Source organism: Microtus oregoni, unplaced genomic scaffold, assembly GCF_018167655.1.
Source record: "Microtus oregoni isolate MIOR12 unplaced genomic scaffold, Mior012 000111F_ref0000342, whole genome shotgun sequence".
Taxonomy (NCBI): domain Eukaryota; kingdom Metazoa; phylum Chordata; class Mammalia; order Rodentia; family Cricetidae; genus Microtus; species Microtus oregoni.
Genome location: NW_024544729.1, coordinates 1254241 through 1398419, shown reverse-complemented (window position 1 = coordinate 1398419; position 144179 = coordinate 1254241). Strand labels below are relative to the sequence as shown.

The 144179-nt window shown below is 34.7% G+C and overlaps 1 pseudogene; it reads left to right on the top strand.

Annotated features, from left to right (window-relative positions):
• Nucleotides 1-65933: 65933 nt before the first annotated feature.
• Nucleotides 65934-68277, top strand: LOC121443668 (annotated as a pseudogene).
• Nucleotides 68278-144179: the final 75902 nt, after the last annotated feature.

Sequence of the window (144179 nt, the reverse complement as noted above, 5' to 3'; positions counted from 1 at the left end):
TTGTATTTTCTAACAGTCTATAATAAGTTAGAAGCTTTTAAAAGACTAGAACTCCACACTCTGTAATGATTTTGAATTAATGCTAATAAAGATACTGCATTAGTCATTCCGAGGGTAAACACAGAACAAGTGTATATCTAGCTGTTAATGCTGTCTCCTGCAAAGGCAAGGAACAGGTCCCAGGGTGAAATGGGAACAGGAGAGTGTCTAAGAGCTAGCATTGCCTTAGGGCAAAGTGAGACATGGGTCCATCTCTCTGTTGATCTATAGAACCCAACTTGGTAGGTGTGTACCAAGTTATCCTGGGAAAACTACCCTAAGCCCTACATTTTTTCCCCTTCACAAGTACCAATGACAGTACTCTATCATGGGTCCTGTCTGTCCAGGGGCTCAAGGGGGTGATACTGGAACTTCAATATCATCAGTCGAACAGTATTGACTATTGACCCATTCGTGAACAAAAAGCCATCAGTCTGTTGATAAGAAGAAGCAAGCTCATTAGGGACCTGTTAGAACTGGAAGTAAGGTACTTAACCAAAGAAACCAGTTGAAAAAGTTTTTATCTAGCTTTTCTATGAGTGTTCTGTTTTCTATCATTAACATGGACATTGAATCTTTAATGACCCCAGAGTGATTGACATAGAAACATTTTTTTTTTTTCCAGAAGAGGAGGTGCAAACCTCTTAGTATCAATACAAAAATGTATGGCTCAGTTTATCCAAAAAGCTTAAACCCAACAAAGTTAACAAAGACAAGGAGGTTACAACTGCAGTTTTGCCTATGTTGTGAGTTTCAATTTAAACATCTTACATGCAGGTGGTCCTAGACTGCCCCTGTATAACAACCTCAAAAAGATTGAGATTTATAGGCTGGTATGCTGTTCCAACTCTTCTATCAAACTGCTTAGGTCTTTGTCTTTTGCATCAGAAGAAAAGAAGAATTTTGTCTTTGGTTAGCTTTTGGTGCTTATGGCTCTGACCCAAATTTTTAGCCTTTTAACAATATAAAACATTTTAGAGCACAGATGTCTCACAGCTTTATAAATTTATTTAAAAACTTAAAATCTCTGAAATGTCTTTTTGTAATATTATACATATTAAAAATATTTTTTTGGTCCCATCCTCAACAACATATACATAGCCTGTCTTTTAGATCTCAGCCTGCTCCATTTTACTGTAGCTGGGACTTTTGGTGACTATCACCTACACTACCATTTATAAAGATAACTTAATCCACACTATCTTGGAGATTTGTTAGGCCTACTCCACATGGTCACCTTTCATCACAATGGTGGTGAAATCATGTAGCATCCATTTTTTTTAACTCTAGTAAAATGGAAATCCAAAATTTAAAATGGAATTATGCCTTATGTTTTTTTTAATTACCCATGTATTGATTTTAAATAAATAAAACATGGGTCTAACAAAGGACGAACCATAATTTAATTTTAGAGCCAGTTTTTTTTTTTTTATTATTGAGAAAAGGAAAAAAAAAGTTGCCCCCTCCTCCCAGCCTCCCATTTCCCTCCCCTTCCTCCCACCCTTCTCCCCCTCCCCCCACTCCTCTCCCCCTGCCTCTCCAGTCCAAAGAGCAGTCAGGGTTCCCTGCCCTGTGGAGTGGAAAGTCCAAGGTCGTCCCCCCTCCGTCCATGTCTAGGAAGGTGAACATCCAAACTGGCTAGGCTCCCACAAAGCCAGAACATGAAGTAGGATCAAAACCCCATGCCATTGTCCTTGGCTTCTCATCAGCCCTCATTGTTCGCCATGTTCAGAGAGTCCGGTTTTATCCCATGCTTTTTCAGTCATAGAACAGCAAATAACAGTTTTAACATTTTCTTTAAAAAAGTCATTTGAATTTTTGCTAACCCAAATTTAGTAATCAGAGCTCAGTGATAAATTTTTGAAGTCCGGCCTGTAACAGCAAAAAATAGACCATTTTTGTCTCAGCTCTATGCTTGTAAGAAAACTTACACAGACAAACTTTTTAACAAAATAACCACATTTAGTATTTGCATGTATGAGAAGCCACAGCACACAAAGTTTACATCCCCTTTTGACCTTCTATAACTTTTTATATTTTATGCATACAATATTTTAAACAGGAACAGAAGCGTGTATAAACTACAACAAAAAATCTTTAAATTTACATCACATAAAATCCTGTACCAGTGTGAAACATTTGAGGCCAGCAGTAGTTTTTTTTTTTTTTTTTTTTTTTTTTTTTTTTTTTTTTTTACATTAGCCAACAGTAACTTGTAACCAGCCCCTATATAAATGATGACAGATATTTATAACCCATTTGATTTGAAAGAGACCTTGACTGGTGGAGCCAAACCTTAGTCAAGTTTGACCAGAAGTTGAGGCATGCAGCCCCCAGGGCAGGTGGAGAAAACTCCTCCTCCAGCATGGGAGGGGGCAGTGTGGCATGCAGCATGGGGGCGGGGGAGTTGGGGGAGTTTGTTAACCTTTCTTAGCCATAGCAATTAACCCCAGATTCTCTGTTTAGGGTTTGAAATCCTTATCCTACAACTGTGGCTGGAAGCCTTGCTACATTGTAACAACAAGCATCCACCCACACAAGCATGCTGCCCAGCAGCTGGCAGCATTATGCTTAGGGACAAGGCTGACTCCTTTTCATGAAATGTTTTAGGCAGGGAGGAAAATGTACCCCTATTCTCATGTCCCTCTCTAATGTCCTGTAAGTGATCACAATATCAAAGTCAAAGAAGTCGTCATTTGAGTCTGTCCCATTTCATCAGCGTCAGTCTAAGTCAGGACAAAAACACAACACACAACACATAGACAAACAGGACAATGGCACCAAACCAAACCAAAGACACAATTTCAAGCTGTTTGTGGGTGTGACCCGCCCCTCTATCGAAATGAGACCACTACCTGTGTGTCTCTACATAGAACTGACAATGCTGCCCGTGTGTCTCATCATAGAATTGACAATACTACCTTTGTGTCTTACCAGAGAACTGACAACACTACCCGTGTATCTTACCACAGAACAGAGAGGCCACTACCTGCATATCTCCCCAGAGGGAACCACCCTCTGCAGGAGAGCCTTGGGAGCATCTTCTCTGGGTGCCCCGCTTGTGATATTTTCCACAGATCATCTACAAGCACTTACAGTTCCTGGGCCCACTCACAGAAAGACATGAGACACAAGCACAGACATGAGACATGAAACAAAACACAGAAAACTTACCGACCGGTTTAATGCTCTACAGGGGGGATCTGGAATGAGCTTCAAATATTATGCCCAAATCTGTGAAGTCCCTGCAAAAGCCAACAAGGAGACCGAGTCCTGTATTTAAAAGCAAAGAGCCTTTATTTTAAGCATGACTCTAAAACCCAGGAACATATGAATATCACTGAGATGTTTGGCTGCCTGCTTCAGATGAATCCTTGTGTTCTTGAAGAACATTTGGAACAATTTTTGTTAATTCCTTAGGTCTTTTCCTTTTACAAATTGGACTCTTAGCTGAGTGGGGTATTGCCCTAAAAGCATCCTTCCCATTTTCCTAATGCAAATTTGGCTCCTTTTTAATAGTGCTAATCTACTTAGCAATTACAGGCTCCCTCCAAGCACCAATTTTGCCTCTAGCATTTAGCTTACCCGTGTTCTTTTTCACACCAAAAATTTTTAATTTTTTTCTGTCCCATTTGTTCTTTGTCATTATTGACCTGTATAAATATGATTACTAATAACCACATTACAGAGTCAGTATTAGGCTGTATTGAAATTTCCTCTGGCCAAAAAAAAAAAAAAATATTAGTTCATTACCTTTAAATTTAAATTCATACACATTTTGGGGGGCATAGTAAGAAATCAGCCACATTCTTTGCCAATATATCATAAAAACAGGCTCTGGTACAATTGGTAATATTGTTTTCCTCTAAAACTCTTGAGCTGGACCTCCATATTCCTCATAACGCTCAGTCAGTACTACTGTCTTACAGGATCTTACTAGGATGATCTAGTAAATGACACTAAATGCTACTAAGAGTGTAAAACTAGTTTTCTATTCAAAAGTTCCAAAGTCTTCTAACATTCCTCCAAAAACAACAACAACAACACACACACACACACACGTGCACACACAAGCACGTACACACACACATAAAACAAGGGTCAAGCAGGTTACTTTTTCAAATGCTGTTAAAACACCATGACCAAGGCCTTATAAAAGAAAGTATTTAATTGAGTTTACAAAGGATTGAGAGTACCTAAAGGCAGAGCAAACAAGCAAGAGGCAGCTGAACTTAAAGAGAGTTCATAGCCTGAAATCTAAGCAGGAGGCTGAGAGTGAACCCTGGGAATGACAGGAGACTTTGAATGCCCTAAACTATCCTAAACAGCCACCAAGAGCAAATAAGTATTTAAATGCCTGAGGATAACAGGAAACGTTTCACTGAAATCAACGGAGACCCTGAATAAATAGAAATTTTCCCAGGCAGAGGGCTACTTGTCTCCTGGAAAGAGATTGCACAGGATTCTGAGGACTTGTCAGACCATCTTAGAAAATTACAATGGGCAGCAGCACACTTTGACCTGAACTACTACTTAGATTTGCATATCCTTGACTGATTTGGCAGGTTAATTGGATCTCTGTCCCTTTTCCCAATATAGTCACATTGAATACATCTTTTTTGTTCCTTTTTTTTGCTTTCCAGGATGAGTGAATAAACACATAAAATCTCAAGAACTAAAGTATCAACAAATTTTCCCATACACTGAATAGACTTATACACTGATGGTTAAATAAAATTATCAGATTTTCTACCATTAAAGGCATGTGATATGTTTTTTTTTATGTTGAAAGGGCAATAAATCTCAATATTTAAAACCAAAACCAAATAAACAAAAGATAAAAATATGGTATAATGACAAGAATCACTTGTTTCCTGTTCTTAATTTAAAACATGGTATAGATCATTCAGTGTAATCTACTACTGGTGACTAAATAATCATTGTCTAAGAAGTAATAAATGATAGGTTAGGTGTTGTTCATAAGCTATGCTCACGTTTATTACTGTTTATGTGTTTATGACTTCCCAGTGAGATTTTTTTTTTTTTAAGTTTTTCTGAGACAGGGTTTCTCTGTAGCTTTGGAGCCTGTCCTGGCACTAGCTCTTGTAGACCAGGCTGGCCTCGAACTCACAGAGATCCACCTGCCTCTGCCTCCTGAGTGCTGGGATTAAAGGCGTGCGCCACCACCACCCAGCCCCCAGTGAGATTTTAACTTTACCAGCCAATGTCTCTATGAAAACTGCACTGTAGCTTCAGAACTGCTTTGCCTGACTAAAAAGATATGAAAGTGCTTGCTGGTTTGGATCCCTAAGGCATAGTCTTCAACCACTGATGACTTTTTGTCTGGTTTCAGGAATATAAAGACTAGCTCCTTTGCTGTGTGGTTGAGACAACTTCGGATATTACCTACATTGTATCTATCAACACCCAAAAGAAGGAACATTCCAACTGGTGAGGTATCACATAGCATTCATGTTTTATTGGTAAAATTAAAAGGTAAGATTCTTTCAATTCACTTTATAATTTTATGAAGTCATGCATGGCATAAAATTTTTATTTTTCATAGTACAAACCTCCCAACAATACTTGCAGTGAAAGTTCCTGAACTAATAAACGTGGTACTTTTCTTCTGTTACTCCAGGCAATGTTCTCACATCTGAAGACAATAAGAGCATTACTTTTGTTTATCTGAATCTGGGTTACCTCACTCAGTATGATATTATCCAGCTCTATCTTTTTACCTGCAAAGTTCATGATTTAGTTTACCTTTACAGCTGAATAGTATTCCATAGTGTATGCATATCTCATATATTCATTATCCATTCATTAGTTGAAAGACATTTAGGTTGTTTCCATTTCCTAGGTAGTATGACTAGAGCAGCAAGGAGTGTGGCTGAGCAAGTATCTATGGAGTAGGATGTCCAGTCCTCTGGGCATATGCCAAGGAGTAATATTCATGGGGCATAGGGTACATTTATTTTTAACTTTGGCAGAAATCTCCACACTGATTTCCATAGGGACTGAACCAGTTTTCCATTCCAACAACAGTGAATGAGGGTTGCAGTTTCCATGAATCCCCAGTAGTACTTGTTGTCAGTTGTTTTCTTGGTTTTTGCCATTCTGATTTGGGTAAAATGGAATATCAAAGGTGTAAGCATGATAAGTACTTTTTGAGATATCGTTTAGCTTTTTTTCCTGCTTTTAAGAGCTCTGTGTTCAGGGCCTAGGCCTGTTTTTTAAATGGTTCATTTGCCTTTTTTTTTTTTTTTTGACTCTCGGCTATTTGAGTTCTTTATACACTTTGCATATTAATCCACTGTCAGATTATAAGTGGAAATTATTCTTGCCATTTTTGCGGGATGTCCACTTGATTATTTCTTTAGCTGTGCATATGCTTTTTAGTTCTATCAAGAATCACTTGTCAATTGTTGGCCTTAATTCTTGGGCAAATGAGTCCTATTTAAGAAGTCCTTTTCTTCATCTGCATCATATAGGGTATGGCATGTATTTTCTTCTATCAGTTTCAGTATTTTTGGTTTTACATTTAGTTAGATCTTTGATCCATTTGAACTTATTTTTTTTATGAAAGGTGATAGGAAGTGATTCCAAAAAACATTTCTATTATAAATTGTACAAGGTTTTACTTAATATTCTTAAAACATAGACCAATGATTTCCTAAGTTAGAAATAATTACTGTACTTCAAATGCTTAGATATACCATTTCACAAATTAATATAGAAAATAATTGCTGCATTTATAATATTGAAAATTTTATAATTTGAAAAACAGTTGTTGGGTAAGTTTGTCTGAGTAAGAATAATCTAAATTATTCAGACTGTTTTGACATATTTACACTGTAAGATGGTTTTCATGCAAGCAAAAATGTGAAATTTATTACCTGGATAGATATGACCTAAAATAAGTATTTTTACTAAAATCATGTATTTATTTGTAATATTAAGTACCTTCATCTTACACTGCCTTTTAATGTTACTAGTGTCTACCTAGCAACCAGAGTGCATTCTAATATAATGTCAGTCTTTTTAGAAAAAGTTGGTATGTGATTAATTTAAAAAAAGGAGAGGCCATAAAGTTTGGAGGAGGACTTGTTGGGGAGGGTGTTCAAGGAGAGCTAGTAAGTTGTATTATGAAATTCTCAAAGAATAAATTTATTCAGAGATTTTCAATTTGTCCAGAGATATCCTGTAAAATAAAATATAAACATGCATTATTTTCAAAATGTTAGAGGAACTATAGGCATTGTATATACCCTAGGAAAATATGCAGTCCTTTTTTTTTTAACTGAAAAATTAAATGTTATATTGTGAACATTCACATTTCATATATTTTAAGAGTAATTATTTATGTCATAATACAATAATATAATAAAACTAATTATCATTATTATCATTTATTTGAAATATATCACATGGAATTTTTTATACATGTGTATGTGTCTATGTGTAAATGCTTGTATATGTATAGGTAGACAAGTATGTGTGTGAGGAGAGGGCATTGTAGGCCAAAATGTAAACTTAGGAATGCCATCCATTTCCACTGAAACAGAGTCACTCATGTGCTTTGCAATCACCAATTAGTCTGGACTAACTAGAAAGAGAGTACCAGACAACCACCTGTTTTTGTCTCCCTAGCCCTGTTATTGCAATGGTACAGTAAATATCTCTGTGTCGGTCAAATACATGTAGGTGCTGAGGATTTAAATGAGGTCCTTGCGTTAGCACAACAATGAAATTCTGAGCTACTCCCCCCTACCCATGGTGTACTTTTTCTCAGTAGACCACATATATAAGGGAAGTTACACATCAGTACTATTTTGATATTGTTGTAGCTCCTTTTATTCTATAATGTGTTGTTTTGAGCTGTTGGTATGCTGTTACTCATTGCTATGTGTGATACTTGAGGTGACAAGAATTATTTTCATATGCTACTTTTAGTTTTCTTCAAGTAACTAATTGAATACCTACAATATGAATATCTATCTTATAATAGAAGCATATAGTAAATAGAATATGGTCCCCCCTCTACAACAATACATAATTAAAGATGAAGGTCAAGTGACATGTAATTATTATTGGAAACCAATTATAAAAAAATATGAAAGGCACGGGATCTTTTGTTTTAATTTCCTTGTTTTCTGCAACACAATATTTCATACATTTGTGAGTATCTAGATTATAATTTGTGCATCTATTTTGTGAACCACTAGATTCAGTTACCTATTTTTAGCACAGTTTAAATAATTTATTTTGAAGCAATATTTCAATATCTAAGAATTTCAATAGATAGCTATTAAACATATGAATATATGTATAAGAATATTCACTCCAGAGGCTGCAAAGATTTTCTGGTGGTTAAGAGCACTCACTGTTCTTTCAGACAACTTGGGTTTGGTTCCTTACACCAACATGGTGCTCACAATGGCAGGAAACTCCTGCCCTCTTTGGCCCTCGGTATATACCACTCTACCAGACACATATGAGGTGTTAGATGAGAAAATACTCACAATACACATTGCCTGTAGTTCCATATTCAGCCTGTAGGGTCCGCTACTGAATAAAATCACTGAAACCTTACTCCTAACCCTGATGACAGCCTTTATATTATAACCCCTGGCAATATGAAAGCTACTCAAATGTGAGGATGTTTCCTGTTCAGTTTGAGATGGATTTCTCCATGTCCTGAAGCCAAAGAGTACAGTGTCTTTAACAAATAAAGTATTACTATATAGTGATAGTGGATAACCAAGGACAATGACAATAGCCTGAGTTCTTTTCGAAATATTTGGGACATCTCTGTCCAAAAACTCATAAGAAGTTATCCCATGGCTTGTACTGTAATTGTCATTTAGTAACTCATATCTTCTGTAGGCTACATTGTCTACCAATACAGGGTAATTCTGTTCAAACACAGATTTTAAATGTATTTTGAAATCAGATTTCAAACTAGTGAGCTTCAATGAGGCCTAAATATTCCATGTAAAATTATTCAATGTTTACAAAATTTAAAAACATTCCCTGATCCTACATCTAGTATAATCAAAATATTCACATTACTGGGCTTTATTTTACTTTATTTTCCCTCATCGTATTAACTAGAAAACAGCTGTGCTAGCTTTTATTACATTGTAATGAAAAGTGAATTACATGAGATTCTCAGGCATCTGCAGAAATGATTGTTTACCAGAAACCTTAACAGTGATTTTGTTTACCAGAAACGTTGTGGTTTTGTGACCCTGCCATCGCACCACCAGGGAAATGATTTTTTAGCTGTCTTTTCCTCCATTATGAGATAAAGGGTTATTACTATTTCTGTACCTATAAGATATAGATCCTTTTCAATATCAAGTTGGCTAGTTTATGAAATGTTGTCATTTTACTTTCTAAGAAGTTAAGTACTTATAAAACCACTGTTTTATTATTCTTAACTTACTATAATTATTTACCCTAATTCCATTATTGGCAAACATTTTCTGATAACATAAGGCACAAAATAGCATGATATCAGTTATATTAGAAAAACAAAAAAATACATGTACTCAAAATGTCTTCCACAAGCAATATAGATACACACACATAGACACACACAGAAACACACACTCTCTCTCTCACACGCACACACACACACACACACACACACACGCACACACACACACACACACAGAACTGGAATACAGGATTGGATGATGCCTGTTACTGTCTATTTTGTGAAAACAACTTCACTATTCTTTCTAAACTTATTTGACATAGATCAATAATCTTAAAGCTGAGTTCATATATACCCAATATTCAATAAAACTACAGATATAAGCCAATGAACATTTTTATCTGATATTAAAATATGAAGAAATACTGCATATTATTTTATTATCAATTAAAGGGGATACTTTTATTACAAATAACTGTTTTCATTTCCTCCTTCATTAATCTTGAGTTTGTAGTAGAAATAAATTTTAATAGTGTCATGAAACTAATATGAGCCCAACCTATCAGAATCTAATGGTATAGATAGTAATTTTCCTGGACAAGCAGGTCATTCCATCACAGGCTCCTAATAGGGATGACAAGGAGATGAGAAGATAGAGAAAAAAGATGGGGGTAAGGAAGTCTTGTTTAAGCTGACTGCTTATGCCAAACAAGTTTATTAAGAATCACTGCATCTTACATACAATTACTCAGGAGGTAGAGGTTGCACAAAGTCAGTAGAAAGCCATCATATAATGTGAAGAATTCAACAAAAAGCCAATCAAGCCATGTTACACACAGGCAACACAGGATATCTCAAAAACATTGCAGACCAAGCACAAAATGGCCTTAGGAACGATAAGCATAGGCACTTAAGGTCTGAAAAGTTGAGTGCTTAGGATAAAGTCAAAGATACACTAAGGTCCTGGCCCCAGGCAATTACTGGGTCTGACAAGCATGTCTCTGATTTTAGACAAGACACTATGTTACTTCTCTATAAATCAGGGCTTCTGGAAAAGAGATGCTTGGCTCTCAAAAGTAGTTGTAGTTAATTATAGACAATTTATTCTAATATTTATTATTAGAAATAATAGTTGAATACTCATTGCATATCATATTCCTTCCTGCATAGAAAATCTACACTTAGACATGTTCTCAGCTTCTTTTATTATGTTGTACATATTTAATGAACTTAAAGAATGTTGTAGTAATGTAAGGAGACCAAATATGAGTACAGAAATCTGTCTAGAAAAACATTACTGTCTAAGTCAAATCATATGTATCAGTTTACAAATCTTTATTAAGCATCCATTTCAATATTTCTCTGACTCTAAAAATCAGTGTATATTGAACTCTAAGGATGAAGATTGTGGCTCAATGATTTCATTTGTCAATACCCATCATTGTTACTTTTTCACCTAATGTTTCTATCTTTTTTAAATGCTTTTTAAACAATCTGTACCATTAACCAAACCATACTTTATGAAGTGAAATAGTGTGGAACTAAAATGAGTTCTGTGGTACAAACACAAACTTTTTGCCTTGATTTAAATGAATAATTTAAATCTGAATAAGATTTAAAAAATATTTACTGTCAGTCAAAACATGACAATGCTAAGTGTCATGTATTCAAAAAGAATATAGAAGCAGTTGAGGGATGGGCTGAAGTTGATTAGTGAGAAGACAATTGTTACACACATTAATTATCTTTTTATACATCTACTGCCACTGGAACAACTCAGATGGTTCACTGATCTCATCTGTTATTATAAGCATTTGTGGCTTTTGGTCAATGGTATTTTGATCTGAAAAACAACATCTCTGTGGCATGAATTTATAAGAAAATAGAATCACTCGTATGTTTCTATGTGGTATTTGTTGTCAAGGAAAAAGTTATTTCTTATTATAAAGAATAATCATCATAGAAGACATATAAATAGAAATTTAGATCATTGATTGGTCTGTGGTTCTTTTCCGCTAAGGACATTATCCACATTCTGTCTCATCTATAAGTGGATTTTATAAATAAAGTGACTTAGAAAATAATAGTTATTATCACAGCTGATCTTTTGTTATATTTTATCATTATTTTAATTATTATTGAATGTTACCTGCTGTTGTTCTAATATGATCACTAAACAGACAGGTATTTTTTGTAACTAGGTAGGCCAATATGTGATCAGTAAAGATTAGATGTTATGGTGTTTAAGATTTATTATGGTTGATATAGAGACCATATATGCATCTACCTCCATCCTACATGTTTTTTTTTTCAAAAATAATCTTCTGCGTCATCTAGAAGAAACTGTAAGAATTCTGTCACGAAGCTTCAGTTTTCCGTTCTGACCACCAGTTAAGCCAGAAATGGATATAAAAACTTTAACAATGGGTAGGGTCAGAAAAATGCTTTTGTTTGTTTGTTTTGTTTTGTGTTATGTTCTTAAAAATTAAAGGTCAAACCAAAAAAGAATAATCCAAGGCAGAGGTTTTAAAACTATCTGACCTTTTAATAGCTCACGAATTTGAAATTTTTAAAGGCATGTAAAAAGATGCCTTAAAGCTTAATGCAGTGTACAACTTGGATTCCTTTTTCTACCATGCATATTGCATAAATTTTTAGCATAGATGCTGAAGCGATTTGTAGTGGTATATAGAGTATGTTTGCTCTATAATATCTGGCTAAAATTTAAGTAAAAATTACACTATAACCCTTCTGTATTCTGACTTGATAATCTTAAGCAATTTTGGGCGGTCTTGTCATTGAAAAGGAAATAATAATAAAAATGGTTTAAAAAGCTGCCCACCTTTAAGTTAAATTGCGACTTCTGCAGGAAAATTACACTTTTTGCTATATATTGCTTTGCCCTTCAGCTCAGCTGTTGGCCCTGCATTAATATTCAGGCAACATCAGAGCCAGTCCTGGTGATTCACCGAGGTATTATGAATATGCAAATGAACAAGAGCTTTTTATATCTATGGTTTGTCTTTCTTAAATATTTGAAAGAATAATTGGAACCAATCAACTACTGATAACTTGCATATATATGACTGTTGCTCTGGAAGTTACAGTCATTTAATAATTCTTATTATATTGACCTCAATATTTGATTTTAATCACTTTCTTGAAAAATAGTGCTTTACAGTATCTATTAAATTGGCTAAATTATAAGTTAGAGTATAACATTATTTAAACTTTCTGATTACAGTGTCCGAGTTTTGTAGTAAGCAGTATACAAAATGTTAAAATGTTTTAATGAATTATTTTGTATTTATGGGACTCGATCCATTTTCCATGAGAATTTGAAAATGATGAATTATGACAAGGATATATAGTACAGTGTTACAGAGTGTGCTTAGAATGTATGAGGCCTTGGATATTTATCCTTAGCATGCTTCCAGATCACAAATGTAGGAAACAATGGAGTGATCTAGGTGTACAAACTCTAGATAAAGTATGGGAGAAAAAGTATGTAGTATGTAGAATGGAACCTCAGTTATAAATAACACTTTGTTTTGAATTCATGTCAGTGTTATTCTGAATTCATATATTTGAGGCAGGGAGGAAAGAGAGGACGAGAGAGAGAGAAGGAGGTAGGGAGGTGTAGTAAGGAGAAGCGGACTGAGTCCCGCCACCTGGCTACCTTAACCCCTGAAATAACCACACAGAAATTGTGTTCATTTAAACACTGCCTGGCCCATTATCTCCACCTCTTATTGGCTAACTCTCACATATTAGTTTAATCCATCTCTATTAATGTGTATTGCCACTTAACTGTGGCTTATTGGCATGAGTCTAACCAGCATCCTTCTCGGGCAGGAAAACCATGGCATCTGCCTGTCTCTGCTTTCTTCCTCCCAGAATTCTGTTCTGTCCTCCCCAACTACCTGAGTTCTGCCCAATCAACTAGGCCAAGGCTGTTTCTTTAATAACCAATGAAAGCAACACAAATACAGAAGGGCCTCCTACACCATTTCCCCATTTCTGTTTAAACAAAAAGGAAGGCTTTAACATAGTAAAATTACATAAAACAGGTATGGAGCAAGAATTACAGTTACAATATTTAGACACATTTTATCTTTTATCACAACAAAGGAAAACTATAACTATAACTAACCATTCTTTAATTCCATCAAAGATTCCATAAGGATATATTACCTAATTAATCAGGAAGTAAGCAACTTACAAAACTCTAGAATTGACAGAGACATCTCACTGCGTGACCAGTCACCCAAAGTTCTTTTGTACCATTGGGGCATCCATCTTCCGCCTACAGGCCCATAGCATCCAACAGACATTTCCATGAAGCAGGAAATTTCAAAAACAGTTCAGTCACGTTCTTTTGTATCCTGCAGAATGTCTCCCATACTCTTTCATGAAGTAGGAACCCCAAAGGATCATCTCACCTTTAGGCAAATTCAGCAGTCCTCTCTCTGGGTGTTCTTTGTGTCCAGTTAAGCACTCCAGGCAAGAGCAGTTTTTTTGCCCAAATGGCTAGCAAACTCCATAAGGAGCCTCTTCGATGCCCATCTTCCTCAGGAAATAGCTTGGTGTTGCCAGGAGCAGATGTGTCTCAATGTCATGAAAAGCCCCATGTTATTAAAATATTTTAAGTTCCATATTCTGTAGTCTTTGAAAGATATGAAGAATACCTATCTGAAATATATCTATGCACATCTAGAAAATCTAACATGATTACAAACTTGACTATTATTGATGTTTATCTATTAACCTATATATCTTAATTATACATTACATTTTAAAATGAGCTACACTATCACAATACCTTAATCAAGAGCAGAAATATACATATAACAAGATTGACCTCATGTTTATATCAATAAAGAAAAATTTATACCAATGCAAATTATTCATCTCTATATCAGAGAGTGAGTGAGTGAGTGAGTGAGTGAGTGAGTGAGTGAGTGAGTGAGTGAGGAAGAGAGGGAGAGTGCTATGAGTAGCTGAGAAACCTGAAACTTCTGATTCTCCTTCCTCTATCATCTCCAGAGTACTAGAATTCCAGGTTGTGCCACCATGTCTGGTTTATGTAGTGCAAAAAATACTGGGGTTCATGAATATTAGAACAGTGCACTACACACTGCGGTATATCCTCACAGCAGGAAGAACCTATATTAATGAGAGAAAATATAAATTTTCTTTAACTTAAATAAACAGGAAAAGCTTTCATTAAGAAAATAAGCCAGGCAGTGGTAGCACATGTCTTTAATTCCAGCAATTGGGAGACAGAGATGGACAGATCTCTGTGAGTTCAAGGCCAGCCTGGGCTACAAGAGCTAGTTCCAGGAGAGGTTCCAAAGCTACACAGAGAAATCCCTTCTCAAAAAACCAAAGAAAAAAAAAGGATATAAAAGCATAATTCGTAAGGTAACTACCAAGTAACTCATGTTCCTCTTTGATCAGTGATATTTTTTCTGTAATAAAGTGTTAACAGTTGAGATTGAGTCTCAGTTTTTTGTGGCACAGTGAAAAGATCTCTAACACACCACAGAGTGTTTCTGTTGTGTCCTCCAACTGACTAAACATTTATCTTTCTTTTATTTTTATGTTCAACTACTGTCTGGTTTCTTCAGCAATAACCTTCAAATTGTTACAACTTGCTCTCGATATAAAACTATTTTATGACTATGTGAAACAATCAGTATGTCTTTAGTATTGAGTTATTTTAATTTAATTAATAAATATTTCAACTACAGAAATTAATTTTTAACATAAAATTTGTTATGAGTATTTACAAAACTTACTTACACTATTTATGGTAATGGTAAATTCCAGGTAGTTCAGGTAAGTCTGTGTTCTGGTTTTATTGCTGCTGAATTGATATTAAAGGTTAATATTTTATCACCTCATTTTGAAATAAGAGATTTAATTCTTGCACAGTCTACATGTGTTTAGAATGGTAAGTGAGTTTCATCCATTGTAGGTTTTCACAAACCTTGGCTGATAGGTAATTCAGATTGACAAGTGTTCATTTACTTGTCATGACAGTGGACAAACTGTCCTGGAGGGTCATGTACTAGCAATTAAATGCCCAAGTCCTACAGTGAAACATGTCACTTCAGCCAACAACTTATTGAGTAAAACTTGCACATGTCCACACCTAAATTCAAGGGCTGGAGAAAGAAACCAAACATTCTGTTATGTGCATAGAAAGAAATAGTGCATGGTTCACATTAATAATTTCATTCAGATGGCATTGTATTAGTTTATTTTCAGTAAAAAGAGCTATACTATCTACCAATGTCAAATTTCAAGTTATAGAATAGAAAACCATAAACTCCTAGAAATATTTACAAATCTTCAAATATTCAATAAATGGTAAAAGCTGAAACATAGTAAATCATATTATAGATAAACTATTATTATTTACATGTGGGTATATATATATATATATTTGCATATTTTTGTGTGGCCTCTGACTAAAATTTTGTGGCACCAAATATACATGCATGTAAATATTAAAGAAATATTAAAGTTGGATTTACTTGGTACTAGTTGCACAGTAACAAAATGCATACACAACATTTTATTGAATAGTGTTGTTTGTTAAAAATAAACAAATTCTAAGAGTTAAGCATGTTGAAATTCACTTCAGTTCATCACCAGAATACAGATTAACTAATATAAACATCAAAAATGAATTGATATTATATGTACTTTTAGCTGTACACAGAATTTGTAAATCTATTTTTTAAGGTGATTTTTTTCAAATCTGTAATGTTTTAGTACAATTTACATTGAATAAATACCTCTGACTGCTAGCCAGTTTTCATTTTAGAACTTGAGCTTCCATAGATTCAAAAAAGAAAAGTTAGGGGAAAAACCCAGAAAGCTGCACTGCACGTTTAGCGCTTTAAATAAGTGAAACACAAATATTAACCAAAAATAAAAATCTTATAAATTATAGTGAAATTTGACAGCACTAAGCTATAAAAAATTTTAATGAATTACATTTATCAGGGTTCCAAATTTGAAAAGCAAGAGAGAGAAATAAACTTGCCCTATATTAAACCAATTACAGCTCAATAAGTTACTACTTGAATAAGTTACTGTTTATTCCAGAAATCCATGCATCTTCTTTGTGTCAGATATAGGGTTTTTTACACAGTGTGATTTAAAGGAAAGGAAGAATACTAGGTCCAGCTCATAAAAGAAACTCAAAACAATTCTATCACCTACAATTCACTCTTATTATGCAATATGATTAGAACTATATAGGAGTCAGTGCTGTCTAGCATAGTTCAGTGTTGAAATTTATTAATCAGGAATTATTGCATATAATTTAATGTGTATGTTTAAGTAATTGCATGTATTTGTGTTGTATCAAATGCATTTCTGGTGCCCAGAGAGACTAGAAGAGGGCATTAGATGCCCTGTAACAGGAGTAGTAAATCGTGGTGAATCACCATGTGTGTGAATTCACATGCAGGTCCACTGTTTCTCCACCACTCCAGCCCCTTAAAAGTGTGTGTGTGTGTGTGTTGATATGTACCTCAGAAAATTTCAAATAGCACTTGGTTTCTTCACTCAGTTATAAAAAGAGAGGGAATAAAAAATGGGGACGATACTGTGTCACAAAATTATCATTTTTATCATTAAACATTGTATTAGTAAATGCTTTCATAAATTCCTGTGTGTGTGTGTGTGTGTGTGTGTGTGTGTGTGTGTGTGTGTGAGTGTGTGTGACTGTGTGAGTAGGGGTGGGATGAGGACTGAGCCCATGACCTTATGATTACTTGTTAAGGGGACTACCACTGATCTACCACCCCAGTCTTTCCTTATAACTTAACCCCACTGAGACATAGTATAGAATGCTATCCTCTAACCATAACAGCCATCATCATCTTCAACAGATCAGTCTATTTACTGTTAAGCTTCCCTCAAAGGAGGAAGTGGGTAGGGTCATTGAGCCCTCACCTACGATTTTAACCACTTCATTCTTCATTACCATACCAACTGTATGTAATAATACTGGGATTGCTCTGGCCAGGTTTCCTTAGATACTGGAGTATGCAGTGAGTGTAACGTTTACTTAATAGAGACTCCATCTATGCTGGGTGAGAGTTTATAGTGGTATGACCCATGTTGCTTTAAGTAACCCCTTGCCCACATTCTGTAAATAAGTCTAGTAAACTCCTTAGTTGAAATACTATTTCGATATGAGCCTGTGGATAGTAAACTCTGGTTGATATGTACCTCAGAAAATTTCAAATAGCACTTGGTTTCTTCAGTCAGTTATAAAAAGAGAGGGAATAAAGAATGGGGACGATACTGTGTCACAAAATTATCATTTTATCATTAAACATTGTATTAGTAAATGCTTTCATAAATTTCTGCTAGATTTTTCTTCAGAGAATTTAACCATTTTTTTTATTAAATCACTTTGTTAATTGTTGCCCTCAAAAACACCAAATATATTGATAGTTCCTCTCAAAACCCTAAAAGTGCATGGTTATGTAACTATGCTCTACTGCACATTTAAACATCTATCAGTATCAGCTGAGCTGATTTCTTATCACAACTATACATTTTTCCCCAAATCTGATCTATGATGTCCAAGTTAAATTCTTCTGTTGACATTCAATGGCTCTAAGTTGCTAAAATGCAGTGATGACATACAACTGTTTCAAACACAAAAATACATAGAAATCTTTTATACAAGCTTTCCTTTTTGCATTTTCATTTGCTTAATAAAAGTAAAACTGGAATGTGTAGATTGTCATATTACTATGGAACTAGACAAACTCAATTCAAGGAAAGAATCTCAGTGTTACATTTAAAACGGTAGCTGAAAGTATATAGATTTTTCAGTCTATCTATCTATCATCTATCTGTCTGTCTGTCTATCTATCTATCAATCATCTATCTATCTATCTATCTATCTATCTATCTATCTATCTATCTTTATATATGCATGTTGCTTACTTATTGCTTTTATGATTTACTGACCAGTAATCCATTCATTTTATTTTTAATTTATTCTTCTCTCATATATTCCATCCTGATCACAGTTTTCCTTCCCTCTTCTCCTTCCAGTCCTCTCCCACCTACATCCCCTCTCCCACAGATCCACTCCTACTTCTAACTTTTCAGAAAAAAATAGATCTTTCAGGGATATTCAAGCAAATATGTCATATCAGGTAATAATAAAAACTAGGCACATCCCTTCATATCAAGGCTTGACTGGGCAATCCACTATGAAGAAAAGGCTTCCCAGAACAGGAAGAAGATTCAGAGACAGCCCCCACTCCCACTGTTTGGAATCCCAAAGTAGCACTAAGGTACACAGGGCATAGGTCAAATAGATCAGACCCATACAGGTTTCCTGACTGTCAGGTGAGTTTTTGTGAGCCCCTATGAGACCTGGTTAGTTGATTATGTAAGCCATTTCCTTGTGGCGTCTTAACCCCTCTGGCTCCTACAATCCTTCCTCTCCCTCTTCTGCAGGATACCCCAAGCTATGCCTAATAATGGCTTAAGTGCTTCTAGTATAAGTGAGAAAATCAATTGTAAAAATAAGTATATGAAAAAAAACATATTCAGGATTATGGTTAGAGAGTTGCTACTATTTTGGAGGAGTCAAAAAATAAGTATGGTATTCTGTACATATTATGAGCATCATTTACAATATTATTTTAATTAACTAAGCCAGAATACTAATTTAACGTGACATCCAAAAATAGGAATTGAAGAATTTCCTGGGCAATTTAATTTCACAAACCTGAATAAAGTCTGGAATTGTAGCTCATGGGAGAATGTTTGCCTAGCATCCACAAGGATCTAAGGCTCATTAGTACTTTAAAAGAAGTATTTATTTATTTATTTATTTATTTATTTATTTATTTATTTATTTATTTGTGGTTTTACTGAGAATGTCATGAATGAGCATTGCACCTAAAACACTCTTGCTCTTCCATACATCGCTCAACTCCTCCCATATCCCCTTACTTCATCACAAATTTATGAAATACACTTTAATTATTATAATGTATAACATATGTGACATGGGAGTAGAGCTCATATTAGGGAGCTCATCTCTGCAGCCCATGACCAAACATCTAGGAGTAGGACCATGTCAAATTTTCCCTATCCATGTTTGCTTGGTAACTGGTGCCATCATGATTCTTGTTTTGTTTGGGAAATCACATTTTTAACAGCTCACAGTTAAATTTTCCGGATAATGCCTAGGGGATATTATATAACAGCAGAATTCCTGGTCCTTTGAGTATTGCAATCACTCTTCCATGATTTTCCCTGTGGTTTAGATGTAGGAATTGACCTGTATATGTATCTGTTTGGCTTGGACAAACCAGAGATTAGACATCCGTCAGCCAATAACTCCCAGTATTCTGACCAGTTGTAATAGTCTCTATCTGTTCCAAAAATGTTTCTTTGATGAAAGGTGAGAGATACAAATATTTGTGTATGTAAGGAAAGAACCTTAAACTGAATATTTTTAGAAAGTAAGGTGAGGGATACATAGCTTGAATTTTTTCAAAAATTCTTTTTGTGCAAGCTTGAATATCTGAATTCAATTCACAGAATTCATGCCAAAAATAAATAAATATACATAAATGAATAAGCAAATAAATAAATTAAATATGTATACATCTAAACTATTATTTGCCAATTCAGAGTAGTTTTGATCAATTTAAATAAACAAAATCAAATTAAATTCTTAGATATTTTATTTGTTTATTTTCTTTTTTACATTTAACCAGATAAGACATTGGTCCTTGATTCTCCGCTTTCTTTCTTTTATCTAAAATTTCAATAGCTGTTTTTTGTCTTTGAATTCTATGTTCTGAAATAATAGAAATGTGTTGTGTCCTCATCTTGCATACAATGGCATATTCTGTTATTGTCCATGCTGAAGTGTGACTGATTGAATAATGCAACACTCTCATGTTCTTGAAATTTACCAAATGATCTAATCTCTCGTTTTGATTTTGATTCTAATCAAACTCCTTTGCCTTGAAACTGTGGTTCCTAAAGGTCCATGAATGCAAGAACTTAAACTATCTAGACCACAACTGTACACACAGGATTCTACCAGTGGGTCCTACTGCATAGATACTCAAAATACTGAAAGAAAGAAAAATTATTATTTAAATACTGTAACTATTAAATATTTGATGCTTACATTTTGTCACTGTATTGCAAGCTATCTTAAAAGAGTGACATTGTCAAAATGGAGTTAAGAAAACCAAGCTATACAACTTGTGTAAGTGATTGAGCCATGTTAATTCTAATTTTTCTCACTTTAAATGAATATGATGTCTCAGAATATTAAATGGAAAATATATATTCCATTTAAACATACATATATATGCCTAAATATATATTTTTATCTATGTGTATTTATGTTTATATGTTGATTATATTTTAATACTGGAATTATGCTCTCTATAGTATATATAATTTTATTATCGAAAATTAATTAATTTGTAAATTTATTGTCAGAAGCTAATAATAAAAAATTATTTTTATAAATGTTATAGCAATTCAATCAGTTAAAATATTAGAAATTAAACATCAAAGCACTTAGGAAGGTTTGAGAAATCTCATGGAACTTGAAGAAAAGAAAATAATATAGATTCCATTTTAAAATTTTAAAAGCATTCAACATGGACCTGGAGAGATGGCTCAACAGTTAAAAGCAATCTTTACTTTTGCAGAGGGCTTGAATTCAGGTGATGGCATCCTCATGGTAGCTAACAATTGTCCACAACTCTAATTCCAGGGGACCAATTGCTCTGGTTAGGTATATGATGCAATAGTTATATGTAGGCAAACATTTATACACATAAAATAAAAATAAAATTTAAAAACAGTGTTGAACATTGTTGTAAGTTCAGTTCTTGCTTCAATGTACATATAAAGTATCTGAAATAAAATGTTAGGACCAAATTCTCTATAACTAATCCTGATATATTAATTTATTAAGGAAATATTGTTCATTTTTCCATATATGTCACTGAAGAAGCAAACAAAAACAGTTGTCTTAAATAGTTAAAGCAACACAACTTACTTAGATTTAAAATACAATTTAAAACTATCATCTGAAGGGTATGAATTATTTATTATTGTTCAGCATAACTTTCTATGATGATGGAAATTATATCCAGTGCCAGAGTCATTAACCACACATGGCTTTTGATCACTAGAAATACTCCATGATGAAATTATTTTAATGCACTCTTTGCTGAAGTATAATTTTGAATTCTGAGCTTTATATCAGGAAGCCCCTTTGAAAATGCATAATTCCTTGAGTAATTTGTATTTTTATCATATTTATCCAGTTTCCCACTCTCTCTCAAATCCAAAATTACTTCCTTGCCCACCCAACGTGATGTCCTTTTTTTCTTGTATATGCTTAACTTCATCAAAATGTGGATATTTTACCTCTGAAAGTTGGTCCAAATAGCAAAACTACTCAAAATACCTTTCAGTCTGTGGGATGATTGTGTAGGCTGTAAAAATAGGAAATCAAAGGGTTAGAGAGATGTTTTAAGAATATTTATTATCTCTTAGAGGACCCAGGTTTTTTCTAGCACCCACATGTTGGCTTACAACTGTCTATAATTTCAGTTTAACTACCTGTAACTCCAGTTCCAGAGAATCCCATAACTTCTTCTGTCCCCTGAAAGCACTGCACGCATATAGTGCACAGTCATGCATGCAGGTAAACACTTATACAAACAAAGTAGAAATAAAATAAGTTTTAAAAATGGGAACTCAGTATTAGTGAGGGAAGAGATAAAATATTTACTCAGTTTGTCATGCTGGTTGGTTTAAGCACTTTTCCCCAGGAGTTACATTGCCTTATCACTAGAAACAGATATAACCTATAATACTGAGAATTTTGATGAAGAACCATCAAGTAATGAAATGTATTGTCTACATCTTACTACCAAATATTCATTCATTAAAATAGTAATAAAATACTTCTTCTGTGTTACACTTTGGTATTTCTGGGAATAAAGTGGTTATCACAAAGTTTTTGCTACAATGAGATTCAACCAAATGGGAACTCATGCTCTCTAGTGGGCATGACAAACAACATTTTAAACATATGATGATGTGAGATTCCTTTCTGTATGCTGTGAATATGTTTTATTATGGTTAGTAAAGAAGCTGCTTTGGGCCTATCACAGGACAGAATAGAGTAAGAGGGGAATTCCAAGCAGATATAGAGGAGAAAGTAAGTTGAGCTCAGAAGCATTAAGTAGAGTGATGGTTGCCAGATGTTGGGTATAGGGACAAAAGAGAGATGTTGTACAGTATGTATGAAGATTTACACAAGATAATTTGGAGTTCTGATATTTAGGTTGGTGGCTATAGGTAATAATGTATTGTATACATGATATCTGCTAAGAGACTATATCTTAAATTTTAGTTTTTCTCATTATATTCCTTGTTGTTGTCTTGTTTTTACACTCTTAGTGATGACTAGTTCCAGTGAAATGGCTAAGCAGTTGTAAAAGCACTTAGAGTGTAAACCTGATGATGAGTTTAACTTCAAAATTTTATGTAAAGGTGGGAGGAAACCAACTGCTGAATATTTTCTTCTGGCATTCATAAAAGTGCCGTGGCATGTACACAGTAGTACACAAGCAATAAAAATAAAAAAAATAATGTAAAATACTATATAAGTGAGGGATTTGTTAATTAATTTGGTTATGTAACCAGTTTTTAAGTACACCAAATTATTTCTTGTGTGTCCATCTTATCTTAGTAAACATGCAAAAACAGATAATAGTGCTTAAGATAGAAAGCATCAAATGCCTTCAAGGTAATTATATAGTGCTTGGCAAGATGTCTCAATTATTAAAAGTGCTTGCTGTAAAAACCTGATAACATAAATTCAATCCCTGGAACATACATGGAGGATGTAGATGTGACTCCACCAAGTTCTCTAACCTTCACATTTCCAAATGGGTGCAGTGACATGCACACATCCACATTAATATAGCAAACACACACACACATTAACAAAACCTTTATAATTAAAGTAGTGGTTTCTATAAAATTATTAATGAAAGTGGCAGTTGCTAATATTGGATTAATAATGCTTTGTATCCTTATAATCATGTATTCTATAAACTAAAACTGATATATTCTACTTAATATCCGCAGTACATCCATGAAATGAGATAATGAAAGAAATGAAATGAGAGATTCCATGTGGAGATGCTAACTAAGAGTTTATGTCATTTGAAAGGGGAAATATAATGAATCTCCAATTATTACAAGCTTAAACCAATTTAAGTATAATGGAAGAAAAACGCAAATATTTCAGAGAAAATGTGAAAAATCAAAATGAATTGTTCTTTTGTTTTTGGATTTTTTAAAATAAGTAATGTTTTTTTTGATTTTTTAATTTATTAGATTTTTAAAAAATTATCAATCCAAGTTCCAACTCCCTTCCCTCCTCCCAATCTCTGCACACACCCTCCCACTCCACCCCCATCCAATCCTCAGACAGAGTAAGGTACCTTGCCTTGTGGAAGGTCCAAGGCCCTTTGACCATATTATTTATTTAAAATAATTGATTTTCCAAGCTTTTATATTTCTCATGGTAGTATGTTATTTATGCTTTTTTAAAGTTATAATACACATGTAATATATTTTAAATACATTACATTATTTTATTATTATTATATTATTATCAGGTTATATATATATATAGTAGTGTTTTCTATTATAAATTAAAGAAAACAATATTATTTAAGAACATATCTTTATGGTATTCATAGTAGAACTGTGAGAGCACAATTTCCAAAAGAAAATGTATTGAAGGAGACATATGAATGTACATACTTGTCAACAATATCATCAGTCATTAAATTCAAAGTTAGTTAACAATGAAATATGACTATATACTCACATGAATGGCTGCTCCAAAAACAAACTGGTTTGTAAACCGCTTTGGGTGAAGTTTGTGACTGGGTAAGTGTTTGCTGGTGTGCCTACCTTGATTTAGATGGGTGATATTTTATTTTTGACTTCCTTCTAATACACTCTTTTCAAAAAATGATGATATTAAGTGGAGAAAAATGTGAACCACTTTGAAGTATTTTTCTCTCATTTTGTGTTATTTGAGACAGTTTTCCACTAGCTTAGGCTGGTCTGGAACTCACTGTGTATCCCAGTCTGGTAACTTTATGGAATCATCCTATCTCATCTTTCTAAGTCCTGAAACTACAGAGTGTAGGACCATACTGGAGTAGTTAGGCTCTTATTCAACACTAAAGAAATGAAAAATATTAGACTTACTTTGGAAAATAGCTTAGCAGCTTCGCATAAATTTAAACATGTACTTGCTATATCACTCTAAAATTCTGAGATCTGTTATTTACAACAACAAAAACAATAATAATAATAATAATAATGTGATATTATTCCCACTTGTCAATAGTTGAAATTGATAAAAATGATTTTTACCTATGAGTACATAAAATAATATGGAATATATATATATGCAGATACTTTTTAAAAACGTAAATTTTGGAATGCTGATAAACAAGAATGTGGATATATGTCAAATGCATGTGGATAAGCCCAAGAAGCCAGATCACCAAATCTATTAACCGCAAGGAATGCATTTAGTTAACCTGCTAGGACAGATTAAAAGAAGGTACACAGTGAGAGACTGATGAATATCAGGGGCTGTGATTAGGAGAAGTGCTAAATCCAGAAATTGAATTACAGTAACCACAACAAAATGAGGCTAAGAGTCTCAGACTGTATCCAGAACGCCTTGATCCTAAAGCACCTCTTCTCTCAAAAGTGAATTTTTGCTAATGTGTTTAAAGGTAATTTAAAAGGGGTATGGGGACAATGCCTTTATCAATTCATATTCTTTTTTCTTTTCTTTTTTTTTTAAATTTTGTTTTTCGAGACAGGGCTTCACTGTGTAGGTGTGGTGCTTGCCCTAGAACTTTTTTTGTAGACCAAGCTGACCTCGAACACATAGAGATCTGCTTGCTTCTGCCTCCCAAGTGCTGAGACTAAAGGCATGCACCACCCTCGCCCAACATCAATTTACATTCTCAAACAACAACTCCTCTTACTGTACTTGCTTGTTTCCTCAGTACTGCTACTCAGAACAGGAATTCCCATAGTACCTCAAAACTTGATACATCTAGGTTCCATCCCAAACCCCTACTGATTCAGAAACTCTTAAGTTGGTTATGAACTTAGTAATAATATTTTAACAAGCCCTGGTGCTGATTCTAATAGCACAAATTTGAAACCTATTATTTGTATACATTTTCAAATAATAAATGCAAATGAATTGGCTATTCTCAACTAGCTGTTCATATGCAAAGCCCCTTGTGGAATAACAACACTGAAATCTTGCTATCTTTTTTGCTCCTCCACAACACATTGCTTGTACCCTTATTAAACACACATTTCCTTTCACCTTCCATTATATTTCATTGCTGACATGTCTATAACCTTCACTAGAATGCCAGTTCCATGGGGCATAGATTCTCATATTTCAAGATTTATAAAGCTCATTGCCAGCATAATCAGAGAAAGGGCAAATCCACCCGGGCATGAAGGTTAAAATAATTGGGAAATATCAGCCTCCAAGATACATAAAGTTCTGGGCTTGATTCATGTTTATCATTTACCTTTAGTAGTCATCATCTCCATCATCTCCTCAAAATCATCAAAATGAGGGTGGAGTATAGTAGCTATGAAAATGTTGTTCTTAGATCTTCTGTGGAAAGCATAATTGAGAAATGAGCCTAGCTACTAACTTTGGCATTTATTAGCTGTGGTTTGTTACAGCCTGGTTACTCTGTGCCATGAGCTATATGGCCATTGTGAGTGTGCTTTCTCTAAAGTTGTATGTGTTGCTTTTGGTTGGCAAGGGCTCAGAGATAATATAATTCTGATGAACAACAACAACAATAAAAAACCTTTAGGATTGAGACTTCCTCCTGATAAATTGTTCCTGTTACTGAGTTCAGGGCCAACCTGGACTACGCAGTGAATTGTTTTTCAAATTAAAAAAAATGTGAGAGATAATAAGAGAATATGAGGCAGATAGATGTGTGGAGGGAGGTTAATGTACTAAAGCTGTGCTGAGAGCTGAGCTTTAGATGAAACACTTGATACTTGGGACATTTTGGAAAATGTATTTGTCATTTTTTTCACAGATCAGAAGACAGAGCCTTTCTAGTTTTATAGAATCTACAAAGAATCTCAGTCTTATAATAGGTGATGCAGACTTTAATAAAGATACTGAAGAAAAAGTCTTGTTCTTTTTACTCCTAGTGGTCAGATCATGAGAATAAATATTTTATTTGGTATTTTGTATACTTCTTACAACTTAATATTCATCTTTTTCTTTAGATAATGGAAATTTTCTTCTACAATTTTTGTTAAAAATATTTTCTATGCCTTTGACTTTTGCATTGTACCTATTATTCATAGGTCTGGTATTGCCTTAATATCAAATACTCCCAGATGTTTTGTGACTAGAGTTGTGTTTTTGTTGGTTTGGATGTTTTGTTGTTGTTGTTGTTTTGCTTTGATTTAACGTTTTCTTTGATTATACTATTTACTTTTTTCTTTTCCAACACCTAAGATTTTTCTCTTCTATGTCTTTTTTTCTAAATTCCAAAAGTCTCTTCCGTCTTTTAATCTGTTGTTGAAGTTGAACTTCCAGAATTTTTCATTTTCAGTTTTATTTGTCTGACTTCTCTTCTGTTAATCTAATTTTCTGTTAAATTCTGCTTTCATGTCTTGATTTTTTTTTCTTATTTCATTCAGCCCCATGACTTTTTATGATCTTCACTGGTGCATTTATTCATTGCGTCTATAAAACCTTCACATTTTCATAATTGTTATTTTGGAGTCCTTGTCTTGTCCTTCAGCTAAAATGCTTTCCTTGGGAGAATCTTACGATAGTGATGTTGTCTTCTGAAAGAGGTAAGTTGTTTTGGTTGTTCGTATTTGTGATTTTGTGCTGAGATTTATGCATTGAGAATCATGAAGTTTGTGGTGCTTCTTGATCTAGCTATCTATCCAGTTCTATCTTTGTTCTGTAGGTGTTGCATTCTTTGATTACTGTTCCCCAATTTGAAAGGTTGTACACGAGAAAAATGATACTTCAGTCTTGAAGTCACTCTGGGTTTTAGGGTCTATACTCTCACCAATCTCAGATCTGAAGCTCTGTTTATAGCTCTAGTTTCAGATTCTAAGCAGTCCCAGATTAATGCAGTTGACAGGGAGTTGACATGTTAGTAGACTAGGGAAGGGGACTGACTATTTCTGGAGTTTTCTTAAGCAGGACTTGGGGTATGGTTCCCAAAAGCTGTAGATTCAATCAAAGGCATAGAAAACTTGAAAGAGAAAATATGTAGAAATTCAATCTGTATGAATAGACAGGACTGACAGGCAAATTTGGTGAAGGGAACTTCAGGAAAAAGGCATGGTATAAGTATTAGTATATAGAATTGGCTATATATCAGACTATGCACCAGTAATCTACTCTGTCTTTGATCCAGGACAGTTATAAAAATACCAGATTTGGGTTGACTGGATAGAGGTTATATCCTTAATCCAATAAGCAATAATGAGGAACAAGTATAGGTTTGTATTATCTAGGAATGGAGCAAGCATTTCTGAATTCTGTAGGAAATAGAAAAATTAATTAATCATAACTATGTCACCAAGGGTTTATATTAATACAGGTATACAGAAATGGAATAATATAGACTTAATAATTGAAAAAGCCAACTGTATCAAGGTCATCGAAAAGCTTCTCCATAAGATGAAAGTAAACTGACCTTCATAACGAGCAAAGAAAAGTGCTAATTTTGAGATTGATAAGTATAGAATAATTTTAAAGCTAAAACATAATTTCCATGACTACACAATCAGAAATAACTAGCTTGAAAGCAATTGCCAGAAAAGAAAATTCCGAAGTTTATTATTGGCTCAAAGTTAAAATTTGTCAGCAAAATAATTATTTAAAGGAAGGAGGGATGAAGTGTAAATGTGTACTCCAGCAGAGGCTCTAAAAACAGCAGGATCTCTTCCCACAGCTGTCAGTTGTGGTCAAGTGTTCAGAGAATACCATGTCTGCCTTGGTACACCAGGCAAAGATTCTGAGCCACATTGACCCCACCAATACTCGAAGAATGGAGATTCAATTACTTTAACTGGAAATTGTTTTGAATATACATACTTTTATGCTTGAGATCTTCTTAGAAAATTTTAATGAAATTAATGGAAATTTTTTTTAAAAAATCAATAAAATGTAAGTCTTAAAATTTGATAGAGAAGGGCTTGTACATAAAGAAAATTACAATTTTCTCTAATATCATTATCATAGCCCAATTGAAAACATCTAAGATTTTATATCAGTATTAACATGCTTGGAAGCAAATTAATACATGCTAAAGGAAATTTCTATTATTTCACTTTAAAAAATTGTAACTTGGCAATTTCTGGTTACATTAATCATCAAATAAATTTACTCATAAAATCAATGCATTAAAAGAATCATACTACACACACATGCATTAAAATCACTATGCAGTCACTACGTGATATGGTTTTGATTAATTTTTAAAATGTATATATCATCCTGATGGAACTACATGAATGATTTTTGTGTGTCAATCCTATCTCAATAAAGCATTTGAAAAGAAAAGAGAATTAGGCCACTATGACAGAAAATTCAATCGGTACCCCTAACTAGAGACTTTTGAGGAACCTAATATTTTCAAATTTTGCCAGACATCTCTGAATCATTATTTCTAGATTATATAATCTTCTGAAAATTACATAAATTTTCTATTACTTATGTAGTCTAATGATATATTAGTCCTGTATTTTTCCTATATCCGTTGAATTTGTCTTTCTGCATTCTCATTTTGATCTTGAGTTTGTTGGTGCTATTTTTTCAATATCTAGAATTAGATATCAATTCTTTTGTTTAAATTGTGTGTTACTCTAATTATAAGTTGTTGCTACTTTAGATAACAAAAGAATTGATTTCTGAAAGCTCTATTCAGACATTAGAAAAACCAACAATTGGATTGCTCATTCAAATCTGTGTCCCTTATGAGCATTAGCAGACAATGCTAAGCTGTAGCTTTATTTTTAGACTTATCTCTACATTCTTCTACCTTCTGCCCATCTTATATCATAGCAGGCATCTTTCAGTGCCTCTTAAATTTTGGCTTGTTTTCTACTCACTTTAGGGCATTGTACTTATTTAGACTCTTGAGGTGGGCTTTTATGTTTCCTTTGTATCTTTCCTGTGAGTTCCACTTTTCCATACTTGCTGTGTTACAGCTAGCAAGTAATGACTCCTGCAAACTGCAATTACTAAATTCCTACTCATTTTCCTTCCTTTGAATCCAGTTATCAGGGAGGTAATGCCTAAAACTTACAGTTGAAGAGCTATAGTGTATATTCTCATGCCATTATATCAGAAGTAAGCTTCATCCCTCTTTATGGAAACTGGCTTCAGAGCCCTCCTAGTGCCCTGGGAGAATGAGCATACCTTGGTGTTTCCAGATCCCTTCCACCCCTCCCAGGATAGGTAGGTACTCTCTCAAACAGCTTCTCTTCGAAGATTTTAGAAGATTTTAGTTCTTAGGAAGGAGATTAAAATGGTGGGTTCTACATCAGCTGCTTCTGTTTTTTTTTTTTGTTTGTTTGTTTTTGTTTTTGTTTTCTCAGGCCGCAGTAATGAGAGTACTCTCTTGAATTTGATAAAATCACAGTTATCGTTTTACCTTGTTACTTTGTGAGCTCTTCTGAAAGGGTCTCGCTAGCTTGCTATATAAAACCCTCTCCTTATTGAGTTGACATGTGTAATGTTTTCCTGACTTTACTGTGACTCTGACATCCCCTGATAGCACAGTATTTAAAGACAACACACAGGCACAGAAGCAAATGGCTTTAGAGTCACAAGGCCTGTGTCTAAATTGTGAACATTTTTTTTTCTTTGTGTGCATTTAAAAAAGGTACTTATATTCTTGAGGTGTGATAGCCTCATCTCTGAGGCTCAGAAAAGTATTCCGTTTCTACCTCTTTATTATAAATATTGAATGAAGTAACTAAGTGACTGTGCATAGAAAACATCTGCGGGAGATTCTCAATGAATATGCAAAAGAGTGCTAAAGGTTTTGTACCTTCATTTTAGGAAACAACTTTCTTGTTGGAATTTTAGATATTAAATAATCATCTAATTGCTGGCCCTCATACAAGACTGGTAGAAAAGGAAACAGTCATTTCAGGTCAATATGTATTTTAATCTACATTGCTATTTTCTCGGAGCTTGTGTCACATGGCTATTAAATATGTGGCTATTAAAATGGTTTAATTCATAAAAAAATCGCTAAAATATTTATTCTGTGATTCCTATGTCTTTCTTTCTGTAGAGGGCAATGGGAAAGAGTCTAGCCACTTCTGTATTTCTCTTGTCTTTATAGATGACCAAAATGATGTGACATGAAATCTAGAATATATTATGAGAGAAAGGATTCTAGTTCACAGCTCATATTTTAGCACTTGTCAGTAAGGTCTATCATTTGTCATTAGCAAGTACATCTATAATCTTCTTGTTCCAAGGAAATATATCCCATAATACTAGAGCATTTCCAGATATTATAGAATTATGCTTGACCAGCAACTTTTTATTTCACTTAACATTTATGGTAAGTTGAGGTGAATGTACAAAGCAGCACAATCCTTTCTCATACTTCTTAGAAACTGTGGTTGACTTTCTTGCTATCCTTAGCATTTAAAATAACTTTAGTTAGAGTACCATTATCTTTCCTGAAAAGGGAATAAAACAAAGCCACACCCTATATACCTCCTCAGACTCTGTCATTGTTACTCCACTTTTGCTAAAGAGATAGTCTATATTTTATGTTATTCTCTCCTTCATTCGTCATAGTTTTACCTCATAAGTGCAGATATTCAAACACAGTTTACTTGTACCTATTTTTCAGATTACTTGAACGAAACATCTACAAAAAAAAAAGATTTAGGTTTTTCCATTCAGTATTATGGTTAGGGTAATATTCATAAAACTAATTTGCTATTATTTGTTTCTCAGTGTTTATTTTCTGTTTGACTTATTACAATTTATATCATTAAGGAATGAAAGAGCTTTACTTTCTTCAATGGTTCATTATCCAGGAATTTTGTTACATGTTCACAAAAACTGTATAAATGTCATAATAACATAAAATACCAATCCTAGAACTTGAAAGTCTGAGGCAGGACTATCAGAATTTCAAGGCCATCCTCAGGTACATAGAGAATTCCAGTCCAGCCTAGGCCACCTGATACCTTGTTTCAAATAAGGTTGAATGCCGCGCACCGCTCCCCCCCTTCCCGCCTCCACCCCCCCACCCCCGCCCCCATGCTCTATGCCTTAGAATCTAGTTTGCGAGCTTCAGGCAAGGGGCTGGAGGTTGAGGAAACACACGAGGAGACAGACCAACACATGGACCTCTAATCGTTGGTACAAAAGCCCCCTTTAATAGCACCATAGAGGCTTAAATACCCTGCAGTCAATTACCAACAGGTGAAAATCCCATCCTCTGATCCTCTAGGCAAAACAAAGCTTTTAATAACTTCAATTAGAAGGCTCTAGTAGGGAAGAGCAGCTGAAGGCCAGGACTCAATTAGTCCCAACAGTTGAGAAGAAGGATTTCATTGTGTGTGTGTGTGGGGGGGGGGGGGGAGCATGAGAAAATAATGTTGGTGAAAATGACTAAAATTCATTATATACGTTAGAAACACACAAACACACAAATAATAATACAAAAAATTACCTATCGCTAAGCATGATAATCTGATTTTAATCCCCAGGACCCACATGGTGAAAAGAGAAAATGGCCTCCAACAAGTTGTAGTCAGACCTCAACAGTAGTGCCATAGTCTTCTTATACATGTGCAGGGACACATACACACACAAACACACACACACACACACACACACACACGAATAGATGCAAAGTAAAAGAACACAAACACATGAATAGCTATAAAGTAAAAGATGGCTTAGTTTAATTTTCAGGTCATTTGTTATTTTGTTTTCTATAAACTGTCTATGTGGACTTGTTTTTTGTCTTGATTCTGCTTTAGAGATTTTTTTCTACATCCTGGTGTATTTGATTCTTTTTTTAGTTACATTTCAGACATCAATATATATTATTCCCAAAATTTTAGCAATGTTCCAAAAATCATGAGTATGCAAATCTTATAAACATAGAAATTGTGCCTATCACCAGTCCCCAGCTCATCCTCAAGTTTTCTCATCCATATTCAGTAATTTCCATTAGATTATGGCTCACTTTGCCCATCTTTGTCTAAAAATTATATATGCCTTAATTTCTATTTTCTTTTTCTTTATTTACAAAATGGAAAATACTAAATATCTTACTTTGTATTTTTACCTCTCTGTCCTAGAATTCTATCAAATAAAATGTGCCGTGTTATAAATAATTCTATAGGTTATATGTAAAATTGTTCTCTTAATTTTCTATGCCAATACTTAAACTATTATCAATATTTGTTTGATAAAATGTGTTAGTTAATATAATATAACAATAAGGTTTTTTTATCCCTTTTTCTTTGCTTTTACTTCCAAATTCTTCTCTGATAATTTTGGAGTATAATCTCTGACTAAATTTTTGAAAAGACAACTGCTGAATAAATGTGTAAAGGCAAAAGTAAATTCATTAGAATTTGTCACATTATCTAATATAATTGTAATGAAATATTTAACATTCCCACTAGCAATGTATGAAAGTACTTATTCTCAACAAGTGTGCCAACTAAGTATGTTCTAAAATTCTCAAATTTTGGCAATGTGACTAATAAGAAATTGTATGTATGTCAGTGTATTATAAATATACACTTTTGTTATTGTTAGAAAATTGTATCTTATTCTCATTAGCTTAAGAACCACCATAATAATTTAATGTTTCAAATTCAAAATTAATCATTATCAATTATTTCCTGTATATTTTTAATTGGATGCTAATCATTTAACATATAAAAAAATTTCTATTCCTAATAATCCTTTTCATTTGTCTTTTGTTCATACTTGTGAAGCTTCCTTACTGTCTCTCTCTCTCTTCTTTGTCATATCATTTTCTATACTTTACATAGTTGATATTTTTATCATTTTCTCACTGTTTCTGGACTTTGGGTTCTAGAGGAGAAAGTTAGGTTTTATGATTTTGGGTAAGCTACTAAAGCATTATTTTCTCAAGAAATTTTAATTACATACATTGATCTTTGGCAGTCCCATTGGTAAAAGCATCTTTAAATCTACTATAATTATACATAACTTCCTTTGGTTTCCATTATATTTTTATTCTGACCATTGGGTCAGCTTGAGCATATGAAGTTTCACTCAACCTACGTTCTCTTCCTTCTGATTAGTTGAGTGGTCTGTGGTCTTGACCCTAAATCCCTGGACTAGAAAATTAGCCTTTGAGAGACTTCCAATTCCCACAATTGGGAAAGAAGATAATACGATACTTTATTTTTCTATCTGTCTGTATATTTATCTATATTCTGATGCTCTACTCACTTACTGTCTTAGGATGAACACTCGCGGATAGAGAAATGTTCCCATGGGTTATATTTTTGTGGGAAATGCTGCAAGAGAACATTTGTTTCTGTATGAAGACTCAAATATATGATGCCATAATAATATTTCTTTTTTTTTTAATTTTCGAGACAGGGTTTCTCCGTAGCTTTTTAGTTCCTGGCCTGGAACTAGCTCTTGTAGACCAGGCTGGCCTCGAACTCACAGAGATCCACCTGCCTCTGCCTCCCGAGTGCTGGGATTAAACATAATAATATTTCTAAAAAAAAACTGCAAGAAAGAAAATTTTGAGGATGTTCATTATGACCTTGAACTATTGCTGAAATATTGTGCCTGAAATTTATTCATATCATGAAGGCTAATTTTGAACGCAAATAATTTTGTGTTATACATATTTTATCTATAGCTATACATACTTATATGCAGTATTCTAATTTAGATAAACAAGATTAAATAGACAATAAATATTTTTCATTTTTTCAACATTTAATATAAAAGCTATAATTTTGGTTAGTCTTTGTTACTAACAAAGCTAAACTTTGACTTAAATGATTATTCCTTTGTGTTCATTATCAAAAAAGCTGTGAAAGTAATCAATATTAATTTGCCTCTCACTTTTCCATTAGTATTAACAGAACTCACAATTACTAGAAGGGTTAGGTACTGAACACATGTTCCAATTGCTCACTTCACATAGACAACAAGCCAAGAAAACAAGTGGGAATTGAAATCAATTCCAAGCTCTTCTAAATGTCATTTGCTTCTTGGGGAAGAACTGTGTGAGCTGGGAGTAAGCAATGTATTTTCTAATTAGTACAAAGGGTCCATCTGTGCACCAAGATCCCTACTATTGGGATATACACACCTGGAGTTGTGATTATATTGAATCATAACAAAGAGCCTATATTTCTCTGTGTCTCATGCATCTAAAGTATGAAGGAAAATTTCATTATTATTTTCATTTTGCTAATTCGGATAAAATGTACTTTATGGACAACAAATAATATGCTCATAATCCCAAAAGTAACCTTAGTGCAAACTGTATTTATCTCTCACTAAAAAAAAAAAAAGTGTCCTAAAGAAAGACAAAGGACACTTGCTCCGAGACTGTTACACCCATGCACTGAATTTCTTCGTGCCTTGTATTTTTATTATTTGTGTTTGCTTTCTTGTTCATTACAAATCATGATTATGATTTCAACATTATAAACAAAAAATAAATGTCTCTATAATGGGATATGATATATGATAGGAAGTACCGGACAGAAGAAAGTGACCATAAGTAAGGGGATCAGGCAGACAGGAGAATGGAGTATCAATGACCATTAATATGTGGAGCAGGCAGATAGAAAAGGGAAAATCAATAACAAAGTTTGTCTAAAAATTCTATCATGACGCCAAATACTGTGTATGCATATGTTCAAAAATACAATTTCCACTATTCTGGAGTTATATGTTTAATTTTGAATTTATTTCTAATTTTATTCTGAAAATTTATTCTGCATGTTTTACTGACTTTTCAATCCAAGCTTGTTTTTCTTTCTACTTTATAAGTACGTGCACCCAATGAGGAATAGAAGTATGTATCTAAGCATGTTCTCTGTTCTGTGATATTTCTAAGGAATATACTATAGTAAATAATGTTAATATGTTATGCTCATAAATGACAGGAATTCTATACTAAAATTGTTTTATTTTGAAATAATTCCAATTTATATTTTACACTGTTGAAATAAATTGTTATTTTAGGTATCTCTAAACATAATTATGAAACTCTCCTATTTCATAAAATGTGGATATTCTTAACTATCAAAATTTTGAAAAGACAGTGCTCCTTAAAAAGTCTCTTAACAGAAAATATTTAATAAATTATCACTTAAAATGTGCAGATGATTCACTAGGTTGCAGACAACTGAATGTTCTAGGAATATAAAAATTTTAGTAATGGTTTACAAAAAAGTAGAAATTTATAAAAGTGAAAATTATTAACAAAAAGGTTTTGAAATGGAGTATTCTTTTGGACACATATACATTTTCACAAACATTATCCTGAAAAAGCAAATAAGGGAACCTCATTGATTGCTAAGTGAAAAGGTTAAATTGTGTGATTCAGTTCAGAGCTTGTAAAACTTCACAAAAGGAAATCTGCAAGCCATGTGAGGCAAAACACAATATATTATAACCGCAAAACAAAATTTATTTAGAAAAACATTACAAACAGGGAAATGGTGGAGCATATACGTGTCTCTTTGCTTGATATATCCCATAGTGAAGATTGGTCACACCATCTTCCAGACAGAATGAAATACACAAGAGATGAACCTTCCTACCAAACCTCTAAATACACACTTATTTTTTCATGTTGATAAGGGGAAAACTGTGTTGCAGAGATACAGAAGAATCCCCTGCCTTGGAAGTCTCTTTGTTAGAAATGGAGAATTCTGATAGTAATCTGTAATGTTGATGAGTTTACTCAAAGTATATGAGCCACATTTTTAAGCTATTAAAATGAAAAATGAGTTTAATTCCATAATTCTCTTGATACTTACTCAGTGTAGCTTGAGGGATTATTTCATAGCTTTCACAGGAAATGGTACATTCATAACTGTACTATCAAACATATTTGCTTTTTGTACCTGTTCAGAATTTTAATTTTCTTTTTTCTAGTAAATATTACTATTATTATATACATATAAAAATGTTTTTATAACTTTTTTCCTTTGATCAATCTTTTGTTTTATTTATAAAGAAAAATATTTTCATAACTAATTATGTTCTGATATTTTCTTCCTCTACTTCTTGAACAACAATAGAAGGGTTAGCTACTCCTGCCACACAAAGTGTAACCAGTAAATTTTGACAAGCATAGTTTTCCCCAAGAGTATGGGCAGAGATCATTTGCCTGTTAGGTACATGAAATCCAGGGTGCCACACTTACCAATAGTATGTTCTTTCTTAAGACAGAATCAACATAAAAGAAGCAGTAGCAAGAGATGGAGGCTGTGGCCAGAAATAACTAATGACATTATTTAAGATTTGTATTTAGGTATAACAGAAATCAAGTCCAAATTTCTTTTGTATAGTATAGACAAATAAAATTCATTATCATCTTAATTAATTTAAATTGAATTTCTCTTCCTGAATTTATCTGAGGCATAACTGCTACAATAATGGCCAAAGTATTTTGATACTCCCATGATTTGTTTGTTTGCTTTTGTTTTTGAGACAGAATTTCTCTGTAGTTTTGGAGCCTGTCCTGGAACTCACGTTGTAGACCAGGCTGGTCTCAAACTCACAGAGATGCCACTGTCTCTGCCTCCAGATGCTGGGATTAAAGGTGTGTGCCACCACCACCCAGCTGCTACTCCCATTTTTGCATTCAGAATTAATTATTGTAATTGTTTTTCAGTTGATGAGATATTTCTAACTTTGGGATTTTTGATGCAATTTTTAGATTTACTAACAAATGGCTAGCAATTCATGCTTTAGTTACTAAAAGCCATATTCTTGTTAAGTATGATTCACTATTGTAAAAGCCAACATGAAAATGGTATGAAAGCACTTGAGAATTAAAAAAAAACAACTCCCAAGAAAAATACTATAACACAATAATACCAGAAATAGCAGCAATATTATAATCTGTCATAAAATCTTATGACAATTTCCAGTATACCAAATAATTTGAAAAATACTTTATAAAGCAACCATTAAGCTTTTTATTCCTATGTAAAAGAAATACTGACAATCATTATTTTTGGAAAGTACCATAACGTGAAATTTAGGACAATTTTCATACATAATTTAATTTCTTTTTAATAAAATATAGATATAATGTTGCTGTACATGTAGGGTATGAAAGTGGAATTCTGCTAGTGACTTTTAGTTAATTATTTATTTTAAAGTTCATAAACTTTTATGAGATTAGAATTCTTTGAATATTAAGGATTAGATGATTAGAAATTCAAATTTTAATATTTTTTTCTGACGTATACATCATTAATTCTGTTCACAAACAATTAGAAAAACTTTTAAAATTGTAATAAATAAAAGTTTGTTTTTCACTTAAAGAAATGTTCGTCATCCCTAGCCATCAGGAAATGCACATCAAAACCACTCTAAGATCTCAACCTGATAATTTTTTTTTATTTTAAGAAATAGATGAGATCTCCTTGTTGGGCTGGGGGTGGGAGAGAGGATCTGAGGGATCAAGTTGGTAGGGTGACAGTTGGAAAACAGTGCTGAGTGAGGGGGATTTCAAGGAGTCTACTTGTGGGACTTTGGCCCATTTTACAGTACCATAATACCACTATAGCCTTATGAAGCCAGGAAACTTTCATGATTACTTGTCAATGGGAAGCAAGATTTTAGATACTTCTCGAATTCCATGTCTGTGCTATCTACCCCAAAATTTAATAGCTATGGCTCAACAATATTGCAAGTCTGATCTTAATACTACATTAGCTGAATATGCGTGATTTATTGTGGTAGAGTATACATTCAACTATTGAGTCTTTAACAATAAGTAATAAAGATTTTTTAATACAAAAGAATCAAACATTATATTGATAGAAGCACAATTGAAATGAAGGCAAAATATAACATTCTTCTATCAGACAACATAATTAAAGTTGAGCTGTAAGATTTCTGAATCCTTCTATTTTAAGGTGGTACACTAGAAAAAAACTGTATTGGACAATAGAACTTTGATTTGTTATTGTTATAATTTTTTAAACATCAGACTTTAATATTCAGCTTTGACAATCAAATCAAGAAACATTAGGGAGGTAATGCAATGAGCATAACATGGAAACCCTATACATACACTATTAAGCATTTGAAAGCAAACTCCATTTTACATTACCCAGGTTTCCATAGGACAAACAAGTGTTCATGTAGTTTATCTCATATCAGCTGCTTTGCGTCTGAATGATTTGATGTCATGTTACCAGGATCAGCATAGTATTTCATATTCGCCAGGGATCTGGACAATATAAAACTTCCATGAGAATGACACTGTGAACTCTAGCAGTGTCTCTGACAGCTTTTCCTCCCAAGCAAATCTTTCAGAGATACGAGAAGTCAAATGTCTCTGAGATGTCATTTTATATCCTCTGCTTTAGCTTCAATTGATTTTCTTTTAATTCATTAAGGAAATCTCCATTCCTTAAATTGGTTACATTCATTTACAATATTCTTAAAGCTTTGCAAAAATACTTAGTCTCTAGTAATTTTAGTTTCATCATCTATATACTAGAGGTAAAGCCCTAGTGATGAAAACATTTGATAATGGATGGATACATTTGGCCATAGCTCTGGCACATGACAGGAACTCAATGCATGTCAAATCTTCAGTATCATTGTTCCTTCTGATTAACAACAATAACAATAGAGGCATGGTTATGACTCTGGGGATGTCAGTTCAGTTTAAAAGAACCCATTTCCTCAGTAAAACATTGCCCCATTCCTGTATCTAGTCGCGTGGGTGGCAGAAACCATAGCAACAATGCACAATGTCATTTTGTGCACTATTGATTGGACCAGTGTGGGACACAGGCCTGAGCTGAGTTAATCAGATTCTCTCTCTTAGGAATGTGAAATGGCCATGCAGCTCTGTGAAGACTGGGATAGAGGGACTCATAAATCTTAAAAGAGAGAGAGAAAGAGAGAGAGAGAGAGCCTTCTTCTGTTTTATTTGTAAAAAGTCTGAGAGAAAAAAGATTTTCAGGATACTAACAATGAATCAGATAGGGAAGGAAAAACTAGCAAGGGAGAGAGTTGGCTGCATGCCTCTAACCTTTCTGTGCCTGTTTTCTCACAGCCTGACTTTCTTTGCAGTTTAGAAGAAAATCCAATATCCATTTACAAATATTCATGCATTTTAAACTGTCTTTAGTTCTCCACAACTGTGTACATTCAAAGATAGTCAGCCAAAGTAATATATATCAAAAAATGTTTACAAAACCATGTGTGTTATGTTTAAATCCGTGAAGTCCCAACAAAAGCCAACAAGGAGATTGAGTCCCGTATGAAAAAGCAAGAAGCCTTTATTTTATAGTAGTAAACTTGGGGGTGAGGGGTTTCTGAGATTTAGGACCCTTGATTGGTTGGCATTTGTCTAGGGGTGTCCTGGTGAATGTGTACTATCAGGAGGTCCCATCTACAGCAGTTGGAATGTTAGGCATTTCCTTTGGATGATCTGTTTTTGGGTAGTGCCAGGTAATCTCAGTTTGTGGTTCCTTCTGCAACCAGGTATTGCCTCAGGGTAAACTACTATGACTCAGGGTTCTTATTAAATTTATCAATGGCCGAGTTCTACTCTGGAAGGTGATAATGTTTGGAAGTAAAGAACTTCCTTTGGGTGACCTGCCCATACTTGGCATATCATGGCTGGTCCCCACAATGTGTCAGAAATAATGTCTGAACTTGTACTTTATTTTATTAGAATATAATATCAATGTTTTGGTGAAATTATGGTAAAAAATTATATGAAGCACATTAGTAAAATTCCCTTCTCATTTTCTCATTTGTATGTCTAAATGAACAAGAAACATTAAATCTTCTTCTCAAAAATTAGATTTTAGTACCAAAATAAAATATTTTACTTGAAATAGAGATAAATCAAATTGGAACTGCTTATAATATATACTATACTTCTTTATTTTAAGAGAAGTATAGATTTATATATTTACTTAGTGGAAAAATATGCAGAGTTTTAAGTTCAATAATTATTTGTAACTCATAATGTACTTAATTACTTGATTCTATGGCATAATTTATTAATTATACTATGTAGCTCTTCAAGTTATAATTTTGGGTTTGGGACATCCAAATTATGCTTTATTTCACAATACATGATCTTGGTCGATTTGGCTGAAAGTTTAAGTGGTGCTTAACACAAAATGAAAATAGCAACACAAACTGAAAAGAAAATACTTAAAGAAAACTATGTGGAAAGATTAATAAAGATACTGATGTGATAGAAATGTTGAAATGGGGTTTTAAAAGTAGGAAATTAAATTCACTATGACAAGGAGAATGATTATCTGTGCGAATATGTGTAGAAGATAATTTCCACTAATTTAAAAAAAAACATGTATTCATATGCAGCAAGAGTGCTGAATACTGCCTGTCAGGGTAGCTTGGTGTTTAAAGAAAAAATAGTGTAAAACCCAACAGGAGATGAAATAATTCTTTGTTAAATAACCATAAGTCTTGCTCTAGAGATTCATACTCAGTTAGGACACTCCTTGAAAAATAATGACAAGCACTGAGACCATGGGAACCCTGTTCTAGTAAATAAGAAGAATGAATCTCCTATGAAATTGAGTAATCCCTCATAGAAACAATTTCATGAATCATTACCCGAAAATTTCTCATACTTCATTATTTCTTATATCCTGTAGAAATACAGACTCCATAATACTGTACTTTTTAAAAAATGTAGTTAGTTACTATGATTTAAAAAGCAAATGCTCATTACAAAATTTATATCCTAAGCTGTTTAATTCATCCTCTTTAGTTTCTCAAATAGCATGATGTGTAAAGTAGCATTTTGTTATAATTTATAAATATTATCAGTTGTATTGATTTTAGCTTGTGTTTGTCAAATTATTATTTTTTAAGTCTTTCCCCTAGATTTTATAGTATGAACTGTCTGTCATACATTTAGGTGTGTGTTCCTGCAACTAAAAGTTCCTTTAGCCTCTAATTTGGTGTCTTTAATATGTCAATGTTTACAGAATAAGAAACTTAAACTACTCTAACTAGATTCTTGGGTGGTATTTGAGTATAGGTACCCTCTTTCAATGTTGGAAAGTTTTTTTATAATTTAAATGGCAGGAAAAGAAGTAAACAGGTTCTGTTTTGACTGCTAGTGGAACAAGGTTATATTTAATATCTATGTCACTGTTTTGTTAGGAATAGCTTATACAAAATCAATGGATTTATGATATAGTCATGTAGAAAATAACTTACCAAATTTAAAAATGAAATTCACACAAAACATTTAAACTCTGAATATTGAGAACAGTACACAGTGAAATGCCTCAAGACCCTCCCTCTTCAACATGCAATGTTCTTGAGTCTGTGAAAACATTAGCACAATCAGTGTTTGTATATTTCTTCAAAAAGAACATTTGATCTCTTCAACAACTTTGTTTATATTAATCTCATGCCCTCTTTTATTTATGCATTGGAAAAAAATCAAACTGGAGAAGATGCCAAATAACTTAACCTTAGCCCATCAATTTTGTCCATCCCAAATCAAGAAAGGATTACAGGGAAAGGAGGGCTTTTTGCCCTCCAGAGGAATCATGTTTGATTCCTATCACCCATTTTACTTGGCTCACAGCTGCTCATATTTCCAGCTCCTGGGCATGCAACACTCTCTTTTGGACCATTGTACAAAATACCACATTAACATACAGCAAACAAACAAATAAATAAATGAAATATTGACACAAAGAGATAACTCCAACCCCTTCTGATATAATTTACCTTCAAGAGTTTGAGGCAAGTAGGTCACTTTCTCCATACTTATTTGTAGATGGAAGTTTCTATTCTACATCTGTGCCTTTCTTCTTCCTAGGGTTCTCCTAGTATGGTTGGCCCACCTATACTTATACCTGCCTAGTGGCCAATCATTGATTTATTAAACCAATACAAGTGACAAATCTTTACAGTATGTAATAGCATTATCCCACAGCACTTGTTACTTAAGACTTCTTTGACTCTTCTTAAAAACACTACTATTCTAAAAACATTTGGTTTTAATTTGTAGTTAGCCTCAACAACAGTCAAAGATTATTTAATAATTCATAATTGTGAGATGAACCCTTGAGTTTAGGGTCATTAGAGCACTTTCCTAAGTCTTGTGTCACATATCTTATTACAGTGACTCTTATGGGCAGATTGTGTTAACATCTTCACTCTGTTGATAGTTGTACAAGTAGGAATTTTACCCACATATCACAGATTCACTACATCATTTTCCTCTAAAGAAGAATCTGATTCTAAGTCATTAAAGTCTGAAAAATTCTGTTCCAAAAATTATGGAAGAATAACACACGCACAAGTGCACTCATGCACACACATACACATATACATATATACATATATGTCTCTATATATGTGTGTATATATGTATGTATGACACTGAAATGTAATTACTTTTAATGTACATGAACATGTATATTTATGAAAAGTAATTATATTTCAGTGCCACAAAGGCGTTTGCAGTTTAGGCAAACATTCTTAGCTTAGAACAAATAGCTTCCTGTCATTTGCACAACAGCAATTGCCTTTTATTGCCTTTTGATGTATTCAGTGAAACATAACAGTCTAAAGATTTTGAAAAAATTGGATGTTACAAGTGAATAGTAAACTTGGTTTTAGTGAATATAATATTTTTATGTTCAATGAATTTTACACATTATATTTATATTCTAGAAGACAGCCCATGAAAGGTAATTCAAACACAAGTAGGACTAACCTCATAGCTCTCTGACTCTACATAAGTTGACTCAATGTGTATCTCTAATTTGAATTTTGTTAGGTACAGTTGAATAAAAGCAGGAAGTTCTGGTGTATTATCCCCAACATGGTGACTATAGATAATAATGTACTGTATATTGATAATGTTTATGTAAAAGGAGGGCTGGGAGGATGCTCAGTGGTTAAGATCACTGACTGCTTTTGCAGAAGACCTGGGATCAACTTACAGCATCCACACAAAAATATATAATTCTACTTCCAGAAAATCAGACATTCTCTTCTTGTATCTATAGACACTATATGAACATGAAAAACATACATGCAGAAAAAGCAATCATATACATAAAACAAAATTGAAAAATTTTTGTTACATAAGGGAGATTTGGAATATTTCCCCATGAAGAACTAAAATAAAAAAGATGAATATGTTTTTATTATTTTTTAACCCTACCCAGTATATAAATGCCTCAAAATATTACATGATGCCCCATTTATGTTTGTAGATTTTTGTATACAAATGGAAAAACTAAGTTTAAATTTTAAAAGAAGCTGTGTATTATAATGTTTCACAAATAATAGGTCTTAAAATACTTACTAAACATTCCCTTCTTCTAAATATTCACCCTCATTGTATTTGCACAGAAAACAACACCTCTGTAGTTTTGTCTACTCTGTGATTATCTTCTTTGTATTTTTACCATCAGACTGATTTTTATTTGTCGTTGTCTATAATCTTCATAATACTGCGCTGATTTAAAAGTTGTTATGACTAGTAAGGTGAGACCTTGACTCTGTTTAATGTTTTCTTGTAATATTCATGGGGAAATATTGAAAAGTATGTATTGTTCACTTATCATACCAGTTAGAGACAGATTTCTTAGAAATATTTTTCTTGTTTTTCTCAGATTCCATCATGTATTCATCATTTGTCCAGTCATTCATCTGTTATTTCCCAGAGTTTTACAATGTTCTTACCTCCATGATAGGTACTAAAAAATGGATTTAGTTAACCGAACTATATGATGTGATCTCCACATTTTTCAACAACATATTTCTGACTTAATGAAACAGTGACAGCTTTCTTGGCTTAGAGTAAATGAGAATGGCAGGGCGGAGCATAAATACAGTATAGAAAGTAGAAATGTCCGATTTCCATAGTTTATCCTTGGTCGGTACATTAATGTACTTATTCTGTGTAACATTATTATTCAGTGAAATTCATCTCTAAATGTAGTCTTCAGGAGTAGTCCACCAATCCTGACAATTAAAGCTCAGGCCATAGATTTTCTGCACTAAAAACCCATTAGCTTCATAGCCAATGTCACGAAAGTATTATATTTGAATGAAGAGGGAAGCTATTCCCTTGGAAAGATTCAATACAAGTCTAATGCTACTGTCATGATCAGAGGCCCATCTCTCAGTAATTCTAGATCATATGTAGCTGACAATTCATACTGGTCATCACTCTTGTGAAAAAATGTAAAAATGAAGATAATTATTTTAAGTGTTATTGAATGAAATAAGTTTATATATATATGTCTCCATATATGACAATAGATACTACAAACATTGCAAATCAAGTCCCATTAAATTTCTATAGTTTAAAAAGTTGTCTATTATACTAAGCCACCAAGGGATAGCAACACACAATTCACACACATCTTGTTGAAACAAAATAAAAAGGTAGCCCCATAACTATCTGTTGGTTGATAAATACCTAAATAATTTTGTTCCAGTGCACTGTATTTCATAATTATGCTTCATACATGTTGTAGGGCTGTGACATCACATTTTGCTCTATGATTTCTGCTTTTAGCTATCTGATTTTTTTTTTGCAAAATCTCCACTAAATGATATATGACTGTAGTCACTCTGCTTGAATTAAATTCTCGAAATGTATTTTGTGTGATTTCATACCATTTTGAACTTTATAATGTAAGCTATGAATAATTCACTTGGTGGAATAAGAGGCATCTAAAGGTGAATAAGTGAATAGCTAGAATAATGCATTTTAAATATAGTCCCTGGGCACTTTAAATTCCTAAGCTGTTTTGTAAGCCAAAATAAAGTGTAAAAAGGTTTGAAGGTTGTCATCCACATCTCAAAAATAAGCACAAAAGTTCTCCATCAAAACACTTACAACAGAAAGAATTTATAGGAAAATGGAAAAAGAACAAAATATATTAAAAATAATAGAAAGTATAATTCTTCTAATAAAGAAAATAAAATATTACTACTCTAGAGACACCAAATAAATAAAAATAAAACCAAATTTCTTATATCACATGTAAGTTTTATGACTTGCAATTTTTCTATGATGGAAATCAGTATGGTGGTTTCTCAGAAAATTAGGAATCAACCTACTCAGAACACAGCAATAACACTTTCGGGCAAATACCCAAAGGATGCTCACTCATAACAGAAGGACATTGATTCAATTATGTTCATAGCAGCATTATTAGTAATAAACAGAATGTGGAAACAACCTACATCTATAACAAGATTATGAAACCCTGTCGCTGTCAGTTTTTGTCAGTGTGACATAATCACAATCTAGAGTTGTCTGGAAAGGGTGATCTCAGTTGAGAAAATGCCTCCATAAGACTGTTAGCGGTCCTGGGTTTTATATAGAAAGAAAATAGAGGCTGAGCAAGCTGTGATGTAAAAACCAGTGAAGATCACTCCTTTGTGGCTTGTGCTTTAGCTCTTGTCTCCAGGTTCTTGTCCTGATTTCACTTGATGATAGAATGTGACAAAGGAGTTCCAAGACCAAATAAATCCTTTCTTCTCAAAGTTGCCTTTGGCCAAATTATCATATAAAAACTATAAAAATATTAGATAAAACCTTCATGACTTTTTCCTTGGGGAAACTCTCCTATCACAGTAGTAATAAGATTCTGATAAAACAAAGATACATGGAGAAATAAGATGTTGAATTATATTACTTGAATTGAAAATGACAGTTATTTAATATAGTATGCTGTTTCATTGCATGTTGTATACAATATGGAATGATTCAACTAACATAACTATATATCAGTCGCACCAAATATTTGCCATTTTATGGTGAAAACATTCAAATTTTCTACTTCATCTGTTCTAAAATATACCAAATATTGTATTACGCAGCACAAAGTCTACAATTATGAGCACAAGGAATGTCCTCCTTCAACTAGAAAAACTGTATTCATTGTTAAATATTTCTTCTTTGTTCTCTCAAATTACTAGTTTACTTCTAGACAACTGTAGTTGTTAGTTTTTGTCAACTGATATGAACTGTCACCTCGGAAGAGGAAATGCCTTCATCAGACTGGCCTATGGGCATGACTATGGAGAATTTTATTGTTTAATGATTGATGCAGAATGATCTATCCCACTGTGGCTTGGTGCCACCAATGGACAGGTAGCCCCGGGTTATATAAAAAGTCAGGATGAGCAAACAGTGAAGAATAAGCCAGTAAAGAGTGCTCCTTCTTGCTCACTGCTTCAGTTGCTGCCTCCATGATCCTGTCATGATCCTGCCTTGAGTTCTTGCCCTTAATTACATCAGTAATGTATTGTGACCTTATAGTTATAAGATGATATAGACACTTAGACATTTTCCTTCCCAAGTTGCTTTTGGCCATGGTGTTTATCACAACAACTGAAAGCAAACAAAGACAGTTTCTATCCTCATTCTGTTCTACTCTAAGAGTTTTGACACTTTTCAACAATTGTAAATAAAATCATTATATTGCATGACTTGGTAGACTTGGCTAATTTCATTAAATGTAAAAGCTTATATGTTGAGCCTGATGGTAGAATTTTTCTGCATCTCACTCCTTCCTCCTCTCTTTCTAACTCACTTTCTCTCTCTCTCTCTGTATGTGTTTAATCAGTTTTTCATTAATTCACACTTCTTATCTTAATTTTTATTAGTATTGTGAAAATGGAAATGCAGATATTAATTAGGCTTGCTGATTTCAGGACTTTGAGGTATGTGCCCATCAGTAGGCAGCAGAATCATTTGATAATTCTATTTTTTATGAGGGCCCTCATTATTTTCACAATAACTATAATATAATAGCCAAGCAACATTGTTAAAGGCTTTTCTGTCACTATTTTCTGACCAATATTTGTTTTTCCTTTCATTTTTGAAAAGAAAGAACAAAAGTGATCAAAGAGGAAAGATTATTATTGTTATTATTATTATTATTATTGTTTTTCTTGATTTCAAATTTAAGTTTTGAAATAGTAATATCATTAGGATAAATATTTGTCAGAAGGAAAAGAAGATTGAAGTATTGGGAAATGCAAACATGTAAGTTTGCAGCCAGAAACTAATCACTCATGTCATTCTATCACAGAATTAGCTTATTTAGACTGATTGAAAATTTTGCCTAAAAATAATTCTTTTTAAAATATGGAAGAGTAGATTATTGTGTTTCATTAATTTCCACCTGTTTAAAATCCTACAATCATCAAAACTTTCCATTAATTTATATCTCTTTAGAAACAATATTTAAATTTAATTTTTAGTTGTAGTTTATAGAAGTATAACAGCTCTTGACTGTATGATGGATAATTTCTATCAACATTTTATTTCTATTTTGAAGGCAAGAAAGACATTTTTAATCAAGTAGGCTACACTAAAAATCAAGCATTGACAAAGAGTCACATAAATCTGTCATATTGCATGAGACATATAAAAAAAAAAAGATCAGAGGAAAGAATACTCTTTGACCTTCACACAAATTCTCCTTATGTTCCATTGCAATAGGGCTGAGAGCCCTTTAAACATAGTGACCTACTTAATATGACTGTAAATGTCATTCTTATTCATAGTAATATTTAATGCTTTCCTGGATTTTGTTAAACTATTTACCAAAGTGATATATTGTAGTATTGAATTCTACACCTTGGTTGTGTACTGCATAAAAAGTTGCATTGTTTTTTGGTCTAAAGTAGAACATGATTCATTCTCATTGGGAGTCAGCTTGTTTCCTTGGCATGTGAAATAGAGAACAAAAATATACCTTATATTTTCAGTAAAACATTACTTATTTTTGTAGCCTTTTTTCTTTTCATAGTTTTACTTTTTTCCAATAAAAGCAAGCCATATACTATAAGACTTAGAGATATAATTTTTCCACATATTCTGGTATTATTTTTACCCTTATTTAAACTTGACCTTAATTTTAATCTGTGATATTTTACATAGCATTACTTACATGTTGACTATTAAGCAAAGTGATGTGTAAAAGAATCTAGAAAATTTTCAAGGAAAATTCATCGGTATTACAGAGTTAGGAACAAGTCAGATCTGGAAATTTGAGTTCTGTGTATGTAAATACTCCATACTTTCTTCCTTATTGATATAATGTGTAAAAATAGAAGTCAATTTATCATTTTAGTTTCATAATTAAATTTCTTTCCAGTTTTCAAATGAACATTCTCAACCAAATTCATATAGATACAATTTTGAAAATGATATGTAACTTTCTGTTTTTCTATAAATTTTAGCATGTGTTTAATTTGCTCAGATCTTAAGAAAGTAACATCTGTTTATACACACACATGCAAGTGACTGGCAAGTGAGCACATTCTTCAGTTAGACGTGATTATTATTGTCTGTGTATAGGTTTTTAACCAAATAAGGTATTTATTGAACACTTGTAGAATATGTATTTGGTAATATTTTCTGATTTCAATTTATGTCTTTAAAAGGAGCAAATGTGTGCCACAGCATGTATGTGAAGTATAAGGGCAATGGTTTTATTGATTTTGTTGGTTTGATATGTATCATTTGACATTTCATATATATTTAATATGAGATACTGCAAATCATTTTTTAAAATATATCATATACGTGATACATTATGCTATATATTGTTCATAGAATATCTTTTATATAACATGGTATGATTGTAATAAATCACATATTTTATATATGTTGCATATTGCAAATTACATATTACCTATTACTTGTATTATTTATCTCATAATGGATATGTTATTACATATTATATCATACATGAAATATTGTATGAATTTATTAATATATTTTCTATCTATTAGTAGATAAGTCATCATCTAGAACAACAGATGTGTTTTTAGCTGTAGAGTAGAGACTAATTTCAAATAGTCTGACAGCAACTGGAAAGATGCATCATTGGTTAGGAGCACTTGCCTTAAAAGGGACACAGATTTGATTCCCGGTACCTAAATGGTGGCTTACAATTGTCTGTATCTCCAGTTCCAAAGGAATTGATATCTTTTTCACGCCTCCACAGGGACTGCATACACATGTGTGCTCATTTCTATGTAAGCAAAAGATATACATAAAAAGTAAAATAAATCAAGAAAATATTTTAAAGGTATTGAAGTGCCTCTTTAAAAAAGAAATGTCTCTAATTAATTGAATCAGTATTTGACACTATATATAATGTACAATATGTAATGCCCATAATTACAACACTAGAGAGAGTCATGAGAACCTCAAATTCAATGTTAGCCTTGACTGTATAGAAATTCTAGAGGCAGCCTACCTAAATGAATGTTTTGGTTTGGAAATTCATTTAAAAATTCTTACCCAATTTTCATCAGTTACGCTTTATAGATTCTAAGGTTAGTGTCCATTTAGTTGACAGCAAGCCCTTATTCTTATTCCATCTACTTTCCAGAAATAAATGTCTGCATTTTTGTGTAAATTTTATAGGAAAGAAAATAAAAAATCAATAAAAGAGTGGAGAAAATGATCTAGAGAAATTCTTATCCTTTAGCTCTTTCAAAATGAAAGATTACATTAATTTACATGCTATTTGAATATGCAAAAATATAGAGGTGGCAAGAAGATAATTAAAACCTAGATCTGACATGCTGGTAGGAGAACAAAGCAATCTTGTTAAATTACTGTATCATTGTGTCTAAAATGATTAGTGATCTTGATATTATTATTAACACATACAGTTGATTTGCTTAAGCAATTAAATTATTTAATGGATAAAAACCATGGTTGCTATGAGAAGAATAATACAATGCACATAAAATATTTTTCTGTCCAATCAGAGAATATGTGGTTAACATACACACACACACACACACACACACACACACACACACACACCTGTTATATGAGTGACATGTTTTGCCTGGCAAGTTGGTATTTTAGAATGCAGTGTTCACAGCTGGCTAAAACTTTTGATTTTTCTACCCCATCAACCTGAATATCATCCTCCAGCACTATGAATGCTAGCCAACAAGGAGAATGTTTCCAGCCCATTTACCGAGTAATTTCTTTATACTTGCAACCAAAGTTTGTGGAGTTTCCAGCCCTAGGTTTTTACTTTCTAGTTCTAGTGGCTAGCCAAGATTAATGGCAATAGCCTATGTTGTTTTCGAAGCTTCTAGAGATATACTGGCTAACAACTCATATGAATGTATTCGACACCTGGCACTATGATTTACCTTTAAGAACCTTTAACTTTGGGCTGTAGAAATGGCTCAAAGCTTATTACAGAAGATGTAAGTGTGTTTCATAGCGCCCACATCTGGTGGCTCAAAACAGCCTGTAACTCAAGCTCCAAGGAACCCATAACCTGCTTCTGGCCTATGATTGCTATTCTTAGATGTCAACTTGACTGTATATGGAATTAATAAAATCTAAGCATTTGGGTCCTTTGAGGGAATTTTCTTAGTTAAATAATTTGAAATAGGACTACCCAACTTTAGTCTCAATCTCTGAAATGGGAAGATGTCACCGTTCTAGAGGCTATGGGACCTGGGAGAATGTATACAATAAATGAGGCATATGACAGTCTCATGCAATATCCAACTTTTTTGCATTATTTTTGATTTAGTAACATTTTCTATTAAAATATTGCAGATATTAGGTATTGGGGTTTTTGAGTTTTTTAATTGATTTTTATTGAGCTCTACATTTTTCTCTGCTTCCCTCCCTGCCTCTCCACTCCCCTTCAACCCTTCCCCAAGATCCCTGTGCTCCCAATTTACTCAGTAGATCTTGTCTTTTTCTACTTCCCATGTAGATTAGATTTATGTATGTCTCTCTTAGGGTCCTCATTGTTGTCTAAATTCTCTGGGATTGTGATTTCTAGGTTGGCTTTCTTTGCTTTTTGTTTAAAAACCACTTCATCTTAAATTTTGCAGGAAAATGGATGGAGCTAGAAAACATCATTTTGAGTGAGGTAACCCAGACACAGAAAGACAAGTATCACATGTACTCACTCATACGTGGTTTTTAAGCAATAACCAACTTTATTCAGAGCCTCAGACAATTTGTGTATACTCTGAAGGTTATAAAAGATCACATAAGCAGAGTAATAATATGTCCAAGCTGTCTACAATACCAAGGACAAGCCGTATGTGGTAAAATCTTTTTATTACCTAGAGGAATAATTGAATACCAACAGAAACAATAATGGGTAATTTGAAGTAAACTCTTTCTTATCTTCTACACCTGGGACGAACCCAACAGCACATTCTAAAACAATTCAATATTTTAAAGAAGCTGTTATCACAAGATACTTTTCTTGGAGTTTTCTCACAGTATTCAGAATTTTCCTAACCTAATTCCATTCCTGGACCATGTACCAACAGGACAATATACCTTTAATTTTGGCCACACCTTCTCAGGTACCCTATATAAAGGATATAGTATTAGAAAGTTTTTGCTCCTTGTCTGTTTGCTCTTGTCCTTGCTGGGAAGTCCATTCTTTCATTGTCACTAGAGGCTACATCTGGATTCCATTGTATACTAAGACTGGTTGAGATTTCCAGCATTGTGGACTTAACTGGATTGTTGGTTGTTGGTAGTTGGATTAAGGGCATACACCCCTATGGCCCAGTTTCTATTGCAAACAAGAGTGGCGACTGGGATTACAAGTGTGTGCCACGACTGCTTGGTCTGTAAGGCTAGCCAGGGTGTCTGATTTAATCTCTGATCCTCAGGCAAGCCTTATTTATTAAAATACAAATGAAATATCACTACAAGTATTTTCACTCTTCTTGTGGTCATTATATATTTACATGTCAGCACATGTGTTTGACTCTTGATTTTATTTTGTTTTACTCTCTCACAGGAATTTAGAAAATTTAGTATATATTTTCAATAGGATCTCCAAGAACGAGTTTCAAGAAATAGATGGTACTTTGTTGTTTTAGCAGAATATATACATTAAGACACAATCCATTGGGCTGATGCATAATGTATGCAATTTTTCAAACATTGACTCTTGTAGTTGTGGTACAGGCTTTTTACCCCTACATCCATGAATAGGAATTTAGATAGACTTTTATTCATGCCTTTTCCTAAACAGGAAAAATCATGGTACATCCATAAAGGTTTATAGTGCTTTGTCTAGATCATGCCTGAATGGAATGGATTTCAGCTCAGATGATCTCCTGGATTCATACACTTAGAATGGTTTTCCTCTGTATCCATTTACAATCCTTCAATGATAAACTCTTTAGACCATTTTAGAACATAGGAAGACTTTTGTCTTTCATGTTCCATTTTCGACACTGTCAGTCTGAACACAACTACATATTTTGTTTTCTTTCTATGGAAGACATTCCTAAATTGGAATAATTAGTTATGTCTTTACTTGGAGGTGAACAAAAACCACAGAAATATAGTCCACTGTGTCACATATTATCCAAATCACTTTCATTTCTACCATACCACTGCTAGCAGACAGAAGAAAAATGTGAAACAAACAAAAAAAAATACTACATATTACACTGAAAAGAATTAGCTAACTAAAAAAATAGGCTTCAGTTACAAGTTTTATACAATGAGAAAGACCAGGCAAGTAAAGGGCCTTAGAGGTAGGCCATGGACATTTTGCTTCATCTAGAGATGTCCGTATCTGATTTTGGATTGTTGATATTTAACATGATGGAATTTGTGGGTTATTATATATTTTTTCATAACCTACATATTTCTTTATACCAACATACTTGCCTTTTAAGGTACACATAAATTTAACAAGCACAGTTTTTAGAATATTGTCTCAACTATCACAAGCATCAAAGAACTCTCTCTGATAAGGAATCCTCCAGCCATCTCTGACTTCTGAAACACAGCATCTGTCCCAATGCATGTTCAATAGATCACTGTACCTATTTGCTAATATGATTTTCAAGTTCAAGAGTTACTGAAAATATAAATACTTTGATTCACTGAAGTCTATAGATTAACTGATTTTCAACCATGTTCTGTCTTCTTGTATCAATGATTCAGTTTAACTGCCTTTAATCAATGTTTCTGGGTAACTAATCCCTGGACCCTGTACATACTTTCTCACACATAAAAGACACCTGTTTTTCCACAAACAAGTAAACTGAAATTTTTCTATATCAATGTCTTGCTATTCTATGTTGGCTTAAGATGGTGGCCCTGATTCTGAAAGAATGGCTGTGTATCTATTAGTCTGGATGCTCCTATCATCCTCAAAATATTTCTGGGTAGTTCATAATCCCCATAATAAAGTTGACTGAAACACTGAGAAATTCACAGCAAATAGTCCTTGTCCTGTGTACATATGTGTGGATACTTATAAATCTGTTCTCTTATTTTCAGATATTTTAAAAGAAGGAAAATGAGTATAAATATCAATTCCAGTTTTAAGAACAAATTTTAAAATAGTCTTATGTTAGTATCATCTGATGGTGAATATATGTTTGTGGATATACTTACTGATATAACTTAGGATATTTTATCCACATAGTTGACTCCATAGGAACCAAAACTTTTTATTTCTTGGCTGTAGATAATTGGAACACAGGAAATAGTGGTTAATTCTAGTGCATTAACAATGTTAAGATATATATATATATATATATATATATATATGTGTGTGTGTGTGTGTGTGTGTGTGTCTGTATGTGTGTGTCTGTATATATATATTATATATATATTATATATATATTATATATAATATATATATAATATATAATATATAATATATATATATATTATATATATTATATATATATTATATATAATATATATATATATAATATATATATTACTTCTTTTCACTGTCTTTAAGCAATGAGTCAATAACAAATTTGCTGTAACTTACTTTATGTTTATTGTGATGGATTTATAGTTCTTTGGTATCTAAGTATATATGCTTTTAATCAGATTATCTTACTTACCAGCCACTATGAAATTTCTGTAAAAGCTATTCTTTTCAAGTATTTTTCTGAACTTTGTCACTTCCGTCTTCAGAGAATTTAAATTCATCACAACAGGCAAATAAACCTGTGCCTCAGCTCAAAAAACAAAAAAAAAAAAAGATTAATCTCAATGGAAGCTCATTTTAGGAGAACTGACTCCTTTTCATTGATTAGAGAAATAGCTGCAGTGACTAAGCTCTCCTTATTTAGTTTGTTTTAGGACTTTTACATATTTCAATAAAATAGAGTCAAAGTAAGAACTCTTAGTAAGCAAGCATCAAATGACTGTCACTGCATAAAGGCCAATGTAATTGGGCTAAAGATCCTGGTATTTTATACAATTACATAAGGAATATAATATATTGACTCTTTCGTTCTTACATGCATTTAACGAACTCTATCATACTACTATAGCTTTTTAAAAATAATTAATATTTAAAAATTAAGAATATGCATGTGTGTTCATGTGTGAGTCAATGCACTTCTGTGCAGGTGTTGATAGAGTTCTGAAGAAGCTGTTGTATTCCCGGCAGGTTAACTGGCTGAGTTGAGTCCTAGGAATTGAACTGGGGATCTCTGTAAGACCCACAAGTGCTCTTAATCACTGAGCCATTTTTCCAGACCCAACAGTCTTATGTTTATAAGGAAAAATATATGTAAAGATTTAGCACAAGATAATTAGCTTTTTTGTTAAGAATAGGATTAAATCTATTATGGCAAGAAAAATATTAGGTTGACATATACTGTGTAGTTTGTTGTGACCATACTTCTTAAACAGAAGCTCAGAAATCCAGGGAAAAATTGCATAAACTGCCATAAAGTAGAAATTGCTTATTGAACATTTTGATATTTCATAGTGTGCCCAAATGACCTAACTATGATATTCCCAAATTCTAGAAGTCTATGTCTGTACAGAGATACTTACAGTTTCATCCCAATATAATAATTAAACCCTCTACTATCTCCAGTAGTTACAGCCACAATTATTCGAGTACTCAGGAAATGTTATGTTTCATGGCTAGCTAAAATTTAGCAAACTTATATGTTATTAAATAAAACTTCTACTGGTGAGATATTAGGAATTTTGGGTGCATTGGATGCTAATGTCCCCCATAGGTTCAGATATTTGAAAACATATTTCCCATCTAGTTTATCTGCGTAGGTTAGGAAATGTGGCCTTGAATTATGCCACTGGAGGCAGGCTTTGAAAATTTGAAGGCTTTTATTATTTCTAGTTATCTCTACTTTAAGGTTATGGTAAAAGATGTGAATTTGCAGCAATTTTTTTACAGCCACCATGCCTGTCTCTTGTTCCTATGTCTCCCCACCATAAAGTGTACTTATCCCTCTGGAACCACAATGGTTATTTCTTCTGTAAGTTGCTTTGCTCACAGTACTTTGTCACAATAGAAAAGTAATACAAAGCTGTTACTCGAGGAGGCTCTTGAGGTCCCCTCAAATAATATTATCACTGCTTTTGGTTACACACTTTAACTACATGATTAGCCTATATTGTTAATGACTCCTCATGCTGTGGTTGCAGGACACCAAAAAAAAAAAAACAAGCAGAAAATAAGTGAGAAGCTTCTAATAGTTTGTCTATCTCTTATCTTATACTACAAAAAAAGTATTTAAGGACTTCCAGGGAACAAAATGAATCCACAATCTTACCAGCTGTGCACCCTGTGTATGAAAACCAAACTTCTCTATAGGACATCGTCATGTTCAGTCCATATACTTAACTCATGGGTGGACTGATTTAGTGGATCCAAGATTCCTATACTCAGTTATTTACTAGATTGTCCAGAGTCATTGGAGGCCTGGGTTCTGCTTGATCACTCTCTTTATCTTTAAGATGTTTGTACCTGTTTTTCTAATAAGTAGATGTGTTTCCTTTGGTTTGGTTTGTTTTTCGAGATGGAATTTTCCTGTGTAGCTTTAGCTCTGTGGACCAGGCTGGCCTCAACTCACAGAGATACACCTGCCTCTGCTTCCTGAGTGCTGGAATTAAAAGTATGCAACCCCTTTGGCTGGTGGGTTTCCTTTTTTAAAATAAAACGTTATTAAATTTTTTCTTTAACACTTCCTGGATGTACATTTTTCACTCCTATGTCTTTTTAACTTTTAAGTCTTTTCCCCATTTGTGTCTTTGTTTTGTAGTTCACTTGGTGTATGAGCATGGGTTTGGAGCTAACCACAAGATACCAAAAGAAAAGTTACTATTCTAGTTGTTTTGAAGGGAGATGGCCTACCATGGAAGACATGGTGGTTTATCTGCTCTTTTTCTTCAGAACCTTTCAAGATACAATGTTTAATTTCTTCCGTTTGTTCAAATGTACTGAATAAGCTAGGAGTGATCTAGGATGATCATATGGAAAGATTGAAAAACAACAAATTAATTCTCTTCAAGGAAAATAGAGTTTACATGACTTGCATCAAACCAGATCAAATAGAGATGTGATATTTCTGTTTATTAGGGAATCAAATACTTTGGAAAAAGATATTTTAAACTAATTTTATTGGCTATTAGCTATTTAGAATTACTGTAATTCAATTTACCCCATAAATATAAAGGTAATGGTAAAATAAAATAAATATCAGAGTATAAGAAGCTTGTTTTTATGCCATATCACTCCTGAGACTGTTTATATTTGATTTGTAAAGACAGTAGACAAGAAATAAGCAATATTTATAGGTAACAGAGCGAATACATAAATATCTATGGACCTCCACCTGTGGAGAACTGCCACAAATGGACGATTGCAGGAATACACTTATTTTTTTTCTATATGGAATATTCATTTTGTCTTATTTTGATAGATTCAGAGGATTCCCTTAAGTTTTAGAGTTAACACAAAACATATGTATGCTAGATTTGAAGTATGATAGAAGTGTTTTCAATCACAATAACATATATGGAAGTAAAACTTGAATAAATATGGTCACAAATAACCAGTATACACCCTCCCTTCCACCCTGCCGAATTAGTTTCCACTTCACACATTTTGTTAGATAATATTCTAGGTTGAATCTTCATTCTGGTTTTAAGTCATAAAAATATATGTTTACTTTCTCCACCTTCTTTTCTCTCCAAGTTTATGCTTCATTGAATATTTCGGAACCATTATCTAAAAGGACGAATAGGGTAGTCTAAATAAATTATAGATAAGGAAAGAAATAAATAGTTTTTATGTTTCCATTAACAAGTCTGTGAAGGTGTAGTGATAAGGGAGTTTATGAAAATACAGACTTCTGAAAGAAATGACAGTGATTCTGTTATTTAATAGTCTGAATACAAAGTGGCATATCTATTTTAGAACAAACTGTAAGAAAATTACCAGTGCCATATAGCAGTTGAATCTTTGCAATAACATAAAATATATTATACTTTAATCCTAATGACTGATATGATAATGATAATTACCTTACATATTTCATATATGTGAGGCTTTGAGACTCTAAATAATTTACCAAAGATAATCACATTGTGAGATAGGAAACAAGTATAGTAGCAAGTTTTGTCATTTTTAAAGTACCGCCTTGCATTTTCTTTACACATGTGTCAACATCTGTTCATATTTTAAGTCATACAAGTTTTATTTTGCATAGTTTTGGAAAAGCTTACTTTTACTTTAAGCATGGTTGTTCATTCACCTGACTTGAACAATTATTCCTATGCTTAAATTTACAGACCTGCACCACTGCGTGTATTTTATGTGGGGCTACCAATCCAAACTATAGCTTCTTGCAAGCTAGGCAAACATTGTACTAACTGAGCTATAAGCATAGCCCCATATGAATGTATAGCACAGTGATTAATAATTGGCATTTAATTCATATATAATGAGTTAAATTAATGTTCAGGCAACAACATTACTGAGAGAAGATGTTAAATTTAAATATTCATGTATTTAAGTTCCAAATGCTTAAACACTGGTGATTGAAAAATTAGTAACTAGGTATGAACTTTATATACTTCTTAACTATATTAAACTGACATGAAAGCATTTCAATATAAAACCTCCTTTCTAGCTGTCATAACTGAGTTTAATGTTTTTGAAAGTTTGATATTTCTTTTGTGCATATCTGTATGCATTATGGACAGTTATGTGTGATGGTCAAGGTGTGGAGGTCAGAGGATATTGAGGGAGATTTTTCACCAGCGAAACTCTCTTGTTAGCACGAGTCAAATCTGAGATACAGTGCTATTAGAAAAAAAGCCATATATTGCATATACTCTAAAATGATAGTTTGCTAGTTTATGTTATTCAGATTTAAAAAAAATATTTATTTAAACACAAGACTTTAATTCAGATCATGGTTTGAGACTTAATAACTCTAAAAAGTTCATGGCAGAGGAAGATCAAATTTTTTAAAGACATTGAAGCTTGACTTCTTAAAAGAAAGAATTTAATGGAAAAAAATTTATCTCCGAGAAACATCAAGAAGATTACTTCTTGATGCTTTCTGTTCCTGGTTTTGATATAAATCTTAGTTTCAAAGAAAGTTTTCTGCTATAAAGAAAGATATATGCAGGAGTAGCCATTCTTACATCAGACAAAATAGCCTTGAACTCAAAAACTATCTACAGCGATGATAAAGGTTATAATACAAAGATAAAAAATTCAATTCAACAAAAACATAGAACAATTATAAGTATATACTTCACATATCAGAACATTTAAGTATATAAGTAAATATAGGCATATCTGATGACAGGGATTTTTAGAAATATGATTATAGTGTAGAATTTAAATATGACTCCTCTAACAAAATAAAACACAAAAACCAGGTAGAAAAATCAATTAAAAGAAAAAAACAGTTGACTAAAATAATATTCCATATTATCAATTTCACATACCCAAGATGCATCAACTTCACATATCCAAAACTTCCTAAAATGCACTATAAATATTCTCCACTACATATCACTGGTTAGGTCACAATTTAAATCTTAATATATATCAAAAAACGAAATTATTCTACATGTCTTTTCTGACAACAATAAAATGGACCTCGAAAAATTTAAATGTTATAAAATCAGAAATACAAGAGCATAAAGAAACTAAATAGCACATTATTGAATATCCATTGAGTCTAATATGAAATTATGTTAAATGTCTCCCTGAATTCGTTCATAATTGTATTTGAGCTGTTAAGTAGTGACAGTCAAGCTACAATCCACAGTCCAAGAGCACATAGGTAAAGAAGAGGGCCCTAAGAAGTTACATATTGATCTCCTTGGGAAAGAGAAATAGAAGAGACATTTTGGGTAGACTGGGAGGCGACAGGGATAGGAGTGGGAAAGATTAAGTAGAGTAGGAAGGGACAGAGACAGGGAATTTAGGGAGAGACAGCTGAAATTGGAGGTGGGAGGTGGGGTGGATAGCTACTGCTTTCTGCTGTCTATGAGGGTGACCCTAGTGAGGATTCTTGTAATGGAAGATATGAAGCCTGAACTGACCATCCTTATTTAGCCAGGCAAGACTTCCAGTGGTAGGACAGGGTTGCATTCAGTTGAGTTGTTGGGTGATCTGTGAAGATCCCTAAACAACCCAGGGTACAGCAAGGAGTAGGGGCCCACTTAGCTCATTGAACTTAGGTGGAACTGATGCCTAGATGTAGCCTTCTACTAGACCCCATATGTTCTAGTCTGTTTGGAATGGGATGGTACTTTGCAGGCTACAAAAGAGAAACCGGTACACCAGCCATGCCACAAAACACTTGAGCTTCAATCTGTCCTGCCTTCAAGATGTGCTAGTTGGAGGTGAAGAAGACAAGGTCAGATTGGGGTGAGCAATGATGGTTCAGAATTTGTGCAAGTAGTTAGTCATTGGCTGGTTTAATATGAGGCCCATACCACAAGAGGGAGTCTATGCCCAATACTTCCAGGAAGTGGAGACTGGATAGAGAGACTTAGGATAGAACCAAACATAACTGGCAAAAAAAAAAAAAAAAAAAAAAAATTCAGTGAAATGATTCTTAATGATATCCTGCTAATCTGTACTCATAGAGTGACATTTTGTCCAATCATCATCAGAGAGACTTCCTCTGGCAGCCCTAGTGAATGGATATGCCTTATCAACTTTCTTTGCTTTTCTTTGTGCTTATCCTTAATAAATCATAGATGATTCCATAGGTATGTACTCAGAGAAACTTCAAAACTATTGTAAAATAAGGGCGTATTCTCAGACTTGTATTTTCACTGTTAAAGTGAAAATAAAAGCTGAAATTACCAAGGACAACATACCTATAACAAAAATGTCACATTATTACTTATGTGTAATTTTAGAATAAGGGAGGATTCCTTTATTTATTAGAATTATATTTTTCATACAGTCACAAAAGTCAGATCAATTATCAGTTACAAGAGAAATAATAATTGTAACAGGTCATATGTGTTTGGCATGAGATTGGCCCCTACCTTTATATGAAAGAAGCAACTTAAGTCTATGTGAGATCTATTTCCCAATGATGTGTTTGTGTGTCCTTGTGTGTGTATGTGTGTGTGTGTGTGTAATTACTTGCAGGAACAATTATAAATGAAACATTCTCTATAGACAAAGTTATATGGAGTAGTATTAGAGAGAAAAAGGGGATAAGGATAATATCTCACATTGTATGACAAGTAGTTGTGAAGGACTGACATTTCAAGTGAACAGTAAAATACCATATTATTTGAAATATAGAGTGTCAGGGTGTTCTGGTAAAGGTGAGCAGCAGAAAAGAAGGTTAGATGAACCAGTACAATGCAACAAGACCAGTGAACTGGGGCAACATGGAAAGAGTATAGTTGGAAAGCAGCATAAAGACGTGAAACCTGGAAAGATAAAAATGTGCAAAGTATTATAAAGATTTCTGGGTGCTGCAATCGAAGTCCAGCAGGAGAAATAAAATGGAGTAGCTAAAAGTAGCAATTTTTTTAACTTTTTTTTTTTAGGATAAAGACCTGATAACGAATGCCACTTGCTCTTTTACAGTAAATACTGCAGAAATTCTAGTTAAATGAAATTTGAAGTGACAGAATTTCAAGTTTCTTCATGTATGGTATCAGAAATGAAAAGAGCAGTAGAGAATTTGTCCTGATTTTTAAATCTTCTTGATTGCCAGTAGTCATTCTCAACCTGAAGCAACTTTGCCTACCACACCTGTGGATAATTTGGATTATTGTTTTTTTACAGCAGGGTAATGTGGCGTTAGTAGTTTCTGGTCATTAAATATACCTCCTGTATTTCAGTGTTCTTGGTAATAATCCAACCAACTAATCCATCAAATAAAGCTTGTACTTAAAGTTATTTTATAAGAATGATATTTTGTTAATATTTACTTTATAGGATGTGTCAATATAACACTTATGAGGTGTCTAAGGTATATATAAACTACACAGTCATTGCATTTAAGAAGTAACAAGATATTTTATCTTTGTTAAACACTGTAGTCTAACTAGCATTTAGTAAATGTCTTAAGGGATTTTAACATATTTTGATATAACTGTGTAAACAAAGGAGGAGTATTTTATTGTAGAAATCAAAATCAAATTTCCTGATTGGTATGATGACCCAGATGGTGGAGACACATTTTCGCTAGGTAAATAACCTGAGCTCCATTATTGGAATCAATGCAGTGGAAGGAGCAAACTGACCTCCAAAAATTGACTCTGACCTCCATATTTACACAATGGAATATTATTTCTTACATTTATCACACATACAGTAAATTAATAAATAAAAACATACTGAAAACTTTTAAATACTTTCTTTACTGCTATGTCATATCCTGCTTTAAAAATACAGATCATGTCAATTAGCATTGATAAACACACACACATGCACATGCAAACATATATACACTTCATTAGGAATAAGCCAAATCTTCAAAGGATATAATGCATCTAGATAACCATAGTCAACTGAGACTGATTTCTAAAGACAAAATTAATGAAATGTGAATAGTCAGATAATACAAACTGCTATGGAGAAAAAGACACATAAAAGGAAATCATTGGTAGTCCTTATATTATCAAAGAAATGGATAGATCTCTGAAAAACAAAAGGAGAATTTGAAAAATTTGTGAAGAGAATGAGTATTGAATGTCATGTTTGAGATAAGTCCTTTCTGAGAAACAGTAAATTACTGGTGAAAATGGGTACAAAGTGACAACAGCTATACAAACAGGTATAAAGGCCCTGAGATGTAAGTATATCTAATATATTTTAAGCACACCTAGTTGCTCCTAGTTGCAGCAGGATAAATGAGAAAGACAATATCAGGTGTAGAATTTAGATCTGTTAAGGGGGGGGGGGATGATTGGGCTCTAATGACCCTAATTAAAACAATGACTTTTTAGCAGATGGTGGTGGTGCGCACTTTTAATCCCAGCACTCAGGAGGCAGAGGCAGGTGGATCTCTGTGAGTTCGAGGCCAGCCTGGTCTAAAAGAGCTAGTTCTAGGATTAGCTCCAAAGCTACAGAGAAACCATATCCAGAAAAAAACAAAATAAAAAATAGAAAAACTATGGTTTTTTATTATTAGTGATGTCTAAAAACATTTTGTCTATGAAGTAACATTTCATATTGGGAAGACAAATGAGAAAAATTGAAAGTAAAAAAGGCTTGCATTCTTCAAGCCTTGATACCATTATTTTTTGTAAGAATTTGCATCAAATGCTTGATGAAATTATAGATTTGTGAAGTTTTTTCTCTGGACTTTGACAGTAATATCCTCTTCTGAGCATGACTGTGTGCTGATTAATTTAAAAAAATAAAATGAACTATAAATCTCTTAGATTCTATAGAACATATAGTTGCTTACATATATTTCTTTATTCCCTAGGAAACAACCGGTACCAAAATAGCAACATAATAGTCTTGGGTAGGTATAAGTATTAAAGCAAAAATGAATATTATTTCCTCAAACAAGAAAAAAACTAAACTGCTGTAGCAATAACAACCGAGACCTAAAGTCTCTTTTACACTTTAAGGCAACTCTTGTTAACCTAATCAAAATAAAGGGAACTTTATTTCCCTGAAAGAAATTCCAAGGGTTAAAATAGAATACATATATTTGTGCTGGCTATTTTTTCCACAGTGGGTGCCTGAGGGCATATTCAGAGAATTGAAGGTATTATAATGACTGTAAAGGAGACTTAATATAAATAGAGCAGAGACAAAATTTTTGTGAATATCATAAATGTAATTTTTATATTTCTAATTATTTCTCATTAAAATTAAATATTTAAACTACATGTTACAGTTCTTGTGGTAGTCACTACTTATTATATTTACACAATTTATAATTTTTCTCTCTAAACTTAATAGTATTCTATAAGTAATTGAAATTTTTATAAATGGTTATCATTTACACTCAATGTCCATAGTACCCAAGCTATATGATGAATATTCTAGTGTATAGTCTGTTGAATATCATGTTTCAAGGGAAGCATATAGTTACATGGAAAATGAAGTGATTACTACAAATAAGACTTTTAAAATTCAAAGCGGATTAATGTAGTCAACTGGCAGTTTTTCTCTTGAAATAAGAGAGTTAATATTTGAGCGAAATATTTCTTGAAAAAGAAAACTGCAGAAGTTGCTGTCACATCAAAAATCAACTTAGACACTATTAAAATTATATTTAACAGAGTTGCCATATCCAACCTTCTATTTTTCTGTTGTCTATACACAGATGTGGATCTAAAGGAGGAAATGTGTGACTTTCAACTTGTCTTGATTATTTTATGTTGATTACAAATTATATAGATGGGAGAAATGTGAAGTAGAGTGTAATGAAAGCCAAGAGAAGAAGGCAATAGCAGTTCAATTCCACAGTTAAGCAATTGTGGAGTTAGAAAGGCATGTATAAATTAGGACTGCTCAATTTATTAAATGTGTGAACTCTGACAATTCATTTGAATTTTTTGTGTTTCCTGACCCTTAAGGGATTCCTATATTAATACACCTATATTGCTAAATTATTCTGAAAATTAGGCAAAAAAGTAAAGTCATGCTGTTTTAAATGTAGTAAACTTTCAAGTGTGATAGTTGATCTATTATGTTAATGCCTTCCTTTATAACAAGTACTCACAGAAATGTTAGCAGCTGTGAAGATATTCTTATTATCTTCATCATAATTACCAAATATAAATAATGATATAGTTTAGATTTAGAGTCATTCCTTAGCAAGTCCAAGACCCTCAGAAATGGCCATAGCATGTTCAAGGCCCAATAGATACACAAAATTAGAAAAAAAGAAAAGAAAATGAAATAATTAGAAGTATTAATTAATTAAATCCTGGCACATTTTAACTAACTTAGCCTTTGACCCAGGTCTTGAAAACAACCATGTGCATGATTAGTCAAAGGAAAACATTTGAGGAAATGTTGCATCCACTTTATTAAGGTGAAACTTCAGGCTGAACAGATTGGAGATATACAGCTGATATATTCGTTTTTAGAACAAGATCTTCCCTTACTATGTAGAAATATGATAGACTTAAGAGCACATCTTGTAGAAAAATTACATCTTATTTTTATGCTTCTGGGAAAGCATTTTGTCTATAGATGATACATTCTTGTTTCTTATTAGAGCCAGCCTTTAATTGACATATAGTATGAATTGTAGACTTGACCAAAACATTGCTAATTAAATTTGCTTTTGCTTAAGTGCCTTAACCCCGCACTTCTGATTAGTGAAAATCTGTTAAGAAACAAAACCCAAAAGCGTATTTTCTAGACTTCCATTTTTAAGGTAGGGGAAGCAAGTCCCTTTAACAGATCTGTTACATGAGCCCATTCTTTTTAGGAAGAACCTTAGTTGAATCACAAGATTCTTTCCAGAACTAAGGCAGGCTCGGAGACGCAAGTGCAAAGGACAGAGATTTGTCGGGGATAGTTCTGTAACGGAGGATTGACAAGTATCATCGCCTTCTTCCCCGGTAATTCTAATGACCTTATATCCTCTCTTAGCCACTATCATTCTTTTAACCCCCACTAATCTGCTGTATTATTATTTTTCAGAATTGCGACCTTGGCAACGTTCTTGTACCAGAGTATCTAAGCTGAGGTCTGCACAAAAATGTGGTCTAGCAAGACAAGGTCACAAATCCGCATGAGCAACAGACTTCCTATTGTAAAAGTCTATGTCATGAAGGTAGATGAGCAATGGAAACAAATAGGCAGAGGACAAATTTCCACCAAATACATCGAACGGCTTCAGGGTGTGTGCCTGCTCATTCACTCAGAGTCCGATGGCTCTCTGCTATTAGAGTACACAATACATCCAGATGTGCCCTATAAGAAACAATACAAGCATTTAATTAGTTGGCCTGAAGCTAATAACAGCACTATGACAATATATTTCCCAGACCCAGAGTGTTGTCAAAGTATCTGGGAAGATATCTGCCAAGTTCAACATAAAGATCCAAATGTACAAACATCGCAAGACCTTGCAGTTAACTTAACCAATTTTCATGAACTGCCCCAATTCCAGTATCTGTTCGAGGAACCCACCTCTGAATGCAATATGCTTGAAACCATTGCAGATTTGCTTATTATTGTGAAAGAATCTCCAAGCCACAAGAAATGCCTGGCACTGCTTTTAGGAAAATTAGAATACATTAAAAAATTGCTTCGGGTGTTCCACACTTGCGAAGATCAAAAGAACGTGGAAAGCTTACATTTTTTTATATATCATTATTAAAGGACTCTTCTTTTTCAATGATGCACATTTGTTTAATACCATGTTTTCTGATGAATGTATCATGGATGTAATAGGATGCCTTGAGTACGACCCTAGTTTGGATAAGCCATATCGGCACAGGAAATTCTTGGCTGAAAATGCAAAATTTAAGGAAGTTATGCCAATAACACACTCCAAACTTAGGCAAAAAATACACCAGACCTACAAAATGCAATATATCCGTGACATTCTACTACCTATACCATCCAAATTTCATGAGAATCGTCTTTCTGATCTTACAGCTTCCATTTTTTCCAACAAAATAGAAATAGTTACCATACTGCAGGAAGATGAAACGTTTTTGCTTGAAATTTTTGCCCACTTAGAAGATAACAGTGTAGGTGATGAAAGACGGTGTGAATTGTTATTTTTCCTTAAGGAATTCTGTGAATTTGCCATGACCTTAAAAGTTCTAGAGAAAGAGGCATTATTGAAAACAGTGATAAAGCTTGGAATCATGAGGGCTCTGAAAGTTTCAGTATGTATGCAAGACCATCAAATAAAAGTAGCTGCTGTAGATATATTTACTTATCTAGTAGAATATAATCCACAAATAGTCCGAGTGTATGCAGTGGATGAAGCTCAAAACAGTGAAAATAAGGATGACCTTCTCATCAATATAATGATCAAACAAATCATCTGTGATCCTGATCCTGAATCTTCTCGTGTTTTAAGTTTGACAGCGGTTCTCCGTATTCTTCTTGATCAAGAAAACATGTGTATAACAGCTAATGCATCTGAAAGAAGTAAATTTATGAATTTGTTCTATACACATTGCATGGATAACTTAGCAGGACCAATTTTGTCTATCACAGGACAAAATGATGGTGATGATAACACAGTCAACATCTATTCTGATATTGACCAAAATGTACAATTGCTTGGAGTAGTTTTAGAAATGCTCAGCTTTTGTGTTAAGCACCACACAATTTATATTAAAAACTATATTTTGAAAAACAACTTGCTCAGCAGAGTCCTGGTGTTGATGCATTCAAAGCACACTCTTCTGGTTTTGTCTGCTCTCAGGCTGATGAGACAGATGATTGGCCTTAAAGATGAAATTTATAATCTTTACATAGTGAGGAAAAATCTTTTTAAACCTGTTATAAGTTCTTTACTTCGTAATGGAAGACGATATAATATGCTAAACTCAGCTATTATTGAACTATTTGAATTTATAAGAGTGGAAAACATCAAGTCTCTTATTACAAACATTGTGGAAAAATTTTATATGGCTTTTGATTCAATTGAGTATGTCCAGACATTTAAAGGATTGAGATTTAAATATGAAGAACAGAAGGAACAAGAAAATAAAGTAAAAAGAAATTTACATGACATGATATACGATAAATTACACTTCAAGCATATGAAAGTTGTGGAGGTGGATGTCAAGGAAGAAATGTGTCCTAGAGTAAATACTGGAGCTGTTGTGCCATTGGGAGGGGACTTGCAAAGTTCTTGTGACACATTTATGCAAATGAAAGAGACAAGTGAAGAAGAAGTAGAACAGTCAGAAGAAAATTTGTTTGAATTTGACTGTTCATCTCAATCTGAGGCTTCTGATAGAGGAATGAGTAGTCCATCACACTGTCGCAAGAGGATTTCTTTAGTGGACTACTCAGATGATGAAGATGACGACGACAGTGATGATCATCAGGATGATGAAGAGGAAAAAGAAGAACCTCCCCCAAAAAGACCTAATCTAGGTTCATAAAATAAGATGAGGCCCTCAACTTTTGATTCAAATAAGTTTTAATAACTATCACAAGCTGAGAAATATAATTTTAAAAAATCTTTCTCTTATGGACATTTGAATATGGTAAAATATATAGCTAATAGGATAAATAATAGGCCTCAGTTTTATATGAAGAAAATTTACCATTGAGTGATAACATCTTATTTTGGCAGCATAGTTTGGGAGGGGAAAAAGTTTGATAAACTAATACAATTTTCACTCAGGTCTTTATGTTACGAACAACTACAAAAGTTTTATTGTAAAGCTTATTTTTAAAAAGAGTTTAGTAATGGCATTTTGTCTATAAGTTGAAGTTTTATGAAAGAAACATTTTTATGTAATAGTCAATATTAAAAACAAACTGAGATTTTACATTTCTGTGAAGCCTTGGCTGAACTTCAACTTTATGAATAATATGAGAAACAACATTCAGCACAATTAAGTGCATATGTTCATGAATAAAATGTTAAGTTTTATCCTAGATGAGCTGTTGTGAATGTACTTCTTTTTAGATAAGAAATATCACATGCTTTTTCAGACCCCGGGCCAGCTGGCCTTGGTGAGTTCCCGATAGCACATCCCCATTGTCTCAATGTGAGGGTGTACCCCTTGCGGTCCTGAGTTCCTTGCTTGTGCTCTCTCTCCATCTGCTCCTGATTTGGAACTTGAGATTTCAGTCCGGTGTTCCAATGTGGGTCTCTGTCTCAGTCTCCTTTCATCGCCTGATGAAGGTTAATATTCAGGAGGATGCCTATATGTTTTTCTTTGGGTTCACCTTCTTATGTAGCTTCTCTAGGATCACGAACTATAGGCTCAATGTCCTTTATTTATGGCCAAATATGAGTGATAACATCCCATGTTCCTCTTTTTGGGTCTGGCTTACCTCACTCACGATAGTGTTTTCTATTTCCGTCCATTTGTATGCAAAATTTAAGAAGTCATTTGCTGAACATAGCAGACAATGAGGACTACTGAGAATTCAAGAACAATGGCAATGGGTTTTTGATCCTACTGCACGTACTGGCTTTGTGGGAGCCTAGGCAGTTTGGATGCTCACCTTACTAGACCTGGATGGAGGTGGGGGTTCCTTGGACTTCCCACAGGGCAGGGAACCCTGATTGCTCTTCGGGCAGTTGGGGGGTGGGATTGATTGGGGGAGGGGGAGGGATATGGGAGGCAGTGGTGTGGAGGAGGCAGAAATCTTTAATAAATAATAAATAAATAAATAAGTCTTTAAAAAGTAAATAAAAAAGAAATATCAAGTATCAGTATCAACACAATTCTATTCCTAATGTGCATTCTACAGGTCCTCCAGGTATTACAACAGGATGCATCTAATATCCAGATTATTAAAATTATTTTTTCTTTCATTAATGAAGCTTTGTCCTTTTCCCCAGAGTGGTAGGTACATATTAGGATATAAATATTTCTCTCTAGTTGCTGAAACAAAGTAACTAATAAAAACAACTTAACAGGGGAAATTTTAATTTTGTCTTCAGCGTGAGGGAATACATTCCATCCTAGTGGGAAAGGTATAGGAGTAGACAATTCAATGGTGGGAAGAGTTGAAAGCAGTATGTCACCTTGTACCCACAATCTACAAACCACTAGATGCATCCTGATTCTTACCTCAATATCTCTTTTAATTTAGTGTAGGACATCAGCCCATTGTACAGTGTCACACACATTCAAGTTGTCTTTCAATCTCAATTATTCCAGTCTTTAACTGCCTCATAAATATGCCAAAAATTTTGTGTCCTAAGTATAGATTTTGTTATTAACTATCACTAATTGACCTTATTGCTATGTAACAAACAATTATATATTTTTTAAGTCCTAACATTTTACATCTCATCCCAAAAGTCTCATGGCCATTTCATATTGCAAAATGTATTCAGTCCAACACACATGCATGCCTGGGGAAGCCTGCCCCAGTACAGAGGAGAAAACATGTCCTCTGACCATTCCCATTAAGACTGAGCAAAAAAAAGGCAACCCAGGGCAGCCTTCTCTGGACACCAAGGAGAAAACATGAGTCAGACATTTGGTCATTATTATGGCAAACAAATATATTGTGTTATGAGAGAGAGAGACAGAGAGAGAGAGAGAGAGAGAGAGAGAGAGAGAGAGAGAGAGAGAGAGAGAGAGAGAGAGAGAGAGAGAGAAACGGAGATTGGTTCATGTACTGTGCAGAGAGAGGCAGATCTGAAGAGCTGAAGTCTGTGGGGAATGTGCTGAGGTGGGTGGATTGCTTGCTCCCTGGGACCAAGTTGATTTCTGGGCCTGGGATGCTGCCAAGACCCATATCTGTTTCTGTGTCCATCCTGTAGCTGTGATCTGTGTTGATATCTGTGGCTCCTGATACCACTGAAGGCCTAGAGTATAGGGCAGTGCATAGTTGGCCTTGCCCCTCACTGTCTACAAGACTACTAAGTACTGGCTCTGCCCCCTTACTAGCTGCAGCACTTGGGGGAGCATACCCTGTACCTTGCCTGGGTAGCACAGTAGGGATGAAGGTGGGCTGGCACCAAGGGCTTGAGTGTGGAAGAGCTGTCCCAATGACTTGCTTGTCTGGCACGTGGCAGCATCGGTAAGGGAAAGATGTCCCCTGCTCCTTGCCCTTTGTGACTCGTCTGCTGCATGCAAAGGAGCTGTCTGTCCCCTTTCTCAGCTACAGCACTCAGGAAAACCGGCCCTTCACCTTGTTAAGGAAGCACAGTGGAGGTAACCTTGTTGTAGAGGATGCAGATGAATGGCTCACCCCAAGAACTTGAGTGAGGTAAAACTAGTGTCATCCCTCATCTGCCATATTGTACTGTGGATGTAAGAGAGATCCCCCTATCCCTCACCACCTGTGACACTTGGGAAAGCTGACCCTGAGATCATGAGAGAGTGGGATAGTTGGTCCTCCCCACTCTAGATGAATCACTCCTGAGAGTGGCTCCTGAAACTCACCTGGGCAACTTAATAGATGTGGCCCTATTGGTGTTGGTATTAGCAAGATGACCTGGCCCTAGTGGTGTAGGTTTGAGTAAGATGGCCTTGACGGTCTGAGAGAAGAACAGAACCCATCCCTTGCTCCTTGCTGCATAGGGCAAACAAACCAGGACAACACAGGGAGACTAACTAACAGTGCAGCCACCCAGGCCCACAACCAGGGCTATGAGTTTGGCCTACCCCATCATCTATTCTACCTATGATCTGCTGGAGCACATGAAGATACCATTCCTGAAGATCCAAAGCTGCAGGGTCTCCATGACACAGAGCAACAACAGGAAATCCAAGAAAAGTCTCAATAAGGTCCCAGTATCTATGGTGTAGCTGAAACCAGAGGCCATGAACCAAACCAATGACTCTTTGCTATAATCACTTGCAACTAAAGATATAGAGACTAAAGGGTATACTGTGTGACTTTCTGTGTTATACTACCATTGTGAGATTTTATTCTCTCTCTCTCCCCCCTCTTTATTACCTCTTAAATTTTATTCAAGAGAGGAAGTTTCAAGGACAGAGGGTGGATGCAAAAGGATGAGGAGATGAATGGAATCAAGACACATGATGTGAAAGCCACAAATAAACCTTAACAAAATATATTAAGACTAGCTATAAAATAATCCATAGTCTTTAATATTTTAAACATTGCTCAAAAGTAAAATGACAGAGTCTCTTCTGAGGATCATATATATTCTCTTAACTGTGAGCTCCATATAACAAAATAAAAAAATGTATGGGTAACATTTTTGTGGTCATAAAAAAAATGACTACAATTCAATTTATAAAGGCCAGATAGATGGCTAAGAATTTGAATCACTGGTTGATCTTCCATAAACCTGGATTTAATTACTAGCATCCACATGGCAGTTAAGGAACATGTATAAGTACAGTTCTATTAGACATGTTGTCTTTTTCCGGCTTCCGTTGCCATTTCATGCATGTGGTATACAGACATACATACAAATAAAATGCCCATATATATAAAATAAAAATGAATATTTTTAAAAAATCAACTAGTAGATGAAATTGTTCTTTTCATCTTCTGGGTCCTGAAGAAAGAGCCCATAAATGTTGGGGAAAGCATGACAGCAGATGGACAGAGCAAAAACCTGGTGATTAAAGCTTTCACTACAGTCGGGGAAGGAGAAGGGAGAGAGAGAGCGCGCACATTGGAAGTAAAGAGAATTTATAAAGTTTCTAAGCCAACCCTCAAATGTGCTTCCTATAGCAAGGCTTTACCTTGTAAAGATTCCATAATCTTCCCATACAGTGCCACCAACCATGTGTCAATTCAAATACTTGGACCAATGGTGGGATACTTTTCATTTAAACCACTGTATTCCACTTCTTGCCCCCCACACACCTATAGCTATAGTATAATGCTATTGTGTTACAAAACTTTTTGTTGGGAAATGCAATATACATGTCTAGTCACCTCAAATAGGAAACCCATGGCAGACCAAAGTACAGCTACCACTGAAGTCCAACTTGGTGAGCCAATGAATTTTATTTGGGTTGCATACAGTAATATGGGTGAAGTCTTACAGGAGCAAAATGACCCAAAGACTACTTACTGTATCACCAAAGGTCACCCTAGCAGAGGTGGCAGCTAACAAAATCTGAAAACCTGGAGCACCTTGCACAGTCATCATTCATTGCAACTGTTTGGAGTGTTCTATTCATGCAACTCAGTTGATTCAAGCCTCTTCCAGGTAACTCGACTGTTTTTTGCTTCCTCCCGGTAGCAGACCTTGTGTCTGAGTCTTCTTTGATGTTTGTCTTGTCTGAGAATGTTTTGTAGTAGCCTTTTGTTGTTTAATCTTAGGAAAGAGAGGCTTAGTGAATCTGATCAGTTTCAAGGACTTCCTGATGCTGTTTAGAATTCTTTACCTGCTGTTTTAATGTCCTTTCCTGCTAGAGGGAATATTTCTATTTCAGAAGAAATTGCTGCACTATATTCTACCCTTTCCTCCGACTCTTACAGTTTCCTTTCCCCTCTTCTAAAATGATCTCTGAACCATGGGAGAGGTAGCTCTAGATGTTCAATTATGGCTAAGAATTAATCCACCATGACACAACAGTCACTTGCTGTTTTAGGGTTGTATTGCTATAATGAAACATCAAGACCAAGAGCAAGTTGGTGAGAAAAGTATTTATTTAGTGCACTTTTATACATCACAGTGCATCCTTAAAGGAAATCAGGGCAGAACCTCAAACAGGAACCTTGTGACAGGAACTAATGCAGAGAAAATAGAACTATGTAGTAGCTTAGTGGCTTGCTTATGCCATTCTAATTGATTTTCTAATACAAGCCAAGACCACCAGCCCAGGAAGTGTCCCACTCACAGTGTACTGTGCTCTCCCCACATAAATGTGAACTAAATTTTGTGGAGCAAACATTAAATTCAATCAGAAGGCTGTTGGTCTTACCCATGACTGCTCAGTTACCACTTCCCAGTGCTTACACACCTGGCCTGGTATGCCAGTGTTTAAGCATGCAAGCTGAACAGAAATGGTAGTGACAGTTTTCTACCAGAAGCCTGCATAGCACTATGTTACTATTGTGACCATCCATCAGATGAGTGCTTTCAAATTAAATCCCAGCTTAGTTTCTCCATGTCCCACAGATAAAGCATGGTCTTCAGCAATAGGGTCATATAGTCTAGTTCTGACATGCAACCAACAACAGTATCAATAACTGTTTTTATGGTCTCAGGAGCTTTCCTGGTCAACTACTCTTTGGGCAGTATCTAATCCTTGGTGCTGGTATTTCCATTCAATAACCTTATGTCCTCTGGAGTATTCTTTTCTATAGTAGGAGACTACTTGTTTATTCATGGTTGCTCAGCCCCAAAATAGTCACACAAAAACCATATTATTTTCAAAACTGTTTGGCCAATAGCTTAATTGTATTTCTGGTTAACTCATATCTTAAATTAACAAGTCTCCATTAATCTGTGTATCTCCACCCATGAGGCTCTGGATTCCTGGGTAAAGTTGCAGTGTCTGTCTCCGGTGGGGCTACATGGTTTCTCACTGACTCTGCCTTCTTTCTCCCAGCATTCAATTTAATTTTTCCTACCTAGATAAGTTCTGCCTTGCTATAGGCCAAAGCAGTTTCTTGATTAACCAGTGGTATTTGAAGCACAGAGAGGGGAATTCCATATCACTTTTTAACATATATAGGGTTCATTTTGATTTAAACACTTTAGCAACTGTTTTAACAAACCATTTTTTTCTTTGAATTCACTCGACTCTAGTAAGATTTTTAGTACATGGAAGTACCATTGCATCTGTTTTTCTCTCCAATGGCTGCTTTCCAAACCTGAAAAACACTCAGAGCTTAGCATTATGACATTTGTATAACTGATCAAGGTTAGGTACAAAGCATGGATGGGAGGGCCTAACTTAATTATCTCCCTATAACCATCAGTCATTCCCTCTGAACCATTACATTTCCATATCTTGGAGCTCATCCATGGAGCCTCCCTTTATTTTTCTATCCCTGATAATCTTGGGCTAGATTCATTTGTTCATCCCTACCCATGGCCAGAGGCATTATTACTGTCTCTTCCCTGTTACACCCTCTGGCTCTCTGGGTCAGAGAAGCCCTTTGTTGGCACAGTAACTCTTGTCTCCCCAGTTACTATATCTGGCTGTTGAAGAGGCTTTAGCTGGGCGAACCATCTCCAATCCTAACATAAACTTTTGTTATATGGAAATACATTCTCTGTCTTAGTTTCTATTGTTGTGAAGAGACACCATGATTACAGCAGTTCTTATAAAGAAATTTTTAATTAGAATGGTTTACTTACAGTTTCAGAGATTCTGTCCATTATCATTATGACAGGGAGCATGACTGTGTGTTGGCAGACATATTGCTGGAGTAATAGCTAAAAGTTCTATATCTTGCAGTCAATTAATAGAATTATATTGGTTGCTAATGCCTTGTTTAACCCTATCGCATTTCTGCCTTTCTACTGCTTGGAGCACATTGTGATGTCTCTTCTTGATTGTCATCTGCATCTGGAATTACCTAAAATCCAAAATTATAGGGCATACCTGTGAGGGACTTTTGCTTAATTTAAAATGGGTAGATCCACACATGTCTTTAATCCAGATTTTGATATAGGAAGGCACACCTTTAATCTGGGCCACACCTTCTCCTGGAAGCCTATATAAAGGCATGAAAGAAAGAAGATTTTCCCTTTGCCTGCTTGCCCTTGCCTTGCTAGTAGACCATTCCTTTCATCTTCTGAGGAACATCTGAGACACCAGCCTTGTGGGCTGAACAACTACTGGATTGTTGGGCTTACATTCACAGCAGCCATTGTTGCATTAGCTAGACTGCAGTCTGTAAGTCATTCTAATAAATCTCCTTTATGTGTATATATAGAGATATTCATTCAATAAATTCTGTTACTCCAGAAAACCCTGACTAATGAAGAGTATATACTCTTAATAAATAAAAAATAATTCCAACAATATGAAATCAATTAACCTGTGGGCATGATCTTGTGGGATTGACATTTGCAGAGGAGAATCTGGATGTTCACACCTCTCACACTATTTAGTTAAATTAAACGTTGGAAAGGGATTATGGGCATTGTAATTTATGTAAAAAAAAAGAAAGTAGTTTGTTAGAAAAACATGTCACGTTTTCCTTTTCTCTAAATCATCATGGAAAAAGTTATTAATTATACAAATATATACTGTAGTTTGAATGAGAATGACCTCTATATGCTCAAATATTTAAATGTTTGATCCCCGGTTAGTGGAACTATTTGGGAATAATTAGATGGTGTGTCACTGTGAGTGGACTTTGATGTTTCAAAGCCCATAGAACCAGTCTCACTCTGTCTACCTCCTGCCTACAGATCAGGATATAAATTTTCAGCTACTGTTCCAATCCTAGGTCTGTCTGTGTGCTGCCATGCCCCCATCATGATGGTACTGCAATAGCCCTCTGAAAGTCAAAGAAGCCCCCAATAAACTCTTCAATAACATGCTTTGTCATGTTGTCTCTTCACAGCAAGAAAAAATTTGTTGAAACATGTATACATACTTTGTTTTGAAAAAATACATATTTAGGGTTCCCTACCCTATGTGAACTCCAAGGTCCTCTCTGCCCCCACCCCCAGGTCCAGGAAGGTGAGCATTCAAACAGACTAGGCTCCCACAAAGCCAGTACATGCAGTAGGATCAAAACCCAGCACCATTGTCCTTAGCTTCTCTGTCATCCTCCAACGTCACCCACATTCAGAGAGTCCGGTTTGATCACATGCTCCATCAGTTCCAGTCCAGCTGGCCTTGGTGAGCTCCCATTAGATCTGTCCCACTGTCTCAGTGGGTGGACATACCCCTCACAATCCTGACTTCCTTGAGCATGCTCTCCCTCCTTCCTTCTGCTCTTCATATGGACCTGACTGCTCCTTGGACTGGAGAGGGAGGGGGAGTCGAAGGAAGTGGGAGGAGGGAAGGAAGTGGAAATTTTCAATAAAAAATAAAAAAAAAACACTTGGTTCCCAGTTGATGATGCCATTTGTGGGGTTTCAAGGGAGATGCATATTTGCTGGAGGAAATACGTCATTATAGGTGGGATTAGAAATTTTTATAGCTCTTCCCTACTTTCAGTTCTCTCTTGTGATCTATCCCTGTCTGTCTCTGTCTTTTTCTCTGTCTCCCTCTGTATCTCTGACCCCCCCCTCTCTTGTTTCTCTCTCTTCATGTTTACAGTTGAAGATGTGATCTCTTGCCTTTCTGTTCTTGCCACTCTGCTTACCACATACTGTCATGCCTTCCTGTCATGATGGTAATTTATGCCTCAAAATCTATGAACAAAATTGAAATCTTTCTTCCAAAAGTCACATTTTATCATGGTATTGTATCACAGCTGAACAGTTTCTAAAAGAAAAGTGGCACAGCATCTAAAAGTAATCTCAATATCCATTTATTAAATAAAAGTAAAATTAAAAGCAGTTTACTTTTCATTTCCAAGTTCTTACATGGAAAGAAAAACATGATGAGTCCTCCAAGATATTTTCCAAAAAATATAACAAAGTAAAATAACATGGCCTACGGTACTCTCAATAATATATATTCAAAATCCATTATAGCCATAAAAAAGCATTGTGATAAACTTAACCCTTGCTTTAAAATGTAAGTAATCTTTCTACAAAATAAACATGAGAAACACAGATCAGTTTAAACACAATCCTGGCCTATTGCCAAGCTTGGCATATAAGAGAAAGTGGAGAGTTTAAAAGCACCATTAATTAATTAATTTATCAATTATTTAATTAATTTGATTTCTCTGTAGAAACAAATAGAATGTCAAATTAATGTTAATTAATGAAAGCTGAGTAAAAGTACATTTTTGCAGAATGTAATCTTTTGGGGGATACCGTAGTACAGTATAGAAACTATGTTCTCCTATGATAAGGCCATTCATAAAGATGATTTTCAATAAATAAGTTTTTATTTATTTTCATAAATAAATTATGAGTCCATTGGGGCTGAAAATATAACTCAACCAATAAAATGTTCACTTGAAAAGCATAAGGACCTGAGCTCAATTACCAGAAGTTATATCAAAATATTACTTTTGGGAGCACTATCTAGTAATACCACTTTTGTGAAAGCAGAGACAGAAGGGTCCTTGGGGCTTACTAACTCATCAGTCAAACCTAAATGGTCAGCTCCAGGTCAATGAAAAACAATGAGATTACAGTCAAAGTACCCTCTAGCCTCTACACAATTGCGCTCATTCACCCACATATGTTTACACACACACAAATTATGATTTTGGAAATAAGTAATTATATGTGTATGTGTATATGTGTGTGAATGAGGACAGAATGTAAGTATTACAACTAATACCTAATAATGACAAAATTCTCACATTTCAAACACTTTTTACTTATTCTATAGTTAAAAGGATAAAACAAATATTTTATTTAGTCATTGAAATAAATATCTGTGATATAGAGTATGATTTTTATGGTGACTATCCGTAATTTAATGGTTAACACAATTCTCCCTCAAATCTCAGTAAATACAGAGATAAATGAACAGCTGAATTGAATGATAGTAACACATAGCACAGGTCTAGTAACATCTCAGCTAATTATAAGATATGGCGGTAATCTAGTGTCATAAAATTACTCATCATTGCTATAAAAGAATATAGGCAAGATGTTATGGTGCTACTAAGAAAAGTAGAAGCAAGACAGAAATGAAAGACAACTTCTGGATAAACAGAGGCCAAGTGGCAAATAATTGTGAAACTATTTCAAAGGATTTGGAAGTTTCTCAAAGCTGTCAAATTGCTTATGAAGAAATTTAGGCAGAAAAATAACATAGAAATTTTGGGAGGTGGTGTGTTAGTTAAAGTATATACTGTTCAAACAAGAGGACTATCGCTTAGATCCCCAGAACTCACTTACAGAAAAGTTGGATGTAGTAGCAAGCCTTTGTGATTAGTTCATCTGTTGTAAGATGGAAAGTGGAGATAGAATTACAGAGGCATGCAGACCAGATAGCCTGACTCGCAGAAGTGGATAACGAAGTGATCCTGTCTCAAATAGGGCTTAAAGTGAGACTGACCCTGTAGGTTGTCCACTGGTCTTCACACACATGCTTTAACGTATGTTCATCTGCACTAACAGGACCCTCAAATGTACACACACACTACATATACCTGTTTTCAAAATAAAATATATGCCATATTTAAATAATCAGAATTTATCTGTGTATTTGAACATATAGGTTAGTGTGTGACCACATACAATAGCATATACTAAAGATTGAGAACAAGATGTTCATATTATTCCTGAGTTCCTCTGCTCACCCCAAAATTGTTATTGAAGTCATAACACTTGGAGTTTTAAGTACCATAATTATGACAATGGTTTGGAAAAGTAATTTCCTTTATAATACTCCAAAATTTTCAAGTTTCCTATGATGACTCTGTATACTAGTTTGTAGTATAAACAAATGTTTTTTTCCTTACTTGAAGGAAAGGACACATACACACACAATTATTTGTACTTCCAAATGGAAACCAAGCTTCCTCAATACTGAGCTTTATGTACACAATTAATAATTTTTAAGTAAAATAATATTAATAAGATGACTAAGCTGAAAATATCTTGTACACTGCTCCAGTACTGGTGATGACCATAAGAAAAAGAAATACGCACTGTGAGAACATATATCAGTTTCAATTGACACTAAGGATATTGAGATAGCCTCTCTATATAATTTGGTAGAAAAAAAATTGGGTAGAAACGATAGAGTGTCTTTGACAGGCATATGATAAAATAAACAAAAATGGGTACTCAGAAGCAGCAATTGGTTTCCAAAGAAACATAATTATATTTTCAAATGATTTTATTATAAGTTACCAATGTGAGATTGAAATAGAGACATCCATAAAAAATTGGAAAAATATTAAGGAAAAGAAGCAAAACATTACCTTGAAATATAAATTTAAATTTAGAACTTTTGAATTCCTATAATGCTAATGTAGCCATCAAACTAACTAGATGGAATTAGTTAGGAAATATATAAACAAAAGATACCTGATACAAGAAAACAAAACAATGTCTCTAGAATCACCTGCATATATCTATTGTCATATAATTTAGTTTTATAACATTCATGTAATAAAAGATTGCAAAAGAATAATTGTTGAGCAATGTCCAATATAAAAGAATGATCAGGAAAAAAAGATGTGAAAATTTCAAACCTGAACATTTTATGTCATATAATTTCAGAAGAAATTATGTCATATAAGTTCAGAAGAAAGGAATATGCAACATTTCTCAAATCTTTTACTCAGATGTACTACATTTTAAATTCTTGGGCAAAAATGTTGCTCAGGGTGAGAACACTTTTTTAACTAACATGCATAAATGAGGTCTTGGTTTCAATCCTCTGCATCATGGCATTGTTGTTAAAAACATTGTTGGTTATTCTCAACCTGTAACTATTTATTAAAATGTTTACTTTTCTACTGTTGTAAAGAAACACTATGGCAAAGGCAACTTTTAGAAGAGTTTATTGGGTATTACAGTTTCACAAGATAACTCCATAACCACCATCATGAGGATCACATTGGCAAACTTGGCACAGTAGCAGGGAGCTTACAGCTGATCCACAGGCAGTGGGAGAGAGAGAGAGAGAGAGAGAGAGAGAGAGAGAGAGAGAGAGAGAGAGAGAGAGAGAGAGAGAGAGAGAGAGAGAAATAGAGAAATGGAGATAGACAGACAGAGAGAGAGAGAGAGAGAGAGAGAGAGAGAGAGAGACTGCAAGTTGTTCAGGCTTTTGAAGCCTCAGAGCCAACCCCTAGTGACACACCTCTTCAAACAAACTCACATCTCCTAATCTTTCCCAAATAGTTCCACACACTGGAGTTTAATAAAGACGGCATGTAAATAAATTTTCTCATGGAGATTATAACAAGGAATTTTAACATTCACTAATATTCTTTGATTGAGGCAACTTTTTCTGTTGTCATGGGTTTCTTGAGAGTCATAGAGCCTTTCTTAGAGGTTTTGACAAGCTTAATATTTTAGACTGCCTGATAATCAGTGACTATCAAACCCTCCAAGAATTTATGTGGGGTTCCTTTTGGTATGCTGTGAATATGTTTTATTACCAATGATTAATAAAGAAGCTGCTTTGGCAAGCAGAATATAGCTAGGCAGGAAAATTAAACTGAATGCAGAGAGTAAGAAGGTAGAGACAGGCAGATACCATGTAACTGCTGAAGGAGGATACCAGAACATTATCAGTAAGTCACAGCCTCATGGTGATACACAGATTAATAGAAATGGGCTAATTTAAGATGTAAGAGCTCATTAGGAATATGCCTGAGCCATTGGCCAAACAGTGTTGTAATTAATAAGATTTTGTGTGATTATTTGCGCCTGTATGGCCAGGAAAAGAAAGCACAATCTCTGTTTACATACCAAGCTTCTTCAAAGTTCTTTGTCTCTCTCCCAAGGACAATAAGAAAATGAGGACAAGAAGTTAGCGAATGCAAATAATTTAACAAGTAAAAACAAAAAGTAACTGGTAGGATTGGAAAAAATAATACTGCTGTGCTGCCTAGTTTAGTAGCCTGCTATGAGTCTTATGGCAAAAGTTGGAGGGACATTGAGATAATTTTTATTAGATTTGTTCATTTTTTTAGTACATTGCAGGTTGAGGTACCTAATAAATGACCTATATTACTCAGTCCAGCCAAAAAGAAATCATGGTTACTCATTCAATCAAAAGAACTATCATATGTCATAGTCACCTTCAAACCCTCTCTTCTCCAATTAGTTCTATTGATTTTGTAATTCTACTTATTTATTGAGCTATTGTCTTTATTGTTTACAGATTCATTTTTATTTGCAATTGCTTCTCTATGTCTGTGTGTGGGTATGTGCATATGAGTGCAGTATGTGCAGTAGCCAGGAAAGGACATCTTATATCCCTAGAGCTGGAGTTATACTCAGTTGTGAGCTACCTAAATGTGACTGTTGGGAAGTGCAGAAGCTCTAGAAGAGTATGAAGTGCTCGTAACTGGTGAGACATCTCTCTATCTGCTATTGAATCACTTTCTATGTGATTAACACATGACCTACCATATTCCTGCCCTTACTTAATGTAGGAAGCCAACTCCTGTCTCATTACAATAGCTTTCAAATACTGACATTATGTTTCCATCACATCCTATATTTATAAAAATACATTTTCTGTGTCAATTTATTTATTTAATCATTCATTTTTAAAGATACATGGTTGTATATTCTCCACTAAGGAATATAATTCATTGGTTCATTATTTACTTTGATTCTCAAATTATCCAATATTTGGTTGCTGTGAATAATTTAAGATTGATTTCTCTACCTTGCTGAGATGTTCATAGTGACTCTCTATTCTATCTACTCAGTGTCACAATATAATGTTTTAAGTGCATCACACCCTTTTTATTCCTGGTCCCGAAATCAGCCATTCATCTAAGGAATTCTTATTCCTTTCAGTGAAGTATAACATTTAGAAACCACTATATGATTTATCATGTGATCATTGCTGGGAAATCTTTGTGTCATAACTTATTGGTTATTATTAGGAAATATATGTACAGATGTATCAGTATCTGTATCTATCATTGAATCAATCTATATTAAAAACTATCATTAAATTTCTAATTTTATGTCAGGTTAGTGATCTACCATTATGTGATAGATTACAATTAGAATTCCATTTCCACATAGTGAGTATCAAGTATACACATAAGCAATGTACAACGCCTTCCTCTCTCCTTGCTGAGTTTAGTATATAAAGATGACAATAAGCATTTCATGATAAATTCTAAACTTATTGTGGTCTTCAGGCCCAAGAACTATTCCCAAACACATGGAATGAAAAAGATATGATCTCTGAAATAGTATATAGTATTAACTTTCTTTGACATACATTTGTTTCAGTAATGCAATATACATATATGTATAATAGTTTTTATTGGCATTATACTACTGTAGGGTAAATTAGTTTCCCCCAAGGGAGTCTCACTGGGACAACAAACTACTCTTAAGGGTAGATTGCATGCCAAGCAGAAGATTTTATCATATCATTTTTTATTTTATTTCACTTATATATTTCTCTTCTTTCTTTTACCCTACAGGTCCTCTGCATGTATATTATCACTTCCAGTTTAGTGTCTTTGTGTAATTCCTGAGTATAAGAACAAATTGCTCTTTGTTTCTTGTGCCTTTTCTTTGACTGTTTTCTTTGTTTGTTTTGTTCAATTATGATGTATTAGTTTTTGTTTTATTTTATTATTTCATATAAGTCTGTTTTTTTTCTAATTAGAGAAAGAACCGGGGCTGTTTTGGATGGGAAGGGAGGTAGGAAGAAGTTGGCAGGAGTAGAGGGAAGGGAAAATATAGTCAGGATATATTATATGAGAAAAAATATTTTCAACGAAAAGAAAAAAAAATGATTCTGTAAGCAATGGAAATAATTAATCCTGTGAAAAGGGAGCCTACAGAATGCCATGTAATCTTTGCTGGTTATCCATATAACAGAGGATTAACATCCAGAATACAAAAGCCTCAGAAAAAAAAATACAAATCAAAAGAAACTACCAAATAAAAACAAGTAAATAAATAAATAATAGATACATATCCAAACAGAGATTTTTTTCAGAAGAAAAACAATTGAAATCTCAAAATCTGTTAAATATTCTTAGCAATTAAGAAAATGTAAATTGAAACCACTTAGAGATTTCCTCTTACCCAATTACAATGACTAAGATTAAAAACAACAAACTCTCCTTTATTATTCTCTTAGATCATAATTAAAATTGCGGACAAGGAATGAGTTCCATTTATTCAGACTGACCAGAATCTTCTTTTTTCTTTTTTATTTATTTTTTTTTACATTTTTATTATTATTCTTAAAAATTTCCACCTCCTCTCCTCCCGTTTCCCTCCCCCTCCCCCACTTTCCCTCCCCTTCCCCCCTCTCCAGTCCTAAGAGCAGTCAGGGATCCCTGCCCTGTGGGAAGTCCAAGGTCCTCCCCCCTCCATCCAGGTCTAGGAAGGTGAGCATCCAAACAGACTAGGCTCTCACAAAGCCTGTCCATGCAGTAGAATCAAAACCCGGTGCCATTGTCCTTGGCTTCTCAGTCAGCCCTCATTGTCAGCCACATTCAGAGAGTCCGGTTTTATCCCATGCTTTTTCAGTCACAGTCCAGCGGGCCTTGGTGAGCTCCCAATAGATCAGCTCCACTGTCTCAGTGGGTGGACGCACCCCTCGTGGTCCTGACTTCCTTGCTCATGTTCTCCCTCCTTCTGCTCCTCATTTGGACCTTGGGAGCTCAGTCCAGTGCTCCAATGTGGGTCTCTGTCTCTACCTCCATCCATCACCAGATGAAGGTTCTATGGTGGTATGCAAGATATTCATCAGTGTGGCTATAGGATAAGGCCAGTTCAGGCACCCTCTCTTCTGCTGCCCAAGGAACAAGCTGAGGACCTAAAAATCTAAACTGAATTTTGAGAGATGGTTCAGCAGTAAAGAACTTACTGCTCTCTCAGAAGCCTCGGATTCAGTTTCCAGGCCACACATGGTATCTTAACTGTAACTCCAGTTTCAGATAATCCATTTCCTTTCTGAGACCCAATGGCACACATAAGCTATATATACATATATGCAGGTAAAATTCACATACACACAAAATAAAACCAAAACAAAGTAAAATAAACTAAAATAAACAATTCCTAACATAAATGGTTACTTTTATTTATGCCATTTCCTCAAAAGCTAGCCAGCTTCCTATTATTTAGTTTCCTTTTTTATTTATTTTATTTATTTTTCTGTGTGTATGGTGTATGCATGTGTAAGATGTATGTGCATGCACCAGTTTGTGCAGGGATGTGCACCTGCCCATGTATGCAGAGACCAAGGAAGACCATAGGATATTCTCTGCTGCTCTATCTCTGCCTCATTCCCAGAGATGGGGTTACTCACTGAGCCTGTAGCACAAGGGTTGTTTCTGCTAGACTGGAAGCCAATAACCCCTAGCAGTCCTCATGTCTCTTAATGTCTTCTGTGTTGAGGTAACAGGAAAGCAATGGCACACCCAGTTTTTTTATCATAAGGGCTAGGGATCAAAACTCAGGTCCTCATGTTTTAGAAGCCAGCACTGACTCGCAACCACTCATCCATTTTCCTAGTCTCCATTTGGCTGTTCTAATCTCTGAATCATAAAAGGAACAATCACAGTCTCTTCACTAAATGAAATCTTTTATTTGCTCTGTTCCTTGAGAACAGAAACAACCTAGATGTCCCTCAACTTAAGAATGGATAAAGCAAATGTACATTTACACAATGAAATATTGCTCAGCTATTAAAAAAGTGACATCATGAAATTGGCAAGCAAATGGAAGGAACTACTAAAAAGTCTTCCTGAGTGAGGTAACCCAGACCCAGAAAGACAAATATGGTATGTACTCACTTATAATTAGATAGTGCCCTTTAAGTAAATGATAACCATACTATAATTCATATACCCAGAGAGGTTAGATAAAGAGGAGGTGTATGGGGGGATCTCCCTAGGATGGGGAAAAAGAATAGATTTTGCAGGTGAACTGGAGAATGGTAGGGATAGGAGTGGGAGAGATCTGGTGGTGGGGGACAATAACAGAGGGAGAGAGTATGGGGAGAGATGTCTAGAATTGGAGATTATTTTGAGGGTGGTGTGGAAATGTAAATTTTTGCAATAAAAATTAAAAGGTAATTTTTTTCAGGTCAAGACTAAAGCATGTAGCTCGACATGCAATTATATGTTCTAACTAAAAAAACAACTACAGTTTCAGTTTGTACATATATCTACATATATATTCAAACATAGAATTATAAAATATGAAAATGGTACCATGTTTGACATCAGTTTCTCTATTATTAAAACATAAGACACACACCTTTAATCCCAGCACTTGGGAGGCAGGGGCAGTTAGATCTTTGTGAGTTCAAGGTTTACGAGTTCTAGGACAGCTAAGGCTACACAAAGAAACCCTGTCTTGGAAAAAAAGGAAAAGAAATGAATAAACATGTCTATAACTATTTCATTATTGTTCTGTATCTTAAAAAGTAAATTATATAAAATCTAGTAAAATGTATAAATTTGTTTTATGAAATGCTGTCAGTAATTTTAATGTCATTCAAATTTTATTACAAGAAAAATTGCCAGGAAGATGGTTATAGTGGATGACAAATTTCCCCTTTCTCCCATGGGGCCATAAGCACGACAACAGAACAGACTATGCCCCTTTATGGGAAATCTAGAAACCAAGAGGTTCTTCAGCCTAAATTACTGAAGTTACATCAAAACTGGTAGAATATCTCTTGGACTGTCATAGTGTACAGACAGCATATTATAGTGTTGCTCCTGAGCACAGCACAAGAAGGAACTCAGGACATAGCTTCTTTTTTGGAGAGAAAAAGGTTAAGAATGCATTCAGTGTTTTCATTTTTATGGGTATTATTTGAGGGACTGAGAATTCTACATAGTCTATCTTAGAACATAGGTGAAGCCAGAACAGATTTTCCATACCTAAGACTAATTAAGAACAAAACCTAAGAATAATTAAGAACAAAAATACCTGGTAATTCTGCTACCGTTTCAAAAGACCTGTGGTATAGTAAAGAAAGCAGTTAAAACTTGGAAAACTTTATGTCAAAAATAAAGACAAGTGAGGAACATATACCCTATATTCCGACTTTTAGGGGGCTACTGAAGATCTAAATTGTATATTTTTATTTCAGGTTATAGATAAGTCTTGGCATATCCTGAATGCTTGAGGCATACTAACAATAAAAATAAACAACGAACAAATAAACAATCCCAGTATATTGTTGTTCTTAAAGGCACACAGTACAAAAATCAAGTTTCAATACACCTCAAAGGTTCTATGTCAGAGGTTTCTTTCCTCAGAAGAAAAGAAACTGGTGGATACCAACTTCTGGGCTTTATCAGAAGAGTCTTCCCAAAGGATGAGATTCTATCTTCCCTATTCAGGTCATCAAAGCAGGTATGAATTCTCTAGATGCCTAGATTCACAGGCAGCAAAAAGAAAGGAAAGGAAGAAACAGCTGAGTAGCATGATCATACTTCTGAGAAATGGTGGTACAGTTGCCTGGCATCTGAGAGAGCAAAATGTTGCAAGCCTACAAAATGGTAACAAAATGCTAAAAATTAGCAATCATCATATACATGTTGAGGAATGATTTACACATCAAAGCATGTTGAAAAGTAACCATGGAGTACTTAAATAGATTGATTGTAATGGTTTTTCTCTTATGAAGCCAACTGGTACTGAGAGAGTTGGCATCTTTTCCCAACTTAAATATACAAAGTTGCTAGGATTACAGAAAAAAAGTGAATTTGCCCTGTCAAAAGAAACATGCACATAAACACACACACACACACACACACACACACACACACACACGAGCAATCCTGACCCTACTGAAACTGAAACACAATTGTCACTCAACAAATGATTAAAGAAATCATCATAAGGATATTGAAAGAGCTTAAGGAAATACACATAAAAAAGAAAATTCATACAACTTGCAAAATACAATAAAATAAATTTGGTTGCTGAAGAGAATAAATAAAATATTTTCTCTATGAGTCTAAAAACAAGCAGTGTGAAGCAAGGAAAGGAGTCATCAAAACAAAAAATAAGATATTTAATAGAACACAAGAAAGAAACAAAGAAAGAAAGGAAGTTAATGAAAATAAATATGGAAATTCCAAGAGATTTAGAGACTTAAGCACACACCCAACTCCTTCAGTGTTCTCTGACTTCTACAAATGCAGAGGGGCACACACACACACACACACACACACACGTAAATGTAATAAAATTTCAATGAAAATTAAAATGTAATATTGTTAAAATATCTGCACAACTTGCTGTGGTTTGAATGAAAAGTATACCACATAGATTTGGGGTTTTGAAAACTTGGTACCAAATTTGATGGCACTCTTTGGGGGATGTTACAGAACCTTTAAGAAGTACAGCCCTGCTAGAGGAAGCTAATCACTGGGAGGTGGACCTTGAGATTTTTTTTTTTATTTAGAAAAGGAAAAAAAAAGAAAAAAAGTTTCCGCCCACTGAGAAGGTGGGGCTGATCTACTGGGAGCTCACCGAGGACCTTGAGATTTTATAGCCAAGTCCCATTTCCAATTTTCTCTCTACTTCATGTCTGGGGCTGAAGATGCAATATCTCAGCTTCCTGCTCTGGTTGTCTACTTCCCATGGTTTACTGTCCATTATGGACTCTAAGTCTGGAAACACTGCCATATGTGTGTGTATGTGTGTATGTATGTATGTGTGTGTGTATGATGAATATATGTATCTTCTGGTTATGGTATTTCATCACATCAGCAGAAAAGTAACTTTTACATGACCCAAAAGCAATCCATGAACTCGGCACAATCTCTTTTTTCTACTGATGCTATTTACAAAGACAGAGAGAACCTGCTTGGTAGTAGAAAATTATATTCCTCACTGTGGCAAAAGGATCATAGATTCGAGGCTGGTCTGGAATATGCAGTTAGTTGAAAGCTAGCCTTTGTTACAAAATTATGCTTCAAACAGTATATGGATAACAGAAAGTGAGTGGGTGTTTTTTAATTTATATTGCAGGGAGGGCACAAGGGTGGGAGGGTGGACCCTGTAGGAATGGGAAGCAAATGTGATTGGGGTGCATTGTATAAAATTCCAAAGTAATAAAAATATTGTGTTGGAAAAAGAGTTTGTAACGTGATATAGAACAATAAAGAAACTGAGTTTTCCAAAACGAAATTACCAAAGAAAGGTAAAATCAGAGATTGCACTTAACATGATTTTAAAGTTTGTATGCAATTGTAATGATCAATTATATGATGTAGAAAGAAAGACCTATAAGTCATTGGGATAGATAAAATAAATACCCACAAATTAATCTGAACATAGACAAAGAATTGATGAAATAAATGTTCCCCAGATTCGGAATGGTGAGTGGATAATTTGACCAATTATGTGGCAAGAACTGAATATTAACACAGAGAAGAATGAAATAATACCCGAATAATCCCCCTCTGGAAGAAAATGTAAGGAATGTTTAAGATGATGATTTTGGTCACAGTTAGAAAAAGTATAAGGTTGAAAAATGGGACTACATCAAATAGAAATATTTTCCTATAGTTAACAAAAGTGTGAAAAGACATCATCAAGAGTGGGAGAAAATATTTTAAAACATTGTATCTGATATAAGGTTAATATTCAAAATACATGAGAAACATAAATATAACTAAAGGAGAAAATTAGAAAGCCAGATTTTAGAAATTAACAAAATACATAAATAGACATTTTACAGAAGATATATTCAGGTGGTTAAGAGCTATGCAATGTCAATCTCACTGATCATCAATAAATTATAAATCAAAACCACAATGTGATATCTCATAGCTCTTAGGGTAGTAATTACCAAGAACACAAGGGCTGAGTATTGGCAAGTATGAAGAAAATGAAACTCTTGCACTATTAGAAGGGAATAGATTGCTGTTATGGGGAAAAGGCATGAAGATGCCTCAAAAAATTAAAGGCAGAAGGCCGGGCGATGGTGGCGCACGCCTTTAATCCCAGCATTTGGGAGGCAGAGGCAGGCGGATCTCTGTGAGTTCGAGACCAGCCTGGTCTACAGAGCTAGTTCCAGGACAGGCTCCAAAGCCACAGAGAAACTCTGTCTCGAAAAACCAAAAAAAAAAAAAAAAAAAAAAAAAATTAAAGGCAGAGCTTCAATATGGCCCATAAGTATCATATCTGAACATTCCACATGTAGCACTAGCAGTGTAACTCCATTTCCTCTAACAAAGTTTCATTAACATTTTATCTAGTTTTTTCAATATGTCAATATAATTTTCAATATCAATATTGACTGTCAGGGTTTGACATCAATGTTTCCTGCTTTTCATTTCCTACAAAAATTATTCATATATTTTAACTTCAAAACAGGTGTACTTAACACTGAAGTTTTATTGCTAGATTTTGTTTGAAACATAGAAAATTATATCTAGATGTATGTTAAAACAAGACATTAAAAAGCGAAAAGATCTATACAATCTGAAGAGAAACCAGATGGGGACAACCACTGAAACAGTTTACCTGAGCTAATGGGAGCTCACCAACTCCAGCTGGACAGGAAAGGAACCAGCATAGGTCCAAACTAGTCCTCTGAATGTGGGTGACAGTTGTATGGCTGGGGCATACTGCAGGGCCACTGGCAGTGGCACCAGGATTTATCCCTACTGCTTGTTCTGGCTTTTGGGGAACCTATTCTCTTCGGAGGAATACCTTGCTCAGCCTAGATATAGTAGGGAGGCCTTTGTTCCTTCCTCAAAGGAATGTACTTTACCCTCTCTGAGGAATGGATGCGGTGGTAGGGTAATAGGGAAGGTGGAGGGAGCAGGAGGAGGGGAGGGAGTGGGAACTGGGATGGGTATGTAAAATTAAAATGATAGTTTGTTTTAAAAATAAAAGTATTTAAATAAGATTAGCTTCTCATTTTGCATTATATCAAGATAATTTTGAATTTGGAGATCAATATTTTAATGATGTATTTATGCACAAAATAACTTTAATCTCAATGAAACACTCTATTCCAGGATTACACACACACATACACACACACACACGTTTTTTTCAAATTTAAAAATTATTTTGTTTTTGCCTGAGTGAATGGCTGGACTTGCACTACATGCATGCAGTGCCCAAAGCAGCCAGAAGAGGGTGGCTTGACCTCTGAACCTGAAACAAGGTTGTGAGTAACAAGGTTGTAGGTAAAAAAAACAATTGAAAAACAACGTGCCAGACTGTTTCACAGGAATAGAGAACAGTAGTTTGGTGAGAAACCAAGCAGATAGTACATAATACTGAGGAGGATGGAAGTCTTTGAAGTGATGCATATTGTTTGGGTTAATCAAGAACTAGATTCACTTGGCTCCCTCCAGTTGATTGACAGGTGCAGATAAAAGAAATGGGGGCTTTCCTAACAAAAAGAAACCCACATTAAAAGGTTTCAGGGAAATGCTGAATTTAGATTTCTGTTTCTTTTTCAAAGAATTCTTCTATTTACCCACTAAGAATAAGCCTTGAGTTGGCCAGACCTATCATCTTAGGACATTGTCACCAGCACTGGTATTTGGGGGCCCATTTTGCTACCTAACCATAGACCAGCATGTGGATCCTTGAAGCTCAACTCCAATTGCTACAAAGTTCAGTAGGTGCTTTTAATTCTAATGCCTCTGAACAGCGTTTTAAGTGTTCAGTTTGTATCACTTATTGAAATATCTTATAGAAATTAAAGTTCCACCTTAGTTATCACTATAAACAACAGAGATTGTACAAGTTTAAAAGTTCTAAAGATGTTCAGAAAAATAAGCTCTTTTTGCTCGAGTGTGGAAATGTAAAGCATAGGGCTGCCAGGAGGCCTAAGGCAGTAAAAGCATTTGTCACCAAGCCTGGAGACATAACTTTAATCCCTACAATCCACAGGTTATAAGGAGAGAAGTGACTTTTACAAGCTACTCTTTGACTGCTGCATATGTTACATATGCACAAAAATGAATAAATAATTGTTAAAAAGTCTTAAAATATTGAAAGTATATATAACAATTTCTTACCAATCACTTTTGAGGTTTTTTATTTGTTTTTTTCTTTTCTTTCTCTGTGTATCCATACACATTTTAAAATACATTTTTGGAAAGAATACTGATTTCATATTCATTCAACAATTGTGAATAAGGGAATGATATGGACATGCAGATTCAATATCACAGAATGTTAAAAAGCAATGCAAAAAATTAAGGAAATATATATTGTTAACATTTAATCATTTAAAAATAAATTGATGGGAACAGGTATGGATTAAAGAGTTTAATATTACTAAGATCATGATTATTGTTTTCATATTTTAATGACACACTTGAATTTGATTGCTAGAAATTTATAATGATGTTGGTAATTGTTAGGGTACATTGTGAAAGCATTCATGTGAAGATAAACATTTATTTTCATACAAGGAGACTTATAATTCTGTATTTTCCCCATAAAACTTAAATGTTGTTCGAAATATGTGCACTAGCCAGAAATTCTATTTTCTTCATACTTTGAGGATATCTCATTTTTAAAAAGTTCATACTCTTCCCAAAGATTCCTGGAGAGTTTATGCGTGTTTAAAAATTTATTTCTCATTGTAAATAGATATAGTGATTGATATCCTGGTAGGTACAGAATTTCCCATCATTTAACATTGTCTTCATTATTTATAAGATAAGAATTTGTTTGCAACAGGTACACTTCTGTAAAAAAAAAAGAAATGGGCCTCTCTGGTTTAGTAATATTTGTATTCATTCTACTTGAAAATATGGCAGATTTCTTATAATTTGACAGGAACTTGTTAATTCTTTAATTATTCTTGATTACACGGGCAATCTCTAAAACCTTTAAAAATATCTTCCCATACACCTAAGTAGAAATCTACTAACTGTTATATATCAGCATTTAGTGTTCATGTTCCACATCTTTCATCTGTTCCACAAATAAAGCCTAGAGTTCAAGTCTCTTTTAGAAAATTAAGAATTCTTATTTTTTTAAAAATTGACTATGTTAAATAGATCTTTCATAAATAATAACAATGTGATGAGGTTTCTTGACATATTGTGTTTAAATATTGCCTTTATTATTATATGTATAATTTCTAAGCGTATATAACAAAACATGTAAAATATAAAAATATTCATCCTTGATTACTCTAAAAACTGAATTTTATCTAAGTATTTGAACCGTATCTTTTATCCAGTTCATGAGTAGATTTATTTTAATACATTCTATATTTGAAATGTTGGCTCAATTTTTTAATATTCCAATTAAAATGAATGATTAAGACACTGTCATAAAAATCTATCTACTGAGTTGTGTTTCTCTTATACTTATATGCAAATCTTCACAAGTGGAAAATCTTATTCTTACATGAATTATCTAATTTTCTATCTGCATAAGCTTTTATTAGACAATTTATACAGAACAAATCACTAGTTTTAGAATTTGTATGAGTAAGTTCAGGAACAAAATTTATAAATGGATTATTAAAAATTTACCAAATAATCAATAGCCTGATTTAGTCCTCAATTTTTACCTCATTTAGAAGGATCATGGAAATATGGTATCTCTTTATAACTGTTTTATTGATATGATATTTTATCTTCTCCTCCTATTTAATTTTTAATCTTTGTAACATCATTTATTTGTGTACGTGCACATGTGTGAGTCTCACTGGGTGTTACAGAATCAAACTCAAGTCATTAGGTTTGGGCCAAGTGCTTATAGCCATGGAGAAATATGACTGGCTTGTTTCGTTTTATTTTAAAACAAGATTTTCATTAGCCTTGAATTCAGAGTTCTTCTTTGGTCTTCCTAGCTCTTGGATCATAGGCCTGTGTTACCATTCCTAGTTCAACATGTTACCTTTAGAAAATTGGAAGCTCATCTTCCATCTAATTCTTTAGAGGATACGATTTGCCTATTTTACTTATTTTAGCAAAAAATATTTGTTATAATGAAGACTATATACCCAGAGACTGTTCTGCTGCACTTATATATGAAAATATAAACAGCAGTTTAAATGTACATGTGAAATATTTCAGTCTTTCTATAAAAGAGAATTATGGTGAATTTAAGACTGTGCATATTAAATCAGGTTTTTGGTTTTGTTTTGTTTTTTTGTTTTATTTTTACAAAAAGAAAACTGCCTTGGGAATTATGTAAGGTGGTTAAATTACATACCTTTCCTTTAACAAGCTGTCAATAAGATAGGAATTAAAATTTCATTTGCAAACATTGTCTTTACTACAAAATTACAATTACTCACATTTCAAAATTGTGTGAGCCAATACTCAACAAGACATAGAAAAACTTACATGACTTTTGAAAGCTACCTCTTGCACTATGTACTTTTCTTCTCTGATTTAAGATCATGAGTTTATTATTTGAAATTCTGAATATCTTCCCTTTGATAATGCATAAGTCCTGTTTGTGATGATACCCTAGAAAATCAACTTGCAAACAGAGTCCATATTACTTTAGACTATTGTTTCTCCTATAAAGGACATTTAAAATGTGTTACCATGTTTTCAGAATTTGCTAATACAAAAGTGTTATCATAACCAACATGATCCCCAAGTAAATTATCAGGAGACCAACAAAAAATGAGCAGATGGATGCCATTTTTCAAGCATCAACTTTCTTCAATAGTAGTCATTCTTGATTCTGTAAGGATATATATAGGAAGAATTCAATAAATAGTATGCTTAAAGTTTACATAGAACCCACAGTGTAATCAAAACAATGCAGAAAAACCAACTTGATTTAAAAGGAATATGGATAATATATGTATTACTACTTTAATATATATATATATATATGAATTTACATATTTACATACACACAGACATACACACTGAGTTCTTTGAAGTCCAAGATTTTTTTTTTTTTTTGAGACATGGTTCCTCTGTAGCTTTCGAGCCTGTCCCTGTAACTAGCTCTTGTAAACCATGCTGACCTCATACTCAGAGATCTACCTTCTTCTGCCTCCCGAGTGCTGGGGTTGAAGGCATGTGCCAACACCTCCCGACTCGAACTCCAAGATTTTCTAAGCATGGTAGATGCTTCCTTACTTTTATTCTGAATATGAGTCTGAGTAATATTTATGCCCAGTTTCGGTTTCTCTACACTGTATTTTTAAAAGTATACAAGAGATAATCACTTCCTATAAAGAATAATCTGCCTCCTGAGTGAAGACTCAATGCTAAATTTGAAATTACATCCCATATTCCACTCGGAATACAAAATAATTAATTTGATTCAGATTTTTAATTAAGCATGACAAAAGACTTTAGTTTTAAGTTAGGAACAAAAAAATGAAAGAGTTGTCTTGGAAAAGCCTGGAGCATCTTGGAACAAACAGTTCTAACTAAAGACTTAGAGTGCTCCTTTGATGACTTCATTAACAAGTCAAAATCTTCAGACCCAAGGGGTTTATGACACAGAACACCATAGTAGCTTGATGTAGGACATATAGAATTGGGACTTTTTGATCAAATTATAATAAATAAATATCTTTAATCCAGCAGCATTTGCCTAGGAAGTTAAAAAAAGTAAAACAAGTACTTTTTATTATTTATTTTTAAACTGTAATTTCCTCAGCCTATGCCAACTGAAAATCTTTTTATAGATATTATTGTCAATTCCATAAATAGTCAATACAACCATGGTACACATAAAAACTTTTTTGAGCTCTCTTATGTTGCATAAATTCTCTTTGTTGATGTTCAAAACTATAATTAAAGTCAAGTCTTTATGGTTTTCCTCTTTTATAAACCCATTTGGTTATGATCCAAAGAACCAAGAGTAGAGCTAATAGTGATTTCCTTGATTCTTACTTTTAGTAATATGATTATATCTGTGTTCACAAAGAGCATGGAACAATCATTGACTCTTCATGGAACAGCATGGATGAAAATCGCAATATACTAGACAACTCCAATTGTTTTTTTGAGTTTTAAAATGTTCTTTCATGTGAATATTTTCTACAGGATTGTAGTCTCCATTAGTGTGACAGGATTTTTCAAATTGGTTGAGAAAAGTTCTTATATCCCAGATTTATGATAATTTGTACATTAAGAGTGGAAGGACTTATTTTTAATTCAACAGAAGCTTCATTTAAATTCTTAGAAATTAATCATGGAAAGCTTTATTTGCATATAAAGATCAGAGGGCAGAGTGAGCTAGCCAGTATTTAACCATAGGAGCTGGACAATGGTGGCCCATGCTTTTAATCCCATTACTTGGGTAATGAAGACAAGATCTCAGATCCTTTTTAGACTGAGGAAGGAAGAGAGAAAGAAAGCAACTGGAGGTTCCTTCTGATTATTTGATATTCCACATTTGTACCCCCCTAAAATTAATCATGGATACCAAATTATGGGCTGAAACTTATTTCTGTAACATCCAATTAAGGAAAAGAAGGGTAGTTAAAAATTAATATTTTTGTAAAAGATGAGGTGATCTACCATTTTAATATAATTCTAATCAAAATATTAATATCAAAATGTGATTGACATTCTCTATAAAAATAGAAAATTATCTTGATACTTCAAAGGCGCTACTAGATGCTGAATAGGTAAAGTTATGTTCAGAAATAAGATTAGAGTTCGAGGCATCACAATTTCTGATTTCAAACTCTGCTCCAAGCTTGTAGTAACCAAACAGCACAGTGTCAACATAAAAACAGACACAGACTGTTGTTGTCTGAAGTTCTGTCCTCCCTGGTTCCAGTAGGCGTTAAGTCTCAAAGAAATCACACAGAGGTCTGCATTAGTTATAAACTGATCAGCCTAGTAGCTCAGACTTCTTGTTAACTCATAATTTATATTAGCCCATTATCCTTGTGTATGTTAGCCATGTGGCTTGGTACCTTTTTTGTCAAGGCAATTATATCTTGCTTGTTCTGTGTCTGGATCTGAAGAATCCTCTTTCCAGAATTCTCCTGTTTTTATTGCCCCACCTCTACTTCCTGCCTGGCTACTGACCAATCAGTATTTTATTAAACAAGTACAAGAAGCAAATGTCCACAGGGTAAAACCATTGTCCCGCAGCAATAGTCCAATAGTAAAAGAGAATATAGAACCAAGGTTTATAGCCAATTGATTTCAGTTTGTGTGTGTGTGTGTGTGTGTGTGTGTGTGTGTGTGTGTGTATACTGGCTGGTTTTGTGTGTCAACTTAACACAAACTAGAGTCATCAGAGGAGCAAGGAGCCCCAGTTGAGGGAATGCCTCCATAAGATCCAAATAAGGCATTTTTTCTCATTCAGTGATCAGTAGGGGAGGGCCCATCCCATGGTGCATGGTGTCATCCCTGAGATGCGAGTACTGAGTTCTATAAGAACATAGGCTGAGCCAAGCTAGTAAGCAATTCCCCTCCAAGACCTCTGCTTGGATCTTACCTTCAAAGATCCTTCCCTGTTTGAGTTCCTGTTATAACTTCCTCCATTGATAAACAGCAATGCTGAAGTGTAAGTCAAATAAACCATTTCTTCCCCAATTTGCCTTTTGGTGATAGAGGCTCTTCACAACAATAGAAACCCTAAGACAATGTATATATGTATGTAAGTGTACTTTCTCCCAGATGTCAATAGTTGCCTATTTGCCTTTAGTTCATTGTTTTGTGGTGGAACTCTGGAAAATTCCCCTCCTTTCATGTTCACATGTCCACTGATATTACCATTATTAGAGTCTACTACACAGAAAGCTCCCTGTTATTCTGGGTTTTATCATCTTTCTGACCCCTCTTCTGTGATGTTTCCTGAGCAACAGATTCAGTAGCATTGATAGAGATGTATCCTTTGGGGTTTTGCTTCTTCTGATCTGTTGATATCTGCATTGTGTCAGGTTCTAGCTTATTATTATCTCAATTTTTTACATAGTTGCTTCTTTGAGGAGAGATGGTACCTATGCTTTTCTGTGGGTTAGGTAAAATTTAGAATGTAGTAAGGAATTATGGTCGTCTAGGAAAGTGAGACTAGTATTGATTTTCTCATCTTAAGGATTTATTTCCTTTATATCTAGGAGTATTTTGCTGTATGATTGTTAGTGATGAACATATGTGAATGTGTCCCTAAAGCCAGTAAAAATGTCAGATTCCCTGGAACATGAGTTGTATTTTGTTATGAGTTGACACGTGGATGCCATGAATGGATCCTGCGTCCTTTGAATAACAAGTACTTTTAACACCACTGAATCATCTCTTCAGTCCAACCAACTACTTTTCACTAATGGTTTTGAGAATACAAACTATAAAAATGATATTGTTTTCAACTAATAGAGATACATCATTAGTTTTCCATATCCAGACGTATGAAATTATATCATTATTAACTAGCAGATAGAAAAATAAATTCAAAATATAATTAAATATAATACTTTTTCTGATTTTTTTTATTGAGAAAAGGAAATAAAAAGTTTCCCCCTCCTCCCACCTCCCATTTCCCTCCCCCTCCTCCCACCCTTCTTCGCCTCCCCCCACTCCTCTCCCCCTCCCTCTCCAGTCCAAAGAGCAGTCAGGGTTCCCTGCCCTGTGGAAAGTCCAAGGTCCTCGCCCCTCCGTCCATGTCTAGGAAGGTGAACATCCAAACTGGCTAGGCTCCCACAAAGCCAGAACATGAAGTAGGATCAAAACCCTATGCCATTGTCCTTGGCTTCTCATGAGCCCTCATTGTTCACCATGTTCAGAGAGTCCGGTTTTATCCCATGCTTTTTCAGTCATAGTCCAGCTGGCCTTGGTGAGCTCCCAATAGATCAGCTCCACTGTCTCATTGGGTGGGTGCACCCCTCGTGGTCCTGACTTCCTTGTTCATCTTCTCCCTCCTTCTGCTCCTCATTGGGACCTTGGGAGCTCAGTCCAGTGCTCCAGTGTGGGTCTCTGTCTCTATCTCCATCCATCACCAGATGAATGTTCTATGGTGATATGCAAGATATTCGTCAGTATTGCTATAGGATAGGGTCGTTTCAGGTTCCCTATCCTCATCTGCCCAAGGAACTAACTGGGGACATCGCCTTGGGCTCCTGGGAGCCCCTCTAGGTTCAAGTCTCTTGCCAGCCCTAAGGTGGCTCCCTTAACTAAAAATTGTGCTTCTGTGCTCCCCTATCCAGCCTTCCTTTATCCCAATTATCCTGTTTCCACAAGTTCCCCCATCCTCCCCTTCTCACTTTTCTCTTCCCATCTCCCCTTACCCCCAACCCACCCCACCCCCAAGATCCTAATTTCCTCCCCAGCAATTTTGTCTACTTCCCATAGGCAAGAGGATAACTATATGTTTTTCCTTGGGTTCACATTCTTATTTAAATTCTTTAGGTTCACCAATTGTAAATTCTGTGACCCTTATTTATGGCTAGAAACCAATTATGAGTGAGTACCTCCCATGTTCATCTTTTTGGGTGTGGCTTCCTTCACTCAGGATAGTGTTTTCTATTTCAATCCATTTGCATGCAAAATTCGAGAAGTCATTGTTTTTTACCGCAGCATAGTACTCTACTGTGTATATATTCCACACTTTCTTCATCCATTCTTCCATTGAAGGGCATCTAGGTTGTTTCCAAGATCTGGCTATTACAAATAATACTGCTATGAACATAGTTGAACAAATGCTTTTGTCATATGATCGGGCATCTCTTGGGTATATTCCCAAGAGTGGTATGGCTGGATCCAGGGGTAGGTTGATCCCGAATTTCCTGAGAAAACGAAACACTGATTTCCAAAGTGGTTGCACAAGATTGCATTCCCACCAGCAATGGATGAGTGTACCCCTTCCTCCACAGCCTCTCCAGCAAAGGCTATCATTGGTGTTTTTTATTTTAGCCATTCTGACAGGTATAAGATGATATCTCAAAGTTGTTTTGATTTGCATTTCCCTGATCGCTAAGGAGGTTGAGCATGACCTTAAGTGTCTTTTAGCCATTTGAACTTCTTCTGTTGAGAATTCTCTGTTCAGTTCAGTGCCCCATTTTTTAATTGGGTTAATTAGCATTTTAAAGTCTAGTTTCTTGAGTTCTCTATATATTTTGGAGATCAGACCTTTGTCTGTTGCGGGGTTGGTAAAGGTCTTCTACCAGTCAGTAGGTTGCCTTTTTGTCTTAGTGACAGTGTCCTTTGCTTTACAGAAGCTTCTCTGTTTTAGTAGGTCCCATTTATTCAATGTTGCCCTTAATGTCTCTGCTGCTGGGTTTATACCTAGGAAGCAATCTCCTGTGCCCATCTGTTGTAGGGTACTTCCCGCTTTCTCTTCTATCAGGTTCAGTGTGTTCGGACCGATATTGAGGTCTTTAATCCATTTGGACTTGAGTTTTGTGCATGGTGATAGATATGGGTCTATTTTCATTCTTCTACTCCACCAAAGAACTTTTACAGCTGATAAACAGCTTTAGTAATGTAGCAGGATATAAGGTCAACTCCAAAAAATCAGTCGCCCTCTTATACACAAAGGATATGGAAGCAGAGAGGGAAATCAGAGAAGCTTCACCTTTCATGATAGCCACAAACAGCATAAAATATCTTGGGTATCTCTAACCAAGGAAGTAAAAGATCTCTTTCACAAGAACGTTAAGGCATTGAAGAAAGAAATTGAAGAGGATACCAGAAAATGGAAGGACCTCCCCTGCTCTTGGATTGGGAGGATCAACATAGTAAAAATGGCAATTCTACCAAAGGCAATTTATAGTTTCAATGCAGTCCCCATCAAGGTCGCATCAAAATTCTTCACAGATCTTGAGAGGACAATAATCAACTTTATATGGATAAACAAAAAACCCAGGATAGCCAAAACAATCCTATACAATAAAGGAACTTCTGGAGGCAATACTATCCCTGACTTCAAACTCTATTACAGAAAACAGTGTGGTACTGGCATAAAAACAGAGAAGTCGACCAATGGAATTGTATAGAAGACCTGGATTTTAACCCACAAACCTATGAACACCTCATTTTCGATAAATATAATACTTAAAACTAGAAAAAATACTAGAAGACGAGGAGATGGGTTCCATGATATTCATATAGGCAATGGATTTTTGGATATGATCTTTAAAAGAATGTCAACAAAAAGAAAATAGGAAGGATTAAAGTGAGCTTAATGGCTTCTCTTTGGAGTAAAGAAAACAATAAAGATTCAGTCTGATAGAAAGAATATTTGGAAACTCTATTCTTAAAAACAAGCTAATATCTTGGGAGTAAGAGCATTTGGAAACTCTATTCTTAAAAACAAGCTAATATCTTGGGAGTAAGAGCATTTGGAAACTCTATACTTAAAAACCAGTAAATATCAAAAATCTATATATCATATCATAAGAATAAAACAAGTAATGCAATTAAAAGACATCCATGTGAATAGAGACATAAAGTTTGATTTTCTGCTTCTCCACATCAAAAGGTTTTGCACTGTAAGAAAATTAAAGAAATGAAAGAATCATTTACTGAGATCTCCAAAAGAATGTGGTCTTGCCATCATCTTGATTTTGACCTTCCAATCTTTGGGTATCATAAGGAGATTATCTATTCTTATTCTAATCCATAAAGTTTATAATACTTTCTTACATCAACACTAGGAAACTAGTACAGGATTTTCAAACTGTTCATTGCAGAAGAAAGAAAATCTCCACAAATATCTTCTCACGGGCCACAGAGTATACAAAGTTGATTATGAGTTGAGAGTTGTGTGAAACTCTCAATTTTCACTCTGTAAATATCTTAACATGGACATGTTCTCATTCTTGAAAAAGATTTGAAGTGAGAATGTAAGTTTTTCACTAGTTTATAAATCTGTGATAACATGGTTTTTCTTTGTCCTAAGCAATAAATTATTTTTTTCAGTGCTCTACTCAGCTATTGTTTGACTGCGTAAAGAAAGATCGAGCCAACTGCTGTTTTTTTCTGGATTGCCAAGGTTGTTTGAACCCTTTGTCTAGGTTATTTGATACATGCTTTAAATACACATTACACTGTAGTACAGGGACATGTCCAGAGAATACTACTAGAATACAGCAGTTTATAAGCATAAATAAATATATAAGTTACATATTGTTGTACAAAAATGTCCTGAAAGTGAATGGCTTAAACCAACAACACATGTCTTACAATTGCTGTGCATTAGGAATCCAAGTTCAATCCTTTGACTATGAGATCTCTCCAGTTTGTAACATGCCACAGGCTCAGGTAGGAATAATATTCTTCCTAACTTCATTTTGTTGCTATCAGGATTCTGTTTCTCATGGAATCTGAGTTTGAAGCTTTAGTTCTCTGAGAATTGTTGACTGGAACATCTCACATGTAAGGTTATTTTTATCACTAATTGATATCACAGCAATAGTACCAAAAAAAAGAGTTTGAAGTTTTAATAAGATTAATGACACAGCTCTTCTGATTAAATTGTACAACTGACATCCCCTACTTTTTATATTCTTCTCATTAAATGAAAGACAGACATTAAGAGAAGCCTTCATTTACAAAAACTGGAACATACAAACTATGCATAGTCCAAAAGAACTAAGACAGAAAATGCCTACTCTATTATTCTAGGTTCAAATGATGAATCTTCCCAATAACATTAAATGATAGTGTATGTACTTGTAGAAATAATAAATAAAACTAATACAAAACTGGAGACAAACATCCCAGTACTTAAGATGTAAAGGCAGGTGCATACGGAGTTTGAGGACAGTCAGTGAGATATTTTCTCAAAACAAAATAAAATCCATTAAAATAAAGATAACATCAAAGAATATTTCTTAATGAACTGAGCCAAGCAAGATTTAATGGTATTATATTTTCAAATATAATAAATTCCACAAATTGAAAAAAGAAAGAAAATAACAGTGAATGAGAATTCCAAGCTAGACTTCTGCATATTAACATGTGAAAGCCAAAAATTTAGCCAATTGCTTTATGTAATATATATTGATAAGAGTAAAATTTTCCAAAAGAGGTGACACATGCCTTTCATCCCAGCAAATGGGAGGCAGAGAAAAGCAAATCTGAATTTGCAATCAGCCTGATCTACAGTGAGTCCCTGGAAAGCCAGGGCTACAAGGAGAAAACTTGTCTCAAGTTAAAAGAGAGACAGAGACAAAGACAGAAACAGAGGAGGGAAAGAAAGAAAGGCAAGGAAAGGCAAGGCAAAGCTACTTGCATGAATTGATATTCCTGGGAGGCCTGTCCTTTTCTGAAGTGAAATGGAGGAGGAAAAGATGAGGGGGCAGAGGGAAAGTAGAGGAAGGGGCAGCAAGTAGAGAAGGGAGGGGGAATTGTGATCAGAATGTAGTATAAACAAATTAATTTTTAAAAAGTCTTAAAGCTATCAACTATATAAGGATAAATTCCTGAACAAGTTACTAGAATACTAGTTTTATGATTCTAAACAATTTGTTTAAAATATCAAAGTTCTCTTTTCTTATTTACAGTATGACTGCACTAATGGCTGTACAGACTGATCTTAATAGATAAAGTCTGATCTTAAATAGAAGATGTTTAAAGTGCATACATCTGAGCTGTTTTGTATTTTATGGTTCACACTATTTTAGAATCATTACTAGACTTACAGTAAAAAGCATTGGGAGAAAGAATAGGGAGAAAGTTATTTAGAATGGAAGAAAGTGACTATCACTGCTGATAATAAAGCTAATATTAGGTAGACACAGAAGCCTTACGTGGTCAATCAAAAATCCATTAGCTACAAATGAATTTCTGCCTATGAACTGAAACTATAAAATTAAATGACTATCGTGTTCCCTCTATAATCTCAGTTTGATGCTAGAAGTTGAGAAGAAATCTGTAGGATGAAGCTGCCTATATAGACTAACCTAAATTGTAATCTCTGAGTTCACCTACAGATACTGTCACAATGTATAAGGGGAAGAGGTATCAAAGAAGATAAAATGTCAACTTTGAGGCTACACACATATTCAGCCATGTGCAAACTATATGCACATATACATGCAAACAAAGTACAGGGTACATTATTTCTGACTTTATGAGTTAGAAATTGTATTACATTTGTAAAAGAGAAACTTAAATATAAGAAAATTTAGCAGCTGATACATATACAAGTTCAGACCCTGTCAGCATCAGGTACTAGGTTCAAGCGTGTCTTTATTTTTTCTTGTTGCAAATTAATTTAGTTTATACTATATTATTTGAGCATATTAAACTGAACTAAAAGATAATAAAATTATTAAAGCTAAAAAGGTTTTATTGATTATTATTTCAAATTTTCATGTTTCTGTGTTGGAATGCATATCTCTATTTAGCTTAATTGATTGATTGATTGATTGATTGATTAAATAATTAATTTGTTCATATTACAAGTGTGGAAGCCAGAGAACATCTTATGGGAATCATTCCTTTCCTTCCAAGGTGCACGTTCCAGTAAGCAATTCAAGGAGTCAACTATGATGGCAAGTGTTTTTATGTACTGAGCCGTCTTGTGAGCCAGAGTAACTCATTTAACATAAAATCATAAAAAAACCATACCAGGGAAATGAGAAAAGAGTAATATAAGTGCATGCTTATTTTCATATGCTATAATATAAAAGGACTTGTTGGGAGCAGTTAGACCCCAGATCCTGAATGTCTTGTAAACAGATTGTTTTTTCCTGATCTGAGTGCCTATAGCTGCTCTGAGCACAAGACCTTCCGGAGTTCCTGATGGCAGGAGAGTGGTTTCTGGTGGGTTTTGGCTGGGGCGTGGCTATCCTTATATAATCTGCCCCTGAACACAATAAAGGGGGCATTCTTAGGGTATTCAAGGATGACCCGTTTCGCTGTCTCTCTGTCAGTGTGTGTTTGTGTATTTTAACCTCCAGCTCCCTTGCCCAATGCTCATGAACTGGGTGCCAGGGCACAGAGCGCAGACACGGGGGCTCGGTGTGCGGCAAGGACTACAAAATATATAAAGTTAATAATGTTTAAGTCATAATATATTTTTAAATTAAAGGAAATACCGCCTCCCAAACTCAATTAAACAACTATTGATAAGTGAGTTGGGACATGTTTGAGACAAATGATTACATTTTGCTGGGATTGTTTTGATTTTAGCTTAGTTGATATTTCAAACACATGTAACTAATAACTTTGATAAATCTACAATTAATAAATAAAATTAAAAGGCAACATTATTTATAAACTTAAAACACTTAAAATTTGTTTATATATGTATGTATGTATATGTTTCTGCTTGACAATTTTATACATGCATATAGCATATTTTGATAAAACCAATACCCTAATTTTTGCCCTCCAATTCCTCCTGTTTCCCTTTCCACTTTTTCTTTATAAGTTCTTTTTTTTATTTTTATTTTTTTTTATTTATTTATTAAGGATTTCTGCCTCCTCCCCGCCACCGTCTCCCATTTCCCTCCCCTCCCCCAACCAAGTCCCCCTCCCTCATCAGCTCGAGGAGCAATCAGGGTTCCCTGACCTGTGGGAAGTCCAAGGACCACCCACCTCCATCCAGGTCTAGTAAGGTGAGCATCCAAACTGTCTAGGCTCCCCCAAAGCCAGTACATACAGTAGGATCAAAAACCCATTGCCATTGTTCTTGAGTTCTCAGTATTCCTCATTGTCCGCTGTGTTCAACTAGTCCGGATTTATCCCATGCTTTTTCAGACCCAGGCCAACTGGCCTTGGTGAGTTCCCGATAGAACATCCCCATTGTCTCAGTGTGTGGGTGCCCCCCTCGCGGTCCTGAGTTCCTTGCTCGTGCTCTGTCTCCATCTGCTCCTGATTTGGACCTTGAGATTTCTGTCCAGTGCTCCAATGTGGGTCTCTGTCTCTGTCTCCTTTCATCGCCTGATGAAGGTTAATATTCAGGAGGGTGCCTATATGTTTTTCTTTGGGTTCACCTTCTTATTTAGCTTCTCTAGGATCGCAAATTATAGGCTCGATGTCCTTTATTTATGGCTAGAAACCAAATATGAGTGAGTACATCCTATGTTCCTCTTTTTGGGTCTGGCTTACTTCACTCAGGATAGTGTTTTCTATTTCCATCCATTTGTATGCAAAATTCAAGAAGTCATTGTTTTTTACTGCTGAGTAGTACTCTAATATGTATATATTCCATACTTTCTTCATCCATTCTTCCATTGAAGGGCATCTAGGTTGTTTTCAGGTTCTGGCTATTACAAGCAATGCTGCTATGAACATAGTTGAGCATATACTTTAGTTGTATGATAGGGCTTCTCTTGGGTATATTCCCAAGAGTGGTATTGCTGGGTCCAGGGGTAGGTTGATCCCGAATTTCCTGAGAAACCGCCACACTGCTTTCCATAGTGGTTGCACAAGTTTGCATTCCCACCAGCAATGGATGAGTGTACCCCTTTCTCCACACCCTCTCCAGCAAATGCTATCATTGGTGTTTTTTATTTTAGTCATTCTGACAGGTGTAAGATGGTATCTTAAAGTTGTCTTGATTTGCATTTCCCTGATCGCTAAGGAAGTTGAGCATGACCTTAAGTGTCTTTTGGCCATTTGAACTTCTTCTGTTGAGAATTCTCTGTTCAGCTCAATGCCCCATTTTATAATTGAGTTGATCATTTCATTCGATGCTGAAAAAGCATTCGACAAAATTCTACACCCCTTTATGATAAAGGTCTTGGAGAGATTAGGGATACAAAGGTCATACCTAAATATAATAAAAGCTATTTACAGCAAGCAGACAGCTAACTTTAAATTAAACGGAGAAAAACTCAAAGCCATCCCACTAAAATCAGGAACACGACAAGGATGTCCACTCTCTCCATACCTCTTCAATATAGTGCTTGAAGTTCTAGCAGTAGAAATAAGACAACATAAGGGGATCAAGGGGATTCGTATTGGAAAGGAAGAAGTTAAGCTTTTGTTATTTGCAGATGATATGAGAGTATACATAATCAACCCCAAAAACTCTACCAAAGAACTCCTACAGCTGATAAACACCTTTAGTAATGTGGCAGGATACAAGATCAACTCTTTATAAGTTCTTGTGTTCATTTCTTAAAATCCACTAAATCTATTTACTACTGCCAGTATGGGCATGGAGCACCGGAGCATTGGTAGCTTCTGAAGGGCTTCATCCCTGAAGAAAACCTATCATCCCATCCCTGGTAGCCAGCAATTGCCAAGAGCTCCTCAGATCAAAGTAAAGATTAATGAGTCTCCTATCTGTCTATGCTGGCATTTGGACTGCCTTGATCTTGTACAGATTTTGTGCATGCAATCACAGCCTCTGTGAGTTTATATGCCCAATGGCTCTGCTGTGTTTGACAAACATTGCAGACATTCACTATCTCTGGCTCTTACAATCTTTATGTTCACTCTTCCAAAATGATATCTGAGACATCATAGAAGAGGTATAATATAATTACTTTACTTAGAGCTGAGTATTGCAGTATCTTATTCTCTTCACGTTGACCAGTTTCCTTGACAGATAATTATATGCCCCTGACGCCTCCATCATCTTGGAGTCTCCACTGAAACCCAGGCTTCACTTTCTTAGTTTCTTTCCCGTGGTCTCACGGCCTCTTGTCCACTTAACAACTTCCCACAGGCAGTTTCCTGTCACAGGCTTCCTGATCTCAATGACTCTGAAACTGTAGAGAAGGAATACATAGCCTCGTTGCCCTTCCATTCTACATACCTCTAATGCCAGCACCACATGGACAACACTTCCAAGTAAGTATATCTGCTTGGTATAAATGTTGGCCTCCTAAATCACATTAGCAGCAGTTTTTTTTTTATTCAGTCACTTTCTAGGAACAGAAAACGCCTCATGTAGTCTTTCAAAAGATGGAAGCATAGCTGGGCAGGGTAGTGCCATAAGTTGGCCCTACCCTTTGTCAAGTGCAGAACAAGTCTGTCCTTAATAGCACTAATTTCCTGAGCATTTATGCCTCTCTTCCAAAAAAGCCTTGATTTAACACTAAGTTTTCTAGTGCCATTTTTGTCTCCAAACTGTACACTGGCTCTCCTTCATGTGTGCCTGCATAAAGCTAAACAATAATAATTATATCACAGATTCAAAATTATGCAGTTCGGAAATTTCCTCAGCCAAACAAATTAGCTCACTACTTTTTAAATGTAGTGTCATTTAAATTCACAAGATCAGGGCTGAAGGGTAGACATATCATTTGTCAATATATCACATGAATGTCCTCTACCCAAGTTGTTAATTTTGCTTCCCTCTGAAACCTCTTGAGCCAGATTTCCACAGTCTTCTTTACACTCAGCATTTCTGTTTTCAAGCTCCTAATAGAAGCCCCATTAAACTTTGCTTACAGAATTAAACTGTTTTTCTAGTACAAAGTTACATTCTTCCATATTCCTCCTAAAACATAATGCTCAGGGACCTCACAGTATATTCCCAAACATTCTCTAATCTCAGAGCTCTTGGAGATGTCTTTTTACTAAAGTCTACATTCGTTGTAACCACATATGTATTTAATACTGTACTATTTATGCCTCTCATAGCCCTCAATAAATTTGTTGAATGAATATAATGTAGCATAACTTAATTTGGATTGGCAAGGTATCTCAGCAGATAAAGGTACTTACCACCAAGCTTGACAACCAGAGTTTTATTGCAAACACTCCCATCATGGAAGGATGGGAGTAATCAGCTCCTGAAAGTTATCTTCTGACCTCTACATGTGCAGTGTGGCAAATGTATGCACACAGACACATACATAACCAAATATAAAAATAGTAAGATATGGGTGTAGTTTCTCTGAAACTTATAATAGAAACAATTCATAGCATACTTCCTATTCCTCTGGCTCTTACAAAGAACTACAGAAAAGTAAGGAATGCAGATAATACAAGAAATAGTTTTTTATAGAAAATATAAATAGAAAAGCATAAGAAGTAGTTGTCTAATAACAAATGAGTTGCCCTGAAAATATATGCATGTAACATTTTATTGGCAGAATAGGCTGTGTTTATATATTTAGGAATACACGCCCGTACATACACAAATGTATACATGCATATACACCAGCAACAGCAATTACAGAAAAAGAGGCTATGAATTTTTTTTTAAAAAAAGTGAAATGATAGGGAGTATCTTAGTTACTCACTGTTCTGTTGTTATGAAAAGACACTATGATCAAGTATCTCTTATAAAGGAAAGCATTTAATTTGGGGCTTACTTACATTTTCAGAGGTATAGTCCATTTTCATCATGGGAAGGAGCATGGCAGCAATCATGCATGCTACTGGAACAGTAGTTGTGAGCTACATCTTGATCTGCAGAGAGAGAGGGGGGAAAAGAAGGGGAGAGTAATTTCGTGTGAGAGGTCCTTCTGTATTTATGTATCTTTTATTGGCTAATAAATAAAGAAACTTCCTTGGCCTATAGCAAGGCAGAACTTAGATAGGTGGGGAAAACTAATCTGAACACTGGTGACTAAGCATTTAAATACTACACTTTTGGGGTCCAACTCAGCGGAAATATTATACCATCAAAATAGCTGAAAAATTGACGTATGTTAAACAACAAATTAATTGTTATCATATTTAAAGTTGGCCAGTAGTGGTATATGCTTTTAATCACAGAACTTGGGAGACAGAGGTGGATGGATCTCCATTATGTTTGAGGTCAGCCTGGCCTAGAGAGCAAGTTTCAGGACAAGCACCAAAGCTACACAGAGAAATCCTATCTTGAAAAAACAACAACAACAAAAAGTTATCATGTTTAAACACTTCTTTAAACAGTATAACAAAGAAAATCTGGTTTATTTTCTAGAAACTCAACACATTGGAGAATATGAACCTATTTAAAATATACAGAACACATGAAACCCTTTTTTTCAGGAAAGTATGCATAAAAAAATTCCTTAAATACACAATATTCTACATAGATCTTTTGGCTAATATATGTGCTGAAGCCAAGCAATAATTTCTTATACTTCTAATCAGGCAACTATATCACTGTCCAAGGTTGATGAGCTATTTGGTATGTTTTGGGTTTTATAATGTCTGAGAACCACTTTTTTTTTTTAATTTCATTGAAAGGGATTAGATAGTAAAAAGTTCCTGAGTGAAAAAAGTATACTACTTGAAATGCTTACTGCAAATTCTGAAATCTCAGCTTCATATTATAGTGTTGAGGAAAAATGCTTGTCCATTAACCTGAATGTAATTCTCACAACTTCTTTGTGGATTAAAAAAAATGCATATGAATACAATGCAATTTACAATGGCTCCCAGGGCGATACATAAGTTTCGCAATTATAAATGATTAATTTATATACCATAACATCCATCACTGAGTTTTGGAAAACTTTTACAAGTTAGGAAAATAAGTACATAAAATGTATATTGTAGTAAAATTTTATTTGAAATTCTATTAGGTACTTATTTCTACCAGCAAATTACTACAAAATTTAGTGTCAGTTACATACAGTTGATAGTGCACACTACCTATATGACAGGAATTTGGTTATAATTTACATATGAGCTCTGGTTTAAGTATCACTAGACTCTAATCACATTGTCAGTCAGCATTGTTATTACATATGAAAGCTTTACCTTGGATCTGTTTCAAGTCTACTGCACAGTTGTTGTCAAGAATATTGTTGTCAATATGCAAGTTGTTGAGGGATCTCTCCAATTTAGCTTCTCACTTTCTTGCTATGTTTTGGACAGATACTAATAACAGTTCTTTGGTCTTCTCTGTGGTATCTTGATTCCGTAGAGAAGTCAGGAAAAGAAAAAAAAGTCAGAAGAAGGAGGGAGAGAAGGTATGAAGGAGGGTAAAGAAGGAGAAAGAAATGGAGGAAAGAAGAGAAAGATAGGAGCAAAGAGAGATGAAGAGAAATAGAGAAGTGGAGAGAAAAGGAAGGAGATAAAGTTCACTCATTTTTTCTATAATATATTCTTTTAAAAAAATTTACTTATTTATGTATATGCATGCTCTATTTGCATGTACACCTTTATTTCAGAAGAGGGCATCAGATCCCATTATAAATGATTGTGAGCCACCATATGGTTGCTTGGAATTGAACTCAGGACCTCTGGAAGAGCAGCATGTGCATTTAACTACTGAGTCATCACCAGACCCCATGTTATATAATTTAAGCACTGGATTTAGCACATACATAAATAAAGGATAAAGCAGAAGAAGAATTATTGGAATAATTACAGAAGAATGTTATGACAAGTATTAAACAACAGCAAAAATTTATAAGTGGGTTGGAAATATGGATCAGTCATTGAATGCTTGCCTTACACATATGAGAAATGGATTCAAATCAAAGAAGAGCGTGCGAAAATAGTAAAGTTTTAGAAAACTTCTAATTGTCTAGGGGTAGTTAAATTTTATCTAGTAAATACCTGTTGTGTTTAGTCATAATTTTTAAACATTGTATTTCCCTTTTCTGGAAAGACAAAAGCTAAGAAAACAATCTAGAATTTCTCTCTATTTTTGCTCTAGTAACTCCTAGTTTGTCTATTTTCTTGCATTCATACAATGACACATTTTAAAATAGAGAATTGTGTTTAACATTTTAAAATAAAATAAATATGAATAAGTTATTTCAGTATATAGTTTGTTAATCTTCCTCCTGGGAGTAGCGATATGTTATTTACTTTTAAGGAGCTGTTTACAGTTCATTATCTTATGAATTATGTATTTTTTTAGACAAGGAAAGAAAATCAAATCTAAATTCTATAGGTGATGCGCCCTAAATTTATTCCTCTTAAACCTAGCAAGATATGCCTGCAGATACCACTTTAGCCTTAAAGAACAAAATATTTCTAGTAATGACTGACATTTTTCTTCTCAGCAATCAAGCCATAAAGATGCTAATTCATAAAACTACTTCATACCCTGTGTATACATTTGAAAACAAGGATAAGAAGTTAAATTTTCAAAATGATCCTTATTTTCTTACTTTACACATAATTAATGATGTTACTGCCTAACAAATGGGTGGAAATAGATAATTTATTATATAAGTTTTTCTCTACCTTGGAGATATAGAATTTACAATGTCAAAGGCTCTCAGAATAATGAAGAGAAAGTGACTTCTTCTGTATCAGGTCTAAAAATGACCATCTCCAAAGTAAGAGAATGACAATGCAAAAATGCATGAAAGTATACATTTAATAAAAAATATAAATGGGACTGTATTTGAACTAACTGAGGTTAAAAAAGATACAGACCACTACACTGATTAAGTCAATTCAAACTATAAGAATCCTATAATTTTGCCTGGTGGCCAAGAGTGTACTAATGCCAGAATCTCTTGGTACTAAAGCTTAAGGGAGCAGTGTTTATAAAGGCAAAACTTACAATTACATCAATATTCGATGAGGCTCAGAGTAACCATGTAACACTTGCTGACAGAACATAGCTATTTCAGAAACTAAGTGACAACTATTTTTGACATATATTTTCTTCAGTTATTTTAAATGTTATTTTGGTTAATAAATCTGTAAGATCATCAAGGTCATTCAAATATGAAATCTGTTGTGAAGTCTGGCATGGCTGTGGAGAGTAGAGGGCCAAGAAGTGTCTAAGCAAACATAAGATGGAATAAGTACAAGTTGACAATTATTTTAGCCACTTGGAATTAAAGTAAATAGGTGAGTCAATGCTAGCAGTTTATTTATTTATTTATTTATTTATTTATTTATTTATTTATTTATTTATTTTTGAAAAGATTTCCGCCTCCTCCCCACCTCCCATTTCCCTCCCCCTCTCCCCACTCCTCTCCCCATCTCCCCACTCCTTTCACTCTCCCCCAACTCCATTCCCCCTCCCTCTGGAGTCTGAAGAGCAGTCCTGATTCCCTGCCCTGTGGGAAGTCCAAGGTCCTCCCCCCTCCATCCAGGACCAGGAAGGAGAGCATCCAAACATACTAGGCTCCCACAAAGTCAGTTCATGCATTAGGATCGAAACCTAGTGCCATTGTCCTTGGCTTCTCATCAGCCCTCATTGTCCGCCAGCAGTTTATATACAGTATTGGGTGACTGAATAAAGCATATTATAGAAATTTTAGTCCTAAAAATTGCTGAATTAGAAATCTTGATGTTTAAAATGTGGAATACTTTTTAGACTTTGTTGTCTTTGAATTATGCATTATCTTATTTAACACCAATTATTAGATGTCACACATCTTCTTTGTCTTTAAAGTTCACACTTTAAATTTAGTACCAATAGCTTATGATGGAGAGGGAGGGTGGAATATATGAGCAAGGAAGATCAAGATCATGATAGAGAAATCTACAGAGACAGCTGAATTAAGCTCATGTAAACTCAGAAACTCAAAAATGACATCTGTGGAGCCTCCATGGGACCAAAGTAGGCGCTCCATATGTGGGAGACAGTAGTGATGCTTGGACTATTAGTGAGGCACCTGGCAATAGGACTAGGTTCCCCACCTGGCACATGAGTTGGCTTATTGGAGCCCATTCCTTAATGTGGGATGACATTCTTAGCATTAATGAAATAGGGAAGAGCTTGGTCCTGCCCACACTTAATTGCCATATTTCTTGAATTCCCGTAGGAGGCCTTATGCATTTATGAGGAGTGGATAAGGAGTGGGCTGGGGAGGAAATGGGGGGAAGAGCAGGAGAAGAGGTGGTGGATGGAATGTAAGCTGAAATTTTAAAAAATTAAAATTTAAAAATATTCTAAAAATGTGTTGCAGGAGGTAGGGGCCACTTGTTCATCCCAGCCACTTGACCCAAAATAATCATACAGAAACCATATTAATTAAATCATTGCTTTGCCCATTAGCTCTAGGTTCTTATTGGCTAACTCTTATATCTTAGTTTAACCTATCTCTATTAATCTGTATATCACCACGAGGTTCTGGCCTACCAGTAGAATTTTGGTAGGTCTATCTCCTGAGGCTCCATGATGTCTCCCTCTCTGCCTTCCTTCTTACAGTATTCAGCCCAGTTTTTTCCTTCTACCAAAGTTCTGCCCTATTAACAGGCCAAGGCAGTTTCTTTATTAATTAACCAATAAAAGCAACACATAGACAGAAGGACCTCCAAAACTATTTCTTTTTTCTGTTTAAATAAAAAGGAAGGCTTTAACTTTTACATAGTAAAATTACATATAACAAAACAGTTATCAAGCAAGAATTGCAGTTACAATATTTGTATCTATTTTATCTTTTATCATATCAGGAAAACTATATCAATTCTTGAACTCCATCAAAGACTCCATAAGGATATAGTATTACCTAAATAATTAGGAAGTACATTATAAGCAATTTCCAAAACTCTAGAATTGAATGAGACAGCTCGCTGCCTGGACAGTCACCCAAAGTTTTTCTGTACCATCGAGGCATCCATCTTCAGCCTAAAGGCCAATAGTTTCCAGCATACTTTTCATGAAGCAGAAAATTTTAAGGGCAGTTCCATCTATATTGGAAGTTTGTTAGTCACTTTCTTCTGTGTCCTGCAGAATTTTGTCTTTTATGAAGCAGAAACCCCAAAAGACCATCTTAACTTTAGGCAAGTTCAGCAGTCAATTCTCTGTTGGTCCTGCATGTCCAGGTAAGCAGTCCAGGCATCTAGCCAAGAGCAGCTTCTTGTCCAAATGGCTAACCAACTCCATAAGAAGTCTCTTCAATGCCCATCATCCTATTCTAGTAGCTTGTGCTGGCAAGAACAGATGGGTCTCATTGTCATGAAAAGTACTAAGTTATTAAAACATTTTGAATGCCATATTCTGAACGTCTTTGAAAGATTTGAAGAATACCTGTATAACAGAAATATATCTCTATATATTTAGAAAATCTAACTAACATGACTACAAACTTGATTATTATAGATGATTATCTATTAACGTATATTTCTTAATTATACATTAAGTTTTCTAAATGAACTACACAATCACAACACCTTAATCAAGAACAGAAATATACATATATCAAGATTGACCTTAAATTTGTATCAATAAACCAAGATCCATTCCAATGCAAATTATCCATCTCTATAGCATATCCCCCTTTAAATGTAAACAAACAATGATAAACATTATTTAGGAATATGGGCATAGTTCTGTCCATACTGTTTCCTGCTATTTGGGGGGGAGGCACTGTTAATTAGGTCTTTCATGGTGAATCCTGTGTGCTAGGTTCATCTCAGTCAGCAGTTGGGCAAAGTATTTTCTTTGTGGGGGTGTTCACAGCAATCTTTCGGGGGCTCTTGTTTCATGAAACCATATTGGTCTGGAAGCAATCTACAGGTTCTCATCTTCTGTAAAAACAAGAAAAGAACCTATTTTCCAAAGCAACCTTAGACCCAAATTTGGAAGTCATGATACCTTTGTAATATACATGCTGGTTTAGCTTAGCAGCCCATACAATGAATTTCTCTCTGTACTTAGATTCTTCACAGTCAAAAAATTCAAGGAAAACACAATAATATACATAATCCAGACTCTCTGTGAATTTTTCATCTTTTCATGGCTTGTGTTTACTCTATTACTTTTTAATATTTATTTTATTATCTTTAGTCCTTTAATCTATGACTATCTGTACTCTGTCTCCTTAAAGACTTTACCCTTTTTAAAAAGACATTTACTTCTTTGCCAACTCTCTGTACTCTTTTTCTTCTCTCTCTCAAGCCTATATATGTACATTTATCCAAAACTGTGATCCATTTAGAGTTCTTTTATATCTAAATAGATCCTTATTGTGTTATCTGCCATTCTTTACTGTTTTGAAGAGCTTTTAAAATGATAAGCAGATTAATTACAGCTGCTCTGGATGCTGGTTCTGCTTCTCTCCACTTTCAAAATTGAGGAGGTACCATTACTGCCAGATCTGCGGCCACCAGGTCGGATCTGCACTCAGCACTTTAACTCTGAGCATGAGTATGCAGCACATATAACCTTTATATCTCAGTAATAGGTGCTGCAGTAAATATCTTTGTGTATGGTGGCAGGAATCTGCTAAGCTCTCCTGATTGTGCATGCCTAGCAGTCCTGATCCTGCCACCTGCCCAGGCAGGGGGCACTGAGCTGTTCTTAGCTACTTTCCTCCTGACCCTGAGTGGGCACACAAACACCTAGGCCCACAAATGCCATTGAAATGCTCTATGCTCCATAGCTGGAGTTTGCACTGGCTACACAGACCAGGACGCTGCATTTTAAAACAGCATGGCTTTTTTTTTTCCCTGCTAAGGCTGAATCAGGCAAACCTCTCGTAAAGGAGGCATGCCTCTGCTTGCTTCTAGCAAACAAAGCCCATCCAAGAAAATGCCGCTAGCAAACCATGCTTAACTCTGTTCTTTTGTGTCTTGAATTAATTTTTACATGAATTTAGTCCACTATGTTGGTGTGCCAATTGTTGCAAGGAGGCAGGGGTCTCTTGTTCCTCTCATGCATTTAGTCCTGAAACAATCACATAGAAACCATACTAATTAAATGACTGCTTGGCCCATTAGCTCTAGCTTCTTATTGGCTAACTCTTACATCTTAGTTTAACCAATCTCCATTAATCTGTGTATCACTATGAGGTAATGGCCTACCAGCAAAGTTTTGGCAGGTCTATCTCCAGCAAGTCCACTGCATCTCCCTCTTCATCTTCCTTCTCCCAGCATTCCCAGATTTCCCTGCCTGCCTAAATCCTGCGCTATCAACAGGCCAAGGCAGTTTCTTTATTCATTAACCAATAATAGCAACACATAGACAGAAGGACTTCTCACACCAAAAATGCACATAAAGCTTTGATCAGTATGCATATAACATCTAGCCACTTGGAACAACAAAGACAAAAGAAATTTAATATTCTTTATCTTGTGCATTATCCTTTAAATGGTATGAATTATGTTTAAGATAAGATTTTAAAACAAACCAATGGTTTTAAATGATTTCACTAGGTCCACTGTGCATGTTTTAAGCTTATAACAAGGGAATGAAGAATAAAACAGTTTTACTTAAAAGATCTTGCTAATGAGATCCAAATATACTAAGTATTTTGACCATGCTGTGTTACTAATAATACCGGTAAAACTTGGATTTCAACTTGACATATCTATTTTTCATGTTTGAACCCATTACCACCAAATATCCTTCCTTTTAGTCACACATTCAGATAAAAACAGAAATTTGAAACTAGAAATGTATGTATATATAACTGAATATAAATATGTATGCAAATGTTGTTATAAATGAATATATATGCCACTACATCTATTTTATACATGAAGAGTGATTATATGCTATATCAATTTTTATATGTGCTCTTTTATTTCAATTTTTGTAAACTTTCAGTACCTTGCATCACTAACTAGATTTCTTCCTGTCTCTTCTTGAACTATTTTCTTCATGAGGATAATTGCTTCTTGTATAATGAGCAACCAACTCTTCCCTGAAATAACTGAAAAGACCCAAGAGACAGATTCATAGTCAGAAACCTAAGGTGTTAAAATACATTTGGGACTTCAATTGAGGTTGAACATTAGAGCCCTAGGGGATTGATACATCTTATCAGTTTTCTTTGCTTTCCTTTTATGCTTATTCTTAATAAATGGCAAGGGATTCCATAAGTATGTGCCCAGAGCAATTTCAAAAATATTGCAAAAAAGAGGTATATTCTTAGCCTCATATTTTTTATTGCTAAATGAAAGTGAAAATAGAAGCTGAAATTGCCAAGGGCAACATAAATACCTATAAGAAAAATTGCATAATTATGTATATGTAAATTTAAAATAATGGAAGATTCCTGTGTATATTAGAATTATACTTTTCTTTGAGAAAAGATACAGAGCATTAATGATAAGATACAGTCACAAAAGTCAGATTAGTAATTGGTTACAGGAGAAATAATAATTGTAATAGTAAAGTCAGATGTGTTTGGCATGAGAAGATTGGCCCTTACATTTGTATGAAAGGAATCAACTTAAGTCTATGTGAAATCTTATTCTCTTTCTTGGACACTGGAAAGAAATAGAAAGAAGTTAAAAAGGGAGGGATACTCAAAAGAAAAAGCACTAAAAGTTCCCATTGATGCATGTTAAATGATATTAGAAATTATTCTTCTTGGCCATTGTTACATTTCTCTACCTTGTGGTCTTTAAAATTAAAGCAAAAATAATACCTGCTTAGAATAGTAATACTTATTCATAAAATTCAGTTCTAGCTATGGACAGAAATAATTTTGATGAACTCATCTGAATAAAAATGTAAAGGGGTTCTCCCTCTACATTAACTTAGGAGATTCAAATGAGTGTCAGGCTCATATATGGTATTATTTCAGAGAATGTCCTTACTTGATAAAAGAGTGAAATAGGTACATTGCCCTTGTCTACAAAAGCAATTTCTGAGTCAAACAAGTAAATAGAGAAAGAAAAACACATGTAGAAAGAAAACTTCATAAAAAGTAAAAGGAGCAAGACATACTGATTTTAAGTTCAATGATTCTCTACCAATACAACTAGTGTTTCTGCTGTAATTTAGTATCATGTATTGTTAGAGGATGTTTGTTCTTTCCTGGCCACCAAGACATGAAAACTATGAAAATGTGAAAACTCAAAAACTATGATTATTAAAACACTGCTTGCTCAATGACTCCAGTATATTTCTAACAAGATGTTACATCTTAAATTAACCCATTTCTATTATTTTATATTTTACCATGAGGTTCACGGCCTACTGGCAAGGTTCCATCTAGGTGCTTGCATCTTTCTCCTATGGCAGCCACATGGCTTCTCTCCTGACTCTGCCTTCTTTCTCCATATATCTCTTTCAGCCTGACTTTACTCTGTTAAGCTTTAGACAGAAAGCAGCTTCTTATTAACCAATGGCAATACAACATTCACAGCATACATCACCTCCCATATCAATCATGGACAAAGATGAAATAGTTACAAATTAATTTACTTGTATTTGTAAAAAATGATAAAAATTTCTAAGACTGTTTCTATTTGGAGGATAAACTCTTTACCATAGAAATTAATACCTAGATTCACTTGTGATCTAATTGTCCTACATTTTTCTTTATGTAGAGAAAGATGAGATGAGGAATACAAAAAGGTATGTGGAGAAATATAATGTACATATATAATTTGGATTTAGGACTCATACAAAATGAGAATAAAGAGAATAGTACCATGTACAAATTATTCAACTATCAAGGTTGAAATCTAAGGGGAGAATATTGACTTGCAATATAAATTATTATAGGTTTTGCTATCCTCATTTTATTCTCATAAAAAAATTTTTTAGAGAACTTGAAAAAACACTACTGATATAACAAAACCAGATACTAACCTAGCATATTTTATTAAAATGAAGGGGATTTTGTTTTTTTTATATACAGTGACATTTCCAAAATAATAAGTAGTAATTTTGCAGATCAATTCATACACATTCTTATCACCTCAGGAATGTCTATTGCCCTTGAGTAAATACATATAGAGGAGAATAATGCTGGAAAGTATCCTTCTTTACCTTTGAGGAGGTAGGTTAAGAGGGCAGCAGAAGCAGAATTGTAGCACAAAAGGGACACAAGCAATTAATAGTCCTACTTCACTTTAAATCCTATGAATAATAACAGAGACCAACATGAAAGCTGTATTTCAGAGTACCGTAGTAGCACTTACGTATTGGGGATAAACATCAGCAGTCTGACTGAAATTAAGGTTCACTTAATAGGAGAGAATTCATGCCTAATACTGCACCCATAGCTGGTGAGGTCACGAAATCCTCCATAAAATTGGTCAAAATGTAAAAAACAAGTGACCATGGAATGCCCATCTGCAATACAACCCCTATACCTAAGGTCCATAGGATATTTCAAAAGAGCAGGCAGAAAGAATGTAAAATCCATAGGGCCAGGATATATACTGTGAGATAGTATTTTCTGTTTATAGTTTGGAAACTACACCCATGAAGTATTTAAAAATGTTTCCTTTAACAAGATTTGAAGAATGAGATCACCAGTGGACATGTCAGTGTAGAGGGGTGCAATCTCATAAGGTTCTTGCCCTAGATGAAGAGTTACAGTAATGAATTAGAGAGGAAGCATCAGTCTTCTAGGAAATCTCTTTTTCCAATTCCAAGTAGTTAGCTCAGCCCTAAACCTATATATATGCAAGCAACACTATATGGACTCAGAAGGCTGTATTTATATATACATGAATATTATACACATAGTACATGTGTACATATTATATATAGGTTAAATGTATTATATTTCAGATATATAAGTATGTGGAAAATGAAGTTGTTACTACAAATAAGACTTTACAAGTTCAAATAGGCCTAATGCGGTCAATTGTTAGTTTCTCTCTTGAAGTAAGAGGGTTAATATTTGGGAGAAATACTTCTTGAAAAAGAAAACTGCAGAATTTGCTGTCACATCAAAAATCAACTTAGACACTATTAAAATTATATTTAACAGAGTTGCCATATCCAACCTTCTATTTTTCTGTTGTCTATACACAGATGTGGATCTAAAGGAGGAAATGTGTTGCTTTCATCTTGTCTTGATTATTTTATGTTGATTACAAATTATATAGATGGGAGGAATGTGAAGTAGAGTGTAATGAAAGCCAAGAAAAGAAGGCAATAGCAGTTCTATTCCACAGTTAACCAATTGTGGAGTTAGAAAGGCATGTACAAATTAGAACTCTTCTATTTATTAAATATGTGAACTCTGACAATTCATTTGAATTTTTGTTTATTTCTTGACTCTAAAGGGATTCTTATACTTTTACATATATTTCAAGTCTATTATAAAAATTAGGCAAAAAAGGTAAAGTCCTCGCCATACTCTTTTAAATGTAGTAAATTTTCAAGTGTGCTAGTTGATCTATTAATTTAATACCTTTCTTCATAACAAGTACGCACTGAAATTTTATAAGTTGTGAGGATATTTTTATTATCTTCTTCACCATAGCTATTGGCTAGTAATATAGTTCAGATTTAGGGTAATTTCAGAACAAATCTAAGACCCACAGAATTGATGGAAACATATTCAAGGCCCAATAGATCCACAAATTTTAAAAGAAAAGTAAAAGAAACAATTTACTAAAGATCAATTCTCAATTTTGGCAAATATTCACTAACTTTTTCAGCCTGAAAGCAACAATGTTCATAATTAGGCAGAGGAAAATATTGGAGGTAATGTTTTATTTACTGTACTTCAAGGTGAATCTTCAGGCTGAACAGATTGGAGCTATACAGCTGACATATTCATTTTTAGAACAAAATCTCCCTTTACTATTTAGAAAGATGATAGGCTTAATAGCACATCTTGTAGAGAAACTCAAGCTTACTTTTATACTTCTGGGGAAGGCATTTTGACTGTAAATGATGCATTCTTGCTTCTTATTAGGCCCAGCATTTAATTGACATACAGTAGGAAGTGCAGACTTGGCCAAAACATTGCTAATTAAATTGCTTTTGCTTAAGTGCCTAAGCTAAACCCCACTAATTTACTATCTTATGATTTTTCAAAATTGCACCCTCAGCAACATTCTCAGTCAAGGTAACTACCTTGTCCAGGGTACTCAAAGCTAAGGTTTGTACAAAGATGTGGCCTAGTGAGACAAGATCACATATCTACATGGATAACAGACTTCATAGTGTAAAAGTCTATCACACGAAATCAGGCGAGCAATGGAAACAAATAGGCTTAGAATAAATTTCTACCAAATGCACTGAACATCTTCAGGGCATGTCCTTACTTGTTGACTTACAATCATATGGCTCACTACTATTAGAGTGCATACAGGTGTACCCTATAAGAAACAACACAGCATTTAACTATTTTGACCTTACTATGGCGTTATGTCTCCCAGACCCAGAGTGTTGTCAAAATATCTGGGAAGATATATGCCAAGTTCAAGGTAAAGATCCAAGTGTATGTATAACACAAGAACTTACAGATAATTTAGACAGTTTTTAAGAACTGCCTCAGATTGAGAACCTGTTTGAGAAGTCAACCTGTGAACAGGATATACTCAAAAAACATTGCAGATTTATTTAATGTTGTGGATGTATTGTTAAGTCACAAGGAAGAGCTGCCTCTGCTCTCGTAAAATGAAGTATACATTAAAAATTTGATACATCTGTTCTACACTTCTATAGACCAACAGAACATGGAAGGCTGATATTTTTTATATATCATTATTAAACGACTCTTCTTTCTTAACAATGTACGTTTGTTAAAGATCATGTTTTTGTTGAATGTACCATGAATGTAGTAGTATGCCTTGAGTATGACCCTGGTTTGGATCAGCCATATTGGCACAAGGAATTCTTGAATGAAAATGCAAAATTCAAGGAATTTATGTCAATATCTCACTCCAAACCTAGGCAAAAAATATACCAGACCTTCAGAATGGGTAAATATATTTGTGGCATATTACTTACACCATTCAAATTTCAAGAGAATCGTCTGTCTGATCTTACAAATTGTTGTTCTTTCAAGGTCTATGAAGAATTGTGCTGTGATTTTGATGGGGATCACATTGAATCTATAGAATGCAAAGCCTACTTTTAAAAAGTGTTTAGTAACATCATTCTGTCCATAAACTGAAGTTTTTGAAAGAAATATTTTAATGTACAAAATAAAGAGTCAATATTAAAAATAAAGGAGATTTTATATTTCTATGAAACTTTGGCAGAACTTCACCATTATGAGAATAAGAAGAAAACAACATTCAGCACAATTAAGTGCATGTGTTCATGAATAAAACATTAAGTTCGATCCTAAATGAGCTGTTGTGAAAGTACTTTTTTTTAGACAAAAAATATCAAGTATCAGTATCAACACAATTCTATTCCCAATGTGTATTCTACAGGTCTGAAGGATCATACCTAAATGTAATAAAAGCAATATGCAGCAAGCTGACAGCTAACATCAGATTAAATGGAGAGAAACTCAAAGCCATTCCACTAAAATCAGGAACAAGACAAGGCTGTTCACTCTCTCCATGTCTCTTCAACATAGTGCTTGAAGTTCTAGCAATAGCAAAAAGACAACATAAGGAGATGAAGGGGGATTTGAATTGGAAAGGAAGAAGTCAAACTTTCATTATTTGCAGATGATATGATAATGTACATAAGTGACCCCAAAAACTCTATTAGTGAACTCCTACAGCTAATAAATACCTTCAGTGATGTGGCAGGATACAAGATCAACTCAAAAAAATCAGTAGCCCTCCTATACACAAAGAATAAAGAAGCAGAGAGGGAAATCAGAGAAACTTCACCTTTCATGATAGCTACAAATAGCATAAAGTATCTTGGGGTAACACTAACCAAAGAAGTGAAAGATCTATTTGACAAGAACTTTAAGGCTTTAAAGAAAGAAATTGAAGAGGGCACCAGAAAATGGAAGGATATCCCATGTTCTTGGATTGGTAGGATCAAACTAGTAAAAGTGGCAATTCTACCAAAAGCAATCTATAGATTCAATGCAATCCCCATCAAAACCCCAACAAAATTCTTCACAGACCTTGAGAGAACAATAATCAACTTTATATGAAAAAAAAAAAAACAGAAAACCCAGGATAGCCAAAACAATCCTACATAATAACGGTACTTCCAGAGGCATTACCATCCCTGACTTCAAACTCTATTACAGAGCTACAGTAATGAAAACAGCTTGGTATTGGCATAAAGACAGAGACATTGACCAATAGAATTGAATCAAAGACCCAGATATTAATCCACAAACCTATGAACATCTGATTTTTGACGAAGGAGCTAAAATTAAACAATGGAAGAAAGCATCTTTAAAAAATGGTGCTGGCATAACTAGATGTTAACCTATAGAAAAATGAAAATAGGTCCATATATATCACCATGCACAAAACTCAAGTCCAAATGGATTAACAATCACAATATAAATCTGACCACACTGAACCTGATATAAGAGAACGTGGGAAGTAGACTGCAACATATGGGCACAGGAGACCACTTCCTACATATAACCCCAGGAGCACAGACAATAAGAGCAACACTGAATAAATGGGATCTCCTGACACTGAGAAGCTTCTGTAAAGTAAAGGACACTGTCATTAAGACAAAAAAGCAACCTACTGAATGGGAGAAGATCTTCACCAACCTTGCATCAGACAAAGGTATGACACCCAAAATATTTAAAGAACTCAAGAAACTAGACATCAAAATTCTAAATAACCCAATTTAAAAATGGGGTGGTGAACTGAACAGGAATTCTCAACAGAAGAAATTCAAATGGCCAAAAGATACTTAAGGACATTTTCAACTTCCTCAGCTATCAAGGAAATGCAAATCAAAACAATGTTGAGATACCATCTTAAACCAGTCAGAATGGCTAAAATTAAATCACCAATGATAACCTATGCTGGAGAGGATGTGGAGTAAGGGGAATACTTATCCATTGCTGATGGGAATGCAAACTTATTCTACCACTTTGGAAATCAGTGTGGCATTTCGTCAGGAAATTGGGAGTCAACCTAACTCAGGATCCAGCAATTTCACTCTTAGGAATATACCCAAGAGATTCCCAATCATACTACAAAAACATTTGCTCAGCTATGTTCACAGCAACATTATTTGTAATAGCCATAACCTGGAAACAACCTAGATGCCCCTCAATGGAAGAATGTATAAAGAAAGTATGGAACACATACACACAAGAGTACTACTCAGCGGGAAAAAAATGATATCTTGAATTTTGCATGCAAAAGGATGGAAATAGAAAACACTATCCTGAGTGAGATAATCCAGACCCAAAAAGATGAATATGGTATGTACTCAACTCATTAGTTGACTCTAGCCATAAACGTAGGACATTGAGCCGCTAGTTCATGATCCCAGAGAAGCCAAATTATGATGTGAACTCCCAAAAAAACATGTAGATACTCAAGGAAATTGGAAGCAGAAAAGATCACTGGGCATAAGTTGGGAGCATGGGGGTGGGAGTGGGGGTTGGGTGGGCAGAAGGGGAGAGGGGGAGAGAGAAGGGAGAAGGGAAGGATTGGGGAGAACTTGGGGGATTGGGATGGTTGAGATGGAGTTAGGGTGGATATAGAAGCAGGGAAGAAAATATCTTAATTAAGAGAGCCATTTTAGGGTTGGCAAAAGACTTGACTCTAAAGGGGTTCCCAGGTGTCCAAGGAGATGTCCCCTGCTAGGTCCTTGGGCACCAGAGGAGAGGGTGCCTGAACAGGCCTTATCCCATAGTCACACTGATGAATATCTCAAATATCATCATAGAACCTTCATCTGGCGATGGATAGAGATAGAGACAGAGACCCACACTGGAGCACTGGACTGAGTTCCCATGGTCCAGTTGAAGAACAGAAGGGGGGAGAAAATGAGCAAGGAAGTCAAGACTGCGAGGGGTTTGTTCACCCACTGAGACAGTGTGCCTGATCAAATGGGAGCACACCAAAGACAGCTGGACTGTGTCTGAATGAGCATGGGATCAAAGCAGATTCTCTGAATTTGGCTGACAATAGGGGCTGACTGAGAAGCCATTGATAATGGCACTGGGATTTGTTTCTACTGCATTACTGGCTTTTGGGGATCCTAGTCTGTTTGGATGCACACCTTCTTAGGCCTAGATGGAGGGGCAAGGGCCTTGGATTCCTCACAGGGCAGGGTACCTTGCCCTCTCTTAGGACTGGAGGGGGCAGGAGGAGGGTGAGTGGGGGAGCGGGAGAGAAATGGGAGGATGGGAGGAAGTGGAAATTTTGAATAGTATTATTTATAAAACAATAAAAAAGATGGGCAATCTTTTGATCTCTACAACCTTTATGAGATTTGGTGTGTGTGTGTGTATGTGTGTGTGTGTGTGTGTGTGTGTGAGTGTGTAAAACAATGAATGAAAAGATTCCATTTATTTGAAAGTGCAAGAAGAAGCATATGGGAGACTGTAGTGAGGAAAGGACAATGATTGAAATGATGTAATTATATTAAATCTCAAAAAATTAAAAAATATTGAAAAATATTTAAATAATGGAAAATTATTACAATTATATAGTGATATATTGTCTGTATTTTAATAAATCAATCTTGCATGAAGACCAGAGGCAAAGCTAAAGCCTCTAGAGTTCAGGTAAGGGTGACACACACCTTTAGTCCCCAGATTCGGGTGACAGAGTCAGATGACTCTCTGTGAGTTCAAGGTTACCCTGGGCTATACAAGATTAATGCAGAAACAAATCCAGGTTGTGGTGGCCTACACATTAAATCTCAGTACTAGGGAGTCATGCCACTAATCCCAGCACTAGAGAGACTATAAAATGAGAGGAGAAAGAAACTGAGTTTGCTTAGTTTTGCAGTCACCCAACCTTGGTAGGTGTAAGATTTATTTATTAAAATACCAAAATTACAACTATATAATTATTTCTGTCTTTAAACAGTAATTTAAACACGTTATTTATGATGTGAAAAGAACAGTTATAGATGGCTCCATGTTCACCAAAAGAGCAAACTAGATGTTTTTAGAGAAATATTCTGGCCTCATCCAAGATTTGGCTCTGAACAAATAGATTTCCAGTAATTTAAATACGTTGATGACTTTCTAAATGGAGAACAGTATAACAGAGAAAGCCAAAGGTTCGTAATCATGGAGAAAGCCATAGATGATAATGTGAGGTCTGATATTTGCTGCTTCTGTGAATATTTCCATAATATTTTTATACAACTTCACTTATTTTTCCGCTAGTCACAACTTCATCTTGATTTAAAATTTTAAGCTGCATTTAAATTGCCAAGAACATATTTAGCACTCAAGAAAGACCTTTTTTAAAATTCCCTAGGAGCAGCAATAGGAACAGTATAATTATATCTAAGAGTATAAGTGGTAAAGCTAGTTATAATCACTCATACCACTGAGATTCCTCTCAAATTACTAATTACACATTGTGTATCAATTTGACATGAAGAAATAAGTTAGAATTTATTGAATTCAGTTCTCTTGGTAAAGTGTAAATGGATGTATTCTGCCTTGTTGTAACACCACTGAAACAAAACTACGGAAGGAGAAAAATCAATATACTTGTGTAGAATGCATCTCACAAAAGAATGGTCTCTTGAAATCTAAATTTATATCGAACTTTACAAATCTTGAAGTTAGATATTTTATACTTCTGAGGTGGATCACTAGCTGTGTATCAGATAATCTTCATTTCTATCCTTCTTTTAGATTGTTTCATGTTTGTTTCCTTTTTTTTCCTTGTAACTTATTCTATCTACTGTAGTCTACTTTTGAATTGTGGTTAGGTTATGACATTCCATCTTACACAAACTAAATTTAATCAGTATGTTCTTCCCTTGGCTAATAAAGGCTAATAAATATTTTTCTTTTCTAGAATATTACATGTGATGGCTATTTTAATATGCCTGGCATGTTAACCTCTTTAACTCCAAGATTGTTGATCTCTAAACTGTTGGAACTAGAAACAAACAAAATTAAAATTATACTATTTTCTCCTTTACCAAAATGATATTGAATATTTATGTGGAAACTACTTAGAGAAAAACTACTTCTTTTGTATAGTAATTAAAGCAAACCTCTGGAAATGAAAAATTCATGAATGGTTGGAGACTGGGAAGATACCCAATAATATTAAGATGTCTCTACCCGTGGGAAGGAGTGGATGAGGGGTGGGCTGGCGAGAGTAGACCAATGGCAGGATGAGAAATGTGGGGGAGAACTGTGGAAGGAATGTTAATTGAAATTAAAAAAATTAAAATTAAATTAATTTAATTAAATTTAAATTAAAATTAAAAAAAGAAATGAAAATATTTGTTCTGCAATTATTCATTTTGAATTAACACAATTGTATACTGTGCCTGGTAAAGTAGATGCTTTGTTTATTAAATGATGATGAGAATAAAAAATAAACAAAATTAAAAAAAAGATGTCTCTAGCAAACAAAATTGTAATGAATGATTTAATCTACTGCATTTGGCAGTGGAAAATTTAGAGCATTTTGTTATATATGTAAATATTATGAAATGTAAAAAAAAGTGGCTTCATTAGGTGACTAAAATAAAATTCTGGGAAGAAATCTAACCCAATTTTTTATTAGAATTGAGGATTGCAAATTACCTGAATGCTTTCAGTGATGTTAAATGATAAAACAGAAATGGCCTTAAATATGTGATACATAATATTATGTAAAATCATACTGTGAAATGTGTAGAAATATACAAATTAGTTTTAAGAAATACTCTTTACTATTTGCATTATGTTTTGAATTGTGTTTTATGATCTTATAAATCTTCATTTGTATTTTAAACATTTGTAGAAAGTTTATGGAATATTCATTTAAAATAACTGGATTTTAGTCAGGATCAAAATATATTCTTCTTTATGGAGTTCAGATAATTCATTGCAACTGTGAATGTTTAAGTACTAATTTATAAAATTACAGAAATCTGAGGCTTAGTGAAATGTTTCAGCAGTTAAGAGGATTTGTTGATCTTGTAGAGGCTCTGGGTTTTTTGTTTGTTTGTTTTTTTGTTTGTTGTTTTTGTAGAAACATAATTGATAACTACAACTTCAGTTTAAGAGGATCTATTGCCTTCTTTTAGCCTCTAAGGGTGCTACACATACACAACAGACATACAAGAGGACCAACATATGTGTTCACATAAGAAATTGAATTATACTGTTATAATTAAGACTATAGTATTTTAAATATTTGACAAACTTATTGATGAACATTGTATACTTCTTTAATATTGCAGTATAAGAATGGATTATATAAACATAAGTGAAGCTTCATTATTCCTCAAATAAATTATTATATTTAGTTATACAGAGTTACAACTCCTATTAATACCTGAAATTGCACATTAAGCTATGATTTAAAATAACTTCTTTCAGTAACAGGTTGAAAGAGTTATTCCTCTCAAAGGTATTACCTCTTAGTTCCTGAAATCTATGGATAGTGTGTGAAATGAAAATTCCTTTGCAGGTTTGTTCTGAGTTTTAAATGGGATGAATATCCAAGTTTAGAGGGTAGACCTTAAATCAAACCACATACATAAATATAATGGAGGAAGACACTGGAAGTTTGAGATAACACACTATGTAGTTATAATGTATGTAATGTGAATATGGCACATAGGGAAATTCAAAATATTAACATTAAAGACTGACGTCTGAAACTACCAAAAGTTAGAAAAGACAAAAAGCAGATTCTTCCCTTAGTACTGTCCAGGGAGTAGATAACCTTACCGACATATTGATTTCCACTCATAATATTAAATTTGGATCACTGCATTCTAGAAATATCCAAGAAAAAAATGCTGGTGTATTAGTATTCCAACTTACGAAAAATTTTATATTAGCAATAATACTAAGATACTGGATTAATTAAAATATCATTTAAAACAATTATGTGTAGTCTGTATTTATCAACAATGTTATAAAACCTTAATGGTGGTAAAAGGGAAGTACTGTCCTTTTCTTCTATTACACTGCAATTAAAGTATGTTTAAGTGTGTTGTTAGAGTCTGGAATTACCTGGGAGAAAGGCTTCTGGGCAAGCCAAAGAAGACTTTTTATTATTGGGTTAATTGAGGTAAAATAATCCACCCACTGTGAATGGAACCATTTCCTGTCTTTGATCATGGACTGTATCAATAGAGAAATAAAGCTATGGAACAACACGCTTTCATCATCTTCTGCTTCCTAATTGTGAATGTGGTGGTTTCAACTACATCAGGCTTGTGCTATTTGACTTCCACACCAAAGTAAACTGTATGAATTGTGACCCAGAATGAAGTATTTCTCACTTAAGTTGCTTATGACAGGTATCTTTTTTAACATAGGCTCTCATTCAATATAAACCTGTTTGACCTGGACCTGTGTATTGTAGATAAGGCTGGCCTCAGACTCACAGACAGCCACCTGCCTATGCCTCCTGAGTACTAGGATTAAAAGCATGCAATATCATGCCTGCCTTATCCCCGCCCCATTTTCTTTTATCTAGACAATGGGAAAAGAAACTAAAACAGGATACAAAGAAATAAAATGTACCTTCTTATTTGTACATTATCTTCTTGAGATTTTTCCCCATTATTAAAATTAAAAAATTCAGAAAGGGTTAGCTATATATTTATATCATTATATCAATGTTTGTTTCACAAACTCTGAGGGCATCTTAAGTGTCCAAAATTAAATGGATATAGTTCCATATTGTAGTGTAGTATAAAATACATATCCATAAAAGTACTAATAATGAGTCTTTTATCTGGATTTCTACTTAGGTCCCAAATTTGGAAGTGGTTGTCTGTTAATGTAGGTCACATAAAGAAGTTATACGAAGAAGAAGAGATTACATGACACAGCCCACACCTGAGACTGTAAGCAGGGTTAAAATTGAAGTTAAATAAAGCTATTTTCTTTTTGAGATGTGGGCAGCAGGATCCTGGTACTTACTCTGATCTCACAATTATACTTACCTCTGAGAGTAGGAGTAGAGAGGCATGGTTCTTTTTATTGCTGGCTTAGTGAGAGGGATTTTATTTAAGGAAAGGAACTGGAGATTTTAAAATGTGTTCTCTGGAGTTTTGGAGACACAGTGTCCTGATGTTTAATTATTATCTATGGTCTTTTTTTTTAATGGTAGGAAATTATCCATAGAGAAACATTGTCCTAATTAGAGCAAACTGCATCTCAGCCTACTGAACAAGAGGGTGTTTGAGTATGTTTTCCACAATTGTGTTGATACAGGATCAATAGTAATAGTAGGAAAATAACAGAAAGGCATATTAACAAGAAGTTGGTCCAAGAGAGATGGAGTCATGTGTAAAGATAATAAAGGAACACAAAAGCTAGTCCTCAGTGTGGACGAATTTCTCAGTAGTCCTTACATTCAGCCCTTTAGAGAACAATTTATTGCAAACAACTTCACAATCCAGAATTTGTTAGGCCAACATGTCTGGACTCTAAATATTCCCCCACCGAATTTTCAGAAACTAAACAGAGGAGAGAAAAGGGATGGGAAGAAGAAACAGTGAGAGAACAGGAATTGGAGGAGAGAATTTTGCTTTTTTTTTTCTTTTTACACAGATTTCACACTTGAACAGAATTAGGCTAGAGTAATAGAACTCTTCAGTAGTTAATCTCTGGAGTTCAATGTATTTAACAATTCATTTTACAAAAGAGATGGGTATATTATCTTTCAGACATCTCCAACCTGGGGGCTACACATTCCATTACAGAAAACAGAAAATGTATTTAAAACATTGAAGTTTTTTTGCAATAATTTTGAGACATTGTTTCTCTATGTAACAGCCATGGTTGTCCTGGAACTCACTTTGTAGACCAGACTAGTCTCAAACTCAAAAAGATCTGCCTGCCTCGACCTCACTAGTCCTGGTAATCGATGTACTCCACCACTACCTGGTATAAATACTTCATTTTAATATAATATTTTTGTTGATTATTTGAGAATTTCACATAATGTACCATGATCACTTTTACTTCATGGTCCTCTCCGGTCTGCATTCCTCACGCTTGTGGCTTCTCCCCCACAAATAGGTAAGAAAAATTAAAACATGAGTCCAATTTGTGTTGCCCATATATATGCTTACTGGAGCATGGTCAAACTTCCAGTGGCCAATCCCTTAGAGAAAATACGTCCTTCCCTATCCATACCCCTACCAGTAGCCATTGATTTTGGAGAGCTACATTTCAACATCTTTATCACAATTATTAAAAGCTCCCTTCAATGACTTCTTGTCTAGGTTGTTAATTTTAGGGGGATGTTGTTTCAGAATCCTTTTACATCTCTCTTTCTCATCTATGAATCCATAGTCATCAGTGCCACAACACAAGAAGCTTCCTTGTCCTTTGCCATCAGCAGGAACATGGCCCCCACATGTCTTGCAGCACAGTCCACAGATATACACTTGGCCTCTGGCTTCAGCAGCACATGCCACAGACATTATTTCAGGTAGCAACACAGACTACAGACATCTGTATGGTTTTTGGTAGTAAGACAAGCCACAGACATCAACTCAGCCCCAACTGCAGTATGACCATGGGCTCTAAAATGTCCCACAGCAGCAGCATGGAACGCAGACACCAGAAATAAAACTTTGAAATTAATCAGGAAGAATGCGAATAAGAATATGCATCATATGCATTTTATTAAAAGTTAATTTATCCCTAACATAAAATTTCACTGAGAAAGATAATAGACAAGGTAGCCTGTAATGAGGAGAATGAATAAAAAGACTTAACATATTCTAGACTTGGTTCCTATTAAATTATTTCTTACATCACATTTTCACAACACAGGATCAATTGAATGTTTCTGCTTTCGAAGTATTGATCATAGAATTCAGCGGTTTGTCCAAGACTTTTCTTGATTTGTTCTATCTTAAGTATGTGTTTATTCTAGTTCTGGAAAACAGTGAAAATGCATATTATACACTTTGAGATATTTCAGGAAGATGTATAGGATCACAATGATGAAGAAATTTAAACATAAGGGACATACTGCATAAAGATAAACCATTACGTAGGTCTGTTAAGATCTTCCTGTAAGTCTTCTGGAAACCATCATGAATGGCATCATTTTTATGTCCTATAAAATGTAAGTGGACAAACAATTAAAATTTAGATTTTTTTATTATTGTAAATTATATGATGGTTTTTACTTATCCACTGAAAAGTGTTTATACAATTACTTTGCAGTTAGAAATTCTGTATTTTAGCCTTCTACTTATTGACCATAATGCTAATAATATATTTTGTACTTGAACATAGCATATTTATCACTGATTGCTGTATTCGTCGTGACAATTTAATATAGTCTCTCATGTTGAAGTGACCACCAACCATGAAATTATTTTCATTTCTACTTTATAACTATAATTTTGCCACTATTATGAATCATAATTTAAATATATTTTCCAATGCTCTCTGGGGATCACAACTCACAGGTTGAGAACCACTGCTAAACTATTGCAAGCACCCTAGAAGTTAGTTTTTCAAGTAAGATATTCAATAGCTCTGTCTTAACTTAGTGTATTTCAGTGTGGCTTCAAAAAACTGACAAAGAAGATATGAATTTGATAAAAAGAGGGATGGGAAGGGTCAGATGGAGGAAAGCATGGAAATGATGTAATTATATTGTAGTTAAATAAAAATAATAAATAAAAAACTGACAAAAGATGTGGGTCTATTTTCATTCTTCTACAGGTTGACATCCAGTTGTGCCAGCACCATTTGTTGAAGATGCTTTCTTTCTTCCAATGTATACTTTTAGCTCCTTTATCAAAAATGAGGTGTTCATAGGTTTGTGGGTTAAAATCCGGGTCTTCTATACGATTCCATTGGTCGACTTCTCTGTTTTTATGCCAGTACCACACTGTTTTCATTACTGTAGCTCTGTAATAGAGTTTGAAGTCAGGGATGGTAATGCCTCCAGAAGATCCTTTATTGTATATGATTGTTTTGGCTATCCTGGGTTTTTTGTTTTTCCATATAAAGTTGATTATTGTCCTCTCCAGATCTGTGAAGAATTTTGATGGGATCTTGATGGGGATTGCATTGAATCTATAAATTGCCTTAGGTAGAATTGCCATTTTTACTATGTTCATCCTCCCAATCCAAGAGCAAGGTAGATCCATCCATTTTTTGGTATCCTCTTCAATTTCTTTCTTCAATGCCTTAAAGTTCTTGTCAAATAGATCTTTCACTTCCTTGGTTAGATTTACCCCAAGATATTTAATGCTGTTTGTGGCTATCGTGAATGGTGAAGCTTCTCTGATTTCCCTCTCTGCTTCCATATCCTTTGTGTAAAAGAGGGCAACTGACTTTTTGGAGTTGACCTTATATCCTGCTACATTACTAAAGCTGTTTATCAGCTGTAAAAGTTCTTTGGTGGAGTAGAAGAATGAAAATAGACCCATATCTATCACCATGCACAAAACTCAAGTCCAAATGGATTAAAGACCTCAATATCGGTCCGAACACACTGAACCTGATAGAAGAGAAAGCGGGAAGTACCCTACAACAGATGGGCACAGGAGATTGCTTCCTAGGTATAAACCCAGCATAGTAAAAATGGCAATTCTACCAAAGGCAATATATAGATTCAATGCAATCCCCATCAAGATCCCATCAAAATTCTTCACAGATCTGGAGAGGTCAATAATCAACTTTATATGGAAAACAAAAAACCCAGGATAGCCAAAATAATCCTATACAATAAAGGATCTTCTGGAGGCATTACCATCCCTGACTTCAAACTCTATTACAGAGCTACAGTAATGAAAACAGTGTGGTACTGGCATAAAAACAGAGAAGTCAACCAATGGAATCGTATAGAAGACCCGGATTTTAACCCACAAACCTATGAACACCTCATTTTTGATAAAGGAGCTAAAAGTATACAATGGAAGAAAGAAAGCATCTTCAACAAATGGTGCTGGCACAACTGGATGTCAACCTGTAGAAGAATGAAAATAGAGCCACATCTTTCACCGTGCACAAAACTCAAGTCCAAATGGATTAAAGACCTCAATATCAGTCCAAGCACACTGAACCTGATAGAAGATAAAGTGGGAAATACCCTACAACAGATGGGCACAGGAGATCGCTTCCTATGTATAACTCCAGAAGCACAGACATTAAGGGCAACATTGAATAAATGGGACCTACTAAAACTGAGAAGCTTCTGCAAAGCAAGGACACTGTCACTAAAACACAAAGGCAACCTACTGACTGGGAGAAGATCTTCACCAACCCCGCAACAGACAAAGGTCTGATCTCCAAAATATATAGAGAACTCAAGAAACTAGACTTTAAAATGCTAATTAACCCAAATAAAAAATGGGGCACTGATCTGAACAGAGAATTCTCAACAGAAGAAGTTCAAATGGCCAAAAGACACTTAAGGTCATTCTCAACTTCCTTAGCAATCAGGGAAATGCAAATCAAAACAACTTTGAGATATCATCTTACACCTGTGAGAATGGCTAAAGTCAAAAACACCAACGATAACCTTTGCTGGAGAGGTTGTGGAGGAAGGGGTACCCTCATCCATTGCTGGTGGGAATGCAATCTTGTGCAACCACTATGGAAGTCAGTGTTCCGGTTTCTTAGGAAATTCGGGATCAACCTACCCCTGGACCCAGCAATACCACTCTTGGGAATATACCCAAGAAATGCCCTATCATATGACAAAAGCATTTGTTCAATTATGTTCATAGCAGTATTATTTGTAATAGCCAGAACCTGGAAACAACCTAGATGCCCTTCAGTGGAAGAATGGATGAAGAAAGTATGGGATATCTACACATTAGAGTACTACTCAGCGGTAAAAAACAATGACTTCTCGAATTTTGCATGCAAATGGATGGAAATAGAAAACACTATCCTGTGTGAGGTATCCCAGACCCAAAAAGATGAACATGGGATGTACTCACTCATAATTGGTTTCTAGCCATAAATAAGGGTCACGGAGTCTACAATAGGTGAATCTAAAGAAGCTAAGTAAGAAGGGGAACCCAAGGAAAAACATATAGTTATCCTCTTGGCTAAGGGAAGTAGACAAAATTGCCGGGGAGAAAATTGGGATCTTGGGGTGGGGTGGGTTGGGGGTAAGGGGAGATGGGGAGAGAAAAGTTAGAAGGGAAGGAGGTCGGGCCTTGGGAAAGCAGGAGGATTGGGATAAAGGAAGGTTGGACAGGGGAGCACGGAACCACAATTCTTAGTTAAGGGAACCACTTTAGGTATGGCAAGAGACCTGACCCTAGAGGGGCTCCCAGGTGCCCAAGCTGAGGTCCCCAGTTAGTTCCTTGGGCAGTTGAGAATAGGGATCCTGAAATGACCCTATCCTTGAGCAATACTGACGAATATCTTGCATATCATCATAGAACCTTCATCTGGTAATGGATGGAGATAGAGACAGAGACCCACACTGGAGCACTGGATTGAGCTCCCAAAGTCCCAATGAGGAGCAGAAGGAGGGAGAACATGAGCAAAGAAGTCGGGACCACGTGGGATGCACCCACCCACTGAGACAGTGGAGCTGATCTATTGAGAGCTCACCAAGACCAGCTGGACTGTGACTGAAAAAGCATGGGATAAAACTGGACTCTCTGAACATGGCGAACTATGAGGGCTGATGAGACGCAAAGGACAATGGCACGGGGGTTTGATCCTACGTAATGTGATGGCTTTGTAGGAGCCCAGCCAGTTTGGATGTTCACCTTCCTAGATATGGACGGAGGTGGGAGGTCCTAGGTCTTACCACAGGGCAGAAAACCCTGACTGCTCTTTGGACTGGAGAGGGAGGGGGAAAGGAGTGGGGGGAGGGGGAGAAGGGTGGGAGGAGGGGGCGTAGGGGGGGAGGAGGGGGAGGGAAATGGGAGGCTGGGAGGAGGTGGAAACTTGTTTTTTTTTCTCCTTTTCTCAATAAAAAAAAAAAGAAAAAAAACTGACAAAAGAAGTATGATCTGGATTTTCCTTTGGATCCTCTGCCTTTTTCTCTGATACTTTACTTGGCTACTCAGTTAAACATTTGTTATGTGTTCATATAATCACCTTAAATATGAGAAGTTATTCTTGTATAATTTCCAACACTGTATTTATGAACCACATTTTTATGTATTTCAAATTGAAATCTTGACACTTGTTTTATGCCAATAGAAACAATTCATTAAGGGGTAAAAACCTGTCTGTGAATGCCAGGCCTCCTAAGCCTTATTCCCCAGGGAAAGGTGAGTGCGTTATCTGCCTGTTCTGCAGCTCTACACTGCAAGACAATCAGATGAGATAAGGAGTCAATTCAAAGCAGGAACTCAGTTTATTACTGTGAGTGTCAGCTTATATAGGTTAAGTGACATCGTGTGATATGGAAGTATCTCCAGCCAATGAGAGACAGCCAAGCCTTTTCTCTGGCTGAAAGGGCATCTATCTAGTTTTTGCTGTCTCATCCTTACTTGGTTCCCTCAAACACGTGCCAGGTTTTTCTCTGTCTTACAGGCCTCAAGGTACAGGCCCTGAGATAATTTTGACACAACATCTGGACTTATTATTTTTAGACTGATAGGACAGAATTGATTAATACACTATCAAATAGTATAAATTTTATAATTATTTAAGAGTTTTCTGAAATTTTACCTCCTACTATAATAAAATGCAAATTTGAAATATACATAATATATAATTAATTTTTGTCAGTGGATAGTGTTTTAAAGTTATATTTCTGTGAATAGACACCAAGACCATGGCAACTTTTATAAAGGGAAATATTTAATTGGGGCTGTCTTACAGTTCAGAGGTTTAGTTCATTATCATCATGGCAGGAAGCATGTCAGCAGGGAAGCAGGAATGGTACTGAAAAGGAAGCTGAGCAGTCTACATTTGGATAGGAAGCTGCAGAAAAAGTCACTAGACCTCGCTTGGGCATTAGAAATCCCAAAACCCACTTCTTCCAAAAAGTCCCCATCTACTTCAACAAGGCCAAATCTCCTAATGCCACTTCCTAAGTTTTCAAATATGAGCCTATGGTAACCATTCCTATTCAAGCTTCCATAACTAGAAGGAAATAAAAAAAGTTAAAAGATTAAATAAGAATTTATTAATAAAATGGAGCAGGATTCATGAGTAGTTTGACAAAGTTGAATTTAGTATTCTTTTTCAAAGTTTATACTGTGACCAGTGAGATGACTTATCAGGTAAGGCTGCCTACTATCAAACCAGATGACATGAACTAGATCCCCAGGATCACAGAGTGAAAGGAGAGAATTTAGTCATGCAAGTTGCCCTCTAATTTCCACATATGCACTATGGCACATGTATACCCCCACTCATGACTATATGCATATGTAAACTAATTAACAAGGAAACAAATAATTGAAATAAAAGCCTTTATATCTGAAAGAGACCACTGAAAATATAACTTGGAAATTTAACCAGTTTTTCTTGTTGATTTCCTAAGTGATTTCTTTCTAAGCATGTTTGCCAATAGTAAATAAAAAAGTCCACACAAGGCTTGGTCTCACTCTCTTCTACCTCCTGCCTACAGTTCCAGACTTAAGCTCTCATCTACTGCTCAGGTGCCATGCTTGCCTGTCTGTGGTGCTTCTGCCCATCATGATCATGGAATGGCTCTCTGAAACTGCAGAACTGTCCCCAATTAAATGATTTTAAAAATAAGTTTCCTTGGTCATGTGTCTTTTTACAGCTGTAGAATCATAACTAAAACATTCACATATTCAAGAATCACCTAAAAAAAGTCTCAATTAATATTAATTTATCAGGTTGGTCTGAGAGCATGTATATGAGGGATTACTTTTATTGCCATAATTTACTTCCTTCTCAAAACTGATTTCCTTAATAATTACTTTCTTTCTAAAATATCTATTTCTTTAATTCTTTTGAGTCAAGGTCTTCCTCTATTACCCTGAATGGCCTAGAACTTTTTATATATTAGGCTGGCCTCAAACTGATCCTCTTGCTTCTGGACCCTGAGTCCTTGGGTTGAAGATGAGCGTCACCTACCTGGACACCAATTCCCATCTTATCACTCATAGTTTAGATGGGGTAACTAGTCAGTAGGACATTCACATTTATTTGAAAAATATATAATCCATTTGTATACTTTTGCCCCAGCCCCAACTACAGAATCAAAGCAGTTCTTATGCCCTTTTTCACAAGACCTTTTCTCAATCCCACCTTAATTTTCTTCTCACCATAAATAGAATGAAGCCCTTAAGTTTTCATTTCATTTAGACATCTTAAAAATGCTTCAGGTTACCCTAGATTGACTGGTTTATGTTTGTTCTTTCTTTTTAACATATTCTAATTCTAAGAATTCAGAACATGTTTCTGTGTGAAAAAAAAATGGTTTAAAATGCCTGAAGAGTCTTGATATGAAGCACATCAGTTTTGTAACAAATATAAAAAGAGTGAATTATTCTTATATCTGTCTAGAGCAGAGTAATCCACTAAGATCTGGACCTATGAAACAATAGCCATCACAGCCAGTCATTGTCTGGTAAATGATGATTCATATCTAATGTTTATTTAGAAGTACCTCTTATAATCACTGCTTATGTGTTGATTGAAATAAATTGAACTATTACTTCATGGTCAAAGAATATAATACTTAATATATGGATTAAAATGATATGTATAAGTATCTGTGGTATATTAATGAAATATGTTTTATACAAATAAGCAGCTATATCTTGAGCTAACTTTTTATGATACATAATGGGCCATGTGATTTCATCCTATATTGCTTTGACCTTGTTTGTTCATGACCTACTTATGGAATTTGATAGCTAAGTTTTCACTTTGCTTTTCACTGTGAGTACAAAGGGAAAAAGGGAAAATTTGTGACCTAGACCACATAAAGAACATTTTTGGTAGTAATGAGCCTTTATTCGGGTTATTATTGCTATGTTGAAACACAGGTGTTTTCTCAATTGAGATACCCTACTCTCAGAATATTATAGCTTATGTCAAGTTGACATGAAACTGGCCAGCACAGTCAGAGCTAGACACTAAGTAGGGCTATTTCTTTCTAGGGAGCAACTGTCCGTTTAGGACAAATTATTCAATGAGTGATAATATCAGTAAGTGCTTATATTCATCATCTATCCAGTGTTCTTGATGACACATTTGTGAACTTTCTGAAAAAGAGCAGTATATATTGTCAGTCCTAGCCTGACAGAAAAGTGAGCTCTAGGATGATGCTATTAGTTGAGTAATTCCCATGAAAATATGTAACATGAGCCTGGAATAGCTGAAATAAATTTAAAGAAAAATGTTGCACGATTTCTGACTAAGCTAAAGTAAGGGTGAGTATAGCTACTCACCATAGGTAGGTCAAGAAGAAACAAAGTCAAAGAAATGTAGAATGGAGTCACATGGCACAATATGCATCATTTAAAGTTAGTTGCTACCATCAACATATAGTTGCTCATTTCTATGAGAATATTTCATTACACTAAGATTAGGTGAAACCTTATACTGTGTGTACTGTGTGTAATGTGGGATTCCTCTCTGTATGCTGTGAATGCCATTGGTTAAAAAAGAAACTGTCTTGGGCCTACACAGAACAGAATAGAGGTAGGCAGGGAAAACTAAACTGAATGCTGGGAAAAAGAAAGCAGAATCAAAGAGATGCCATGTAACCACACCAGAAACAGACCCTGGATGGTCCCTTGCCAGTAAGCCATAGCCATGTGGTGATACACAGACTAATAAAAATGGTAAAAATTAAGATGTCAAGGCTAGCCAATAAGAAGCTAGAGCTAATAGGCCAAGCAGTGATATAATTAATAGAGTTACTGGAGTGTGGGAAGCAGGGAACAAACAAGTGGCCTCCTACAACACTGTGTGGATGTTCATTTCCCTGTCCTGTCCTCCCCTCCCCTCCCTCCTCTCCTCTCCTCTGCTCTCTTCTCTTCTCCTCTCCTTTCTTCTCCTCCCTTCTTATGTTATTGAGACACAGTCTTAATACTTATCCCATGTACTATAGACTGGTCTGTAACTCCTGCCTCAGGAAGCCAACTACTCTGCTTACAATAACACACCATGATTTATTAACCTTAATTCCATATCATCCAACATCTTGAAACTTTTTTTTTCTGGATTAATTTGAAGGAAATATCTATTCATCTGTAGTTTTCTCTATTTCTTACAATGTTATCTCATCAATATAACTCATATTAACTGCCTGATCTTTGAGAGATGGTATAGAATGAGTATGACAAATAACCCAAACAATGCCTAATTGAAAAAATTCTTACAGGAACTTAGGAATGAGGTTGGCAGTTGGGCAGTGGTGTAATAACGTAAATCACAAAACAATCCCACACCAGTTCAAAATTATGGATAACAAAAGGGTTATTTATTTAAGGGGAAAAATTAAGGATCACTGTCCTAGACAACAGTCCTCTGAGTGAATAGGAACAGAGTCTAGTAGCTGGAAGTGGGAGCCAGAAGCAAGGGAGCAAGCACACCTTTAGCACTGCTTTTTACAGTACAAGAGACCACACACAAGTGGGCAGGTATCTTAAAGGCTATTGGCTGAAAGAAAAGACTATGCTCCCACAGAACTTCCCCCTTTTGTTTAAATAAAAGGGTCCAAACCCAATTCAAAACTATATACACTAGGAACAGATATCAAGTATAATTAGAATTACAACCAGCATTAACAATATTAAGCAAGGAACATATGCTAAATGTTTTAATAAACATTCTATCATATGGAGTCTAAGTCTTATATAGAAAATGGCTTGGCTAGGTTATAAGAATACAGTAACTACAACTATCTGATCTTCAACCCCATTGAAGGACTGAGAAGGGAGATAATATTACATAAGGAGGCAGGAAGTACAATCAAGTAGCTTCCAAAGCAACTTTATATGAAGGTGTAAGTCACAAACAATCCCACACCAGTTTGGAATTATAATTAATAGGGTGGTATTTATTTAAAGGGGAAAAAACTTACAGATCACCGTCCCAGACAACAGCCCTCTGTGCAATCAGAAAGGAGTCTAGTCGCCGGAAACGGAGCAGGAAGCAAAGAGAGAGAGAGGAGGGAAGTGGCCGCTTTTTTAAAGAGAGAGACCATGCCCCAATGGGCTGGTATCTCAGTGGCTATTGGCTGGAGTAGCGGAAGGATCTCCCGCAACATTTATATGATGGAGACAGACAATCAGCTATCTGAGCAATACCCAAAGCCTCATTTTTCAACCTCAAAACAACAAACTTTGGCTAAGGCCTAACATAACTGACAGATCATTTTCAGAGGCAGGAAATTTTTCAAAACCATCTTACCCTGCCTTGGCAAGATTTGACAGTCCTGCTCATCCATTTCCAGATATCATGTACCTTGTCAGTGGTTGAGGCATTGTCAGTTCGTTGCCCAAGGCCAGTTTTGCCAAAAGAAAACAAGCTCCAAGTGGAGTGTCTTTGGTGCTCAACATTCTCTTGGGAATAGATTGGTGCTGTCAGAAGCAATCATGTCTCATATCAACAGAACCCTAAGTTATTTCAATGCCATGTTCCAAAGATTCTTGAAGTGGTTGAAGATTACTTAGCTAGACAGAATACAATCTCTATGTATCTATAGATCCTAATTGATCTGACGGTATGTACATCAAACATGAACAACTGTTGACTTCATACGACAAATGTAACATTGCTTCTAATAACAAACCACTGTGGGCACACAAATAATCTCAGAAATACAGTGATGAAATATATGGCATTGCATATGCAAAAATAATGATCTTAAAATATTCACAGATAGGTCTACAACAAGAAAGAATAGTATGGTGTTACTGAATTGTTGATGCCATTTCTTATCTTCCTTCTATAGATATATTCTTTTACTGTATTAGCAAGGTACAGAGTAGTTGGAATGTATTTTCTCACTGTTTTTTTATAGGGGGGGAATTTTACCTGGTCATGTGGTTTGATTTGTACAATAAAAAAATTAGCTGGTGATCGATAAAAATGCTTACATCCTTTCATCATAGTTTCTTAACATTTCTTGAACTTTCCACAAGGAAAACAAGTCCTGTATATCCACTGCCTTTTCTGTTTGATTTCAGACTGATAAAGGTGAAATAAACTTAAATTTGTTTAATTTCCATGAAGTCAGGTCAATTTGAACAAATGTTGATTACTAGTTGAGTCAATCCAAAATCTGTAAAAAATAAAAATAAAAAAAAACAAATAACTCTAAGCCACTGAAATATTGAGATGTTCATCATGAAAAATTATTCTAGTGATAACTAACTAGTATAATTATCTTTGAAAGAAAGATGGGGTATATGTGAAACACAAAAACAAATAAATTGTAAGCACACTGGATATCTAAGAATATTGGATTTATGAATTATATTTCATTGCTATGTGCATGTAAATTTGAAGGATTTAGCTTATTTTAAGTTTTTAATTTATTTCAGTTCATTTGAAATCATTTCTTAAAGGGAAAAGATTGTACCTTTTTTGACATATGTTAGCACTCTATCAGTGCCTATTAACATGGTAAATAGTAAGATATAGTTGAAATAAATTGGATATTCCAAAACAGTAATTTATAATTGCTCTGTGTACCCTTGAAATTAATCTGTATAACATCAGTTGATTAAAATATTTTATATTTTTTCATCCTTAGTATACTCAGGTACTTTTTTGTCTATGTATGTGAGGAACAAAATGCTTTAAAAATATTACTGACTGAAGACTAAAGTTGCAATTGTTATTTAAATCAGATTCAGAACACATCCTAGTATATAACATACCTTCATATAATTTTCGACCAAATAGTAAAAAATGCTGAGATTTTAATTCTATTATTATTTTCTCTGTGTTTCAGTTCAAACCCAAAGTGATACTTTTTGACATAATATAATTATGTGTGACAAATTCAAAATAATTTGCTTTCTGAATAAAAATAAATCATAAAGAAAATAGGAATACCCAGTTGATGTTTATGTTTTATTACATTAATTCACATTGCTACTATAAATTGTTACCACATAATAAAACTGCTCATAAATGTAAATTATGAGGATTTATTTTATATATATTAATGTCACAATACATTTATCTGACTTACCAAAATTTTTCATTTTATTTCAACAACACAAACTATTAATAAATTGTTTAAAATAATTTAAATTTAATGTTTTAGAATTTTTTTTATTTTTTTAAGAATTTCATACATTGTATTTTGAACATTTCCCACCAATTCTATCTCCTCCCACATCCTCCCTCTATTGTATACCCATCCAAATTTATGTCCTCACTTAAGGTAATATCCATTGAGTCTCAGTGCTGCATATATACTTGTAGGAATATATACTGGAGCTTCTTAGATGTCTGGCAGTAAGTGGTTGTTCTACATTCTCCTTCACAATCCATAACCTCACTAATTTTGAGTATTTGGCTAAGTACCAGGAATGGCTTATCTTATGTTCTGTGAATTGTACACTCAATTAAAGCACTGTTGGTTACATCGAAGTTATATATATATATACTACTACTACATTTATAAGGTTATCATACCTTGCTGGTCATTCTTGCATCACATGTGGTACATGCGGCATGTGTTGATCCTAGGCATCAAAACTTAGTGGCATATTCTTGCACTGTGAAAGCTAGATCTCAGGGAGGAGAAGGAGGTATTCACGTTAGTTCCAGGTCAAGGTCCTCTGGGCACTGTGACTGAAGTGCATGGTGTCTTCACTACACCTTCTGACTCTTGTGGGAAACCACGAGCAATAGCAATACCCTGCAATGATATTTTCCTGGTGGTGGTTTTACTTGTTGCTGTCTTTCTTTGCCTTTTTTGAGACATATTCTCACTGTTTATTACTGGCTGAGAGGTTACTATGTAGACTAGGGCGGCATTGAACAAATAGACATCTGTCTACATTGCTTCTGGAGTGATATAATTACAGGCGTGTACCACTACAGTCAGCCTGGAGGTGTTTTCATTTGGGCTATATTCTACAAGATTATAGTAAACTTGCTGTATTCCAAAGCTATTTTAAGGATGCAACTATGTAATAATAGTTCAAATATTGATTCTATGATGTTCAATGTGCTATTTGGAAATATATAAGCACACCTTACACTTTAAACATCTTCTCAATCAGCAGTTCTAAACCTGTGGGCTGTGACCTCCTCAGGGGTTACATATAAAGCATATTGTGCACTATTTATATTATGATTCATTACAGTAGCAAAATTACAGTTATGAAGTAGCAACAAAATTATTTTAT